The sequence below is a fragment of the Carassius auratus genome, unplaced genomic scaffold (genome assembly GCF_003368295.1).
Source record: "Carassius auratus strain Wakin unplaced genomic scaffold, ASM336829v1 scaf_tig00216164, whole genome shotgun sequence".
Taxonomy (NCBI): Eukaryota; Metazoa; Chordata; class Actinopteri; order Cypriniformes; family Cyprinidae; genus Carassius; species Carassius auratus.
Genome location: NW_020528437.1, coordinates 104,963 through 249,141, shown reverse-complemented (window position 1 = coordinate 249,141; position 144,179 = coordinate 104,963). Strand labels below are relative to the sequence as shown.

The window sequence follows — 144,179 nt, the reverse complement described above, 5'->3', positions numbered from 1 at the left end:
TCCTCTCTCACGCTGCAGTTTTCCACAAGTTCATCAAACAACCGCAGTAAGAATATTTCATCAAGCACGGTGAGTAATGGCTTCTCCTACAATTGTTATTTGCACCTCTTGCCACATGTACAGTTTATCTATCTCTGTCGCTGATGAGGGATTCACATGTGATAAATGCAGGGAAATATTTAGGCTGACAGAGAAGATTTCAGAATTAGAGACACGCATCCAAACTTTAATTGAGGACAGTAAGAATGTTAGGGCTCTAGATATGGCTTTGGATGCGTCTAGGTCAGGGATTCCTGTACATTGTCCGGTTCCAGCAGAGCCCCTGCAGCAGGGCAACTGGGTGACGGTGAGGCAGCGTAGTCGTGGGTCAAAACACCGCTCTTCTGTTCCGATCAAAACATTAAACAGGTTCTCCCCACTCAGTGATGCACCCACTGAGAAACCTGATGAAAGTGCTCTAGTTATTGGCGATTCTATTGTACGGAACGTGAATATAGAGACACCAGCCACCATAGTCAAATGTTTACCGGGAGCCAGAGCGCCTGACATCTTGGCAAATTTAAAAGTGCTGGCTAATGCTAAACGTAAATACAGTAAGATTGTTATTCATGCCGGCGCTAATGATGTTCGACTTCGCCAGTCGGAGATCACTAAAAATAACTTTAAAGAGGTGTGTGAACTTGCAAGCACGATGTCAGACACTGTAATATGCTCTGGTCCCCTCCCTGCTTACCGTGGTGACGAGATGCATAGCAGATTGTCATCACTCAATGGCTGGATGTCTAAGTGGTGCCCACAGAATAACATAGGTTATATAGACAATTGGACGAGCTTTTGGGGCAGACCTGACCTGTTTAAAAGAGATGGTCTTCATCCCTCCTGGGGTGGCGCCACTCTTCTGTCTAGAAATATGGCAAATAGTCTTAGTGTTTATCCTTGACTAACTGGGGCCCAGGTCAGGAAGCAGACAGACTGGCTAAACCGACCGTCTGCTAGCTGCCTCCCGTCACAGAGGTCAGTTAATTCTCAGCACATAGAGACTCTTTCACCTAGATATCACACTATAGAGACTGTGTCTGTTCCACGAACTAGAAAATACAAAAAACGTCCAAACCAAGTTAAGATTAACAATTTAATTGAGGTTCAACAAATAAAAAACAAATGCAATATGGATAAACAAATGATAAAGATTGGCTTATTGAATATCAGATCCATTTCTATGAAAACACTTTTTGTAAATAATATGATAACTGATCATAATATAGATGTGCTCTGCTTGACAGAAACCTGGCTAAAACCTGATGATTACATTATTTTAAATGAGTCCACCCCCCAAGATTATTGTTATAAACACGAGCCGCGTCTAAAAGGCAAAGGGGGAGGAGTTGCTTCAATTTATAATAACGTTTTCAGGATTTCTCAGAGGGCAGGCTTCAAGTATAACTCGTTTGAAGTAATGGTGCTTCATATAACATTATACAGAGAAACCAATGTTAATGATAAATCCCCTGTTATGTTTGTACTGGCTACTGTATACAGGCCACCAGGGCACCATACAGACTTTATTAAAGAGTTTGGTGATTTTACATCCGAGTTAGTTCTGGCTGCAGATAAAGTCTTAATAGTTGGTGATTTTAATATCCATGTCGATAATGAAAAAGATGCATTGGGATCAGCATTTATAGACATTCTGAACTCTATTGGTGTTAGACAACACGTTTCAGGACCTACTCATTGTCGAAATCATACTCTAGATTTAATACTGTCACATGGAATTGATGTTGATAGTGTTGAAATTATTCAGCCAAGTGATGATATCTCAGATCATTATTTAGTTCTGTGTAAACTTCATATAGCCAAAATTGTAAATTCTACTTCTTGTTACAAGTATCGAAGAACCATCACTTCTACCACAAAAGACTGCTTTTTAAGTTATCTTCCTGATGTATCCGAATTCCTTAGCATATCCAAAACCTCAGAACAACTTGATGATGTAACAGAAACTATGGACTCTCTCTTTTCTAGCACTTTAAATACAGTTGCTCCTTTACGCTTAAGAAAGGTTAAGGAAAACAGTTTGACACCATGGTATAATGAGCATACTCGCACCCTAAAGAGAGCAGCCCGAAAAATGGAGCGCAGCTGGAGGAAAACAAAACTAGAGGTATTTCGTATTGCTTGGCGGGAAAGTAGCATATCCTACAGAAAACTGCTAGATCTGATTACTTTTCTTCTCTTTTAGAAGAAAACAAACATAACCCCAGGTATTTATTCAATACAGTGGCTAAATTAACGAAAAATAAAGCCTCAACAAGTGTTGACATTTCCCAACACCACAGCAGTAATGACTTTATGAACTACTTTACTTCTAAAATCGATACTATTAGAGATAAAATTGCAACCATTCAGCCGTCAGCTACAGTTTCGCATCAGACAGTGCACTATAGACCCCCTGAGGAACAGTTCCACTCATTCTCTACTATAGGAGAGGAAGAATTGTATAAACTTGTTAAATCATCTAAACTTACAACATGTATGTTAGACCCTATACCATCTAAGCTCTTAAAAGAGGTGCTTCCAGAAGTCATAGGTCCTCTTCTGACTATTATTAATTCCTCATTGTCATTAGGATATGTCCCCAAAACCTTCAAACTGGCTGTTATTAAGCCTCTCATAAAAAAGCCACAACTTGACCCCAGAGAACTAGCTAATTATAGACCAATCTCGAATCTCCCTTTTCTGTCCAAGATACTAGAAAAGGTGGTATCCTCACAATTATATTCCTTCTTAGAGAAAAATGGTATATGTGAGGATTTCCAGTCAGGATTTAGACCGTATCATAGTACTGAGACTGCTCTCCTTAGAGTTACAAATGATCTGCTCTTATCATCTGATCGTGGGTGTATCTCTCTATTAGTTTTATTGGATCTTAGTGCTGCGTTTGACACAATTGACCACAACATTCTTTTGCATAGACTTGAACACTTTGTTGGCATCAGTGGAAGTGCATTAGCATGGTTTAAATCGTACTTATTTGACCGCCATCAGTTCGTAGCAGTGAATGAAGATGTATCATATCGATCACAAGTGCAGTATGGAGTACCTCAAGGCTCAGTTCTAGGGCCGCTACTCTTCACGCTTTATATGTTACCCTTGGGAGATATCATCAGGAAACATGGTGTTAGCTTTCACTGTTATGCTGATGATACGCAGCTCTATATTTCCTCGCAGCCCGGTGAAACACACCAATTTGAAAAACTAATGGAATGCATAGTCGATATAAAAAATTGGATGACGAGTAATTTCTTACTGCTAAATTCAGAAAAAACAGAGGTGTTAATCATAGGGCCTAAAAACTCTACTTGTAATAACCTAGAACACTGTCTAAGACTTGATGGTTGCTCTGTCAATTCTTCGTCATCAGCTAGGTGTGCTACTTGATCGCAATCTTTCCTTAGAAAGCCACGTTTCTAGCATTTGTAAAACTGCATTTTTCCATCTCAAAAATATATCTAAATTACGGCCTATGCTCTCAATGTCAAATGCAGAAATGTTAATCCATGCATTTATGACTTCAAGGTTAGACTATTGTAATGCTTTATTGGGTGGTTGTTCTGCACGCTTGGTAAACAAACTACAGCTAGTCCAAAATGCAGCAGCAAGAGTTCTTACTAGAACCAGGAAGTATGACCATATTAGCCCGGTCCTGTCCACACTGCACTGGCTCCCTATCAAACATCGTATAGATTTTAAAATATTGCTTATTACTTATAAAGCCCTGAATGGTTTAGCACCTCAGTATTTGAATGAGCTCCTTTTACATTATACTCCTCTACGTCCGCTACGTTCTCAAAACTCAGGCAATTTGATAATACCTAGAATATCAAAATCAACTGCGGGTGGCAGATCCTTTTCCTATTTGGCGCCTAAACTCTGGAATAACCTACCTAACATTGTTCGGGAGGCAGACACACTCTTGCAGTTTAAATCTAGATTAAAGACCCATCTCTTTTTTTTCAGCTGTTTGATCGTGCTGGTGCCTCGCGCACATATTCACTGGAAACAGCAGTCGTTCACCAGACATTCAGCGTGAGCACTTTGACATTGTTAATTATGATTTTTTTTCATCGATACTGAAACGCACACAGCCTATTTACCTCATGAATAATAGTTAAGCTTCAAATGGGCAACATCACAAATATGGAAACGTTTGATTTCTCCCGATTGAGAAAGCCCAAGCTTACCTTTAAATTATTATTATTATTATTATTTTTATTATTACTAAGCCTATATTATTATATACTGCAATTATATTTATCCACTAGAATTATATATTTTTAATTATTGTTTTGTTCTGATAAATTTGTTAAATTTAAAGGATTTGTTGTAAAATATTTTCTTATAGCCTATTTTTTTCCTCTCACAAACTCTATTATTTATTTTTTAGCGTTTAAAAAAAAAAAAACATGCAGCAAACGAAAATAGGTGATTGATCCGTTAAAATGAAACCTATACACGACTCATATATTTTTTTCCTCTGACAAACTTAATTTATTTTTTAGCGTGTTTAAAAAATAAAAAAGAAAGAAATCATTCAGCAAATGAAAATGGGCGATTAATCCATTAAAATTTGTTACTCTTAGTTAACAGTAATTATAATTATTTTACTTCAGAACCGTGCCTGGGACTAATCTAGGTTATCCATGTTTTTTTTTTTTTTGTTTTTTTTTTTTCATTGCATCTGAAAATGACTTTGTTCATTACATTCACTTCACGCGATCTGGCGCAGATCAGCCTCCCGCAAAGCTCAGCTGTGGACGATTTAAAAATGTTTGATATAAAGCAGTGGGTCTCAACCCGCGGCCCATCACGAATTCAAATGCGGCCCGCACCAGATGCTGAATAAAAAATAAAAAAAAACTTTATCAGTTTGTAAAATTTTGTTTACATCAATTTTTTAAAAAATATGCTAGTAATGAAATATAAGCTATATCCTAATGTTTTTATGTGATTTTTTTCTTCTTCATATATTATTTTCAGACATGAGCCAAAGTAGCTCTTCTGATTGGCTGAAGTTCTCTAATCTCTAAATAGTCCCGCCCACTACCTCTACAGATGCACAAATCACTTTTGAACCAAATATCTCGGTGCAAAAGGGAGAGCGCGAAACTTGTCACTTGAAAGCGAAAAACAGTTTTTGAGATTCATTGCAGCAGATTCAAGCAGCTGTAGTTATGTACTTTGTGTTTGTGTTAGAAAAATATACAAGACATTTCTGAGAAAATATTCTACAAGTGTGCAACTCTCATTTGATGAATTCACGTACTGATTTGCGGATGTTCAACATTTCTCCACGACTTCACATTTCTTGATGCGGGTGTGTAAATGCGTTTTGCACCACATTCACTGCAGCAGCCACGCCCCCAGCTATGACTAGATGCCGACTGTATCTATGGACCGTTAGGTAGGCGTGACGTAAAAAACGTCATTGGACAGTGTGTGCCGAGGCTCTGAGCAGACGACCGCGCGGACAGCAACATGGTCAGTAGGCTTCAAAAGCAAAATTGCACATGTGCAGCCAGGCAGAGTGAAGAAGCTCATTGCTACTCGAACCTGTGCAATCCGTCAATAAAAGAATATAAAGACAGTCAGATGTGCAATAATTCTGGGCAATCAGAGCTGGCCATCAGCCTGCGCATTCAGAAGTATAAATTGAAGAAGTCTGCGTCCGCGCTGGCCGTGTCTGCGTCCGGATTGCTCATGCGGAAAGTATAACACAGGCGTTACAATCACAACTTCTTTGTGTTACTCCTTTCAAGCTGAATCTCACAAAATTGGTCAGCTCCCGACAGCATCAGGTGTTTTATTTATGGGGAGTAGAATTGTTTATTTCAATGAATGTAATAGATTATATATCATAATAGTTAGGCTATAATATTATAAATCAGGTTGGTTTGTATTGCTGACGTAATATGTAAATTATATGCGTAGACTTGCACTTAGACCATAGTGCGGCCCGCTGGAAAAAAAGGTTGAGAACCACTGATATAAAGGTTGCTGTCCCATTTTATACAGGAATTGTTCATTTAAAAAAATCGAATTATATTGTTAGTTCTAATTATATTGTTAACACAAGTTCATTTAGAACTTTTTTTACTTATAAACTCCTTGAGGATTTAAAGTTAGTTTAATAGTATTTAAATTCAAGTTTAAAAAAAAGGTTTTAATTGCTTAAATTATTTTTATTAATTAATAATATGTTATCATGTTTATTCTTGTAAAAAATACGTGTTTATTCTTTAGGAAAACAAGGTAAAAAATAAGGGACGATCCGAATATTTGTTTTGCTTTACCTATTTATGTAAGCTACAATTATTCAAATAATAATAATAATAAAATAATGTCATTAAAAATACCATTGGCCTGAGTAATTTTGACCATTATAGAATTGTGACTTTAAAGATTAGTCATTTAGGTGGTAAAAATACTGTGAAATTAATAATGGCATGGATTTTAGACCACAACAACTGAAGGTTTATGAAACATTAGCCAATAAAGCATTTTTTAAAAAATAAAATAAAACTTAAAATTGTGAACTAAAATATTATTTCAACCATACAGCATGTGAATAAATAAAATACATAATGTTTCTGGTGTTTGGATTTGTACTTCAATATAATGAGCTCCAAGTTTAAGAATAGTCCTAGACTTCTCTCTCTCTCTCTCTCTCTCTCTCTCTCTCTCTCTCTCTCTCTCTCTTTCTCTCTCTCTCTCTCTTTAACAGCATAAGCTCAATGATATACGTCTTCCTTCCGTTAGACTTGTCCTGCCTTGCTAAATGTTGGGCTCATGATCAGGCGGCAAGGAACTCGACCGGAAGTTGAAGTCGGGTGGGGGCTGCCATGTTTTAGCAGAACTTCACTTGCGTTAGCATTCCCATTGACTCCCATTCATTTTGGCGTCACTTTGACAGCGAATAACTTTGCATCTGAGGTGTTTAAAGACTCCGTTTGTCCATTATTTATTTCTAAAGATACACGACAATGTATAAAGGGCTCCATTACCTTCTATGTTACATTATGGCCCCGTAGAAACAGTTTTTGTAAAAAATAGGCTAACGATTGCGTCATAACCACTCGACTCTCTGTCGCATTACCGTACAGACAGGAGGAGAAGCTCGCAGGCAATTAACTTAATATGGCATACAGGCGATACATTTTAAAATACTATACACAATAATTAATCAGAATACTTACTCCTGCTCACTCACGACAAAGAACTCCCCGCACAAGCTCGCCGTCTCTGCAAGATTAACGATGGCAGTTTGCACGCACAGCTACTAGAAGATTTACATCTGTCAGACAGGTTGCTGACGTCGTCAAGCTTCGTTTGAGTCTGCGCGTCAGAAACGGAAGTGCTAAAAAACGCTAAAAATGGGCTTCACTTGTCTCAATTGAGTTCCAATGGTGTCGCTGTGTCCATTTCTTTTACTGTCTATGCTCATGATCAGGGCCGGCGCGTGCCTATAGGCAAACTAGGCAGCCGCCTAGGGCGACAGCTCAGCCAGGGCGGCAAAAGAGAGGCGAGAGAGGCGAGAGAGAGAGAGAGAGAGGCGAGAGAGAGAGGCGAGAGAATTATTAATTAATTTGTTTGTTTCACATTAGGTTACAATTACCGCGCTTATATCACATAATCAGATTATATAACATAATTTTAGTATAAAAAAAAAACCTTCACATTTCGAATAAAAATTCCACCCAGCAGTGCCCTATTAGTAGGTATATATGCATGCAAAATACTATGTATATTCAGAATGTCAAAACGAATAAAATTATCCGGTCATGAGTACAATATTGCCCCTGTGGAAGAGCGTTTTTCGCTTGTTAGAGACCATGGGCGCGTATTTGGATTTTTATATGACATCGCATCTCTCAAAGAAAAGGAGTATACAATAGTTCTTCGTGATTGCTTAGGACTGGAAAAGGCCCTGACTCATGGAGACTCGCGGGATGTTGATGGGCATGAATTGTTTGAAGAGCTGACTGCTTTGGGCAGACGCCTGGTTGCTGGATCTTAACCACTGGATGCACTTAAATTCATCTGTGAAAAAGGGATGGAATCGATTTTTCCAAATGTTTTTGTAGCATTGAGAGTGTTTCTCACTCTCCCCGTCACTGTGAGATCTGGAGAACGCAGTTTCTCAAAGCTTAAACTGATTAAAAATTATCTCAGAAGTAGCCTAAGTTTAAACTCGAGGACGTAATCAAAGCGTTTGCCACTTGCGAAAGCCCGACGTGCACGCTTCTGAAATGTAGGTATGTGAATGTGTGTATATCAGTCAAGAAAAAATCAAAAACTCCAGTTTTATGAGCTAAAAGGTTGTGTGCATATGTTTAGTTTTATTCTGTACACTAGCCTATCTATTAGCCTATAAAACAGAAATGATATGCAGCTGTTGCATTGTGTACCTTTTTCACCTTTTTGCAGAATGAAAAAAAAACTCTGAAAACATGCTTGCACGTTTTTATTTTAGTGTATTTTAATAGATAAAAAAAAGTGTTTACATAAGGATCCCTAGTTGTGAATGTGAGGTGGGGGCGGCAGGAGAGTGCTCTGCCTAGAGCGGCATTTGAGCATGAGCCGGCCCTGCTCATCAATCAATCAATCACCTTTATTTATATAGTGCTTTAAACAAAATACATTGCGTCAAAGCACTGAACAACATTCATTTGGAAAACAGTGTCTCAATAATGCAAAATGATAGTTAAAGGCAGTTCATCATTGAATTCAGTTATGTCATCTCTGTTCACTTTAAATAGTGTCTGTTTTTATTTGCAATCAAGTCAATGATATCGCTGTAGATGAAGTGACCCCAACTAAGCAAGCCAGAGGCGATCATGATCAAGTTCGCCTCAATCTGATTCAGTAAAGTCAAACTGCAGTCTGCAGACAGTGAAGCCTCGGAGACCCGCGCGCTGTGAGGCGGGAACAGAGGACTCTGCTTGGTCTTAAAGCCTCCCGCAAACATCCACGATCACAAATAACAATGATTTTCGTAAAATAATGATGAATTATTAATTGATGATTTGTTATTATCATTATGGTCTTGTGAAAATAATAATATGGGCTGCGAGAAAATAATGAATACAAAGAGTAGTGCTGCTGAGCGCAGGCATGTTTCAGTAACACACCGTTCCTCAGAGCCAAAACACAGACCGAAGTTCTGTTCAGCTGGAGGGGGTTGGGTTTTGGATAGTTATTCATGGCTTGTGGGGTCGAGATAAAGGTGTGAATTGCCCTTTCATATGGACAGTGTCTTATGAGGCTTTCACTTGCTGAACCGGTTTATATAGGACTGTTGTTTAGGTTATATTCACAGTGCTGGCTCTCTCCGACGAGAGAAATGCAACATTCACACATTACACTATTCGTTTTCGTTTAAAAACATTTCAAGCTTTCTGTAGATATATTTTTAATGTAGCCTACCTATGTGAGACACCACGATATTATGTTAATTAAAATATTATACATTCATTATCATGAAAAATTAAAGTGATGAGATGGCGCCTCCCTGTCATTAATGCACATTAATAATTTTTGCACAAACACTTGAATATAAGCTTCACGAGTAAAATTCATGCCAACAGCCAACATATTTAGCTTGATCAGAAGGTTGACTGCAAGAGTCGAGCGAGATGTAAAGAGTTTGTCTGTTTCTTTTACTGATTATTTTCGGGTTAAAGCATGATTTAAACAGATTCACACTCAATCGCTTTCGCAATAATGCGTTCAAACAAATGTAATCTTACAGTGCTACATTATCAGCATGCTATCTGATTTTGAAATCTTGAAGTTAATTGATCTGTTTAGATAAAATAACTGACAAAGATGTTATTTACATCACAAACAAAATTTTCACAGCAGAAAGCAGCAATTAAAGATCAGTTTGGCATGTGATATAGGGAAAAAATTTACACATAGCTTAAGCCACTTTGAAACTCTTTTTTATTTATTATTATTATTATTTTATATGCTATGTTATGAACATAACATTTCAAACATACTGAAATATTTTTTTCACGGAGTGAAGGCGGAGCGTGTTTCTGGTATCAATAGCCGCATTTCGGGCCAGTGCGAGCCAGGGCTTAAAGCGGGCCGGGCGGGGCTCATAGCCTCGGGCCAGTAGCACGAGGCCAGAATAGCGCAGGGTTCCAACAGTGGAGCTTGAAGCACCGCTGCGCGACACTAAAACATGCCCTTTACACGCTTCTCAGAACAACGTCATGCAACCTCATCATTTCACCAACAAAGAGAAGTTATCAGAAAAAGTCACTGGAACATGCGCGATCATAAAACGAAGATGATAAAAGCGGCCGTTTGTTTGCATGCTTTGTTATATATTCAAATTCAAAAGCATTGATGTAGAATAAGTGATACATTGATCATAGGCTATTGATTTAATTTATCAGGACTCAAAATTAATCGCACATAAATACACTTATTTCTATTTTATTTATTTATTTTTAACGCTCATGAAAATAGCCTGCTTATTCAGTCGAGTCTGTTTCTGTTTATTAGCCACAGTAGCCGTCACATTTAGAATGAATGATAATATCTAATTTTATAAAAGCTCCCGAACAAAAACATTAGGCTATTATATTTTTTTATGACGCGAGCTAAACTCTCGACATGAGGCTTGTGACAGATAATATATATTACTAAATAAATACACGAGAATTAGAAGCTGACGTCTGATTTCCTCAAACGGTCATATTTACCATGTTTACTATGGTAATGTTAATGCCTAGCGTGCACAGACTTTTGCATCGCTTATAAATATATCTGCCTTGTATGGTGATTATAATACACATTGGATCAAGTTATTTCAAAGACTCGCTGCTGACTGAAAGAGAGTTTTGAGCTCGACTTATTTAAAAAAGTGTTTAATGGTGGTGTTATAGCTGTTATCTCTCCGAAATGATCAGCAGCGCAGACTCTCTATTTTTATAAAAGCTCCCAAACAAAAATCATTATTATATTTTGATGATATGCAACGTGGAGCTAAACTCACGAAACGAGACAACAGATAAAATGTTACTTGATAAATACACAATTGTGATAGAGAATAAGAAGCTGACGTCTGATTTATCCAAGCGGTCATATTTACCATGTTTACGTTAATGTTTAGTGTGCATAGTCTTTTCCATCGCTTATAAATATTTCTGCCTTGTTTAGAGATTATAATCCACATCGGATCAAGTTATTTAAAACACTTGCTGCTAACTAAGAGTGAGTTTTGAGCTCAACTTATTTTAAAAAGTCTTTAATACTGGTGTTAAAGTTGTTATCTTTTTGAAATGATCTGCAGCGCTGACTCTTACATTACTCTAAAATTACTTTAGTTGTCAATTACTAAAGCTTTTTTTTTTACATCGTTTGAATGTTGTTGATTATAATGAAAGAACTTGAGTTTAATCGTGAGGACATTTTATTAATTCTTTATAGAGTTTCAAAGATTTAATCATGCCGGTTTAATTTTATTTGTTTCTTGTTTTAGGCAAATTAGGCCTAAATAATGGGAACGAAATTATACAGTGCTTCACATTTAAACATGCAACAATTTCTTAACCAGATAAAATTGACAAATAGTAAGTCTTTGAGAAGGGGTTTATCAAGCTAGGTGGTGCATTAGAAAAGGGGCTCATCTCCTGTTTCCAAAAATGCATCACAAAGTGCTTGAAAAAGCTGTAAACTAATTCCACATTGCACAAGGTGCAAACAACCTTACGCCTGTTTCACACCAATGTTTAAGTTTTTTTCAAGTTTGTAGGTGTCAAGGTACAGAAACCAAATTAATTAAATGTAAAATAGCACTGGATAGTCTTCGATGTAAAACTGAAATATACAATCAAACCAACATTTATTCAGACACCTTAACATTTCTCACATTATTTGCTATATATCAAAAATTATATCTGGTGTCTGAATATTTTTTTGTTTGACTATTAAACTACAAAGTAATTCAGTCAAGAGCAGTGAGTGATTTTCATTTTCATTTTCTTGGATTAACATTACAGCAGCCAGTAGCTTAATAGGCGCGGTCACTTTAAGAGACGATGAATGCATCCAATATAATACACATCCCATTTTTTTCCTCAACGGTTTACTTTCACTTAAAGGGTAACTAAACCCCTGGTCAGAGCCTGACTACACCCACTGACAATATTTGAAAAATGCTGAAAAGTGGGCAGATCACAGAGGAGATAGAGGGGACGAACCTAGGGCGGGGCTGAGCGAGTGCGGCGTGAACCTGAGACCCGCAGTGACGGATTGATTGACAGCTGCTGTCAGAGACGCTAAAATGGAGAGTGACTGTAATGACGCAAGTAGCTTTGCAACAGAGCGATCATTTGAAGTAGAGGACTTTTCTCCCCCACTTTCATCTGAAGTGAAGGATGTCGAGGTGTCTGTTCATATCAATTCGAGCCGCTGGCTCAAACTGTTGTAATTTTTAACAATAATTCTTTATTTTTTTACATCTCTTTCCTTTTTTGTCCACCCATGTACAACTTTAATGTGAAAACTTCATCCCTTGCTCTCACTCCCACTGCACTGGGCTCAGAGGATTTTCTCCCCTTTCACACAGACATCCAAAATGCAAAAACCTATTATAGGTCTTGATTCAAACTTTATTGATACTATTTTCCTACACTCATTCACACTTTCTACACTCTTTATTGAGCCAGAGTGCTTATTTGTGCATACTTTTTCCCTTTATCTAAGGGATAATCAGTCATTAATTGTCCTTTTATTATCAAGGCTCATCATACATTCATCCCTCTCAAGTCGATACTAGTTGAGTCCAATTCTACCAGGTCACACCGATGTGACGGTCCAAGAACAGTGCTCAACTTTTACCCACCCAATACGGAATTTATTTGTTCATACATTCATCATCGGTCACACATTCATTCATCCGGACACAGTTACATCCACACAACAAAACACCGCTCTTCCCTAGAGCGTCCTTAAGGGCCCACCCGTTTTACCTTTTGAGACAGTGACCTTTCACTTTATTCTTTCTCAAAGCAGTAGCCGTGGGGCTTTTCCTCGTGATTCCTTAACTAATCTGTTTCTCCGTTTATTACTGTCCTTCCTAGGCCCAAATTAGGGTGCCAAATTTGTAGTGTTGTCTGCCGGTTCTCTGAAGAAGCACACTTAGTCTGGGGTTTTTCTCTCAGAAGAAAAAACTTTATTTCAAGGAAAATAAAGTTGAGAGTCCTTGCAAGGAGATCTCTCGAATTTTATTTGGTATCTCCTTATATACACTATGTGGGGCGGTTCCACACAGTCAAACTTTTCCTGATTACAATTTTAATACCTCCCTAGAGAGGAGAGGCCCCCTGCTTGATTTATTCTAAAGAAAGGCCCTGTATGTATGTCTGACCATATGTTTCTCATCAGTTTTGTAAATTCCAGCACGTAGGCAACTTTCTATTACCTATAAGATTATAATGGAATAATAACTAGCAACAAAAATGGCTAGATTCACATTGATTATATACTTGATTAATTAAAATCTTACTAATAAAAATCTTCCACACGCTCTGTTATCCTTATTTTTCCATGATAAAAGATAGGTTGTATCGGGTGACCCAAGATACCAAGTCACATAATATAACCCAATTATTAGTCCCAAAAAGCCGTTGGGAAATGCTTTTCCAGGCAGCTCACTGTAGTCCATGGCAGGCCACTTGGGGGAAGCAAAGACATGTGAGCGGCTCATGGACGTATTTTTTTGGCCGGGCATTCACGAGAACATCCACCGGTGGTGTGCAGGATGTCGGGAATGTCAGCTGGTAAATCCGCCGGCCACTTCTAAAGCGCCATTGCTTCCCTTACCATGGAGGTCCCCTTTAAGAGAATTGGTATGGACCTCATTGGGCCTCATTCGCACAATCTCCGCAAAGTGTGTGGCAAGTGATCTCCCGAGTGGGGATCCCCAAAGAGATCCTCACAGACCAGGGCACGGCATTTATGTCACGTACGGTAAGCAAGCTATACAAACTACTGGGCATTAAATCGATTCACACTTGGGAGGAGGGGCCTTCAAACAACCATAGTGAAATTCAGTATGTCATGGACCATCGAGCAAAACTTCACACACTGGGGCAGCTGTCTATGGAGTATTTGCTCCAGGCTCAAGACAAACAGAGTCGGCTGTACAACAGGGGTACGCGAGCATGTCAGTTTACACCGGGAGAGAAAGTGCTTGTGTTAATACCAACATCCAGTTCTAAATTACTCGCGAAGTGGCAAAGACACTTTGTTGTGTGGTCACACGGCGACTGGGGGATCTCGATTATGGGGCAGGTGCATCCCCAAATTGACAAGACAGCAGCGATTGCAGCTTGCCCAAGCCCCAAGACCAAAAAGGAGGTGAGACAGTTCCCGGGGCTGGCAAGATATTATAGAAGGTTTATTCCTAAATATATGGAGCTCACCAGCCCGCTGACTGATCTCACTAAAAAGGAAGCACCAGATAACAAATGGATAAAAAAATGCCTCTAAAAAGAAAAATAGACTTTATAGGGAGTTTATCAAATCAAGAACAGAGAATGCAGAGAAACACTATAAGAAATACAAAAATAAGTTGACTGATATATTGAGACAAGCAAAAAAGGACTATTATAATAGAATGTTGCATGGAAATAAAAATCATATAAATGCTACATGGAATATTCTGAACAATGTAATTGGGAATAAGACTGGACGAATGGAACTACCTAAATATTTTGAAAAGGACAATAGGGTGATTGAAAATAAAGATGAAATGGTCCATGAACTAAATCAATTCTTTGTAAACGTAGGACCTAGCTTAGCAAACGAAATACCAATATCTAAGTGAAGTGAAGTGAAGTGAAAGTGACATTCAGCCAAGTATGGTGACCCATACTCAGAATTTGTGCTCTGCATTTAACCCATCCCAAATGCACACACACAGAGCAGTGAACACACACCCACACACACTGTGAGCACACACCCGGAGCAGTGGGCAGCCATTTATGCTGCGGCGCCCGGGGAGCAGTTATCAGCTAGGGGAAGTCTGGAAAAGGGAAAATAGGATTATGCAGTCAATGTATCTAGGTGAAGTGACTGAAAATGAAATATGATCTGTGGTTTATAAGCTAAAAAACAAGACCTCAACGGATAGTGATGGTATTGACATGAAAATAATAAAGAACACAATTGTCACGGCTATAGACAGGCTCTAAAAACTGCTAGGGCAGAGCATATACACAAACTCATTGAAAATAACCAAAACAATCCAAGGTTTTTATTTAGCACAGTGGCTAGGTTAACAAATTACCAGATGCCACCTGATTCAAATATTCCACCAACGTTAAATAGTAATGACTTTATGAATTTCTTCACTGATAAAATAGATAACATTAGAAATACAATAGCGAATGTAGATTCTACAGTGTCTAACACTTCAGTTTCATCCATCGCACCCAAAGATAAACTGCAGTGCTTTACAACCATAGGACAGGAAGAGCTAAATAAACTTATCACTGTATCTAAACCAACAACATGTTTATTAGATCCTGTACCCTCTAAATTACTGAAAGAGCTGTTACCTTTAGCCGAAGAACCGCTTCTCAATATCATAAACTCGTCGTTAACTTTAGGACACGTCCCAAAACCATTCAAGCTGGCGGTTATCAAGCCTCTTATTAAGAAACCAAAACTAGATCCTAGTGTACTGGCAAATTATAGGCCTATTTCAAATCTTCCATTTATGTCTAAAATTTTAGAGAAAGTTGTGTCTGCTAAATTGAGCACCTTCCTGCATAAAAATGATCTGTATGAAGAATTTCAGTCAGGTTTCAGGCCCCACCATAGCACAGAAACTGCACTTGTTAAAATTACAAATGACCTGCTCCTTGCGTCAGACCAAGGCTGCATCTCATTTCTAGTCTTACTTGATCTTAGTGCTGCGTTCGACACCATAGATCATGACATACTCATAGATCGATTACAAAACTATACAGGTATTCAAGGGCAGGCTCTAAGATGGTTTAGATCCTACCTGTCCGATCGCTACCATTTTGTTTACTTAAATGGGGAGTCATCTCATTTATCATCAGTAAAATATGGAGTGCCACAAGGATCCGTCCTAGGTCCCCTTCTATTTTCAATATATATGTTGCCCCTTGGTAATATTATTAGAAAATACGGAATTAGCTTCCACTGTTATGCTGATGATACTCAGCTATATATCTCAACGAGACCAGATGAAACTTCCCAATTATCTAAGCTAACAGAGTGTGTTAAAAATGTAAAAGATTGGATGACACACAATTTTCTCCAATTAAATTCGGATAAGACAGAGATACTAATTATTGGACCAAAAAACACTACACAGAATCTTGTAGATTACAATCTGCAACTAGACGGATGTACTGTTACTTCCTCTACAGTCAGAAATCTGGGTGTTATATTAGACAGCAATTTGTCTTTTGAAAATCATATTTCCAATGTTACAAAAACTGCATTCTTCCATCTTAGAAACATTGCCAAGCTACGAAACATGTTATCTGTTTCTGATGCAGAAAAGCTAGTTCATGCATTCATGACCTCTAGACTGGACTATTGTAATGCACTTCTAGGTGGTTGTCCTGCTTCGTCAATAAACAAGCTACAGGTCGTCCAAAATGCAGCAGCTAGAGTCCTTACCAGGTCAAGAAAATATGATCATATTACCCCAATTTTACAGTCTCTGCACTGGCTACCTATTAAGTTCCGTATCAATTACAAATTATCATTACTTACCTATAAGGCCCTAAATGGTTTAGCTCCAGAGTACCTAACTAGCCTTCTACCACGTTACAACCCATCACGCACCCTAAGGTCACAAAACGCTGGACTTTTGGTCGTTCCTAGGATAGCAAAGTCCACTAAAGGAGGTAGAGCTTTCTCACATTTGGCTCCCAAACTCTGGAATAGCCTTCCTGATAATGTTCGGGGTTCAGACACACTCTCTCTGTTTAAATCTAGATTAAAAACACATCTCTTTCGCCAAGCATTCGAATAATGTATCTTTTTAATTGTGAGTGTAGTTGCATCTGTTCAAAGGTGCATTTTTATTCATTAACTTGGGTTAAACTAATTTTACTTTGTTGGATCAGCAGCTATGCTAATGATGTCTGTATTTTGTTTCTATGTTTCGCCACGGGATGTAACTAGGATTTAAACAAGCTCCAGTCTGGATCCAGAACACCTGAGAAGAGATGATGCTGACCCTCAGAGGACCCCAGATGATGCTACCTTGAATCAACAAACAGAACTAACAATTATTGCTAAATGTGTCACTGAATCATATAATAACTTAATTAATAATATTGATAGTTCATCGTCTAGCTGACTACGTCTTGTATTATTATTATTATTATTTTTTTTTTTTCTAAAATCCTGTCAAATGTGCACAAACTACTAGCTACTACTAAATATTGTAGAAACATAATTTTCTGTAAAGTTGCTTTGTAACGATTTATTTTGTAAAAAGCGCTATACAAATAAACTTGAATTGAATTGAATTGAATGCATTATTAAACCATTATTTTGTCTAATTAATTATTATTTTACAGAAGGAGTTTTTCCAGATAGTATGACAATAGCTAAGGTAATACCTTTTTTTTGAAACTGGAAATAAACATATTTTTTATAACTATAGACCAGTATCTCTCCTACCTCAATTTTCCAAGGTGTTTGAAAAACATGAATTAATTAATAAAAATCAGTACGGATTTAGGTCAAATAGGTCTACAAGTTTGGCTATCGTGAAAATTATTGAAGACATTACAACTGCAATAGATAGAAATAAATACACAATAGGAGTGTTCATTGATTTAAAGGAGGCATTTGACACTATAGAACATCAAATTCTTAATTTTAAACTATATACTTATGGAATTAGAGGAGTTGTACTGGACTGGTTAACTAGCTATTTACAACAACAACAACAATATGTTGAGTTTGATGGTTATAGGTCAGAATGTATGAATATTGAATGTGGACTTCCACAAGGTTCAATTTTAGGACCCAAACTTTTTATTTTATATATAAATGAGATTTGTGAGGTTTCAAAAAAATCACACTATGTATTATTTGCAGAAGATACAAATTTATATAGTTCAGGAAATGAATTGAAATGGTTAAACTAAAATTGTGGTTTGGTGTAAATAAATTATCATTAAATTTGAATAAGACAGAAAAATAGGCAAAAAGCCTATTTATTTTGAACAAGGTTAAATACAGTTTACCGTATAATAAAATGAAAATGTTATATTGTTCAATGATTTTGCCTTATTTAAACTATTGTGTAGAAATATGGGGAAATACATATCATAGTAACACTATGCCTTTATTTATTTTACAGAAAACAGCCATTCACATTATTTTCAAAGCAGGATATAGAGACCACACAAATCCACTCTTTATTAGGTCAGGATTATTAAAACTTAAAGACATTGTAGAATTACAAACTCTGTTGGTCATGTTCAAAGCTAGAAGCAAAGCTCTTCCACATGACTTGAAAATTTTTTGTTTTTACTTCTGAAGACCCTCCTGTGGGCTCACCACCTGCAGGAGGGACCGTAAGGTGCCGGTGCTTAGTAGATCGGGCGACAGTCGTAGGCGAGACCCCCGACGACCCGTTCTCTGGACACGGAATCTGGCTTTAGGGATGTGGAATGTCACCTCGTTGGCGGGGAAGGAGCCTGAGCTTGTGCGGGAGGTCGAGAGGTACAGACTAGAGATAGTCGGGCTCACCTCAACGCACAGCTTGGGCTCTGGAACCACACTTCTTGAGAGAGGCTGGACTCTCTACCACTCTGGAGTTGACCATGGTGAGAGGCGGAGGGCTGGACTGGGTTTGCTAATAGCCCCCAAGCTCAGCCGCCATGTGTTGGAGTTTACCCCGGTGAACAAGAGGGTCGCTTCCCTGTGCCTCCGAGTCGGGGATAGGTCTCTCACTGTCGTTTGTGCCTACGGGCCGAACGGCAGTGCGGACTACCCAGCCCTCTTGGAGTCTCTTGGAGGGGTGCTGTAAAGTGCTCTGACTGGAGACTCCGTCGTTCTACTGGGGGAATTCAAACCTTCACGTGGGCAGTGACAGTGACACCTGGAGGGGCGTGATTGGGAGGAACGGCCCCCCTGACCTGAACCCAAACGGTGTTCTGTTATTGGATTTCTGTGCTAACCACGGTTTGTCCATAACGAACACCATGTTCAAGCATAAGGGTGTCCATCAGTGCACCAGGACACCCTAGGCCGGAGGTCGATGATCGACTTTGTGGTCGTGTCAGCAGACCTTCGGCCATATGTCTTGGACACTCGGGTGAAGAGAGGGGCGGAGCTGTCAACTGATCACCACCTGGTGGTGAGTTGGATCCGATGGTGGGGGAGGAAGCTGGACAGACTTGGCAGACCCAAACGTACTGTGAGGGTCTGTTGGGAACGTTTGGCCGAGCCCCCTGTCAGAGAGATCTTCAACTCCCACCTCCGGCAGAGCTTCGACTGGATCCCTAGGGAGTCTGAAGATATTGAGTCCGAGTAGACCATGTTCTCCACCTCCATTGTCGCTACGGCTGCTCGGAGCTGTGGCCGTAAGGTCTCCGGTGCCTGTCGAGGCGGTAATCCCCGAACCCGGTGGTGGACACTGGAAGTAAGGGATGCTATCAAGCTGAAGAAGGAGTCCTATCGGGCCTGGATGGCTTGTGGGACTCCGGAGGCAGCTGACAGGTACCGGCAGGCCAAGTGGACTGCAGCCCGGGTAGTCGTGGAGGCAAAAACTCGGGCCTGGGAGGAGTTCGGTGAGGCCATGGAGAAAGACTATTGGTTGGCCTCGAAGAGATTCTGGCAAACTGTTCGACGCCTCAGGAGGGGAAACAGTGCCCTACCAACACTGTTTAAAGTAGAGATGGGCACTTGTTGACCTCAACTGGGGATATCGTCGGGCGGTGGAAGGAATAATTCGAGGATCTCCTCAATCCCAATGACTTGTGTTCCGTTGAGGAAGCAGTGGCTGGGGACTCTTTCGTCCCGGTCGTGGAACACTGGACCAGCTCTGTACCCTTTCCAGGGTGCTGGAGGGTTCATGGGAGTTTGCCCAACCAGTCCACATGTGCTTTGTACCGTGTTCCTTGCCACATCCTGTGGAGGGTGCTCCGGGAGTATGGGGTCGGCAGCTCCCTACTTGGGGCTGTTTGGTCCCTGTACGACTGGAGCAAGAGCTTGGTTCGCATTGCCGGCAGTAAGTCAGACCTGTTCCCGGTGCATGTTGGACTCCAGCAGGGCTGCCCTTTGTCACCGGTTCTGTTCATAATTTTTATGGACAGAATTTCTAGGCGCAGCCAAGGGCCGGAGAGTGTCCGGTTTGGGGACCATACGATTTCGTCGCTGCTTTTTGCGGATGATGTTGTCAAGTTGGCCTCCTCAGACCAGGACCTTCAGCGTGCACTGGGACAGTTTGCAGCCGAGTGTGAATCGGCTGGGATGAGAATCAGCACCTCCAAGTCCGAGGCCATGGTTCTCAGTCGGAAAAGGGTGGATTGCCCACTTCAGGTTGGTGGAGAGTTCCTGCCTCAAGTGGAGGAGTTCAGGTATCTTGGGGTCTTGTTCACAAGTGAGGGAAGGATGGAACGTGAGATTGACAGACGGATCGGTGCAGCTTCTGCAGTAATGCGGTCGCTGTACCGGTCTGTCGTGGTGAAGAAGGAGCTGAGCTGTAAGGCAAAGTTCTCGATTTACCGGTTAATCTACGTTCCTACTCTCACCTATGGTCATGAGCTGTGGGTCATGACCGAAAGGACAAGATCTCGGATACAGGCAGCCGAAAAGAGCTTTTTCTGGCTGGGCGCTCCCTTAGAGGTAGGGTGAGAAGCTCGGTCACTCGGGAGGAGCTCAGAGTAGAGCCGTTGCTCCTCCACATCGAGAGGAGCCAGCTGAGGTGGCTCGGGCATCTATTTCGGATGCCTCCTGGAAGCCTTCCCAGGGAGGTGTTCCAGGCACGTCTCACCGGGAAGAGGCCCCGGGGAAGACCTAGGACACGCTGGAGGGACTATGTCTCCCGGCTGGCATGGGAACGCCTCGGTGTCCCCCAGAAGAAGTGGCTAGGGAGAGGGAAGTCTGGGCGTTTCTGCTTAGACTGTTGCCCCCGCGACCCGGCCCCGGATAAGCGGAAGATGATGGATGGATGGATGGATGGATGGACTTCTGAAGATGGAAATCACAGAAGACCGTATGACTTTAAACATCTAATAGCACGAACAAACCTGAAACAAATGTGTTTGTCTGTTGCTGGAGTAAAAGCTTGGAATTCTCTAAGGAAAAATTTAAAAAGTTGTACAAATATTTTGGAATTTAAAAGGAGTTATAAAAAGAAACAATTTAAATCATATCAAACTGTATTTATATTTGGATTGAATGTTATCATTGTAAAACGTTTAAACAAATATCAGATATGTTGGAGTTTGGGTGATGGTCGAGGGAACGATGCTAATGACATCTACTATTTATGTTAATATATTTTGGGTGATGCTAATGTCATCTACTATTAATGTTAATACATTTTGGGTGATGGTGGAGGGAACACTGTTAATGCCATCTACTATTTATGTCTATAAAGGGGTCAGATAAATATAAGAATATCATTTTTCTATCTGCTCCTTTCTGATCATGGAATTGTAAAGGAAAATTCAAATGAATTGTATGTGTTTTGTACAAATAATGCATTTTCATGAAAATAATAAAAGAGAAAAGAAAGAAAAAGAAAAAAGTTCCGGTCCAGTGGATGGACCCATGCCAACAGGCCCTAACTAAGGTAAAGGCTGCCCTGTGCGGCGGGCCGCTCTTGCACTCTCCTAACTTTAATCACCCATTTTTGTTGCAGATGGACACGTCGGACAGGGGGCTGGGTGCAGTCCTGTCTCAGGTGGTCGCAGGAGAGGAGCGGCCGGTGCTGTATCTAAGTCGAAATCTCTTAAAGAGAGAGACTAGATACAGCACCATTGAAACAGAATGTTTGGCCATTCGGTGGGCCGTCCTCACTGCGTTGTGAGAAGGGAATTCTCCTGGGATGGGAATTCACTCTCTGTTCGGACCACGCGCCCCTCCAGTGGCTCCTCCACATGAAGGATGGTATTGGTATCTCGCTTTACAGCCTTTTAAATTCAAGGTGATCCACAGGCCGGGGGCCCAGATGGCTGTGGCCGACTTCCTCTCCAGGAATGGGGGGGTTCCTGCATGCCGGAGTGCTCCCCGGGCTGAGTCGGGCGGTGAGGGTATGTGGCGAGGTGGGCGTGGGAAGGCAGAAAGCTGCAGCGGGAGAAAGTATATGGGGACGAGTGGTAATAAGGAGGTCAAATGATTAATGATTAACACCTGTTTGTAATTTCAGTGATTGGGGAAGAGATGAGTTATAAGCGCCCAGCAGACCGGGGAAAGGTGTTTGTGTGTATGTATGAAGGGCCAAGCCGCAGAGAGCCGAGCCGCAGTTTACTTTTGTTTATCTTGTTTTATTTTGAGTTAATAAAGAGCCTTTTTCACCACCCCTGACTTCCTTGTCCATTATCTATCGAACTGTTCTACAATATTAAAATCACCAACTATTAAAGCTTTATCTGCAGCCAGAACTAACTTGAATGTAAAATCACCAAACTCTTTGATAAAATCTGTATGGTGGCCTGGTGGCCTGTATACAGTAGCAAGTACAAACATAACGGGATTTATCATTAACATTTGTTTCTCTGGATAGTGTTATATGAAGCACCATTACTTCAAACGAGTTATACTTGAAGCCTGCCCTCTGAGAAATCCTGAAAACGTTGTTATAAATTGAAGCAACACCTACCCCTTTGCCTTTTAGACGTGGTTCATGTTTATAACAGTAATCCTGGGGGGTGGACTCATTTAAAATAATGTATTCATCAGGTTTTAGCCAGGTTTCTGTCAAACAGAGCACATCTAGATTATGATCAGTGATCATATTATTTACAAAAAGTGTTTTCGTAGAAAGGGATCTGATATTCAATAAGCCAAGCATTTGTGTATCCGTATTGCATTTGTTTTTTATTTGTTGAACCTCAATTAAATTGTTACTCTTAACTTGGTTTGGACGTTTTTTGTATTTTCTAGTTCAGGGAACAGACACAGTCTCTATAGTGTGATATCCAGGTGAAAGAGTCTCTATGTGCAGAGAATTAGCTGACCTCTGTGATGGGAGGCAGCTAGCAGATGGTCGGTTTAGCCAGTCTGTCTGCTTCCTGACCTGGGCCCCAGTTAGTCAAGTACAAACTCTAAGACTATTTGCCATATTTCTAGAGAGAAGAGTGGCACCACCCCAGGAGGGATGAAGACCATCTCTTTTCAACAGGTCAGGTCTGCCCCAAAAGCTCGTCCAATTGTCTATATAACCTATGTTATTCTGTGGGCACCACTTAGACATCCAGCCATTGAGTGATGACAATCTGCTATGCATCTCGTCACCACGGTAAGCAGGGAGGGGACCAGAGCATATTACAGTGTCTGACATCGTGCTTGCAAGTTCACACACCTCTTTAAAGTTATTTTTAGTGATCTCCGACTGGCGAAGTCGAACATCATTAGTGCCGGCATGAATAACAATCTTATTGTATTTACGTTTAGCATTAGCCAGCACTTTTAAATTTGCCAAGATGTCAGGCACTCTGGCTCCCGGTAAACATTTGAATATGGTGGCTGGTCTCTCTATATTCACGTTCCGTACAATAGAATCACCAATAACTAGAGCACTTTCATCAGGTTTCTCAGTGCGTGCATCACTGAGTGGGGAGAACCTGTTTAATGTTTTGATCGGAAAAGAAGAGCAATGTTTTGACCCATGACTATGCTGCCTCACTGTCACCCAGTTGCCCTGCTGCAGGGGCTCTGTTTCCGGAACCGAACAATGTACAGGAATCCCTGAGCTAGACGTATCCAAAGCCGTATCTAGAGCCCTAACATTCTTACTGTCCTCAATTAAAGTTTGGATGTGTATCTCTAATTTTGAAATCTTCTCTGTCAGCCTAACTATTTCCCTGCATTTATCACATGTGAATCCCTCATCTGTGACAGAGATAGATAAACTGTACATGTGGCAAGAGGTGCAAATAACAATAGCAGGAGAAGCCATTACTCACCGTGCTTGATGAAATATTCTTAACACAGTTGTTTGATGAACTTGTGAAAAAAGATATAGAATGAAAGTGAACGATCAAAATGAATCTGATAAAATTGACTGATAATTTCAGAAATATGGGGCCCTATCTTGCACCCAGCGCAATTGACTTTGTACACCGACGCATGTGTCATTCCTATTTTGCACCCGCGCAAAGCGCGCTTTTTCCTCCACAGAAGCACGTCGCTAAACTAGTGATTGAACTTGCGCTCCATGGGCGGTTCAGCGCAAAAAAGGAGGCGTGTTCCGGCGCAAACAATCCCTGGTGCTATTTTGCTGTTCCATTAAACAATTGCGCCACTGACCAGAAAAAACCTAGTCTAAAGTCAGTGGCGCATTGCGCGTTGTTCATTATGCTATTTTAGGGGCGCATGCTTGACCATAATGTATAGCGTGCACAACGCGCATACACTTTGCTCATGTAATCTACACAGATGCAACAGTTATTTTTGCAAATCATAAATTGTTACACTAAAAAAAATATTAACACATGAGATGACAGAAATCATGACGCTATTTTGGGTGGGTTTCTCCCATCCCCATACAACACAACTTCTCTGTCTTTCACTGCTCTTACAAGAACATCAGTCTCCTCGGCTGTGAACCGCTCCTGGCGTGCGCCTGGTAAATACGCCATAATAATAGCAATCCATAATAATAGCAATCAACAAGTATTTCTGCAGTGGTTACACAAAATAAAAATCTGAATACACTTCATTACAACAGTGGTGGGACATAGGGAAGGTCAAAATAAAACAGCTGTGCCTACAGTATACTCTTAATGTCACAAGAGACATGACTAGATCCATGAAAGCTTTGGAGAGTGAAATAGTGAAGCTGCAAGATTTGGCAGACTAAACAAGTGAAGGAAACATTTTAAAGTTCTAAAAACAAAAAAGTCAGCTCTGTCCAACCTGTTGGGTTTCTCTGGTCAAGGTGCTCACGTCATCAAAATATTGCCAAAATGGATGCACATTCTCATTTTTTAATCAGTTGTTCTGTGCGGCTGGGATTGTTACACTGAGACTTGCGGTTGTCCTGTGCAGAACTAATTTGATCAACACTGCAGGTCCAGCCTCTCATGTTGGAGTTAGATCAGGATCATAAATCAAATCCTCAGCACTTGGAAGTGTGAACTCACAAAGACTGAATTATGCTTGCTAAAAGATTACTGTAATGGACAGTGTCAACTAGCTGTTGATGATTCTTTTCCAGCATTGACTCTATTTCCTGATTTTAAAGACTGTACTGGTCAACCTTTAGAGTCAAGTCAAGTCAAGTCACCTTCATTTATATAGCGCTTTAAACAAAATACATTGCGTCAAAGCAAATGAACAACATTCATTTGGAAAACAGTGAGTCAATAATGCAAAATGATAGTTAAAGGCAGTTCATCGTTGAATTCAGTGATGTCATCTCTGTTCAGTTAAATAGTGTCTGTGCATTTATTTGCAATCAAGTCAATGATATCGCTGTAGATGAAGTGACCCCAACTAAGCAAGCCAGAGGCGACAGCGGCAAGGAACCGAAACTCCATTGGTGACAGAATGGAGAAAAAAACCTTGGGAGAAACCAGGGCTCAGTTGGGGGGCCAGTTCTCCTCTGACCAGACGAAACAAGTAGTTTAATTCCAGACTGCAGCAAAGTCAGATTGTGCAGAAGAATCATCTGTTTCCTGTGGTCTTGTCCTGGTGGTCCTCTGAGACAAGGTCTTTACAGGGGATCTGTATCTGGGGCTCTAGTTGTCCTGGTCTCAGCTGTCTTTCAGGGATGTAGAGGTCCTTTCTAAGTGCTGATCCACCATCTGGTCTGGATACGTACTGGATCCGGGTGACTGCGGTGTGTTAAACCAGGTTAAAGAGATGGGTCTTTAATCTAGATTTAAACTGCAAGAGTGTGTCTGCCTCCCTAGGTAGGTTATTCCAGAGTTTAGGCGCCAAATAGGAAAAGGATCTGCTGCCCGCAGTTGATTTTGATATTCTAGGTATTATCCAATTGCCTGAGTTTTGAGAACGTAGTGGATGTAGAGGATTATAATGTAAAATGAGCTCAATCAAATACTGAGGTGCTAAACCATTCAGGGCTTTATAAGTAATAAGCAATATTTTAAAATCTATACATGGGAGGAAAACTATGTATAAAATGTTTGTAAAAATTGTAAATAAATTTTGTCATTTCCATCATTAATCCTAATGTAAATGAAGAGTGCCCTTTTTGTTTGCAGAGGGAAACAGTTTAACACTGCTTTTTGGATTGTAGCAGACTGTGCTCTTTTTTTTCCAGTTGTTGCAACAAATGTTCATGATGTTCGGAGGGAAATTTTCTAAGCATCTATTTATTCTTGGTTTTAGTTACAGTCAGAAAAGGAGAGTGAAATGTCAATTGTTTAACTTTGTATTTGGTCAAGCAAAAATCTACCTTAGTAGAAGAAATAAGATCGAAGAGTCCTTAGACTTTGACATAAACACTGTTTTTTTAGAATGGTGAAAGCTAGATTGAAAGTTGATTTTCATTTCTACAGTACAAAGAATAATGTAGAGGAGTTCATAAACATTTGGTGTCATAAAAATATTTTTATGTTCTGTTGTGGAGAATGTCTTGTGTTTTGGGACTGTTCTGAGTTAAAGCATGCAATTTTTTTTACATTTCGGAAATTGATTTTCTTTGTGTTGTAGAGAACTCTGTTTTGAAAAATAAAGAGGTTTGAATCTCTCTCTCTCTCTCGGTGCTCGTGCCAGCTCGTGTGAGAGACGCGCAACTCTTCCTACCAAGATATTTATAATATATTATTTTTAAATAACATTAACATGGCAGTAAAATGACTGTATCTTTGTAATTTTTTTTAAGCGAATGTATATTGTTTGCGCAGCGGTGCTAACGTTACGTTTCCTGTCAGCACAGAGTTTACCGAAGTCTATCAGTTATGAACAGCCATACATTCCGGTTGAGTGAACGATGTGCGTGTGTGTCTGCCACTATTCACCGGGTCTCCTCTATTCTAATCTATCCTGCTGGACTTCTTTGTGTCATTTTTTCTTTTTTTTTTCTTTTTTCCGTGTGTCTGCCGCTATTAAACCGGTGCTTTCCTGCCCTGCTGGACTTGTTTGTGTCAAACTACTCTTGTGGATTTAGTTTATCTTATCTTCTCCCAGTGCCTCCTGAATTTTCCCGGTAGCATTGTTGTTCGCTGCTCATGCCAACCCGTGGATTACTGCTACAAACTTTGCTACAATTTGCCGTGGATTACTGCTACAAACTTTGCCACAATCTCCATTGGGACATTGGAACATTTGCTGTTGTTGTGTCAATCCGTGGACTACTGCTACAAACTTTCCATCCGTGGAGTATTGCTACAAACTTTCAGTCCGTGGACTATTGCTACAAACTCTCAATCTATGGACTATTGCTACAAACTTTCAATCTGTGGACTATTGCTACAAACGTTGATACACACTGCTCCTTCTGTTCTGTTTGCTATGGCCCAGCACACCGGCTCCTTTCCTGCATGAGCTTTCTTCCTCGCTCCCTTCACTACGACTACTTGTGGTGAGTGTGTTTTTACCCACTTGCCTCATTGTTGTCCCTAGTCTGTTTTGTGGCCTGCGTACTGCACTACGCTGATTACATCTCGGACTGGTTTGTGTTGTGAGCCTGGTCGGCTAACATGTAGCATTAAAACAGCCTGGACAGTGCCATGCTTTCTTAGAATTCTTTGAAGACAAAATTACCTTTACAACACCTTTAACACCCATGTTAGCTTTCAATCTACTCCTCCTCCCATGGGCCCACAGCTCTCCCAGTTTACTGCTATTGACTCTACCACTATCACTGACATCATTATTAAGTCTAACTCTTCCTCATGTCAGCTCGATCCTGTCCCCACCTCTTTACTTAAGGCCTGTGTCATATCTTTAGCTGAACCCATTACACTGATTGTAAACGCCTGTCTCAACTCTGGTGATCTGCCTGCTGCACTCAAAACTGCTGTAATTACACCCATTCTCAATAAACCTAATTCTGACCCTGCATCACTGTCTAACTACCGTCCAATCTCCAACCTCCCCTTTCTGGCTAAGGTATTAGAAAAAGTGGTGGCCTCACAACTACACACTTTTCTACACCATCACAACCTGTACTAGCCTTTTCAATCTGGCTTCCGCCCGTGTCACAGTACAGAGACCCTCCTATTACGCATAGTCAACGACCTCCTTCTGTCTGTGGACTCTGGCTCACTCAACATTCTCATCCTTCTCGATCTTAGTGCTGCTTTTGATACAATAAATCACAATGTCTTAATCTCCCGTCTGTCTACCATTCGTGTTTCAGGCACAGCCCTAAGTTGGTTTCAATCTTACCTCACCAACAGAAAGCAGTTTGTCGCACTTGGCTCACATAAGTCTTCTATGTCCCCAGTCACTATTGGTGTCCCTCAGGGTTCGGTTCTCGGGCCACTCCTCTTTCTCATATACATCCTCCCTCTTGGTCAAATTATTCGCAGCCACGGTCTAAATTTCCACTGCTATGCTGATGACATTCAACTCTATCTAACCACTACTTCCTCCTCTGACCCCCCCCCCCCCCCCCACACACACACACACTCGCTCGCTCACTGATTGGAAAACAATTTTCTCAAGCTCAACACGGATAAAACTGAAATTCTGCTGATTGGCCCCAAAAGCATGCTCTCCAAACCATACACTTTTACTCTTAATATTGATGATTCACCCGTTCACCCCACCCCGGTTGTCAAAAACCTTGGCATTACATTCGACTCCACTCTCAGTTTTGATCATCATATCAAATCACTCACTAAAACTGTTTTCTTTCACCTCCGTAACATTGCCTGCCTCCGACCTTTCCTTTCTATTAGTGATGCAGAGACTTTGGTTAACTCCTTCATCATGTCCCGCTTAGATTATTGTAACTCACTTTTGCTTGGTCTACCCACCAAATCCCTTCAAAGATTGCAATACATTCAAAACTCGGCAGCCAGGCTCCTTACACATACAAAACGATCTGCTCACATCACCCCCATTCACCATCAACTCCACTGGCTACCACTACCGTCCCGGATTAAATACAAAGTACTACTACTCACCTTCAAAGCTCTCCATAACCTCGCTCCTCCATACATCTGTGACCTCCTGATTACATACACCCCCTCCCGTTCACTCAGATCCTCCGACCAAAACCTTCTTGTTATTCCCCGCACTAGACTTTCCACCGTGGGTGGTAGGTCTTTCAGTGCACTGGCCCCAAAACTCTGGAACTCCCTCCCACAACCTCTTCTTAACTGTTCATCTCTTCCTTTCTTCAAAACGCATCTCAAGACATTTCTGTTTAATGATCACTTCTCCTCATACAATTCATAATCCATCTACTGTATGTTTTGCTGTATTACTGTTTGTATCACTAATGCTTTTGTTTCCTATTTAATGTTAATCTGTTTATTCTGTTATTATGTCTGTTATTCTATTTCTATGTAAAGCGACCTTGGGTCTGAGAAAGGTGCTATATAAAATAAACGTATTATTATTACTATTATTATACATTGATTATAAAAAGACTTAATAAGCGTGTGTAGCCGAGGTATTGTATTAGGCTATATAAATCCTTGTTTATGTTTCTATTTATGCTTATGCTTGCATTCCAATTCCTCCCTAGAGAGCTGTGACTTGTTATGGTAAAGAAAAAGACCCATTTGTATGTTTTTCCAGATGTTTCCTATCTGTGGGTCAGGATATTTTTTTGCTGACAAGCACATTCTTTTCACAAACAGGCTATATTATTATAATGGAATAATATATAAATGGCTAGATTCATATTGATTATACTTGATTAATTAAAATCTTCTACAATATAAGCTAAAAATCATAACACAATATTTTACACGGTCCAGGCGATATCGATATTATATTCCAATATGAGAAAAAAAATACAAAAATACAATAACTAGAAAAAGTGAGGGATTGCACATACACCTGAAAAGTATTTTTTATTGTACCATTGTTTTTCTCAAAAAGTGCAAACGTGCAACATGAGCTAGGCCTTTATGAATTAAATTAAATTAAATATTGTGTGTTTGAGTTGGCCAGTGGCTCCCAAACCTTTTCTGCTGGGCCCTTCTTTGGTAGGGAAACATATTTTCAAGGCCCCATCCCCTTTTTTTGTTGTTGTTGTTGTTTGGAAAATCTATTATGCTCACCAAGGCTACATTTATTTATTAAAAATACAGTAAACACTGTAATATTGTGAAATACTGTCCGTTTAATTAATCTATTTGATTGTTTTTACACATAGGCTTCTGTATTTCTGTAATGCGCAGCTAAATTTTCAGCAGCATGACTCCAGTCTTCAGTGTCACATGATCTTCAGAAATCAGTTTAATATGCTGATTTGCTGCTCAGTAATAATTTCTGATTATCGGGTACTGTGAGTCATGTTGAGGTCATTTAAATATGTCAAATTAATATTTTGTATTCAAGTGTTTTCTTAACAGGCACGTGGGCGCATGATAAGCGGGACAGTAATGCAGTGTAGTCTTTATCAGCCTGCAGAGGTTTCTTTTGCAAAATAATCTGCTGACTGTGCACTGTCCCCCAGTTTGGGAACCACTGGAGCAGTGATTTGTGCTCTATTAGTTTGGTCTGTTATGATGCTCTGTGTTTGATTACTAATGCCTGTGTAGTACGGCGTTGCAAAAACCATTCAGCCTCGACTCTTTTTCGTCATTTGTGTTCAAATTTGCAAAGCGTACCAAATTGAACAAACCTATATAAATACAAAATTTGAATTCATGAATGTATAACATTATCCACAGTATAGCAAAATCCATATCATGGAACAACATAATACCGGTAGTCACTTTCAGACTGGTATAGTGCCCACCGCTACTTCAACGACTTTGTTAGATAAGAAGAATTTTTGTTGAAGAAGCCAAAACTCTTCCCATTCTATATCACTAAATATGTTGTTCCAAAAACTCACACAAGCAGGTAAAGAAATCTGATATGTCTTTGTTTGACATTGGTTAGGCCGGACCAAAAATCCATTTGCTAGTCCATTGTAACCTAGTTATTCTAGGTGGACTCCATGGATAAGACACAAAGTATGAATCACACTTTACTGAAAACAGAATTTGCAAAGGTCATACATATTACACATACATTTTGAAATCTGCCTTGCATACACAATATCCTGCAGGGCAAGAACATTTACACAGTTGACCTTTATGTTGTACCAACATGGCAGCCACCAAACAACTGTGATCCATTTTTGAGACTGCCTGTAAGTACAGTATAAGTGTTGTTCTATTCCCTGTTACGCTCACAGTTATATGCTCACAGTTATATGTTCACTTGAACTTTCTGTATCATATCAGGATGATGCTCACTTAAAGGGCCCATATTGTCAAAACTGAAATTTCTCTTTTCACTATAACTGAGGACTAGGGGCTATTTAACTACAATATAAGTTTCAAAACCGTCAGTCCACAGTGAAATGCACACAGCCTGCATAAAGTAGCTGTGATTTTTCATGAACCGCTGTGGCTTCTATAAAAAGTTGATGTCAGAACTATACAGTCACCTACTTCAGTCACCACCCGAGCACCACCCACCATCCCACTCTTCTTCAGTCTCCACCCGAGCACTGCCCACAGTCCCACTCTCCTTCAGTCACCACCCCGATCTCCACCCACTGTCCCACTCTCCTTCAGTCACCACCCGAGCATCGCCCTCCTTCCCACTCTCCTTCAGACACCACCCCGAGCACCGCCCACCGTCCCACTCTCCTTCAGTCACCAACCCGAGTACCGTCCACCATCCCACTCTCCTTCAGTCACCACCCGAGCACCGCTTACCATCCCACTCTCCTTCAGTCACCAACCCGAGCACCGCTTACCATCCCACTCTCCTTCAGTCACCAACCCGAGTACCGTCCACCATCCCACTCTCCTTCAGTCACCACCCGAGCACCGCTTACCATCCCACTCTCCTTCAGTCACCACCCGAGCACCGCTTACCATCCCACTCTCCTTCAGTCACCACCCGAGCATCGCCCTCCGTCCCACTCTCCTTCAGCCACCACCCCGAGCACCACCCACTGTCCCACTCTCCTTCAGTCACCACCCAAGCTCCACCCACCATCCCACTTTCCTTCAGTCACCACCCGAGCACCGCCCACCATCACACTCTCCTTCAGTCACCACCCGAGCACCGCTTACCATCCCACTCTCCTTCAGTCACCACCCGAGCTCTGCCCACCGTCCCACTCTCCTTCAGTCACCACCCTGAGCTCCGCCCACCATCCCACTCTCCTTCAGTCACCAACCCGAGCACCGCCCACCGTCCCACTCTCCTTCAGTCACCACCCCGAGCACCGCCCACCGTCCCACTCTCCTTCAGTCACCACCCCAGCATTGCCCACTGTCCCACTTTCCTTCAGTCACCACCCGAGCTCTGCCCACCATCCCACTCTCCTTCAGTCACCACCCCGAGCACCGCCCACCGTCCCACTCTCCTTCAGTCACCACCCCAGCATTGCCCACTGTCCCACTCTCCTTCAGTCACCACCCGAGCTCCGCCAACCTTCCCACTCTCCTTCAGTCACCACCCGAGCATCGCCCTCCGTCCCACTCTCCTTCAGTCACCACCCCGAGCACCACCCACCGCCCCACTCTCCTTCAATCACCACCCGAGCTCCACCCACTGTCCCACTCTCCTTCCGTCACCACCCCGAGCACCGCCCACCGTCCCACTCTCCTTCAGTCACCACCCGAGCACCGCCCACAGTCCCACTCTCCTTCAGTCTCCACCCGAGCACCGCTCACCGTCCCACTCTCCTTTTGCCAAACCCCCAGACAACATCACGTCCATAACAATACTGAGCAACAACAACACGGAAACATGTCGAAAAGGTTAACTTTAACTACGAATCTAGATAGGCCGAGCTGTAACGTTACACGCTCACTCTAAGTATGGACGATGTGACAGGATTGTTACTGTGAGGTGGATCACATCTAAAGTTTTTAGTAAAGACAAACTCACCATGTCTAGTCATGATGATGATGATAGATTTCAGCAGACAAAACTCAATTAATCACAACAATGTATATACAATTACAAATGATTTTATGTATATCGTCAGTTTGCTGTTTTACACACATGCAGACATTATTTCTTACTTGACATAGTCATGAGATGCAAGAAAAATGGCAAGAAATCTGTAGATGCGTCCATAACAACAAATACTTTATTGAACCTTTGTGTGAAATGTGCGCTGCAAACGCAAGCATTTTTGATGATCGTTTCTGTCCAGTCTGCTCATTTTATCACGTTTAACACACCTGTCAATTTCTAATTCGAGGCTGTTGATTCACAGCATCACAACAAGATGATATTTTAAGCTCTTTACGTAGCTGAATCTGCGCTGGTCCGCTGACCCTAGTTACCTGTGGTTGGCCTGGCCGTGCGTCACTCAGAAAATTAACAGGCCAATCAGAAGAGAGGCTCATGAATATTAATTAGACAGGCCAAAATCAACCTGTACTTGAGAAGCTCTTGAGAAAGAAGTCTCAAAAGTGTTACTGTTTTTAAATATTATATTCACTCATCTTTCTTTTGTTTTATTAAAGGGCTTTCCAGGTCAACCTTATGGCACGGACTGTGGTGTCTTTTTGTTAATGGTAAGATTGTTTTTGTTGTTTTGCCTCAATGATTTTTCCTGTATAGTCTAAATTTTACATGGTGATGGATTCCTCATTTGATTACACAATTGTGAGTACTTGTTTACAATAATGTTGAGTCTGTGTGATTTAAATATTCAAAGAGGTATTAACTTGCATGTTATGAGCAGCTGGACATGTCAGAACTGTGGAAATGGTGGTGTGTGATATTAATGGAGAACTATGGGCTGGATAGGTACAGTATTTCTTTTCATTTTTATGGATATAAACAAATAATGGAACATTGTGTAATATTATCACTTTTAACAGCCACGGAAAGGTTTTTGCACACTTCACTGAGGAGTCTAAAGCCGAACTAAGGGGTGACTGGCAGTCTGTTTTGAGACTAAGGTAAAGGAAGATAGAGGACACCTTTCAGGTAAAAGCATTTACTTGAGAAAATGACACTTAAAATGTCATCGTACCATGTGAATGTTTGCTTCTACTGTGGTGTTTTACTAACAGGAAGAGCCACAACATTGGTAACCCATTGCTTCATCACAAAGTCTCTATACAGCTGGGCTCATCAACCATTACTCCTTCCAGGGCAGCCAGAAACCTAGGAGTTGTGAAGGATCATCAGTTAAGCTTCACAGACCACATTGCTACAACGACCCGGTCCTGCAGGTTTGCCTTATACAACATTAGGAAGATTAGACCCTTCCTGTCAGAGCAAGCCACCCAACTTCTTGTCCAAGCTCTTGTTCTCTCCAGACTAGACTACTGTAATGCTCTCCTGGCTCTTCCTGCATGTACTGTCAAGCCTCATTGGGTGGTGTTGGCGCAGTGGATAAGACACATGCCTTTGGTGTGAGAGACCCGGCTTCGATTCCACTGTGAGACACCAATGTGTCCCTGAGCAAGACACTTAACCCCTAGTTGCTCCAGAGGTGTGCGACCTCTGGCATATATAGCAGTTGTAAGTCGCTTTGGATAAAAGCGTCAGCTAAATGTAAAATGAATTAAATGAAAAAGCCTCTGCGAATGATCCAGAATGCAGCAGCAAGGGTTGTCTTCAATGAGCCAAAAAAAAAGCTCACGTTACTCCTCTCCTCATCAGGTTACACTGGCTACCAGTAGCCACTCGCATCACATTCAAGGTACTGATGCTTGCCTACAAGACGACCACTGGCACGGCACCAACATACCTAAACTCACTGGTTAAATCTTATGTGCCCTCCAGAAACTTGCGCTCTGCAAGTGAACAACGCCTTGTGGTGCCATCCCAAAGAAATCCAAAATCACTCTCACGGACCTTTTCCTGGACTGTGCCCAGCTGGTGGAATGACATCCCAATCTCAAGAGTCTTTACTCATTTGCAAGAAACATCTAAAGACTCATCTTTTTTGCCTGCACTTAACCAACTAATACCAGCACTTTTCCTTTTCTTGTCTTTTCATTTATTAAAAAAAAAAAAAAAAAAACCTGGCTATGCGTTCTATACTAGACTAACTGAGACTTGTCATGGCACTTGTATTCTGTTGTTGTTCTCTTGTTGACCTGACTGCTTCTATTGTTCTCATTTGTAAGTCGCTTAGTATAAAAGCGTCTGCTAAATGATTAAATGTTAAATTGGGTTCAAGAATCATCATCAAAAGTATATATACTGTGTAGTGGTTCAGACAAAATGCAAATTCTCTTTAAATATGAAGTTTTTAAATTAACACACTCAAGTGTAATATTCATCTGTTTGTATTTTATAAATTTTTAAGCAGATGATGCAAGTATAAATGTACTGCATCCTGTGTTGGAGGATGTACTGCTTGAATCACTTGAAAGAGGCACACTGTTTTGTTACGGGACTAGCAACAAAGGCAAAGTAATTGTTTCTTTTAGTTTTTTGAACAATACTGAATTAATGCTTTTGGTTCATTACAATTGTATCTCCCTTGTTCTTTCTGTTATTTTACAGAGAGTTTTAAAGGAAGCCAGCAGCAAGCGGTGTTTGGAGCAGTCGAGTGTGCTGCTTGGTTCTGTTCAGCTGCCCAAAGTACTCTATATGGAGGATGAAGATGTTGATGAGGCCTTGGACAAATTACAGAAGGCTGAATTTTCAGAGGACAGAATGGTTGCTCTAGAACCTTTCAGTTTTTTCTTCACTGAGATGTGGGACGTGAACTTGTTCTTTGAACATGTAATTGATGAGTCATCAGAATCAGAATGAGCTTTATTGCCAGGTATGTTTACACATACGAGGAATTTGTTTTCGTGACAGAAGCTCCGCAGTACCACAGATTGACAGCGACGGAAGATAAAACACATAATGAAAGAATAAAAAAATACAAATACAGTATTGTTCAAAATAATAGCAGTACAATGTGACTAACCAGAATAATCAAGGTTTTTGGTATATTTTTTTATTGCTACGTGGCAAACAAGTTACCAGTAGGTTCAGTAGATTCTCAGAAAACAAATGAGACCCAGCATTCATGATATGCACGCTCTTAAGGCTGTGCAATTGGGCAATTAGTTGAATTAGTTGAAAGGGGTGTGTTCAAAAAAATAGCAGTGTGGCATTCAATCACTGAGGTCATCAATTTTGTGAAGAAACAGGTGTGAATCAGGTGGCCCCTATTTAAGTATGAAGCCAACACTTGTTGAACATGCATTTGAAAGCTGAGGAAAATGGGTCGTTCAAGACATTGTTCAGAAGAACAGCATACTTTGATTAAAAAGTTGATTAGAGAGGGGAAAACCTATAAAGAGGTGCAAAAAATGATAGGCTGTTCAGCTAAAATGATCTCCAATGCCTTAAAATGGAGAGCAAAACCAGAGAGACGTGGACGAAAACAGAAGACAACCATCAAAATGGATAGAAGAATAACCAGAATGGCAAAGGCTCAGCCAATGATCACCTCCAGGATGATCAAAGACAGTCTGGAGTTACCTGTAAGTACTGTGACAGTTAGAAGACGTCTGTGTGAAGCTAATCTATTTTCAAGAATCCCCCGCAAAGTCCCTCTGTTAAAAAAAAGGCATGTGCAGAAGAGGTTACAATTTGCCAAAGAACACATCAACTGGCCTAAAGAGAAATGGAGGAACATTTTGTGGACTGATGAGAGTAAAATTGTTCTTTTTGGGTCCAAGGGCCACAGGCAGTTTGTGAGACGACCCCCAAACTCTGAATTCAAGCCACAGTACACAGTGAAGACAGTGAAGCATGGAGGTGCAAGCATCATGATATGGGCATGTTTCTCCTACTATGGTGTTGGGCCTATTTATCGCATACCAGGGATCATGGATCAGTTTGCATATGTTAAAATACTTGAAGAGGTCATGTTGCCCTATGCTGAAGAGGACATGCCCTTGAAATGGTTGTTTCAACAAGACAATGACCCAAAACACACTAGTAAACGGGCAAAGTCTTGGTTCCAAACCAACAAAATTAATGTTATGGAGTGGCCAGCCCAATCTCCAGACCTTAATCCAATTGAGAACTTGTGGGGTGATATCAAAAATGCTGTTTCTGAAGCAAAACCAAGAAATGTGAATGAATTGTGGAATGTTGTTAAAGAATCATGGAGTGGAATAACAGCTGAGAGGTGCCACAAGTTGGTTGACTCCATGCCACACAGATGTCAAGCAGTTTTAAAAAACTGTGGTCATACAACTAAATATTAGTTTAGTGATTCACAGGATTGCTAAATCCCAGAAAAAAAAAATGTTTGTACAAAATAGTTTTGAGTTTGTACAGTCATAGGTAGACACTGCTATTTTTTTGAACACACCCCTTTCAACTAATTGCCCAATTGCACAGCCTTAAGAGCGTGCATATCATGAATGCTGGGTCTTGTTTGTTTTCTGACAATCTACTGAACCTACTGGTAACTTGTTTGCCACGTAGCAATAAAAAATATACTAAAAACCTTGATTATTCTGGTTAGTCACATTGTACTGCTATTATTTTGAACAATACTGTAAGTAGATAGTTAATGACAATATACAAATTGACAATTGTAGGCAGGTATATTACAAAATGCAGTTATGTGTGTACATGTGTATATTATGTGCAAAATTTAAGTGTATACTAAGTATGTGTGTTAGATAAATAAGTGTATGTGTATATAAATATAAAGTGTAGTGTGTTCGCAGTTATTATCAGTTATTATCATTTATCATTTATCATTTATCACCTGTTGGTTACCGTTGATAGACAGACAGAACTGTTAATGATGACAGCGAACAAGAGGGAGAATGTGTCGCTCTCAGCGCCATCAAAATACAAGTCCTGCTTCAAACGCATCGGCCACTTTCCTTCTAAAAGTGGAAGCAACTACTCCTTTCAGTCCTAAACATAATTGGAGTTGTAAAAGGTTTGCCTTTATTTGTGTACATTCACAATAAAAACAAATCATTGTGCTTTTGTAAAATAAAGCTAAAGAAAAATAGGATGCCGCTTTCTGTCGTCTGTTTCCTTTCACGCAGCACAAAAATGAGACGAAACTCTACGTACTAGGCTACTGGTTTTTCTTTCATTTTCTTAATTTATAAATTAAGTATAAATATGTTTCTCGTTGATAAAGCTAGGAGATATATATATATATATATATATATATATATACTTGGCTGAATGTCACTTCACTTCACTGCACTTCACTTTTTCTCCGCTCGCAGAAGCGCTGCAGGTGCGTGATGTGATATGAAGACCAGTGAATCCTCAGGTTCTGTTGTTTGCTGCTTTTTGCGCATGTAAAATTAGTTCTCGGGAAACAAATGTTAGTATTTCTAAGGGTCGCAGACACGTATCCTTTCTAATTTAATTCACTTCTAATTTAAAATAATCTTGTTGGTTAACGGTTAGCAATCGGTTAACGAGCGTCGGTTGTCGGTTAGGAAAATTAACAGAAATGACCATCCCTAGTTTACAGTATCGATCAACACGTTTAAAAGAGACTGCAGATGATCATGGACACAAACAAAGAGAGATCAGTTTACTTACGTTTGCAAAAATGTTCTTCATTTTGTAGGTGCTCATCAGATTTGTGAAGAGGCACTTGCCCGGAAAAACATCAGAGTCGGTAAGTTGACAAGACTTTATTCTTCATGAAATTCTCTATTTAAGTTCTGTATGTAGACATTATGAGGTGTAACTGAATTAGACAATCCAAGTCTAGAATAATAGTTGATGGCCATCATCTTTAATTTCCTTCACTCTTTAGTTAGGAGATGTGAGATTGGTTAGGAGTCAGCTAAGCTTTGGTCAATCTCTTTTCTTCAGGATGAGTTTCTCAGACCTATGTGTGAAGAGGCAGCTATGATGTTGATGCTGCAAAGGCCTCCGTTCTGCCAACATGTCATACAGTTATATGACCGGTTTATCACGGAGGAGCAGAATGTCTTGATAATGGAAAATCCCCAACCCTTTGTGACCTTGCGTAAGTTCATCAAAAAAAACCCAGGTCACCTGAGTGAAGAAAAGGCAAGACTCATCATGTGTCAAGTCGCCGTTGCTCTGCGTCACTGCTGGGATCGTGGTATTTTTCATGAAACCGATCTGAGTAATATTCTCATCAACACGGACACCCTGGTGTTGAAGATAATGGACTTTAGATACGCAGAGCACATCATCAAAAAACGTAAGTTGTCTTTCTGAACACACATCACTGACTCATTTATTACAGTTCCCTGATGATGCGTTACTAAATTCTGGAAATGTGCTGTTTACAGGAAGCGAAGAAGCTTCCTGTAAAAAAAGGAAAACCTATACTTCGTGCTGGATGCGCTCATCACAACCATAAGACATCCGTGCTGGAAAAAAGCACACCTGTCCAGAGGTGAGACCAGTGACAAGAACATTGCTTGAAAAAAATATAAAGCTCAGACACAAGGGATCATGCCTGGTTTAGAGACCGCTCTACAGTGAATGAAGGAGAAGGAAAGTGAAAAGAGATAATTCTGGCCTTTTACTTCAGAAATCAATTCCAAACCCAAGCTTATGTTCATGCTCTCATAGTTTGAGTGTTGGGCGGGCAGCTCTCAGCCACGCTTCACTCCTTTAACCCTGCAGCTGAGCCTCGGGTGAGATTAGTTAGTACTCCAGCACTTCTCCTCTCTCTTCATCCAGAGCTCTGTTCAAGAGTCAAGAGTCAAGAGGCATTTATTTGTCATTTGCATAGTTAACACTGGGGAAAACTGGGCATTGAAATGTTCTCACTACAACCAATCAGGTGTTGCTTTACAGTCAGCGGTCTCTAACTGAAACAGCTTTGCTTTTAGCTCCGATATGAATTATAAGATCCATAAGAAGTGCTACAGTAAAAGATACTTAACATTTAGTTTTCGTTAGCCACAGTATTCTGATTTAATCGCCTTCGACAGTATTAGAGCTTTACGTCTCTTTATGGAAACACTGGATAGAAAGCGCCACATAATTCAGGACAGAACAGACTAATAAATAACTCGATTGATTTGATAGATGAAATTACTGTCCCACAAAAGCATTCCCAGTTCTTCAGTCGAGCAGATTTAATGATGGATACGAGCAACTCTGTGCATCTGACACTCTGTAGTTAGCATTATAAGTAGGGTGTCACGCCACTAATTACAAATGTTTCAAACAGTAATTAAATGTAATACAGAATGATTCCCACTTTATAGAGACGATATACTTGGTTTATTAAGATGATATATAAAATATAAAGAAGTACAGACAAAAAATGATATCTCAGTGTTTTCTGGGATTTTATCGATAACGATAATTTGACGATATTTTGCTGAGTGTGTTATTGTGCTGATATCTCAAGGACTACCGTGGACAGCTGACTCCTAAAGTTTTGATATTCTTCATATTCTGTGGTGGTCAGTTCACAGCAGTTATAGAAATTAATCTTTCCAACAAGTTTAAATAGATTTTCACCTTTATGGGCATTTGTACCTTTATAAAGTCATTTTTTTCCTAACCGTGGGCATCATCTTTTTAATCAGTCAGTTAGAATAATAAGACATTTTGGCTGTTATGAACTAAATTAAATCAAAATTGATCTTTGCAGTGCAGACGAAACACAGACGCTGCATCTGAAGTGGCATGTAGATGTGTTTGCACACTCTTTAATGCAGGACCCAAATGATTTAACCTGCAGTTACAAATGCAGAAATTATGTTTTGATATATTAAACATAAAATGTTGACCACTGATATTGAAGATTAATTACAAATTAAAAGATACTCTGAAAGCGAAATTGAAATGGTCAAGTCACAGTCAAGTGAGTCACTGCAATTGAAACGATTTGTTTAAACGGGTGATTCATTCAGGAACGAAACAGTGTCATGTTGCTCAGAGACACAAAACAGTGCTTGTCCTTTGTTTGAAATTATTTTGGTTTTGTCTAAAATCGCACATCGTTAAAACAACAATTAGGATGTTATCACAGACGGTATGCATCTCACACTCCTATAAAGACACCACTTAAAAGAAGTTTTAACCACACAAACAGTACTTCAGCTCAATTTGAAGGAATAGAATGAATCTGACTGTAAATCAAAATGTGACGGCTGTAGCGAGAACATGCTACGATTGGCCAAGGCAATGTTTCTGTTATCTGATTGGCTTGAGATCACAGTGGGTGGAGTCCACCTCAAGGTTATTATAATTCTGCGTTTTTACCAGTGTTGGGGTAGTTACTCGAAAAATGTAATTAGTTACTAGTTACTTCTGTAAATTGTAATGCGATTACTTCACTAGTTACTGCATTTGAAAAGTAATTTCGCTACTTATTACTTTACTTTTACAATATTTTAGGGAATATTTTCCAAATTCCGTTTTCCGTTTTAATTTTTCTGGATTCCATTTTTTTCTGTTTTATTTTTTTCTCAACTCTTTTTAAACCCCTTAACTGTCACTCACATTTTTGAACATTGACTTTATAGTGCACAATCCAAACTTTGATTTTTTTAATTCATGAATGAAAATATTTTGTAACATGATATTGATGAACCATTTACATGGTAATGCAATGTCTGATTTTAAAATGGGTTTTAAAGGATGAATTTTGAGATTTTAATTTTTAATGATTTCTAAAATGTGATAGAGAAAAAGGCAACGAAGAAGAATTTTTTTTAAACAAAGGTCAAAACTCCTGTTATAATGTAGATTTTTGAGGGTGCACTCTTGTCATAAATTAATCGATTACTATTTCTACATAATTTTTAACAAAAAACATTGTTAAAATATATATTTGGGAGTCTCAGACCTTTCCAACGATATATAGTTTGTCAAGATTAGATTAGATTTATTTGTAATATAGTGAAGTAAATGTAGGGGACGGGGTGACAGTTAACAGGTTAATGGTTAAATTTAATTGTGTTAATAAAAAAGCATGTCTAATTAATTTAAATCATAACACTTATACATTTTCACAGCAATTTATTAAAAGTGTAAAAGAAATTACATGTTTAGGGCCCTATGAAATGTTTTATTTTTAGCATGTGTAATTATTTAAATGCATAAAAAAACTTAATTTATTACATTTTTCTTAAAATAGCCTCATGAAATGTTTTTTTTTTCCCCTCAGAAATTCTGTTGTGCATTTATATTTTTCTGGTTATCAAATGAAGCCATAAAACATTCATTTAGATTTTCTTTTAAATATTGAAAATTAAGCAAACTTTATTTTTTGGTAAACAAATGGGATTTACTATTAAAAATTAAACATGGAAGAAATGTTAAGCAGGAGATGCTTTAAAGCACGAGAAATAGAGGTTTCCCCGGTAACAGCTGTAAACAGAGCACAGCTACGCTCAAAAACGCTGCTTTATCAGGCATATAACATAGTTAGACAAGTCTATAACAAGTCTTCCTTCAGAAATACAGTGATATATAAACACCTATGTCTCGTTTTGGTATTTAAACATATAAATGTAAGGAATTATTATTATTATTAAACGTGCAGTGTGTGCTCATGTTTATTCAACAAAGCCTTTTTTTTAAATCACGGCAAGTCTCCAAAAATAAATAAATGTATGGGAAACACATCCCACATCACAACCACCTGAGCCCAACTTCAGTGTACTCATCACCTTAATTTTAACTGCGTTTGTAGAAGACATCGCAGCCAGACCGATATACACAACACAGACCGGAAGTTAACTTAGGGCCAGATGCGCGTGCCCGATGAAACCATCTATAAGATGACATTTCAGCACTTGACAAACGGAGAGCGACTCCTATGTACAGTAGGTGGACAGCCTAATTAGGCGGTGCCGCGGCGGTAACTGTAATTCAGTTGCGTATTAAAATCATTCGCGAAACTACCGCCAGGTGGCCCATAGGGACGGATTGTGAAATGAATATAATTGTAAAATGAGATAAAACAAGTAAAACAAAAATAACATTATGATATAACATTGTAACATTAAAAAAGTGTACAATTTGTTAATTTCAAAATGTAGGATAGTCTTAGACTACAGTCTACTAAACAAAAATTAAAAGAAGACCTTTACACAAAGGATCATATGCATGTTATTTTTATTAAACAGTAAATAAATATAAGGCCTATGTATATATATATATAATATTAATATATGTATATAATATTTTCATTTTATTTTAATTTCGGTTCATTCTTGGTTTTAAAAAAAATCTTCAGGTTCTATATGCAGAGCGAAATGGGAACGGTCCAGCATTTAGCAATAATTAGTATTAACTCTGTTATTATTCTTGATTTTTCAAACTACCAGCACTTAGCATTTTTGAATTTTCAGCTGTTTGATCACACTGGTGTCTCGTGCACATATTCACTGGAAACAGCAGTCGTTAACCAGACGTGAGCACCTTGACATAATATTAATTATGATTTTTTTCCAACTATACTGAAACACGCATGAACTACAAAGCCTATTTACCTCATGAATAATAGTTAAGCTTTAAATGGGAAACATCACGAATATGGAAACGTTTGGATTTCTCCTGAATGAGAAAGCCCAACATTACCTTATGCTTAGCTTTAAATTATTATTATTATAAATTTTTTTTTGTTACTAAGCCTATATTATTATATACTGCAATTATATTTGTCCATCAGAATTATATATTTTTAATTATTGTTTTGTTCTGATAAATTTGTTAAATTTAAAGGATTTGTTGTAAAGTGAAGGGAACTAAAAATATCCTGTTGGTACATTATAACATTATTAATATAATATAATGTAATATCAATCAATCACCTTTATTTATATAGTGCTTTAATCAAAATACATTGCGTCAAAGCAACTGAACAACATTAATTTGGAAAACAGTGTGTCAATAATTTAAAATGATAGTTAAAGGCAGTTCATCATTGAATTCAGTGATGTCATCTCTGTTCAGTTTAAATAGTGTCTGTTTTTATTTGCAATCAAGTCAATGATATCGCTGTAGATGAAGTGACCCCAACTAAGCAAGCCAGAGGAGACAGCGGCAAGGAACCGAAACTCCATCGGTGACAGAATGGAGAAAAAAACCTTGGGAGAAACCAGGCTCAGTTGGGGGGCCAGTTCTCCTCTGACCAGACGAAACCAGTAGTTCAATTCCAGACTGCAGCAAAGTCAGATTGTGCAGAAGAATCATCTGTTTCCTGTGGTCTTGTCCTGGTGGTCCTCTGAGACAAGGTATTTACAGGGGATCTGTATCTGGGCTCTAGTTGTCCTGGTCTCAGCTGTCTTTCAGGGCAGTAGAGGTCCTTTCTAGGTGCTGATCCACCATCTGGTCTGGATACGTACTGGATCCGGGTGACTGCAGTGACCCTCTGATCTGGATACAGACTGGATCTGGAGGCCACGGTGACCTCGGAATAAGAGAGAAACAGACAAATATTAGCGTAGATGCCATTCTTCTAATGATGTAGCAAGTACATAGGGTGTTATGTGTGAAGTGTTCCGGTTCCGGTTTACCTAATTAATGCAGTCTAAAAATCCTTTAACGGATTTGGATATTAAAAGCATATTAGTGTGTTATGTGTAAGCCAGGTTAAAGAGATGGGTCTTTAATCTAGATTTAAACTGCAAGAGTGTGTCTGCCTCCCGAACAATGTTAGGTAGGTTATTCCAGAGTTTAGGCGCCAAATAGGAAAAGGATCTGCCGCCCGCAGTTGATTTTGATATTCTAGGTATTATCAAATTGCCTGAGTTTTGAGAACGTAGCGGACGTAGAGGAGTATAATGTAAAAGGAGCTCATTCAAATACTGAGGTGCTAAACCATTCAGGGCTTTATAAGTAATAAGCAATATTTTAAAATCTATACGATGTTTGATAGGGAGCCAGTGCAGTGTGGACAGGACCGGGCTAATATGGTCATACTTCCTGGTTCTAGTAAGAACTCTTGCTGCTGCATTTTGGACTAGCTGTAGTTTGTTTACTAAGCGTGCAGAACAACCACCCAATAAAGCATTACAATAATCTAACCTTGAAGTCATAAATGCATGGTTTAACATTTCTGCATTTGACATTGAGAGCATAGGCCGTAATTTAGATATATTTTTGAGATGGAAAAATGCAGTTTTACAAATGCTAGAAACGTGGCTTTCTAAGGAAAGATTGCGATCAAATAGCACACCTAGGTTCCTAACTGATGACGAAGAATTGACAGAGCATCCATCAAGTCTTAGACAGTGTTCTAGGTTATTACAAGCAGAGTTTTTAGGCATCCAATTTTTTATATCGACTATGCATTCCATTCGTTTTTTCAAATTGGTGTGTTTCACCGTGCCGCGAAGAAATATATAGCTGAGTATCATCAGCATAACAGTGAAAGCTAACACCATGTTTCCTGATGATATCTCCCAAGGGTAACATATAAAGCGTGAATAGTAGCGGCCCTAGCACTGAGCCTTGAGGTACTCCATACTGCACTTGTGATCGATATGATACATCTTCATTCACTGCTACGAACTGATGGCGGTCATATAAGTACAATTTAAACCATGCTAATGCACTTCCACTGATGCCAACAAAGTGTTCAAGTCTATGCAAAAGAATGATGTGTGTCAAACGCAGCACTAAGATCCAATAAAACTAATAGAGAGATACACCCACGATCAGATGATAAGAGCAGATCATTTGTAACTCTAAGGAGAGCAGTTTCAGTACTATGATACGGTCTAAATCCTGACTGGAAATCCTCACATATACCATTTTTCTCTAAGAAGGAATATAATTGTGAGGATACCACCTTTTCTAGTATCTTGGACAGAAAAGGGAGATTCGAGATTGGTCTATAATTAACCAGTTCTTTGGGGTCAAGCTGTGTTTTTTTTTATGAGAGGCTTAATAACAGCCAGTTTGAAGGTTTTGAGGACATATCCTAATGACAATGAGGAATTAATAATAGTCAGAAGAGGATCTATAACTTCTGGAAGCACCTCTTTTAGTTGTTGTTCATGTTGTTGGTTTAGATGATTTAACAAGTTTATACAATTCTTCCTCTCCTATAGTAGAGAATGAGTGGAACTGTTCCTCAGGGGGTCTATAGTGCACTGTCTGATGTGATACTGTAGCTGACGGCTGAATGGTTGCAATTTTATCTCTAATAGTATCGATTTTAGAAGTAAAGTAGTTCATAAAGTCATTACTGCTGTGTTGTTGGGAAATGTCAACTTTTTTTCTCGTAAATTTAGCCACTGTATTGAATAAATACCTGGGGATATGTTTGTTTTCTTCTAAAAGAGAAGAAAAGTAATCAGATCTAGCAGTTTTTAATGCTTTTCTGTAGGATATGTTACTTTCCCGCCAAGCAATACGAAATACCTCTAGTTTTGTTTTCCTCCATCTGCGCTCCATTTTTCGGGCTGCTCTCTTTAGGGTGCGAGTATGCTCATTATACCATGGTGTCAAACTGTTTTCCTTAACCTTCCTTAAGCGTAAAGGAGCAACTGTATTTAAAGTGCTAGAAAAGAGAGAGTCCATAGTTTCTGTTACATCATCAAGTTGCTCTGAGGTTTTGGATATGCTAAGGAATTCGGATACATCAGGAAGATAACTTAAAAAACAGTCTTTTGTGGTAGAAGTGATGGTTCTTCGATACTTGTAACAAGAAGTAGAATTTACAATTTTGGCTATATGAAGTTTGCACAGAACTAAATAATGATCTGAGATATCATCACTTGGCTGAATAATTTCAACACTATCAACATCAATTCCATGCGACAGTATTAAATCTAGAGTATTATTTCGACAATGAGTAGGTCCTGAAACATGTTGTCTAACACCAATAGAGTTCAGAATGTCTATAAATGCTGATCCCAATGCATCTTTTTCATTATCGACATGGATATTAAAATCACCAACTATTAAGATTTTATCTGCAGCCAGAACTAACTCGGATGTAAAATCACCAAACTCTTTAATAAAGTCTGTATGGTGCCCTGGTGGCCTGTATACAGTAGCCAGTACAAACATAACAGGGGATTTATCATTAACATTGGTTTCTCTGGATAATGTTATATGAAGCACCATTACTTCAAACGAGTTATACTTGAAGCCTGCCCTCTGAGAAATCCTGAAAACGTTGTTATAAATTGAAGCAACTCCTCCCCCTTTGCCTTTCAAACGCGGCTCATGTTTATAACAGTAATCTTGGGGGGTGGACTCATTTAAAATAATGTAATCATCAGGTTTTAGCCAAGTTTCTGTCAAACAGAGCACATCTATATTATGATCAGTTATCATATTATTTACAAAAAGTGTTTTCATAGAAATGGATCTGATATTCAATAAGCCAAGCTTTATCATTTGTTTATCCATATTGCATTTGTTTTTTTATTTGTTGAACCTCAATTAAATTGTTAATCTTAACTTGGTTTGGACCTTTTTTGTATTTTCTAGTTTTGGGAACTGACACAGTCTCTATAGTGTGATATCTGGGTGAAAGAGTCTCTATGTGCTGAGAATTAACTGACCTCTGTGACGGGAGGCAGCTAGCAGACGGTCGGTTTAGCCAGTCTGTCTGCTTCCTGACCTGGGCCCCAGTTAGTCAAGTATAAACACTAAGACTATTTGCCATATTTCTAGACAGAAGAGTGGCGCCACCCCAGGAGGGATGAAGACCATCTCTTTTAAACAGGTCAGGTCTGCCCCAAAAGCTCGTCCAATTGTCTATGAAACCTATGTTATTCTGTGGGCACCACTTAGACATCCAGCCATTGAGTGATGACAATCTGCTATGCATCTCATCACCACGGTAAGCAGGGAGGGGACCAGAGCATATTACAGTGTCTGACATCATGCTTGCAAGTTCACACACCTCTTTAATGTTATTTTTAGTGATCTCCGACTGGCGAAGTCGAACATCATTAGCGCCGGCATGAATAACAATCTTACTGTATTTACGTTTAGCATTAGCCATCACTTTTAAATTTGCCAAGATGTCAGGCGCTCTGGCTCCCGGTAAACATTTGACTATGGTGGCTGGTGTCTCTATATTCACGTTCCGTACAATAGAATCGCCAATAACTAGAGCACTTTCATCAGGTTTCTACAGCCCTAACATTCTTACTGTCCTCAATTAAACATTGGATGCGTCTCTCTAATTCTGAAATCTTCTCGGTCAGCCTAACTATTCTCCTGCATTTATCACATGTGAATCCCTCATCAATTAATATAATTATTAATATAATATGATGTAGTATAATTATTAATAAAATATAATGTAATATAATGTAACTTATACCTGACTCATCTTTTTTCCTCTGACAAACTTAATTTATTTTTTAGTGTGTTTAAAAATAAATAAATAAAGAAAACATCCAGCAAATGAAAATAGGCGATTAATCCGTTTAAATTTCTTACTTTGGGTTAACAGTAATTATAATTATTTTATACTTCAGAACTGAGCCTGGGTTTTTTTTTTTTTTTTCATTGCATCTGGAAATGACTTCGTTCATCACATTCACTTCACTTCACATTCAGATCCCCCTCCCGCGTTGCTCAGCTGTGTATGTTTGATATAAAGGTTGCTGTCCCATTTTATACAGGAATTGTTCATTTAAAAAAATCGCATTATATTGTTAGTTCTAATTATATTATTAACACAAGTTAATTTAGACTATTTAACATGCCCTGTGACATTTTATCCTTTTGTAGCTACCCAGCCGGCACATGACCGACCTTCAACGTTGAAATATGGTTGAAATAAGGTCAGTTGTGGTTTCAACGTTGAAACAACGTTGATTCAACGTTTAAAGCTGAATGGTTGAAAAACATCCAGCACATGACCAACTTTCAATGTTGAAATATGGTTGAAATAAGGTCAGTTGTGGTTTCAACGTTGAAACAACGTTGATTCAACGTTTAAAGATGAACTGTTGAAAAACTTCCAGCACATGACCAACTTTCAACATTGAAATATGGCTGAAATAAGGTCAGTTGTTTTAATGAAACAACGTTAAAAATGTTTAATGCTAAATGGTAGTTAAAGGTTAACAAGCTTTTAAATTATTTATATTAAATTATTTAAATTAATTAATTATTTTAATAGCATTTTAAAATATTTTAGTCATGATACCTATTCTAAAATCTAAAGGTATATGTTAAATATTATCATCATTAACAACAATAAAACTATATACATTTCGCTGCTTTATCACACTGAAACAACTCCCATTGGTAGTTGTATTTTATTACTTCTATCATGATTGGTTAATCTGGCTGTCATTCAGGAAACTGGACAATGAATCGGTTTGCGCCTTTCTACATTTAAAAATATGACCGTTATTGTCGTCTTTCTGTGAGTGAGGCGGCTAACTGTGAGCTGCTGCTCGTTATAACTGACTGCTCTATCGGTCCCGAATTATTTCATATTTGCCTGTACATTTTTTATTTATTTTGAGCGAATTTGAGTCGTGACATGTCAATGGAGAACAAAAACTGTGAACACAAGAAGGGTCAGGTGTTCTGCGAGGTCCTGAAAACATCCTGGCAAAATGAGGTAAGAAAATCGCTAACGTTATCTTTATTATCTTTTGAAAATAGTAAAGTATTACCAGAGTTTACAAATGGGTAGTTTAAAGGACATGTAATCTGCAGATGAATAAATACCCGTGTGTCTATTTTTGCATTGCTTTATCACAGCTGATCAAGTTAGGTGCTCACCTAATGTGTTGCTGGTAAGAGAGATTTAGAGATGGTTTAGAGATTTTCCCATATTTTCCTGATATGTATCCCATGCATTAGGTGTGTTATATATGTTTGTATGCTTATAATAGTTTCAAAGTGTTTTCTGAAACATATAAGTGCAAATGTCTGTATTTAAATAATATAATTTTAATGAATTAATGAAAATGAATAAATAAATAAAAGGATTGTTTAAAGCCATGGTTCTCAAAGTGTCAGGCCCCCTCTAGTTGTTATGCAGGTGAATCACTAAATCAAACTAATTAATGTTCATATATTTTAACTTAATCTTTGAGTAAGTTTTTTTTTTTGCACATTTAAGTATGTTACAGTTAAAGTACAGTACAGTTTTGTAACTTTTGTTACATAATTACATTTAAAATTACATTTTAATTTAAACTTTTTTTTATTTACCTGTGTATGTAAGCACAGTTGTAGTGTTAATGTTCAAACATGGTAAAGTGTCTGACAACAATAAATATTCTTATTAGAATAAAACTGCCTCATTTTTTAACTGTAGACCTGTAGCTGAATAGTTTGGTCTACTACGCTGCTGAAATGTAATGTTGGTCATTATGGTGCAACTTAATATTTAATAACAAATATTTTCTGAAGTGGTACTTGGTATAAAAAGTTTGAGAACCAGTGGTTTAAAGAAATGGTATAATATGAAATCCTGCTTTTTAAGAACTTTTCAGTAAACCATTTCTTCTTTCCCCTTGTAGAGTCATCAAGGATCCAGCTTGTTCTTGAAACATTGGTAAGAAATTGTTCATCTGCTACATTGCACTGTCACTTCTGCTAGAGATGCTTTGACCTTTTTGTGATAGGTTTTGATTGTACTTAGTTTATTAAAAATTTACTGAATTAGATTTTATTTGTTTTACTACACTATATTACTAGTGTTTTGATTAAAACAGTGTAACTGGGGGTTCTGAAAACACTGCTTGTGAATAATTTGTTAATATTGTAAATTTTCATCTGAATACATTTAATAAGTGTTTAATGAATAGTGTTGTCCATTTTGTTTCCAACATCACTGTTACTGAACTGTAAAGTGAAAATATTGTGTGATTTATTTTGCATTCAGTTTTCATTTAAATATATTTCACAATATCAAAGTTATTGTCAAACATTGTGAACATACCTAAACAAACTTGTTAAATCTTATGTTCCCTCCAGAAGTTTGCCCTCTGCAAGTGAACGACTCCTTGTGGTGCCATCCCAAAGAGCTTCAAAATCACTCTCACGGACCTTTTCCTGGACTGTGCCCAGCTGGTGGAATCACCTCCCAATCTCAATCCGAACTGCTGAGTCTTTACTCATTTTCAAGAAACATTTTAAGACTCATCTTTTTCACCGGAACTTAACCAACTAATGCTAGCACTTTTCCTTCTTTTCTTGTCTTTCATATTAAAAAAAAAAAAAAAAAAAAAACCTGGCTATGCGTTCTGTACTAGACTAACTGAGACTTGTCATGGCACTTGTATTCTGTTGTTGTTCGCTTGTACACCTGACTGCTTCTGTTATTCTCATTTGTAAGTGGCTTTGGATAAAAGCGTCTGTTAAATGATTAAATGTAAATGTTTATACAGGACGGTACAGAAAGTGCACAAGTGGGAGAGAGTGGAGGGGACGGCGTCAGAATGGACCTAGCGCTGGGACACTTTCAAGGATCACCCGAAGCACAACCACACTGTATACACTAAGGCTGCTGGTTCTAACATTTTAGAGTGCCCTGCGGTAGAAATCTCATTCTGCATTCCCCACGGTAAAGAAGACACAGTCCGGGGGGGTTCCCATTAGAAATCAACTGGTTGAAGGTTCCCTGCTCGTACTGTGCAACACATTTTCACTGCACAAATGTGCACAACTTGAAATGAGACACATTACTAAAACATGTTTTTGACAGAAACTGTAGTTTTCCACCAAAATAAAAGATCCACTGGTTTCAGTCATAAAGGTACAAGGGTTTGTCTTGTAAGTGCTGAAGAAAATATGCATTTTTGTGCCAAATTATTTCACAAAAACCTTTAAATATTATTGTATTTGGATTGTTCTACTACATGTTTTTAGCATTACCTCCATGCATACTCTGCATAATAAAGTGTGGGATTATTTTCATCTGTTTTATGCAGTATGTTTCCAAAATTTAACTGCTGTTTGACAATTTTGAGCATGTGGTCGTTTATTGAAGTTGTTTGTAAAGCCATTGCTGCCAGTCATTAGATTTGTAGCCTTGCATGTACATTGTTGATCTAAATGCCAACTAGGATCTAGGTGTATTTACACACGGTGCAAGGTCCGACGGGGAAACAACGTCGTGTTATCAACGCTGATTAACTTTTCAAAATCAACACCTCATTCAGCTTTCATCCCAGGGCTGCAGCACGACCCTAATTCACCCATAATGCAGGTAAGATGGTGAAACAGCGTCGCGATTTCAACGGTGAATCCACGTCTAATTTCAACGTTGATCCAATTTGCAAAATCGAAAGGTTATTCAACGTTGATTCAACGTCGGGATTTCAACAGTGAATCAGCGTTGTGATTTCAACCGTACATCAACGTCACGATTTCAACGGTGAATCAATGTCGTGATTTCAACGTTGATCCAATTTGCAAAATCGAAAGGTTTTTCAACGTTGATTCAACCATGGTACCTGACGTTGTTTCAACGTTGAATCAACGTTGAAATGCCGGCTGGGTACTTATAAATTCCTTGATATTTTAAAGTTAGGTTAATAGTATTTAAATTCAAGTTTAAAAATAGGTTTTAACTAATAAATACCAACAACCATACATCATGTGAATAAATAAAATGCATACTTTTCATAACATTTCATTTTTCATAAAATGCATAACATTTCTGGTGTTTGGATTTGTATTTCAATATAATGAGCTCTAAGTTTAATAGCCCTAGACTGGTTCTCTCTCTCTCTCTCTCTCTCTCTTTATTTAACAGCATTAGCTCAATAAAATACGTCTTCCTTCAGGTAGAATGAATGTTTTCCTGCCTTGCTAAATGTTGGGCTCATGATCAATAAGTTCGGCTCAATCTGATTCAGTGAAGTCAAACCGCAGACAGTGAAGCCTCGGAGACCCGCGCGCTGTGAGGCGGGAACAGAGGACTCCGCTTGGTCTTAAAGCCTCCTGCAAACATCCACGATCACAAATAACAATGATTTCCGTAAAATAATGATGAATTATTAATTGATGATTTGTTATTATCATTACGGTCTTGTGAAAATAATAATATGGGCTGCGAGAAAATTATGAAGTGTAGTGCAGGTATGTTTCAGTAACACACCGTTCCTCAGAGCCAAAACACAGACCGAATTCTGTTCAGCTGGAGGGGGTTGGGTTTTGGATAGTTATTCATGGCTTGTGGGGTCGAGATAAAGGTGTGAATTGCTCTTTCATATGGACAGTGTCTTATGAGGCTTTCACTTGTTGAACCGGTTTATATAGGACTGTTGTTTTGGTTATAGATTAAAAAATGGTCTGTCCCCACGTAAGAAATTTTACATAATCAAATCTTAATATATTCTGCGCTCAAGCACATGCATTAAGTTTGCCACAAAGTACATGCAGAAGTAGCCTAATAATTGTGAAAAATTAGACATTTTTATTATTTATTAATGAGCAAATGTTTTCTTGTCTGCTGCAAGATGTAATACACAGTGCTGGCTCTCTCCGACAGAGAAATCCAACATTCACAGATTGTTGAATGTTGAATATTAATGCACCCTGTCATTAATGCAAATTAATAATTTTTGCACAAATACTTGCATATGAATATTACACATATATTCACATTTTGCATTAAAACGAAAATAATTTGTACATGCAATTATCCAAAATGAAACCAAACAAGATTTGTAATGAAGATAAAATAAATAAGAATACATGCTGCACATCTACCATCACACGTGCAGTGCAAATCTTGCACATATTTTACACACCTGCATTTAAATGCAGCTGCATTTTATTTTTATTTTTTTCATTAAAAGGATAGTTCACTCTCAAATTAAATTTTGATGTTTTAGCTTACCTCAAGGACATCCAAGATGTAGGTTTCTTTGTTTCCTCAGTATTTCCCATTTTGATATTTTTAGGTCCAACCGTTCTTGTCTGTGACTCACATAATGGATGTCTATGGTCACCACCTCAAAGAGCATGCACAGAGGAGTCCAAATTAAACAATTCCCCATCATAAGTAAACCACTATTTCTTTTGAATAATATAACGCATAATTAATATAATATAAACAATACTGCACACCTTTTAAATGTGTCAAATCTAAAATATGGTTTAATACCATGTAGATTAGAGAAAATATAATCACAGGTTCAGGCACAGGATTGACATTTATCCTGCTTGAATTCATTCTAAGAAATTCACATAAATTCATAAGTACCAAACTTTCATCTGTGAATATTAAATATTAAATATATTAAATATTTAAACTATAGTGTTTTTCTTTCATTTTCCTTGACTGAAGCAGTCAAATGTAACACATCAGCGAGGCAAAACTGACGTCTATTTGTGAAAATGTGCTTTGATGCGCTTGTTTGATAACTTGTGGTTAAAGCGCCACTCAGCGGTCAAAGGCTGCAAATGCACTTTATACCGCCGCCGCGGTACGTGCGGCAGTAAAAAGGGCCTTTTGAATGTCTACATAGTGTACTTGTTGCCACTAAGTATAGAGGGTTTTCACGACGCGTTATCAATCCAGAATTTGGCCATGTTGGAGGCACTGAACATAAACAATGCCACTGAACGGACTCGCGAATTTGCCTGATTATTGCTGCTGAAAAATGGTCGAGTTTTGGTCTTTACTAATTGGTCGCATAAGTTAAAAACATTTCGAGATCTGTCAAAAGTTAAAGAGAAGAGAGCAAAAAAGTGATTAAAGAAGGCGTTTGTGGTTGAGAGAGGTACAGTTACAGCACATGTGTAAATGAAGCGTCGACAATGGCTTAAATGTTGACGTAGTTAACTAATGGCTACAAATATGATTATCTTTGTATCCGACTGGAATCTGATCTAAAATAATGATGCCCACACTATATCTGTTCAGATCTGATTTGTGTGTACATACACTTTGGGAATGACGTTGCGTTGATGGAGGTGTTTACATTTGCGGTAGATATGTTGTTTTAAATGTTACAACGTGGAAATGTGAAGCTGATGCGCTGGACTACTGTGCTGCCAAAATCATACCCAGCTATATTAAATGCTTATTATTGAATATAATCACTTGTGATTTTTTGCAGATATTCTTCAGAATGAGATGTGTCTCCAGAGAAAGTTTTATCAGTCTCTGACTGCCATTGTGGTTAATGGTTTGCTATATCAGAACTTTTTTTTTTTTTTTTGCCAATCTGAACATATGGACAAAATGGAGTTTGTTGGATCTAACCTCAGTATTTGACTGGGAAGAGACATTTCCACTGGTCCATAAAGTTTCACTTTATAACCAATCCCATGTATTGTCTGTCCTGAGGGTCAGCATTAGTGAATATAAAACTCCTAAGTGTCAGACACAAGACGGGAACACAGAGGTAGGTGAACATGTAGCAGTATTTATTGTGACAGAGGTTTCAGACACAGGTGAAGTAACAGGAATAGTCTTGACACGAACAAGGTTGGAACTTAGCTCTGGTTGTGATGGAAGTAGATGACAGAATCGGAAGGCGGTACAGAGGAACTGACGAGGAAGGAACAATGGGTATCCAGGGGAACAACAATAGTAGCGAGGGTTCAGGTAAGTACATGTGGGTCAATGCTAGATCAGACGAGGAGTGAGGGGAAGTGATGGTCCTTATATGAGAGCCTGGTGATGATGGACAGGTGCTCAGAATTCTGGTGATTGTGAACGAGTAGGCATGGCATGTGGAGAGGGTGTAGGCTGTGACTCTGTGACACTAAGGACATCCAGTTGTGACATGTAACTGACTGGTAATGCATGAGCATTGACACTTCTGACTCCTTCTCCACTGCAGTAAGGCCCTTGGCCTAACCAGTCAAAGATATTGCCATCACCAGTGACATGACTACATGGAACATTTCTAACCAAACCTCTTTTTAGTGTATATTGTCAGTGTATGTTCTTGTTAACTGGCTGTGTAATTGTTATTTAGTTGTTTAAATTAGGCATCAGGTCTTCAACCTATTAAATATCACAGAACATTCTGCTGAACTTAAGTAACTTGTATTTTCATTCATTTTCAGTACTCCATCTTTACCATCCATAGCATTGCAATACTCTTTAGCAGTTTCATTGAAAAGAAGTATAGTATTTGTATTGTTAGTATTGAATTAGTATTTCATTAATAAAATCATTTTTATTACAACTGTCTTCCTTGTGTTGGTAATACAGTAAGTTACCCAGTACCAGGTGTTTTCCTCCCTCTAACTGAAATGATTTTTCTTATTTTATAATTCTTTTGAATATTTTATATTGCTAAGAAGATGTTCCTGAGCTGGTGTATAAGGCAGTAGAGATCATCTGACATCACAAACACCTGTGTGCTGCATATTACACTGTAGGAGCCCATGTGAAAATAACTATTTCCATTACATATTATACATTAAAGAAGAGTGTTGTATATGTACTGTACTCTATATTTTTATAGCTTAATCTGTTGTTATTAAATTGGTCATTTTTTCTATTTGATTCCCAAGATAATATGCATAATGAGCATCTACATCCTAATTTCATACAGTATGTGCTACAAATGTATTAATACTGTATATAGTACATTTACATTTTTTTGTTTAGCAGACGCTTTTATCCAAAGCGACTTACAAACGAGGACAATGGAAGCAATCAAAAACAACAAAAAAGAGCGATGATATATAAGTGCTATAACAAGTTTTATATATATTATATATATATTAGTATTAGTGCTGTCAAAATTAGCGCGTTAACGCATTCGATTAATTTGAAATATTTAGCGCGTTAAAAAAAAAAATAACGCAATTAACGCGGTTGCTGGTTTTTTTTATTTCCGGTTGTGGCCTATGTGTGTTCAACGTGCAAAGAAATATGGATAAGACCAAGGAAGGACTTTTAGACGGAAAGTTTCAGTATAAAACTCTGCCGGATTACTCTTCAGTCTGCCACAAGAAACATTACTCTTCATTCAGTCTGCCACAAGAAACAGCAACATTAAAATCATGAACTCAAATGTCATTGTTTAAAAAAACAAAAAAAAATAAACAATGACTGTTGTAACAGTGCGTAAATCAGACCTTTCTGTAACGCTTACGTTAATAAGCTTAAACGAAAATAACGAAATAATTGTGTAGCGGAGTATTTTTTGTACACAGTGCCGCAAACTGTCAATAACTCCTGTACGCGTGCATCACTGTCCTCCTCGCAGCTGCAGCAACTTGCGCTCTCTTCATCAAGCTTTAAAACAAAAAGGGGAAAGGGGAATTTTTCGGGACGTCTGGTCACCCTTCCTGAAAGAGCTGCATTACTTCATTAGGTTGAGTCTGACCTGCAGTGATAGGAATCAAATTTGGTGAGGTGTCAGTCAGCGAATCATCTGATTCTGGTCTTGTTCTTGCAGTATTCAGAGTCTGAAGCCAAGAAAACATATTAAGTGTTGTTAACTGTATTTGATTTTTAACCGAACCGAGTGTGGTGTACACTCATAACGAGTTTCACACACCTTCTCCGGCCACGTTGAGTTGTTGACACTTAACAGTGGGAAAAGCGACACATGCGCTATTCACTTGTAAAACTTAAGGGTGAATGGGTAATGTAGTTTCTGCTCTGGGTGGGATGAATTAGGAAGCTTGCATTGTGAAGGGCGCTCTGAAAATCGGCAGTGCAGGTAAAAGATTAAAACCTCTATTAAAACAGATGTCCAAATGAGCGTACCGGTACGCTAAAAGCACGTTCTGGGCGCACGGAGAGGTGGCGGTACGCTCAAGAGCTATATTTGGAAATGGCGGTACTGAGTACTGGTGCGTACCGGCCCACTTAAAGCACTGGCAATGACTATACTTTGGAATTTTTTTGCAGTCCACTTAGAGTTCAACATGGAAATCATTTTTGTTTTTTATTGGCATTGATTGTTTTGAAATTCAAATGGCACTTACATGCCTGTGTTTTTATTTCTGTAATAAATATGGCTTTCAAGCCAACAGTTAATTTGGATGATATTGATGGTTTATTGCAGGTATGTTGTTTACATGAGAAAATCTGTGTTACAAGTTAAACAAAAATTCCAATAAACAATCATATTTTGAATTTAAATAGTTTCTTTGTCTTGAGTTTACATTAATTATTTACATTTTACATTTACATATCCAAAAAGTTTCAGTCTTTTAATTGCGATTAATCGCGATTAATTTAAAAAAATTGTGCGATTAATTAGTTAATAATAATAATAATAATAAGTTTATTTTATATAGCGCCTTTCTCAGACCCAAGGTCGCTTTACATAGAAATAGAATAACAAACATAATAACAGAATAAACAGATTAACATTACATAGGAAACATAAGAATTAGTGATACAAACAGTAATACAACAAAACATACAGTAAATGGATTATAAATTGTATGAGGAGAAGTGATCATTAAACAGAAATGTCTTGAGATGCGTTTTGAAGAAAGGAAGAGATGAACAGTTACGAAGAGGTTGTGGGAGGGAGTTCCAGAGTTTTGGGGCCAGGGCACTGAAAGACCTACCACCCACGGTGGAAAGTCTAGTGCGGGGAATAACAAGAAGGTTTTGGTCGGAGGATCGGAGTGAACGGGAGGGGGTGTATGTAATCAGGAGGTCACAGATGTATGGAGGAGCGAGGTTATGGAGAGCTTTGAAGGTGAGTAGTAGTACTTTGTATTTAATCCGGGACGGGACTGGTAGCCAGTGGAGTTGATGGAGAATGGGGGTGATGTGAGCAGATCGTTTTGTATGTGTAAGGAGCCTGGCTGCCGAGTTTTGAATGTATTGCAATCTTTGAAGGGATTTGGTGGGTAGACCAAGGAAAAGTGAGTTACAATAATCTAAGCGGGACATGATGAAGGAGTTAACCAAAGTCTCTGCATCACTAATAGAAAGGAAAGGTCGGAGGCGGGCAATGTTACGGAGGTGAAAGAAGGCAGTTTTAGTGAGTGATTTGATATGATGATCAAAACTGAGAGTGGAGTCGAATGTAATGCCAAGGTTTTTGACAACCGGGGTGGGGTGAACGGGTGAATCATCAATATTAAGAGTAAAAGTGTACGGTTTGGAGAGCATGCTTTTGGGGCCAATCAGTAGAATTTCAGTTTTATCCGTGTTGAGTTTGAGAAAATTGTTTTCCATCCATGTTTTTAAGTCAGAAAGGCAGTCAGTGAGCGAGTGTGGGGGGGGGGTCAGAGAAGGAAGTAGTGGTAAGATAGAGTTGAATGTCATCAGCATAGCAGTGGAAATTTAGACCGTGGCTGCGAATAATCTGACCAAGAGGGAGAATGTATATGAGAAAGAGGAGTGGCCCGAGAACCGAACCCTGAGGGACACCAATAGTGACTGGGGACATAGAAGATTTTTAATCGATTGACAGCACTAATTAGTATGTTTTTGGTAGACTTTTTTTAATTTGAAAAGATGTAGTTTTAAACTTTTATTGCATTTATTGCACCATGATTTTATTAGAGTAAAAAAAAAATCAATAGGACTAATAAAAGCCTAAATTAATCAATAGACCAAAAAAATGGTTACTAAAAGTGGTTTAGTAACCATTTTTTTGGTCTATTGATTAATTTAGGCTTTTATTAGTCCTATTGATTTTTTTTTAACTCTAGTTTTTTTTTTTTACTCTACATTTACATTTATTCATTTAGCAGACGCTTTTATCTAAAGCAACTTACAAATGAAGACGATTTTGTAAGTGAATTTTTTTTAATGAATTTGAAGCAATCAAAAACAACAAAAAGAGCAATGATATATAAGTGCTATAACAAGTTTCACTTAGCCTAACACAGTACACGTAGCAAGGGCTTTTAAATAATATAATAAATAAAAAGAAAACAGATAGAATAAAAAAAGAATAGAGCGAGCTAGTGTTAGAGGTCTTTACACACACACACACACACATACACACACACACAATTGCATAATAAATGAAAATAAAATAGAATCACCAAAAAGAATCACCAAAAAGATTAGAAAGGTAGTTAGATTTTTTTATTTTTAAGAATAGAATTAGAATACTGAGTTTTAAGTGACTTTGTGCTTTTTTGGGATGGCACAATCAAGTGACGTTCACTTGCAGAACGCAAGCTTCTAGAGGGCACATAAGTCTGAAGTAACAAATTTAGGTAAATGGGTGCAGAGCCAGTGGTAGTTTTGTAGGCAAACATCAATGCCTTGAATTTTATGCGAGCAGCTATTGGAAGCCAGTGCAAAATGATAAACAGAGGTGTGACGTGTATTCTTTTTGGCTCATTAAATCTTGCTGCCACGTTCTGGATTAATTGTAAAGGTTTGATAGAACTGGCTGGAAGACCTGCTAAGAGGGCATTGGAATAGTCCAGCCTGGACAGAACAAGAGTTGTGCAGCATGTTCAGAAAGAAAGGGTCTGATCTTCTTGATGTTGAATAAAGCAGGATTGGACAGTATTAGCAATGTGGTCTGAGAAAGTCAGCTGATTATCAATCATAACTCCAAGGCTTCTATCTGTTTTGATAGAGTGATGAAACAATGGGCTTGTTGGAATCACAAGCAGTCCTGTCTTGGCAAGGTTGAGTTGAAGGTGATGGTCCATCATCCAGGAAGAAATGTCAGTTAGACAAGCTGAGATGAGAATAGCTACCATCGGATCATCAGGATGGAATGAGAGGTAGAGTTGAGTGTCATCAGCATAGCAGTGGTATGAAAAGCCATGTTTTTGAATACAGAACCTAATGATGCCATGTACACAGAGAAGAGAAGTGGTCCAAGAACTGAGCCCTGAGGCACCCCAGTAGTTAGATGTTGTGACTTGGACACCTCACCTCTCCAAGATACTTTGAAGGACCTATCAGATAGGTAAGACTCAAACCATTGAAGTTTGGTTCCTGAGATGCCTTTTGCCAGTAGGGTTCATAGGAGGATCTGGTGGTTAACCGTGTCAAAAACAGCGGACAGATCAAGCAGGATAAGTACTGAAGATTTGGATTCTGATCTTGCCAATCTTAGAGCTTAAACAACTGAGAGCAAAGCTCTCAGTTGAATGTCCACTTCTGAAGCCAGATTGGTTGCTGTCAAGGAGATTGTTGTGTGTGAGAAATGTAGAGACTTGGTTGAACACAGCTCGTTCAAGTGTTTTTGCAATGAAAGGAAGAACGGGAAACTGGTGTGTAGTTCTCTAAAAGAGATGGTTTGAGGGTGGGTTTCCTAAGTAGTGGAGTTATACGAGCCTGCCTAAATGATGAGGGAAAAACACCAGTGTGGAGGGATGTGTTGATGATGTGAGTGAGTACAGGTACATCTGGAATAGGATCAAGCAGGCAAGTAGTAGGGTGATTAGAAAGGATGAGTTTAGATCACATTGACAGAAACTGGAATCCTCGCCCCCTCCGTCTCGAGTCCAGAATACGATTAACCGAATATGTCGGTTCCCCATCTACAAGACGCGGCGGCGGGGGAACCGGAGTAGGCGGATTAATACGTACATAAAACACGGGTTTAATTTTGGACACATGAAAGGCGGGGTGTATCCTCCTGTACGCAGAAAGTAGTTTGAGGCGGACTGTCACCGGACTAATGATTTTGGTGATAGTGAAGGGGCCGATAAATTTGGGAGCTAATTTATTAGAAACGGATCACAGATGAATGTTACTGGTAGAAAGCCACACTTTTTGACCCACGACGTAGACGGGAGGCTTTGACAGGTGGCGATCGGCCTTGACCTTAGTGCGCTCCCTCACCCAGAGCGGGCTCTGGTCCAGGTGCGGTGACACCTCTGAACAAACGCGTGAGCAGAGGGGACCAGATTCCAGACTGGGAAACGCTGATGGCTGGTACCCTACACTACACTGAAATGGAGAGAGGCCCGTAGCTGACACTGGCGACGAATTGTTGGCGTACTCCACCATAGAGAGTTGTTGACTCCAGGAAGAAGGATTCTTGGAGACCAAACATCACAACGTCCTCTCCAAATCTTGGTTGGCTCGCTCAGATTGTCCGTTGCTTTGGGGATGATAAACAGAAGACAAGCTAACTGATGCTCCTAACAATTTGCAAAACTCTTTCCAAAATTTGGATATAAACTGAGATCCCCTGTCCGAAACCATGTCTACCGGGAGGCCATGAAGCCGAAAAACGTGATCTAAAACAGTGACCGCTGTCTCCTTGGCTGTCGGTAATTTGGGCAAGGGAATGAAATGTGCCGCCTTCGAGAACCGGTCCACTACGGTCAAAACGACTGTCATGCCATTAGCGGGCGGGAGGACGGTGACAAAATCTAGAGCGATATGGGACCAGGGTCTCGAAGGGACAGACAGCGGTCGAAGGAAGCCCATCAGGAGGTCGGTTAGATGACTTACCACTGGCACAAACTGAGCAAGCCAAAACAAAATCACGGACATTGCGAGCCATACGTGGCCACCAGAATCGTTGTCTAACTAAACCATTAGTTCTACTTATCCCTGGGTGACAAGCCACATTAGAACAATGACCCCACTGAACAACTTCGGACCTTAACTCCTCCGGCACAAATAAACGGTTCGATGGGCAATGGGACAACACTGCTCCTACCCCCACCTCTGACGCGTCGACCTCCACCACGAACTGCCTTGTGGGATCAGGGGCCACAAGGATGGGAGCCGAAACGAATCGGTTCTTGAGGTTAGTGAACGCAGCCTCAGCTGCGTCCGACCAGCTGAACGGAGTACTGGGAGAGGTCAAGGCTGTCAGAGGTGAGGCTAGTTGGCTGAAATTACATATGAAATGTCGATAGAAATTGACAAACCCCAGAAACAAGTAACATCTGGAGCACTCGTCTGACGTGTTGAACGTGTTTCTGGAGAGATGAAGAAAAAATCTGTATGTCATCCAGGTAAACATATATAAACTGATCTACAATATCTCTCAACACGTCATTCACGAGTGCTTGGAAAACCCCGGGCGAGTTGGAGAGCCCGAACGGCATCACCAAGGACTCAAAGTGCCCTCTAGGGGTATTAAAGGCGGTTTTCCATTCATCCCCCTTCCTGATGCGGACCAAATGATAAGCATTAGGTAAATCCAATTTTGTGAATATAGATGATCCCTGCAACCTTTCGAAAGCTGAAGACATGAGTGGTAAAGGAAAAGTATTCTTAATAGTAATGTTGTTCAGCTCTCGGTTATCAATGCAAGGTCGCAGAGAACCATCTTTCTTACCCACAAAAAAGAACCCCGCCCCAGCTGGAGAATAGGAAGGACGGATGAACCCAGAGGCCAGGGAATCAGAAATGTATTTCTCCATGGCCTCCCTCTCAGAAATAGAAAGACAGTATAACTTGCCCTTAGGCGGAGACTTACCTGACACTAAGTCTATGGCACAGTCGTAGGGACGATGCGGAGGGAGAGAAGCAGCACGGGACTCACTGAACACTTCCTTCAGGTCCAGATACTCAACGGGCACGTTTGGCAAAACCATGTTCTCCTTCTGAAAGACAGAAACAGGGACAACAGAACAAGCAGAAACCAGACAAGGCTCATGACATCTTTCACTCCACAATGTGACAGTGTTAGAACCCCATTCCACTCGTTGATTATGTTTGGACAACCAGGGGTGACCTAAAACAATGGGAGCAACAGGGGAGTCCATGAGAAAAAAGGATATGGTTTCTTGATGGTTTCCAGATGTGATCAGTGTGATGGGTTCTGTATGGTGCGTGACGTGAGGCAGTTCCTGGCCGTTGAGTGTGGTGACATGGATGGGGAGAGACACAGGAAGGACATGAATGTTCAAGTGATGTGCAAGTGAAGAATCAATGAAATTAACTTCAGCTCCGGAGTCCAGAAGGGCATGACACTCGTGATGTTGATTCTTCCACCGCAGTTTTACCGGGCATGAGTAGGTGTTATGAGCAGAGCCTCCACAGTACAAACACAGTCCTTGGGACCTCCGCCGTTCCCTCTCCCTCCGGGACAGCCGAGCTCTACCCACCTGCATGGGCTCGTGGTCGTCAACAGAACCGACTGTGTTCTCTCAACTCAAGCGCCCCCTAACAGGAGAGATGGTAGATCTTGAAGGACTGGGTTGGCGGCCCAGGCGATTAATCCTTGCGTCAACTCGTAAAGCCAGTTCAATGAGTCCGTTGAGAGTGGGGGGCAGCTCGAGGAGGTAGATCTCCTGCTGAACACGGTCGGATAACCCATGCAGGAATCTATCCCACTGTGCCGCCTCGTTCCACTGGCACGCGGCCGCCAGGGTGCTGAATTCGATGGAGTAATCGGTGACGGAGGAAGAACCTTGCCGGAGTTCCGAGAGACGATGAGCGGCTTCCCTGCCGGTCGCGGCCCGGTCGAAGACTCTCCTCATTTCCTCGGAGAGGGCGTGGAACGAGGCACAACACGGGTGTTGGTTTTCCCACACCACCGTCCCCCATAAGGCAGCCTTGCCAGACAGTAATGTGAGCGTAAATGCTACTTTAGACTCTTCAGTAGCAAAGGTGCGGGGCTGTAGGGTGAAATGCATTGAACATTTGGTTAGGAAAGTTCTGCAAAATGCTGGCTAAACCCGCATAGTTCTCCGGCGCCGGAAGTCGCGGCTCTGGCCGGAAGTGGTCCTGAGGAATCTCCCGGGGGACGGACGGTGCAGGCGGTGCGATGGGCGGAGTGGGAGACGTGAGCTGATGGATCTGCTGGGTGAGCTCCTGCTGCTGATCCATTCTCTTGATGCTGTGGTGCATGAAATCGGTGAGGGTATTGGTGCTCGCTGCTTCCATGGTGGTGAGATCGTTATGTGACGGTGGATAAAGGAAAGTCTGGAAGCAGATGCGAGTTAACAGATTTAATGAGAAGAGAGGAATATGAATACAAAAACAAACAATGATGCTGAGACGACGACACTCCGTGGTGGTGGTTAGGAGGTGAGGAATCCTGATGGTGGCGGAGAGAAGGTGAGTAATCCGGATGATGATGGCGTGTAGGCAGCAGGAGAGGATGGCACAGGAACTGTGGGGAATAGAGCCGAAGGTAAGTGTCCGTGGCTGAGTGAACGTGCAGGGAGTGGATGTGGTTCAAGGGAAAACACAGACATCCAAACGCATACAACACTAGAGCCAGACGAACAGGGAAGCCACATCAAACAAATGACAACGATCTCACAAACACAAGACGTGAGACAAGCCAATATATAGTGGATGAGTAATAAGTGGCAGCTGTTGCTGATTACAATTAACGGAGACGCCCACAAGCTAATCAGTGCAGACGCGAAACACACAGATTTCCCCACAAAGTGCAAACACCCCGAGATCACGGTTTACCAACCGTGACAAAAAGTGCACAAGTGGTTAGATTCAAGAATAAGCATTTAATATAGGGGGGTATGATTTTGGCAGCACTGCTGAATTCATACCCCCCCCCCCCCAATGAAATCAAGATTACTGGGTCAGGGGCCAAATAAACTCATTCTGGAGACACATCTCATCCTGTAGAATACCTGCAAAAAAGCACAAATGTTTAGATTAAATAATAAGCATTTAATATAGGGGGGTATGTTTTTGGCAGCATACATATTTTTAGATTCAATAATATACATTAAATATAGGGAAGTATGCAATACATATGGCATTCTATTGATATGCTCGATATATTAGATCAGGTATAAGAAGGTATTCACATCTTTTCAGTGTTATCAGCATAAGGGCAGAGTAATTTAGGCAGAGTTAACAAAACTCCTGAAATTGTTCTGCTTTCTAACAAACACATTCTGTTTTATGAAAAGGAATATTATAAGAGAGAAAATGAGCAGTTTTTTTTATTCTTTTACTACAGTAAAGCACACAAACAATAGGCCAAAAAGCACAGCTAGACAGTCCAAGTTGTAAATCCTACACTTTTATTTAAATACATGATCAGAGACACGATCAAACACCAATACACAAATTGCAATGTATTACTTACGACTGTCTGTTTTCGCAACTGGCGGCATCATATGACGTCATGCGCGTGCACGCGAGGGGGAGTCAGATTCTGGCAGGGAGTCGGAATTCGGCACAACACCTGTTGAGCAGACAATTATTATTTTTGAAACCAGCGCAGCGCGGAAAAAAAGCTGTAACGTTACATACCAGCCTCCTACAGTTTTGCAGCTCAAGATGCAGTAGTCCAGCGCATCAGCTTCACATTTCCACGTTGTAACATTTAAAACAACGTATCTTTCGCAAATGTAAACACCTCCATCAACGCAACGTCATTCCAAAAGTGCTGCATGGACACACAAATCAGATCTGAACAGATATAGTGTGGGCATCATTATTTTAGATCAGATTCCAATCTGATACAAAGATAATTGTATTGGACTAACAGTGTGAATGTAGCCATAGTTAACTACGTCAACATTTAAGCCATAGTCGACGCTTCATTTACACATGTGCTGTAACTGTACCTCTCTCAACCACAAATGCCTTCTTTAATCACTTTTTTGTTCTCTACTCTTTAAAGGGGGGGTGAAATGCTCGTTTTCACTCAATATCCTGTTAATCTTGAGTACCTATAGAGTAGTACTGCATCCTTCATAACTCCAAAAAGTCTTTAGTTTTATTATATTCATAAGAGAAAGATAGTCTGTACCCATTTTCCCGGAAAAACACGAGCGTCTGTAGGCGTGACGTGTGGGCGGAGCTAAAGAATCACGAGCGCCAGTAGGCTTTTGCTTTGATAGCGTTTGGAAGCTGACATTACGTGAGGACAAAACCAACCAAAACAAACCATGGCTAACAGTCAGAGTCAGCGTATATTTATGATCCAGAATCAGATCCAGAGGCTGAAATTTAACAATAGCAGCAGCAACAACAGCGTCTCTATGTGGTATGTACTGAAACTGTATATATATTTGCTTAGCGGTTTTGGATGACTAAGTTCCACTTTGTCAACCTTTTTTTTTTTTTTTTTTTTTAAGCTGTACATGTGGAAAGTGCAGTTTGATGACAACATCGCATGTTGTTTACTTGATGTGCTTACGCGCCGATAGCTAAGTTAACAACACAGAGATATTTGAAGCAGTCTTACTCGTGCAGTTTGATGACAACATCGCATGTTGTTTACTTGATGTGCTTACACGCCGACAGCTAAGTTAACAACACAGAGATATTTGAAGCTGTTTTACTCACCGCATGCGGTTCCAACACACGATCGTGACCCTTTTTCGTTGGGACTGCATTATCCTTAAGAAATAAACGATGTGCAAATCCGTTGTCAAACTGGGCCTTGTTTGTAAAACAAGCATCTTCGAAATGCAGGGAACAAGCATTTCACCCCCCCTTTAACTTTTGACAGAACTCAAAATGTTTTTAACCTATGCGACCGACTAGTAAAGACCAAAACTCGACCATTTTACAGCAGTAATACTCAGCCAAATTTGCGAGTCCGTTCAGTGGCATTGTTTATGTTCAGTGCCTCCAACATGGCCGACTTCCGGATTGATAACACGTCTATAATTAGCGGCAACAAGTACATTAATTTATTTTTTTGCCAAACCGGACATTTAGCCTTGTTCGGTCCTTGACCGGTGTTTATTTTTGACCCTGCATTAACCACAGGTTAAGTTACATTTACATTTATTCATTTAGCTGACAATATTATGCAAAGCGACTTACAATTGCTATATATGTCAGAGGTCGCACGCCTCTAGAGCAACTAGGGGTTAAGTGTCTTGCTCAGGGACACATTGGTGTCTCACAGTGGATTCGAACCCGGGTCTTCCACGACAAAGGCATGTGTCTTATCCACTGCGCCAACACAACCCCAAGTTAGAACCAAACCAAACTGGCCAGGTTGCACATGAATAAATATGTAAATGGCAGAGAAATAACAGACTTACTTGTGGCTTGGAAGTTCCCGGTAAATTTGATAATTTTGTCACACCACCATGCCAGAGGCTTCAGAGCTGACAATGGGTTCCAGTAAAGTGAAGTAGGCCTACTTCTTCAGTATGCCTATATGCAAATTATATGTAAACTACGCTCTTCTTACCCCTCCTCTCAGACCCCTCCCCTCTCCACGCCAAAACAGTGACAGAAAGTTGAAACTGAAAATCAGTGACATTGAAAAAAACTGAAGATTGTCATTGAAAAATACAAATAAATCCCAATACAATAAAAGAATAAGATTGTAAGATTTTAATTATTTTATGTTTTCAGTGCCAATACTTGTTTCAATGCCAATACAACTGTTTTCAATGCCAATGTTTACTTTTTCAGTTCTGACTTTGTTTTCAATGACAATTTTAATTTGTGATGCCAAATTTTAAAGGCACCATTCTGGCTCCAAATAAAAGGCAGTAATAAGAAATGTATGATGTTAACATTTGCTCAACAGTTTAACTGACACGTATACTTGCTTTTTGCTAATAGAATGGTGATTGTGCAAGGACGTGCATCTTGCAACGACGGTGCAAGATGGACCTTCTTTCTAAAAAATTGTATTGTAATGTGTTTTATCTGATCAAAACAGGGAGGAGCATGCTGTGCAGTTTAGGAATAGCTACTTAATTAGCCTTCACCTTATGACTTTGTAACAGCTTAGAGAAAGATTAATTTGCTTTAATTGAGAGAAAATAAAGCAGCAATTACTTAATGTATGTGTGCTGAAGAGGGGTTGTCAAAAAAGGAAATGTCATACTTCCTGTATCCATAGCAACCTGACTGTGAGTGTGTGCATGCGGGTGTGTTAATGTTTTTCACCAAAAAAAGGCATCCGGAAGAAAGGACGTATTGTTATATATAGATTATATAATGTTATGGTTTGGACACATCCCCTTCCGCATCTCAGGGTGAAGACTTACGCTTTTACTTTTTGTTATTATTTTGCTTATGAGTTATTGTTTAAAATAAAGCGAAACCATGTACAATGGTGATGCGTTTAAATCTTTTAAACAATTCTCTGAGTAATTTATTATGAGTAAAGTTATTATTTTAGTTTGTTCCTGATCCTGTATTACGAAGCTCTGCAGAGGCAAAGACTCAACTGAGCTGATCTGGTTCTGGTGGGAGGAAATTCAGAACTCTATTGCCACAGAGAAGACATCAAAGGTAAGAACAATTGGTTAACTTACCTTTGCAGATGTACTTAGAGATTGTATGTATATTACCTTAGTCAGATAAAAATTACACAACACTTTACATCCGCTTCGCAGCTTCTCTCATGACGTAAATCTACACTTAAACCAGTCTTTGTTCTCTGGTGTGTACAGTATTTATTTTATATTGTTTTATGTTATTTTTGCTTGTGTCGTAATTTATCTTGTTCAGCACATTCATTGATCAGCTGTGCTGTGTGTAAATGTGCTCTATAAATACAATGATCTTTCAGTCAGCTTTACTACACAAACTGAGCCAGTTTTTTTTTTTTTTTGACACACACCAAACCTACTAAACAATTGAAAAATACTCTGTTTACATGGATGAATCCTAACTCACACATAATAAAGATTAAATAATAAAGCTATCATTTTTATTTATTTTACAAATTCACCATTTAATGTGGAAGCCCATCACTGTCCCATCAAACATTACACAGCACTATAAATATCCTTTACGTTCAAAGCAGGTTCACAAACTTGTAAAACTATTTCTATGTTCAGAAGTATTTCCTGAGAAAAAACCCTTCATTTTAATTGACTGAATAACAAGTCAGATGAGGGTTTAGATGACTGACTGTTATTCCTCTCATTCTGTTAGAAGTGAAAGAGATTTCAGAGCTGCTGTTCAACACAACACTAGAGGAAGCTGAAAGATCTACATGTATAATCTGAGTTGAGGGTTTCATCTTTCTTTCGTTGTTTAAGTGTTTTCTTAAGATGTGTCATTGATCAGTTCCTTCTTTTTTAATGCTTCACTGAAGCTATTTTGATGGTTTTATTTAAAGCTCTTCATGTGGTGATCAAACAGATGATCAAGTGTGTCTTTGTCAGTGAATCACAGAAAGCTGCAGATTCTGATATTGTTGTTCACATGCCGTGAAATCTGTTTCTCATTTTACTGTTCATTAGTGAGTCTGAGATTCTCAAAATGTATTTACATTTACATTATATTTACATTTAGTCATTTTGCAGACACTTTTATCCAAAGCGACTTACAATTGGGGGATACATAAAGTGATTCTTCTTAAGAGGCAAACAGACACAGGAAGTGCTCATAATACCATTTGAGCAATACTGTTTACAATTTAAGGCATTGTTCCAAACAAGTATAAACTAGAAAGAAGTAGTGTCGAAAGAGGTGAGTTTTCAGCTGTCTCTTGAAGATTGTCCGGGATTCAGCATTCAGGATAGGGGTGGGAAGATCATTCCACCAGCCAGGAATGGTGAAGGAGAATGTTCTGGAAAGTGATTTTGTGCCTCTCTGCGATGTGCAGCATGCTCCATTAGAGAGGGCCTGATCTTTCTGATGTTGTGCAGTGCAAATGTGCAAGATCAAGCAGTCTTAGCAATATACTTTGAGGGTCAACTGATCATCAAAGTTTACACCAAGATTTCTGACCAAAGTTGATGGGGTAATAGTAGAAGAACCTAGCTGGATGGTGAAATCATGCTGAGGAACCCCAGTGACCAGTTGATGTGCTTTGCATATGTCTCCTCCCTAGGACACCCTGAAAGACCTACAGTAAGATCTGATTCAAACCAGCGAAGTGAAATCCCTGTGATGCTCAGTGATGAGAGGGCAGACAGGAGGATCTGATGATTGACAGTGTCAAAAGCAGCAGATAGATCCAGCAGAATAATCATTTATTTTATCATGCTCTCTTCACTCTTTGAGAGAGAAACTTTCACTCAACAGTTTTGATGTAATACTGTTTCTGTATAATGAACTCAGACTCTTTTGAAATGAAACTGGCTAAATTTCTACATCATTCACTTATCCACTTCAGTTATCTGTGAGTGTAACACATCAGAGTTACAGAAATATATATACAGAAAACGTCTCGGTTACGTACGTAACCCTCGTTCCCTGATGGAGGGAACGGAGACGTTATGTCGACCGACAAATGGGGTCTCACTTGGGAGGCCAATCATCTCTGATTTTAAGAGAAAACGCCAATGAAATTGGCAAGTGGATTAACACACCTGAGCCACTCCCCGTGCCAACGGGTATAAATAGGGCGACAGGTGCATCCACTCATTAGGTTTTACGCTGAGGAGCCGAGAACGTGTCCCGGCAACAGCGAATGGTTCAAGGTTGTGGCATGGGGACATAACGTCTCCGTTCCCTCCATCAGGGAACGAGGGTTACGTACGTAACCGAGACGATCCCTATCTGTCGGTCACTACGAGTTATGTCGACCGACAAATGGGGTCCTATGGAAAACGCCATAACCTGAACCTCGTCACAACCTGAGGCGCTGCAATTGTTGACAAGCCTTGGCGTGCCACAAAAGCTACGCTTAAGGTCGTAACCTTCCCAAAGCCCCAGCGCAAATTCACTGACCTTGGTACCGAAGGGGCCAAAGGGTGAGTACATCGCTGCTGGAGAAGGCCATGCTGCTGTTCCGCCCACATAAAGTAAATGGAAGGGATTCCAACCTTCAGTGAAAGATTGCTTCAAATCTTCCCTATTTGTTCTTTCAGCTGGCAAGACAATGGGGAAGCGAGCCTTTAGGAAAGGTCGCTACGGAGACCACATCCTACCCGTAGGGAGGTGACATGTGGAAATACCGATATGGACTGGCCCAGGGGGCAGTACTACATATGGAAAGGGTCTCTGAGGCAGGTCCTACCTTGGAGTAGGGATGGAACGGCTGCCAGAAGAGACTGACAGAGCGATCTGTCAAGGGAAGACACGGGTTTGCCAAGAGGGAAACCTTACCGTGGAAGAATACACATATGGGATTACCCGTAGGGAACCCAGCCATATGGACACCTAGCCCAGTACAGGGGCTGACCGGCTCCGGGCATGCTAACGCCAGTACTGGGCCTGGCGACAGACTGCTCCGCCAAGTCTGAAGCCGAGGGTGCTGGAGGATGCTCGACCAGGGTACGCCAACCGGGGAACTCTACTGGGAGAAGAAGGCGCTCACATCCCCGTGTTAGGGGGAATGGCGCAGCAAGCGAGACACCCAGCCAGCCCTTCCCGCCAATTACCTGTTACCCAACACACGGGAGGAAACTGGCTCTACACGGAGATTGTAAAACCTCGCAAAGGTGTTAGGTGTCGCCCAGCCCGCAGCTCGACAAATGTCTGCCAGAGAGGCGCCGTGCGCCAACGCATAGGAGGAGGCCACACTCCGTGTGGAGTAGGCCCTCACCCCCAGGGGGCACGGCTCGCCTTGGGAATGGTAAGCCAAGGCGATGGCGTCCACTATCCAGTGGGCCAACCTCCGCTTAGAGACAGCCTTCCCCTTCTGCTGACCTCCAAAGCAGACCAGGAGCTGCTCAGAGCTTCTGAAGCTCTGGGTGCGGTCCACGTATATGCGAAGCGCTCTTACGGGACACAGCAACGACAAGGCTGGATCTGCCTCCTCCAGGGGCAGCGCTTGCAGGTTCACCACCTGGTCTCGGAAGGGAGTGGTGGGAACCTTGGGCACGTATCCAGGCCGGGGTCTCAGGACAACGTGAGAGTAGGCCGGCCCGAACACAAGGCACTCTTCACTTACCGAAAATGCTTGGAGGTCCCCGACCCTCTTGATGGAAGTGAGCGCGATCAGGAGCGCTGTCTTGAGAGACAGGAACTTCAGCTCAACCGAATCCAGCGGCTCAAAGGGACACAGCAACGACAAGGCTGGATCTGCCTCCTCCAGGGGCAGCGCTTGCAGGTTCACCACCTGGTCTCGGAAGGGAGTGGTGGGAACCTTGGGCACGTATCCAGGCCGGGGTCTCAGGACAACGTGAGAGTAGGCCGGCCCGAACACAAGGCACTCTTCACTTACCGAAAATGCTTGGAGGTCCCCGACCCTCTTGATGGAAGTGAGCGCGATCAGGAGCGCTGTCTTGAGAGACAGGAACTTCAGCTCAACCGAATCCAGCGGCTCAAAGGGACCCCTCTGAAGTCCCGCCAGGACAATAGAGAGGTCCCAGGAAGGAATCAAGGGTGTCCTAGGAGGATGTAACCTTCTGGCACCCCTCAGGAACCTAACGATCAGGTCATGCCTCCCCAGGGACCGGCCGTCCACTGCATCGTGATGTGCTGCAATGGCAGCCACATACACCTTCAGGGTGGAGGGTGACAGCCCACGCTCCAGCCTACCTTGCAGGAAAGAAAGCACGACTCTGACCGGGCATCTCCGGGGGTCTTCTCGGTGAGAAGAACACCAATTCGTGAACAGACTCCACTTCAGAGCATAGGCCTGCCTCGTAGAAGGGGCTCTAGCCTGAGTGATAGTGTCTACCACCGCTGGGGGCAGATCACTTAGGTCTGCCGCGTCCCGTCTAGAAGCCACACATGGAGGTTCCAGAGATCTGGACGCGGGTGCCAAATGGTGCCAAGCCCCTGAGAGAAAAGGTCTCTCCTCAGGGGGATGCGCCAGGGAGGGGCTGTCACGAGGAGCATGAGTTCCGAAAACCAGGTCCGGGTGGGCCAGTAAGGCGCAACCAACAGGACCTGTTCCTCGTCCTCCCTGACCTTGCACAGTGTCTGTGCGAGCAGGCTCACTGGGGGAAACGCATACTTGCGTAAAGCCCGAGGCCAGCTGTGTGCCAGTGCATCTGTGCCCAGGGGGGCCTGGGACAGGGAATAGTACAGCTGGCAGTGGGAGGACTCGTGGGAAGCAAACAGGTCTACCTGGGCTTCCCCGAATCGACTCCAGATAAGCTGGACCGTCTGGGGATGGAGTCGCCATTCCCCGGGGAAAGTGAGCTGTCGTGAGAGCGCGTCGGCTGCACGATTGAGCTCCCCTGGGATGTGGACAGCGCGCAGCGACTTGAGCCACGTCTGACTCCAGAGGAGGAGATGACGGGCGAGTTGAGACATGCGACGTGATCGTAAACCGCCTTGTCGGTTGATGTACGAAACAGCCGCAGTGTTGTCCGTGCGGACCAACACGTGCTTGTCCAGCACTAGCGGACGAAACCGTCGCAAAGCTAGATGCACTGCCAGCAACTCCAGGCAGTTGATGTGCCAAAGCAGTCGAGGTCCTGTCCAGGACCCTGAAGCTGCCTGCCCGTTGCATGTCGCGCCCCAGCCCGAGTTGGAGGCATCTGTTGTGACAACAACGTGCCGGGACACTTGTTCTAAGGGCACGCCGGCCCGTAGAAAAGCAAGGTCCGACCAAGGACTGAATAGGCGGCGACACATCAGTGTGATGGTGACACGATGTGTACCGCGGCGCCATGCCCATCTCGGGACTCGGGAGTGTAACCAGTGCTGAAGTGGTCTCATATGAAGCAACCCGAGCGGCGTGACTGCGGCTGCGGATGCCATATGCCCCAGGAGCCTCTGAAAGTGTTTCAGCGGTACCACTGTCCTGCCTCTGAAGGAACTCAGGCAGTTCAGCACTGAGTGGGCACGCTCGCTGGTGAGACGTGCCGTCATACTCACCGAGTCTAACTCCATACCGAGATAAGAGATTCTCTGCACAGGGGAGAGCTTGCTCTTCTCCCGGTTGACCTGAAGCCCCAACTGACTGAGGTGCCGAAGCACGAAGTCCCTGTGATCGCACAACTCTTCTCGGGACCGGGCCATAATGAGCCAGTCGTCGAGATAGTTGAGGATCCTGATGCCCACTTCCCAGAGTGGGGCAAGGGCGCCCTCCGCGACCTTCGTGAAGACACGGGGGGACAGGGAGAGCCCGAAGGGGAGGACCTTGTACTGCCATGCCTGACCCTCGAAAGCAAAGCGCAGGAACGGTCTGTGACGAGGGAGGATAGAGACATGAATGTACGCGTCTTTCAGGTCGATCGCTGCAAACCAGTCCTGGGGCTGGACGCATTTGATAATGCGTTTCTGCGTCAACATCCTGAACGAGAGCTTGTGTAGGGCCCGATTCAAGACTCGCAGATCCAGGATAGGTCGAAGGCCACTGCTTTTCTTGGGCACGAAGTAAGGGCTGTAAAACCCTGTCCTCATCTCGGCTGGAGGGACCGGCTCGATTGCATCCTTCGCCAGGAGGACAGCAATCTCCTCGCGCAAGACAGGGGCGTCCTGGACTGCCACCGAAGTCTCGAGCACGCCATTGAACTTGGGGGGTCGCCGGGCGAACTGAATCGCATAGCCGAGTCGAACCGTCCGGATGAGCCAGCGTGACGGGTTTGGCAGCACAAGCCACGCTCCCAGATACCGTACAAGTGGCACCAAAGGGACAGTCGACATACCCGCAGTGGTGCAGCGATGGGGAGTCGTGCCGGAAGGCCCAGAAGGCATTGCGTCCTGGGTCATCGCAACCACACTCCCCGTGTTCCCGGAGGAACTGGCCAGAGACGCGTGGAGAGGCGTTGCGTCTCCGAACCGTGACCTCTTGGCCGCTGGCGAAAGGGGGCGTCGTGGGTGAGAGTGAGGAAGCTGTGCGTCGCTCATTGTCAACCCACGAGCCTTGCAACTCAGATGGAAGGAGAATTTGCTCTTTTATTGAAAATGTGGGTACCACTGGCCGTTCAGCCAGTGGCGGAACAGAACAAAACAGAAACTGAAGATTCTCCACCCGGCCCTCCTCCGGGGGAAGGAGTGGCGCTGTCTTCGCCATCTCCTGAAGAGCAGTTCTCCGCATCTCCGAGTTGCCCGTGTCAGGGCCGCTTGGTCGACTTCTTCGAGGACTTCGCAGCCGGGAGTGACACGGGGGGCGCCGCTCTCCTGCGCGGGGCTCGACGCGCCGGCCTCGAAGAACTCTCAGCACAGGGCGGAGCTGGCGTAGAGGACGCAGGGGGGCGCCCACGGCGACGAGCAGGCTGAGGCGCTACCCGCGACGGAACGGTGGCAGCCAGAGAGACACGTCGGGGCAGGATGTGCTGAATGGCCTCAGTCTGCTTCTGTACCGCCGAGAACTGCTCGGCAAAGTCCTCCACAGTGTCACCGAACAGGCCTGCCTGGGAGATGGGGGCGTCGAGAAAGCGCGCTTTGTCCATGTCCCTCATCTCAGCCAGGTTCAGCCAGAGATGCCGCTCCTGGACCACCAGCGTGGACATCGCCTTCCCGAGGGACCGCGCCGTGACCTTCGTTGCCCGTAAGGCGAAGTCAGTCGCCGTGCGCAGCTCCTGCATCAACCCCGGGTCGGTACCACCCTCGTGCATGGCTTTGAGTGCCTTGGCTTGGTGTACCTGCAGGATAGCCATGGCATGCAGGGCAGAGGCAGCTTGGCCCGCAGCACTGTAAGCCTTGGCAGCGAGTGCGGTCGTCAGCTTACAGGCCTTGGACGGGAGACGCGGACGATTCCTCCAAGTGGCGGCGTTTTGTGGGCACAAGTGCACCGCAACCGCCCTCTCCACCTGGGGAACCTCTACGTACCCCCTGGCTGCCCCGCCATCGAGGGTGGTGAGGATGGAAGAGGGAGAAGAGCGGCTTCTGGCCGTGAAAGGGGCCGTCCACGACTTCGTCACCTCTTCATGCACCTCTGGGAAGAAAGGCACCGGAGCAGAACGAGGTTGTGAGCCGCGTCCCGCGCCGAGAAACCAATCATCCAGCCGTGAGGGCTCGGGACTGGGCGGTGTAGTCACCTCCAGTCCGATACTCACGGCTGCCCGGGCAAGCATGGCCGACAACTCCAAGTCCGATTCGGCAGCAGCGACAACACCCGAGGGGGGCAGCCCCGCCGAACCTTCATCCTCAGAGGTCGATAACCCATCCCCCGATGCAGCAATCGACATCTGGTCTTCGGGCGGCACACCGAAAGACACGCTGGGACCGCTATGAGACGGCCCAGCAGAATCAATCGGCAGCTGCACGGGACAGTCGCTGCGTGAGGAGTGAGAGGTCCGTGGGGCATGGCCCGGCGGAGAAGCTCTCACTGCGATCCTCAGATCTCCCAGAGCGCCAGCCGGCGGCCCTCTGCTCGAGCCAGAGAGACCGGGACGGGTGGCGACAGAGGGGTCTGCTGCACTCCCCTTGAGGAGTGAGAGACGCGATCGCAGCGCTGCCATGTTCATACGCCCACAGTAGACGCATGAATCATCCACGAGCGCAGCCTCAGCGTGTTGGACGCCCAGACACTGCAGACAACGCTCGTGACCGTCAACCGAAGACAGGAAACGACCGCATCTAGAAGGACATGGACGAAACGGCATCTTGAAAAAGACGCGAATCGTCCGTGATTTGCTCTTTTAGAACTGTCTCTTTTAGCCGAAGCGCCCAGGGGAATCGCCGTCTCGCAGGGACACTGCTGTAACGCGCCGTCACACCAACCAGGAACAGTTTAAGCAAAAACAAAGATGATGGCTTTGTAGTGATTTTCTTCATCGACTACTCGGCTCCGAAGCAAAAATCTAATGAGTGGATGCACCTGTCGCCCTATTTATACCCGTTGGCACGGGGAGTGGCTCAGGTGTGTTAATCCACTTGCCAATTTCATTGGCGTTTTCTCTTAAAATGAGAGATGATTGGCCTCCCAAGTGAGACCCCATTTGTCGGTCGACATAACTCGTAGTGACCGACAGATAGGGAATAAATAGTTCTCCTAGTTAATAAATGGCTGCTGAAATAGTATTCTTAAGTGAAATGAGTAGAGGCTTTGTCCGTCATGACTTTACAAGAGGATTCTCCCAAAAGTGGACAAACTGACTTCATCAGAGCCAGAAAGCCATTCCAGAGCCGGCAGCGACGGCAGACATTTCTTTTCCAGTGTCACAAGACTAGTACTGTCCACTAAAAAAGCAAGTAGGGTTATTTTTGATTTCAGGATGTTCAATCATTTTCAATACCATTGGCAAAATTACGACATACTGTATATTGCCATATAGATATTTTAATATTTAAATACATTTTTTGTCCATCCATTTTTTCAAGGCACTCATTATTTCAAGCTTTGACACATTCACTTTATATGATGGACAGATTTTATTATTTTAGCTTTTATTCACTTATAAATATTGATCAATTATCATAACAAAAATCTCAGTCTTAAAAATATGCTCATTCTGTGTATTTGTGTCTTGAACGCATCTAGTGTGTGCACACTACAGAGTGTTCGAGTAACACTGAATCAGTGAAGTTAATGAGATAATTCTGTGATTAACTGATGATTGAGCATTAGTGATGAACACCTGCTATTAGAATCACTGAAGGAAAGAGAAACACAAGAACTACAACTGACTTCAGCCACAGCCTTAGATGAAATCAACTGAAATAAAAGAAGACATCAAATCTCTCAAGATCTGATTAAACAACTCCTAAATTAGCTTCACCAGATTCACCTTACTAACCAGAATGACTTTATTTCTGTAAGATGTCTACAGAAGATGATCTTATTGAGAGTTAAATAGGTTTAGGTGTTTTTTCACTACCGTGATGGAGATCAGTGTTAACTTTAGTTGGGCTCTTGAACCGTGATGTTTCAACACTAAGTTGTTTTTGTTTTTTGCCTGTTGTAACAATGTGTCTTTGGAACTTGTTATAGCAAAAAAAAAAAATCTGGTATTGTTGTTTATAGAATGATAAGAACAAACATTATCTTATTTCTGATCCAATCCTGTGTCCATTCTTTTAAAGGAACACCGCTGAGACATTAGTTAGGAAAGACTTAAAGGTCCCGTTCTTCGTGATCCCATGTTTTAAACTTTAGTTAGTGTGTAATGTTGTTGTTAGAGTATAAATAATATCTGTAAAATTCTAAAGCTCAAAGTTCAATGCCAAGCGAGATATTTTATTTAACAGGATACGCCTATATTGAACGACCCGTTTTTTTTTTTTTTTTTTCTTTTTTTTTTTATTAATGCTCAAACACTTAGTAACATGCCTTCAAACACAATAACCTCAAAACAATAGGTGACAAATACCAACGAAAAACAAAAACCACAAAAAAAAAAACAATACAAGATAATAAATAAAATAAATTAATAAATAAATCAAAGAACATATAAATAACATAAACCAGAGGGGGGAAATTATACAAGGTTAAATAAAGCATTTTTTGACTTTAGAATTACTTTTTGTTTTTTTTATGCCCATCAAAGATAAAATGTAAGAATTATAGTCAACCAGAAAAATTGACAGTATTGGGTTCTTACCCAAAAATTTACACTTACAATAAAACACTTACACTTACACTTACAATAAAAAATCCAAGTACAATAAAAAGATTAACGATATATTGAAAACAAAAGTTAGAGTTATAATAAAATAATATCAAAAGTATTGATAGAAATTCTAGCATTTGTTTTATCTGAGAGATAGGTACATAACGCATTCCAAAATGATTTAACACAAACACATTCACAAAAAAGATGTACAATGGTCTCTTCTAAATCTCAGAAAGTACATTTATTTTTCAATATTTTGCATATACTTATTGAGTACACTATTACAAGGGTAGCATCTATATGATATTTTAAATGTGACTGCTTTTATTTTGTTTGTTAATAAATATTTTTGTGGAAGAGACCAAGCGGCACTCCAATTAACATTGTATAATACCATCCATTTAAAAGAAGATGCTGGAATAGATTTTCTGTTGATATGATTTTCTATTTATATGGGGTATAAATAGAAACAGGATTAAAGTTTTGCTCTCCTTTCAATAGAGTTTTTATACCACTAGGAATGGCATTAAATACAGTGTTATATTCTGTTAATGAAGCCCCAAAATCTAATTTCCTGTAAAATTGTGAAAAGGAATATAGCTGACCATTATCATCAATAAACTGAGTAACAGTGTATACGTTATTTAAATACCATCTCTCAGAAAATAATGATTTATTTCCTTAAACAATATTCTGATTATTCCAAATAAAACAACGGTGAGGTGAAAAATTGTGTTTGTAAACCAGTAACCACGACATTAAAGCCTGTTGGTGAAATTTAGCTAATTTAATGGGTAATTTACCAAGTGAGAAGGGGCACTGTAACAAAAATTCAATGCCTCCAATTTTCTTAAATAAAATTAGGAAATGTGTTCCATATAGATTCACTTTTTTTAATGAATCTTTTCAACCAATTTACTTTTAATACATGGTTAAAGAGGGTGAAGTCAACAACTTCAAGACCTCTATCACTAATTTTATTTCTTAGAACCTCCTTTTTAACTTTGTGAGATTTGTTTTTCCATATGAAATTATATAATAATTTGTCCAAAAAGAAAAATGATGACTTAGGACAATCCATTACAGATAAGAGAAAGGAAACTCTTGATAGACCCTCTGCCTTTGACAATAAGACTCGACCAGTGAGAGACAAATCTCTTGCTAGCCAAGAATTAAACTTCTTTCAAATCATGTCTTTAATAGGATTGAGATTTAGTTCTGATGTTTGAATTTAAAGATATTGTTACACCCAAATAATAAATTACATCTTTAAGCTGAATTCCACAAATTGCTGTTTTATCAATATTTTGTAATGACAATATCTCACATTTTGAAATATTAAGACATAGGCCAGACACTTGAGAAAAATCTTTTATGATCTCCATTGCTTTACGAACCTCTGATTGATCTTTTAAGAAAAGCGTGGTATCATCTGCATATTGGGAGATTTTTATTTCTTTATCATTGATTCTAATACCTTTAACCTGTTAACTGTCACTCACGTCTTTTGAAGATAGACTTGAATGTGCATGATACAAACTTAAATTTTCATAATTCATGACTGAAAACATTTTGTAACATGATTTTGATGTGCCATTTACATGATAATGCAATGTCTGATTTTAAAATGGGTTTTGAAGGATGAATTTTGAGATTTTATGTTTTCAAGTGATATATAACTTCTGATGATTTCTAAAATGTGATAGAGAAAAAGGCAACGAGGAAGTCTTTTTTTTAAAACAAAGGTCAAAGCTCCTTTTGTAATGTAGATTTCTGAGGGTTCACTCTTGTCATAAATTCATCTATTACTTTTCCTACATAATTTTTTACAAAAAATATTGGTAAAAATATATATTTGGGAGTCTTAGACCTTTCCAACGATATATAGTTTGTCAAGATTAGATTAGATTTAATTGTAATATAGTATAGTCAACGTAGGCGTCCCGTATACGGGACGGGGTGACATTTAACAGGTTAAACACATTATTTTGGTTTACCATTAAATATAAATTTTGAGTAACTAACAGAAAGAGAAAGGGGGAGACTGGACACCCCTGTCTTATTCCTCTGTAGATCGAAAATTTTGGTGTTGTTCCAGATATAAGTTTAACACAACTTTTTCCTCTTACATACAAAGTTTTTACTGCATTAATAAAATAATTATTAAAATCAAAGTAATGTAACACACTAAAAATGAAGTTGTGGCTAACAGTATTGAAGGCTTTTTGGAAATCTAAAAACATAATTAGAGATGGATCTGAAACTAAATCACGATAATCAATCAAATCAAGAACTAATCTTATATTATTTGATACAGTATGTGACGGCCCTTTATAAATCCAGATTGGCACTCATCAATTAAGTCATCCAGGCCATATTTAAGACGTATTGCCAAAATAGAAGCCAAAATTGTATAGTCATTATTTAATAATGTGATTGGTCGCCAATTATCATTCAAAAGAGTATCTTTATGAGATTTTAGTATTAAACTAATAACACCGTCTCTCATTGACGGTGGAAGGCATATATTGACAAATGATTCTTCATAAACTGCGAGTAAAAATGTAGATAAATGGTCACGAAAAGTTTTATATAATTCTGAAGACAACCCATCACTCCCCGGTGATTTATTGTTTTTTAAGTTATTAATGGCTTCTTTAACTTCTTCCAATGATATTTTTTTAGAACATATGGAATTGAAGTCATTACTAACAGATCTCTCTAAAGTAACAGAATTTAGAATAGAAAAAGGTCAACGACACTGGAGTCACTTTTGTATAAATTACTAAAAAAATCTGTAATATGAGATGAAATTATATTATTATCCTCACAAACAACACCATCAATTTTCATTTTCCTAACCGTATTGTCCTCAACTTTTCTTTTTTCAAGATTAAAGAAGTATTTACTATTTTTTTCTCCCATTTCTAACCACAGTTTTCTTGACCTGATAAAAGCTTCCTTGGCTTTTTCTTCATATATTTTGTCAAGTTTATTTTGGAGTTTATTTAAAGAGACCTGATCTTCTAAAGTGAAAGTGCCTTTCTCTATTAAATTATTAAGTGCAGCTGAAATATCAAGTAAATCTGCCTTCCTTTTGATAGCTAATCTTTTACCATAAGACCTAACAGCACATCCTATTTCAAATTGTAAAAGTTCCCATTGTTTACCAAACATACCACTATTAATTGCAGAGTTCCAATGCTTATGAATAAGTCTTTCTATGATTGATTTCAAGTCATCATAATTTAGTAACGAACTATTGAGTTTCCAGTATCCTCCACTAATTCTATTATCCTTACGTCCTGATAATGAAATTTTAAGTCTAATAACTTTATGGTATGTTAGAGCAGCAGGCAATATAGATGTATCTATTATAAACTGCTCTAAGTCTGAAGAAACCAACCAAAGGTCAGTGCGGGATTGTAGTGAGAAATTTTTGTTGCTCCAAGTAAATTGCTTTGTTAAAGGGTTTTTTACCCTCCAAATATAAATTAAATCAAGACTATAACTTAAACGTAAGAGGTCACTAGACTGTTTGCTCTAGGAGGAAATCGATCTATGGAACTATTCATGACCAAATTAAAGTCACCACCTATAATAAATTTTGCATTAGTGTTGCTTCTCATGGTAGAATTTACATAATTTTGAATTTCACCTAATAACAAAGTGTTTGCATCTTTTGAACAATACCCATAAACATTAACAATAATGAATTTACAGTTATTCATATCAATCAGTAATATTAACCAATGACCTTCAGAGTCTGCTTTGCTCCAAACACATTTTCTATGGAAAGTACGTGCCAAAATTGCCACTCCACCCGAGTGACTGGAACCGTGAGCCAACCACATCTCACCTCCCCATTGGTTTTTCCAAAAATGTAAATCCTCAGGGCACGAATGAGTTTCTTGAATGAAAATTAAATCACTTTCGAGTTCTTTTTAGCTTTTCTTTTAACCAAGTTCCTCAGACCTCTGGCATTAATAGAACCTAACTTGAACACCAAAAAAAACGGTGAATTCAATCAAATAATAAAAAAGTACTTTTAGAGAGAGAGAGAGAAACAAAAGCTCTGCTTTTCTCCTTCTAAATCCGAAATTAGAGGCAAACAGCCATATTAATTGTATACTAAATCGCAAATAAAAGTGCTTATCTTCACAACAGTCATCCTTAAGTTTGCTTTAAGTGAACAGGACTCAGGTAGTATCCATTTTTTTCTGGAACGACTTCTCTGCCGTCAACGTATGCTTTGGCTCCGACAAAATAAGCCTTTTTTCCCTCATTGCGTGCTTTTTGTACGTAAGGCCAAAGCAATGCACGGGACGCTTTTTCTTCTTTTGTCAGGTCTTCTCCAAAATGTAGTTTGCGTTCTTTAAGATAGTCGCTGTTTTTTGCACTCTTCCAGATGGAGTCTCTCACCCAGCGCAGCGCAAAAAGGATGATAACAGCCCTCGCTCGACCCGACACCGGCCTGCCCAATCTATGAGCTACATCCACCGCTTCACTCATCTTTGTCACGAGTTCAGGTGCCACTCCCTTGCATATCTCTGTCACCTTGACCTTTACGTTTTCATTTTCTGCCTCTGAAACTCCGTATAATCGTAAAAACCACCTCCGTTTGTAGCGCTCTGCATCAATAATTCTGTTTTCCAACTGAGATACAGCTCTTGCTTGCTCAGTAATTTTGGCTGTTAGTTCGATTTTAGATTTTTGCAAATCCACAATTTCAGCTTTGACAAAAAGGAGGGATGATTTGAACTCTTCAATGGTGTTAGAATTAGTTTTAATAATTTATTCAAGGGAGTCAGCTCTCTTGATGTTCTCTTGTAGCTTAAGTAACGAGAGATCACCTTTAGATTTCTTTGATGCTGGGCTATTTGACGGCGTTTCGGGGAGAGGTTTTCACGATCCACCAAAGTCAAGTTCTTTTGAAGAACCTCTCATCTTGTTAGATACCGCAGGGTATGAGTGGTCCAAAAGTTTCTGAGGATCTCTCTTTTGCTTTGTATTTACGTCACTCATTTAGCTTTGTATCATTAGCAATGTCGGTTCTACAGATACAAATTAGTTTTTTCTTTTAAAGTTTTTAAGTTGTATTTCACTTAAAGAATTTAAGCATTACTACTGATAAGCACTTAAACAAACTAATAATCCGTCTATTTACACATTTTGAAGGAGTAATGGCCAATGCCTTTACAGAGAAAATTATTATGCGTGTGTTGTCGGCACCATCTTGTCGGAAGCCTCCCTGAACGACCCGTTTGGACTACATCCCTCTAGTTCCTGCAGTAATGACGTCACTAAAACAGTTTTTTGACTAACCTCCGCCCACATGAATTCACAAACAGGTGGCGTGAAGAAGAGGAAGAGCTGTGTTTGTGTTTGTCGCCATGTCGTTGAAACGCTGTTATTTTCATCTCGGAGTCCAATCATCTTTGTTTTGGCTTCCCAGGGACGCTGTTTTGGAGATGAGTGGTTACAATTTATGTTTAACCCGGTTCCCGAAAATTATAATCTACATGTAAAACTATGTGCAGCACATTTTGCTGAAGACAGCTTCCTCAAACTCAATCAGTTTAATGCCAGATTCACACAAAGATTATTCTTGAAAGATGGAGCAGTTCCCTCTTTGTCTGGAGAAGGCGTTGTTTATGGACCATAACCGATATGTGTTTTTAATTAAGTTGGTGCGTTTCTTTAACTTATTACTAGTGCTGTCAAAATTAGCGCGTTAACGCATTCGATTAATTTTAAATATTTAACGCGTTAAAAAAAAATAACGCAATTAACGCGGTTGCAGTTTTTTTTATTTCCAGTTGTGGCCTATGTGTGTTCAACGTGCAAAGAAATATGGATAAGACCAAGGAAGGACTTTTAGACGGAAAGTTTCAGTATAAAACTCTGCCGGATTACTCTTCAGTCTGCCACAAGAAACATTACTCTTCATTCAGTCTGCCACAAGAAACAGCAACATTAAAATCATGAACTCAAATGTCATTGTTTTAAAAAAAAACAAAAAAAAACAATGACTGTAACAGTGCGTAAATCAGACCTTTCTGTAACGCTAACGTTAATAAGCTTAGACGAAAATAACGAAATAATTGTGTAGCGGAGTATTTTTTGTACACAGTGCCGCGAACTGTCAATCACTCCTGTACGCGTGCATCACTGTCCTCCTCAGCTGCAGCAACTTGCGCTCTCTCTCTTCATCAAGCTTTAAAACAAAAAGGGTACAAAAAGATCATATTGTCTTTGTGCATAGGCTATAGATTAATTAGATAAATGAATATCTAAATTTGTGCCTTGCCTTCTACGGTATTTTTTTAGAACTTAGAAAAAAGATGCTGCAGCCAATGAACAGCCAGCGGGGGCTGCAGGACGACTCAACCTCCGCAGACAGTTTTTAATGTTTATCAGACAATAAATACTCAAGATTTTGCTTTAGTATAACTCACAACGAGTTTCACATACCTTCTCCGGCCATGTTGAGTTGTTGACACTTAACAGTGGGAAAAGCGACACATGCGCTATTCACTTGTATAACTTAAGGGTGAATGGGTAATGTAGTTTCTGCTCTGGGTGGGATGAATTAGGAAGCTTGCATTGTGAAGGGCGCTCTGAAAAGCGGCAGTGCAGGTAAAAGATTAAAACCTCTATTAAAACAGATGTCCAAATGAGCGTACCGGTACGCTACAAGCACGTTCTGGGCGCACGGAGAGGTGGCGGTACGCTCAAGAGCTATATTTGGAAGTGGCGGTACTGAGTACTGGTGCGTACTGGCCCACTTAAAGCACTGGCAATGACTATACTTTGGAATTTTTTTGCAGTCCACTTAGAATTCAACATGGAAATCATTTTTGTTTTTTATTGGCATTGATTGTTTTGAAATTCAAATGGTACTTACATGCCTGTGTTTTTATTTCTGTAATAAATATGGCTTTCAAGCCAACAGTTAATTTGGAGGATATTGATGGTTTATTGCAGGTATGTTGTTTACATGAGAAAATCTGTGTTACAAGTTAAACAAAAATTCCAATAAACAATCATATTTTGAATTTAAATAGTTTCTTTGTCTTGAGTTTACATTAATTATTTACATTTTACATTTACATATCCAAAAAGTTTCAGTCTTTTATTTGCGATTAATCGCGATTAATTTTAAAAAATTGTGCGATTAATTAGTTAATTTTTTTTAATCGATTGACAGCACTACTTATTACACAAAGGGCAACGCTGTTTAGCTTTTTTAACTAGATGTTAGGGCTGTGCAAAAAAAACTAATGCGATTTTCATGCGCATCTCGTTAGTAAAAACACTCCTGTGATTATAAGTACATCTCCACACTTGCTTCTCAAAACTAGTCCAATCGCGCGTTTCCAGGAGGGCAGTGTGCGCTCAGCTGCTGTTGAATCACAACACAGGAACCGCTGGCCCAATCAGAACTCATTACGTATTTCTGAAGGAGGGACTTTATAGAACAATGAAGTCATCAGCCCGTTTTTATGACAGTGAAAACAGCGGTAAACAGATAGGTGAATTATGTGAAAAATACTGTGTTTTTTTTACACGCGAAACATGAACACGTCGCTCATTTAAAATTTTTTAAAAAACTGTTGTAATTTAGACAGACACATCAAGAATTCTGCTCGTTAACAGCAGCTGTTGATTAGTGTCTGAATTCACTCATTAGTTTTCATTCTCTCTGTTAGGTGGACTATATTAGTAAACTCATGTAGGGAATAGTGAATGAGGGTGTAGGCTGTGATTTGAAACAGTGTATTTTTTTGTATTATGAGTACATTACTAATTAATTATGAATATATTTAAAACACACAAGCAATATACTATAAATGTATTATTTTTGAGTAAAAATATGCCAATTTCCCCAAATACTGAATGTAAGTATTGCAATTGTATAAAGAACTGGATGCTTACACATCAAGTCACCTTTATTTATAAAGCTCTTTAAACAAAATACATTGCGTCAAAGCAACTGAACAACATTAATTAGGAAAAACAGTGTGTCAATAATGCAAAATGATAGTTAAAGGCAGTTCATCATTGAATTCAGTGATGTCATCTCTGTTTAGTTAAATAGTATCTGTGCATTTATTTACAATCAGTAATGTAACGGTTATGTTGTCATTGCTTTGCTCTCTAACTGAATGCAATGTTATAATAGGCCCAGAAAGACCTATTTAATAATAACATTAAATAGTGAATAACAACTCTGGGGTAAATATGGGATTTAAATCCTGCCATGATTCAAAACTGAAAATACAGTTCTGAAAGGTTGAAACTAAGTGTTCGAAAACTCAAAATCTTACAAAAAAAAGTTTCGCACGTTCGAAAAATAAGATTTGCAAGCTTGCAAAATGTAAAAAAAATAAAAATATCTCTGCAAACATTATGTTGTTTTTGAGATTTCCTTCTTTAGAACTGCAACATTTTTTTACGATGTTGCGCAAAGAATTTTTCAGAGTTTCAAATTTGTCAGTGTTCTCCCACTGTATTAGATTGTTTTCCAGGTTTGAAACCTCGTAAATGGTGATCTGAAAACTGGTGTGCAAATGTGTGAAAACAAGTTTTGAAACTCTGAAAACAGAGCTTTGCAGGCTTGCAAAGTGGTAAAAAAATTAAATCTCTTCAAACATAATTTTGTTTTTGAGTTTTCCTTCTTCAGAAGTGCAACACTCTTTTTAATGGTGTTGTGCAATCATTTTTTCAGGGTTTCGAATTTGTCACTGTTCTCCCAGTGTATAGTTTGTTTTCAAGATTTGAAACTTTGTAAATAGTGATCTGAAAACTGGTGTGCAAATAGGTGAAAAAAAGTTTTGAAACTCTGAAAATAGAGGTTCGAAAGGGCGAAACTTATTACATTACATTACATTTGCACTCCTATGCAGACTATTTTTTTCAGAGCCGAGTTTACAACACCCACTTTGCGGAGATACGTTCACACAGTTGTGGGTTTGCGACTCACGTGATTTGTGGCAGTGTTGTCACGCAGCTCTGCTCTGAAACTCTGAAACTCAGACTGAGCGAAAATGAAGCTTCGCAACCTCGTAACTAAAAAAAAAAAAAGCCTGGAGGGAGGGCCTTCTGCTCTTGGCCAATGCTTTGCTGTCTGCTGACGTACAGTCCAATCACAAGTCGTATTTACCTGAAAGGTGGGATTGAGCCTGCTCCGCCAATGACAAAAGCGCACAGGATACGCAAAATAAACGGACCTAAAATTTAAAATAAGGTTACCAACTTGTCGCTGGAATTCACCATACAATTGCCAGCAGCCACTAAGTTAACACTGATAGTGCGGCGGTGCATCAGTATACACACTTTCCTCACCTGGCGACTCACTTTCCTCAACTCAGTTTCTTTTTCGGGGTGCGGGCTGGTAGTACTGGCACCTGGTTACTGGCTACTCAAGAATTAATGTTCAATGAATATAAAAATGTAAAACATTTTTTTTTTCATGGCTTAAATTATAAGGACATTCTAAATGTATTTATTAATTCTGCAAGCTTCATTGCGAAGTGAATGCTTTTGGACTCTTAGGACGTGTTTTTGTTGGGTTTTTGTCGGTGACTCAAAATGTAAGCATCCTCTCTCAATCCGTCACAAACAGCGTATGAGGACAATGGAAGCAATAAAAAACAACAAATATACACGTTCTATAACAAGTTTCAGTTAGCTTACACGTAAAGCTTTTAAATAATATAATAAAGAAATACAGATAACAGATAGAATAGAAACATTACAGAGCAAGCTAGTGTTAGATGTCTTTTTTTTGCCTTTGTTAATACTAAAAGAAAACCAATAGAATACAAAAGATTAGAAAGCTTAATATTATTCTTTTTTTTTTTAAGAATAGTGAGTGTTAGAGTTAGAGGCTCAAATACATTTGGAAAAGATCGGTTTTAAGCTGTATATATATATATATATATATATATATATATATATATATATATATAGTCGCGGGCTGAAGAATCACACGGCAGGCTGTGGTGAAAGTTTAAAGCCCCGGAGGGTGTATTTATTGGTGGTTGTGTTTGTAAAGGTGCCAGGGGTGTCCGGTGCTCGTCCTCGGTGCTGCGTGATCCTGTTCTCCGGCCGGCTGAATGCAAGGAGAATCGGTGTTAGGTGCTCAAGTGGCGGGCTGGTCTGTCACTCGCTTTCTGGAGCGGTAAGAGACACACCATTAGCTGGCTTTCTGCTGGAGAACTTTCTCACCCGTGTCTTCTCGGGTGCAGCTTTTGTAGTCGTCCTCTGAGCGGTTTCAGCTGGGACCGATCAGCGCGCGGTGATTGTGTGCAGGTGGATCTCCTCTGCCAGGGTGACGCTGATCGGAGCCCGGGACACGGCTCATATATATATATATATATATATATATATATATATATATATATATATATATATAGCCTACTACTTATATAATATATGAAAATACAGATTATAATTCAGGTTTATTTTTTATTATTTTTTACAAAATATAGATTTTAAAATGTCTCAATACATATAGCCTATAGTGATTACAGAAAAAAGTTAACCATGCATTCATAAATTTGTAATAGGCAATTATTTATAATTTTACTGAAATATTTTAATAAAAGTAAAACATACACTGTACACCTTTCTGAATATTTAAATATAATATCTAAATATTATTTTGGATGCATGAGGAATGCGTGAGGAAAGTGAGTCGCCAGGTGAGGAAAGTGTGTATACTGATGCACCGCCGGACTATCAGTGGTAAACTCAGTGGCTACTGGCAATTGTATGGTGAATTCCAGCGACAAGTTGGTAACCTTATTTTAGAACTAGACCGCAAGCCATCCGGGACCGTCTTGTGGCCAGAAATCTGCGCATCCTCTGTTTGCGTATCCTGTTCGCTTTTGTCATTGGCGGAGCAGTCGGTCAATCCCACCTTTCAGGTAAATACGACTTGTGATTGGACTGTACGTCAGCAGACAGCAAAGCATTGGCCAAGAGCAGAAGGCCCTCCCTCCAGGCTTTTTTTTTTTTTAGTTACGAGGTTGCGAAGCTTCATTTTCGCTCAGTCTGAGTTTCAGAGTTTCAGAGCAGAGCTGCGTGACAACACTGCCACAAATCACGTGAGTCGCAAACCCACAACTGTGTGAACGTATCTCCGCAAAGTGGGTGTTGTAAACTCGGCTCTGAAAAAAATAGTCTGCATAGGAGTGCAAATGTAATGTAATGTAATAAGTTTCGCCCTTTCGAACCTCTATTTTCAGAGTTTCAAAACTTTTTTTCACCTATTTGCACACCAGTTTTCAGATCACTATTTACAAAGTTTCAAATCTTGAAAACAAACTATACACTGGGAGAACAGTGACAAATTCGAAACCCTGAAAAAATGATTGCACAACACCATTAAAAAGAGTGTTGCACTTCTGAAGAAGGAAAACTCAAAAACAAAATTATGTTTGAAGAGATTTAATTTTTTTTACCACTTTGCAAGCCTGCAAAGCTCTGTTTTCAGAGTTTCAAAACTTGTTTTCACACATTTGCACACCAGTTTTCAGATCACCATTTACGAGGTTTCAAACCTGGAAAACAATCTAATACAGTGGGAGAACACTGACAAATTTGAAACTCTGAAAAATTCTTTGCGCAACATCGTAAAAAAATGTTGCAGTTCTAAAGAAGGAAATCTCAAAAACAACATAATGTTTGCAGAGATATTTTTATTTTTTTTACATTTTGCAAGCTTGCAAATCTTATTTTTCGAACGTGCAAAACTTTTTTTTGTAAGATTTTGAGTTTTCGAACACTTAGTTTCAACCTTTCAGAACTGTATTTTCAGTTTTGAATCATGGCAGGATTTAAATCCCATAGGTAAAAAGCTTAGTAGTCTATATCCCGTTTTCCCCTTCTCCCAAAAGAGCTTATACTATTTTGTCTGATATGTGAATTATTTATTGGCTTATTTATTTATTAATGCAGCAAATGCTTTAAAAACAGCTTTGAAAATACTTTTGTTGCATTCCAGAAGAACTTTTCTCTATACATTTTACGGTAGCTTGAATGCAAAACAAAATAAATTTGTTGTATTCCCATTAGTAAAATGGCTATAAATTAATTTTTTTTAGTTCAAACCGATCTGAAGTGCACAGTACAGACTCAATGATGGTGGAGTAGAACTGTTTCAGCAGCTCCTGTGGCAGGTTAAACTTCCTCAGCTGGCGAAGGAAGTACAACCTCTGCTGGGCCTTTTTCACAATGGAGTCAATGTGAATTTCCCACTTCAGGTCCTGAGAGATAGTGGTGCCCAGGAACCTGAATGACTCCACTGCAGTCACAGTGCTGTTCATGATGGTGAGTGGGGGGAGTGCAGGGGGGTCTCTCCTGAAGTTCACGATCATCTGCACTGTTTTGAGCGTGTTCAGCTCCAGGATGTTGAGAGTGCACCAGACAGCCAGCTGCTCAACCTCTTGTCTGTAAGCAGACTTGTCACCGTCCTGGATGAGGCCGATGACTGTAGTGTCGTCTGCAAACTTCAGGAGCTTGACAGAGGGGTCTTTAGAGGTGCAGTCGTTGGTGTACAAGAAAGTGTTTACATGAAGGCTTTTTAGTCCAAGTAAGCTATCAATCTGTATACAAACAGATTATTTGGTTGCATGTAAATGTAGCCAGTGTGCAAGGACCTTTAAATTAAATGAGATGATCAAGCATTAGTGATGAACTCCCGTTAATAATTAATTAAATTACAAATTGGTAATACAAAAAACCCAATATTACTTGTTTCTTTAAATATAGTGAATAAGACCTCCACAGAGAGCTGTTTAATAACTATTAATATTTTATAATTGGTGCTATATTTTATTTACTTGTTTTTTTTTTCAAATTGTTCATTATCTATTTTTGGAAAGTGTCAGGGCAGCTTTAAAACCCTTTTTCTTCCTTTCCAACAGCAGTGAGTCTGTGAAGGACGATGGCATCTGGTGAGGAACAGCTGAAACACAACCAAGGTAATGAAGAACAGACCACCAGTAATGTTAAAATTCACAGGTGAAAAATACTTTAAGTATACTTACATTATGGAAGTGTACTATTTTCAACACTAATTTTGAACTTCATATACTTAAAATAATTTTTTAGTACTTCTTAAGATAATCTTGAAAACATCTAAGTGTACTCAACTGTGTTATTTTGGGACACCATGAATATAAACTTTTGACCACTGAATATGTGCTTTAAACATATTTCCTCTGTTAAAAGACAAACAAACAAACAAAACCCCCAATGATCTGACAACACAGAGTAAGAAACCACGCCCATCCCCAACACAACCCCGCCCACATCCGAATGTGACGTCAGAAGCCAAACTGTAATTTATTTCTGTGATGTTCCGCTGTATTTTCAGCATCATTCCTCCAGTCTTCAGTGTCACATGATCTTCAGAAATCAGAATAATATGATGATTTACTGCTCAAGAAACATTTCTGATTATTATCAATGCTAAACACAGTTGAATTTATTATTCTTTGATGAATATAAAGAGCCAAAGATCGGCATTTATCTGAAATAAAATGTTTTTGTAACATTATACACAATACCATTCAAAAGCTTGGAAAACAGTTATTTTAAATGGTAGAAATATTTCAGAATTTGACTGTTTTTGCTGTACTTTGGAACAAATAAATGCAGGCTTGGTGAGCAGAAGAGATTTCTTTAAAAAGCATTTTGACTGGTAGTGTTTAACAAAAGAACTGTTCCAAATATGATTAATTTGTGCGCAGCTAAATGATCAGATAAACAGTTCTTGATATGCAGTACCTGTGACGGTGGATTAAGGAAAGTCTGGAAGCAGATGCGAGTTAACAATTTTAATGTGATGAGATGACTACAAATACACAAACAAACAAAGATGCTGAGCAGACGACACTCCGTGGTGGTGGTGAGGAGGTGAGGAGGTGAGGAATCCTGATAATGGCGGAGAGAAGGTGAGTAATCCGGATGATGACGGTGTGTAGGCAGCAGGAGAGGATGGCACAGGAACTGCGGGGAATAGAGCCAATGGTAAGCGTCCGTTGCTGAGTGAACGTGCAGAGAGTGGATGAGGTTTAAGGGAAAACACAGACATCCAAACGCGTACAACACTAAAGCCAGACGAACAGGGTAACCACATCAAACAAGTAACAACGATCTCACAAACACAAGACGTGAGACAAGCCAATATATAGTGGATGAGTATTGAGTGGCAGCTCTTGCTGATGACAATTAACGGAGACGCCCACAAGCTAATCGGTGCAGACGCGAAACACACAGATTTCAAAACAATGTGCAAACACCCCGAGATCACGGTTTACCAACAGTGACAGTACCCCCCCCCCTCTAAGAACTCCTCCTGGAGTTCCCAGAAGGGCCTACCTGCTGATTGTAGTCATCAATAAGGGAGTGATCCAATATGTCCCTAGCAGGTACCCAACTCCTCTCCTCCGGACCGTAACCTTCCCAGTCCACCAGATACTGGAATCCTCGTCCCCTCCGTCTCGAGTCCAGAATACGATTAATCGAATATGTCGGTTCCCCATCTACAAGACGCGGCGGCGGGGGAACCGGAGTAGGCAGATTAATACGTGCATAAAACACGGGTTTAATTTTGGACACATGAAAGGCGGGGTGTATCCTCTTGTACGCGGGAGGTAGTTTGAGGCGGACTGTCACCGGACTAATGATTTTGGTGATAGTGAACGGGCCCATAAATTTGGGAGCTATCTTATTAGATACGGATCGCAGAGGAATGTTACTGGTAGAAAGCCACACTTTTTGACCCACGACGTAGACGGCAGGCTTTGACCCCTTCTAAGGCCGTCTTGACCTTTGACTCGACCTCCCATACGAGTGCTGAGACCACTAATTTCTCAGGCAAAATACACTCGGGAGTCACCGGACGGGCGTAGGGATCAAAAAGACGTGATAAAGATTCGGGTTTGACATTTTTGGAACCCGGGCGGTACGATAGGGTAAATTCAAAATGGCCCACCGAGCCTGCCTGGAATTGAGTCTTTTGGCAGTTCTAATGTATTCTAAGTTCTTATGATCGGACCGAACAATAGAGGGAACCCCTGAACCCACCAACCAGTGACGCCATTCCTCTAATGCTAATTTGACCGCCAACAACTCTCTATTGCCAATGTCATAATTATGTTTGGCAGGAGATAGTCGATGTGAGAAAAACGCTCAAGGATGTACCTTATCGTCCGAAGCAGCACGTTGGGACAACACTGCTCCTACCCCCACCTCTGATGCGTCGACCTCCACCACGAACTGCTGTGTGGGATCAGGGGCCACAAGGATGGGAGCCGAAAAGAAGCGGTTCTTGATGTTAGTGAACGCAGCCTCAGCTGCGTCCGACCACCTGAACGGAGTACTGGGAGAGGTCAAGGCTGTCAGAGGTGAGGCTAGTTGGCTGAAATTACGTATGAAACGTCGATAGAAATTGGTGAACCCCAGAAACCACTGTAGGGCTTTACGGGAATCTGGAGATGGCCAATCTATCACAGCCTTAACCTTGTCAGGGTCCATACGTATTCCCTCGGACGAGACGATATACCCTAGGAAGGGAACAGACTGTTCATGGAATACGCATTTCTCCGCCTTGACAAAAAGCCCATTCTCAAGTAACCTCTGGAGCACTCGTCTGACATGTTGAACGTGTTCCTGGAGAGATGAAGAAAAAATCAGTATGTCATTCAGGTAAACATATATAAACTGATCTACAATATCTCTCAACACGTCATTCACGAGTGCTTGGCTTGGAAAACCCCGGGCGAGTTGGAGAGCCCGAACGGCATCACCAAGTGCTCAAAGTGCCCTCTAGGGGTATTAAAGGCGGTTTTCCATTCATCCCCCTTCCTGATGCGGACCAAATGATAAGCATTGCTTAAATCCAATTTTGTGAATATGGATGCTCCTTGCAACCTCTCGAAAGCTGAAGACATGAGTGATAAAGGATAGGTATTCTTAATAGTCATGTTGTTCAGCTCTCGGTAATCAATTTTGTAAGGGTTGTGATATTAACGTCTTTTGTTGAAGAAATTATAGAGGCTGTGTCATCTATAGCAACAAGGTGGCCAAAAAATGAAAGATGAAGTGAATATTTGAAATAAATGTTTGGTCTGTAACCTAAACAAGGATTTGATCATCCTGTAAGAGTAACAGCAACAATTACATGCCATTTGGCTCCCTTTGCAGGCATTTGTAATAATGTACATAAATTGTTTATTTTGTATTTGCCTACATTATGTATTTTAACAATGCTATTATTAACCAATCTTTATTGCCTCATTGTTTTTTTATAATGCAAGTAATTTTAAAGGCTATTGATGGCTTAGGTCTGTTTTTATAGCAACAACAGCAACAAAATATTACAGTATATTAATACTTTGTAAATTATTATTTGAAGTAACAAAACCATGGTTAATTTGCAGTTACCATGGCTACAAGAACAATGATTTGTGGTGTTATTGATATTTAAAACTAGGGCTGTCACGATATTCGATTTTTCATATCACGGTTATTGTGGCCATAAGAATTCACGATGTCGATATATTGTGATATCTATAGAAACCTTGGGGTGGAGAAGATATCAGTCAAATTATTTTTTACTTTGTTTATTGAGTTTTTCTTTTTCACCCAACAAGCATAATATTGATACTGATAAACGCAGGGCACAAGACTCTGGCTTTCTCTGTCTTCTTTGAAACTCTTATGAAATAACAAGAGAGAAAATACTGTCAAGTTCAACAGTATGATGAATAAATATTAATGGTAACACTTTACAAATAAGATGCCATTTGTTAACATTCATGTATTAACAAACATGAATGAACAATAAACAATACATTTATTACACAATTTATTAATCTTTGTTAATGTTAATAAAAATCTAGTTATTTAATGTTCATGTTCATAGTACATTAATGTTTTCAAACACAACTTGTGATTTCAACAATGCATTAGTAAATGCTGAAATTAACATGAACTAAAATTAATAAATGCTGTGGAAATATTGTTCATTATTATTTATGTTATATATGTTAACTAATGTAATTAACTAATGTTAACTAATTAACCTTATTGAAGAATGACCACAGATGAGGTATTTAGTGCATGGCACTGTGACCAACTTAACATTTTACAGAGTTTACAGATCCATTTTAATCGTGTAACTGTTCATAGATTTGTACAAATAAAGAAATTAAGTGTTACTACGCACAGGCTGTATTGATTGCAAATACAAAAATAAGACGAGTAAAGAAAACGCGGTACTTAAAAAAAAATCACCCTTTACTTAAGTATATGAACACAGAAAACCGCTGTTAATAGGTTATATAATATTTCCCAGTCTATGACTAGTAAAATAATAACAACTTACTCTGATGAACACAGCTCTCCTCAGAGTAGCTGCGAGTGCTGCGTTGTCTTCTTGTGTGACAGGTGTCAGAGTTAAGGCACGATACTGCCACCTGGCCACTCAACCAGGTACTGTTACCAAGTATTTACATGTGGTGTCATCATAAGAGAACTGTTCATTTTAAATATTGCGGTTATCACTAATACCGGTATATCCTCATACACTAAATTAACACAATATCGATAATTGTGTATTTGAATATCAAGGTCGCGACAGCCCTAGTTAAAACCATGGATAATTTTCCTAAGGGAACCTGAAAAAAAAACGAATAGAAAAAGTGATACACGGGCCTCATTTTTACCTAAATGATTTATAATTTATTTTAATATATATTAAAAATGTATAAGGTGTGCATTGTAGCTGACACCTGAATGAACACATTACAATTGTTTTAAGACTGCAAGTCTTTCTCCTCAAATGCTATTGAGCTTCAAATTTGCCTTTGAGCCCATGTGGAAAAAGTAGCATAATTTACATAAGATTCAATTGTGCATTATAGCTGTCAATCAATCAATCAATCAATCAATCACCTTTATTTATATAGTGCTTTAAACAAAATACATTGCGCCAAAGCACTGAACAACATTCATTTGGAAAACAGTGTCTCAATAATGCAAAATGATAGTTAAAGGCAGTTCATCATTGAATTCATTGATGTCATCTCTGTTCAGTTGAAATAGTGTCTGTTTTAATTTGCAATCAAGTCAACGATATCGCTGTAGATGAAGTGACCCCAACTAAGCAAGCCAGAGGCGACAGCGGCAAGGAACCGAAACTCCATCGGTGACAGAATGGAGAAAAAAACCTTGGGAGAAACCAGGCTCAGTTGGGGGGCCAGTTCTCCTCTGACCAGACGAAACCAGTAGTTCAATTCCAGACTGCAGCAAAGTCAGATTGTGCAGAAGAATCATCTGTTTCCTGTGGTCTTGTCCTGGTGCTCCTCTGAGACAAGGTCTTTACAGGGGATCTGTATCTGGGGCTATAGTTGTCCTGGTCTCCGCTGTCTTTCAGGGATGTAGAGGTCCTTTCTAGGTGCTGATCCACCATCTGGTCTGGATACGTACTGGATCCGGGTGACTGCAGTGACCCTCTGATCTGGACACAGACTGGATCTGGTGGCCACGGTGACCTCGGAACAAGAGAGAAACAGACAAATATTAGCGTAGATGCCATTCTTCTAATGATGTAGAAAGTACGGTGTTATGTGAAGTGTTCCGGTTCCAGTTTACCTAATTAATGCAGCCTAAAAATCCTTTAACGGATTTGGATATTAAAAGCATATTAGTATGTTATGTGTATGCCAGGTTAAAGAGATGGGTCTTTAATCTAGATTTAAACTGCAAGAGTGTGTCTGCCTCCCGAACAATGTTAGGTAGGTTATTCCAGAGTTTAGGCGCCAAATAGGAAAAGGATCTGCCGCCCGCAGTTGATTTTGATATTCTAGGTATTATCAAATTGCCTGAGTTTTGAGAACGTAGCGGACGTAGAGGAGTATAATGTAAAAGGAGCTCATTCAAATACTGAGGTGCTAAACCATTCAGGGCTTTATAAGTAATAAGCAATATTTTAAAATCTATACGATGTTTGATAGGGAGCCAGTGCAGTGTGGACAGGACCGGGCTAATATGGTCATACTTCCTGGTTCTAGTAAGAACTCTTGCTGCTGCATTTTGGACTAGCTGTAGTTTGTTTACCAAGCGTGCAGAACAACCACCCAATAAAGCATTAAAGTAGTCTAACCTTGAAGTCATAAATGCATGGATTAACATTTCTGCATTTGACATTGAGAGCATAGGCCGTAATTTAGATATATTTTTGAGATGGAAAAATGCAGTTTTACAAATGCTAGAAACGTGGCTTTCTAAGGAAAGATTGCGATCAAATAGCACACCTAGGTTCCTAACTGATGACGAAGAATTGACAGAGCAACCATCAAGTCTTAGACAGTGTTCTAGGTTATTACAAGTAGAGTTTTTAGGCCCTATGATTAACACCTCTGTTTTTTCTGAATTTAGCAGTAAGAAATTACTCGTCATCCAATTTTTTATATCGACTATGCATTCCATTAGTTTTTCAAATTGGTGTGTTTCACCGGGCTGCGAGGAAATATAGAGCTGCGTATCATCAGCATAACAGTGAAAGCTAACACCATGTTTCCTGATGATATCTCCCAAGGGTAACATATAAAGCGTGAAGAGTAGCGGCCCTAGAACTGAGCCTTGAGGTACTCCATACTGCACTTGTGATCGATATGATACATCTTCATTCACTGCTACGAACTGATGGTGGTCATATAAGTACGATTTAAACCATGCTAATGCACTTCCACTGATGCCAACAAAGTGTTCAAGTCTATGCAAAAGAATGTTGTGGTCAATTGTGTCAAACGCAGCACTAAGATCCAATAAAACTAATAGAGAGATACACCCACGATCAGATGATAAGAGAAGATCATTTGTAACTCTAAGGAGAGCAGTCTCAGTACTATGATACGGTCTAAATCCTGACTGGAAATCCTCACATATACCATTTTTCTCTAAGAAGGAATATAATTGTGAGGATACCACCTTTTCTAGTATCTTGGACAGAAAAGGGAGATTCGAGATTGGTCTATAATTAACTAGTTCTCTGGGGTCAAGTTGTGGCTTTTTTATGAGAGGCTTAATAACAGCCAGTTTGAAGGTTTTGGGGACATGTCCTAATAACAATGAGGAATTAATAATAGTCAGAAGAGGACCTATGACTTCTGGAAGCACCTCTTTTAAGAGCTTAGATGGTATAGGGTCTAACATACATGTTGTAAGTTTAGATGATTTAACAAGTTTATACAATTCTTCCTCTCCTATAGTAGAGAATGAGTGGAACTGTTCATCAGGGGGTCTATAGTGCACTGTCTGATGCGAAACTGTAGCTGACGGCTGAATGGTTGCAATTTTATCTCTAATAGTATCGATTTTAGAAGTAAAGTAGTTCATAAAGTCATTACTGCTGTGGTGTTGGGAAATGTCAACACTTGTTGAGGCTTTATTTTTCGTTAATTTAGCCACTGTATTGAATAAATACCTGGGGTTATGTTTGTTTTCTTCTAAAAGAGAAGAAAAGTAATCAGATCTAGCAGTTACTAATGCTTTTCTGTAGGATATGCTACTTTCCCGCCAAGCAATACGAAATACCTCTAGTTTTGTTTTCCTCCAGCTGCGCTCCATTTTTCGGGCTGCTCTCTTTAGGGTGCGAGTATGCTCATTATACCATGGTGTCAAACTGTTTTCCTTAACCTTCCTTAAGCGTAAAGGAGCAACTGTATTTAAAGTGCTAGAAAAGAGAGAGTCCATAGTTTCTGTTACATCATCAAGTTGTTCTGAGGTTTTGGATATGCTAAGGAATTCGGATACATCAGGAAGATAACTTAAAAAGCTGTCTTTTGTGGTAGAAGTGATGGTTCTTCGATACTTGTAACAAGAAGTAGAATTTACAATTTTGGCTATATGAAGTTTACACAGAACTAAATAATGATCTGAGATATCATCACTTGGCTGAATAATTTCAACACTATCAACATCAATTCCATGTGACAGTATTAAATCTAGAGTATGATTTCGACAATGAGTAGGTCCTGAAACGTGTTGTCTAACACCAATAGAGTTCAGAATGTCTATAAATGCTGATCCCAATACATCTTTTTCATTATCGACATGGATATTAAAATCACCAACTATTAAGACTTTATCTGCAGCCAGAACTAACTCGGATGTAAAATCACCAAACTCTTTAATAAAGTCTGTATGGTGCCCTGGTGGCCTGTATACAGTAGCCAGTACAAACATAACAGGGGATTTATCATTAACATTGGTTTCTCTGGATAATGTTATATGAAGCACCATTACTTCAAACGAGTTATACTTGAAGCCTGCCCTCTGAGAAATCCTGAAAACGTTATTATAAATTGAAGCAACACCTCCCCCTTTGCCTTTTAGACGCGGCTCGTGTTTATAACAATAATCTTGGGGGGTAGACTCATTTAAAATAATGTAATCATCAGGTTTTAGCCAGGTTTCTGTCAAGCAGAGCACATCTATATTATGATCAGTTATCATATTATTTACAAAAAGTGTTTTCGTAGAAATGGATCTGATATTCAATAAGCCAATCTTTATCATTTGTTTATCCATATTGCATTTGTTTTTTATTTGTTGAACCTCAATTAAATTGTTAACCTTAACTTGGTTTGGATGTTTTTTGTATTTTCTAGTTCGTGGAACAGACACAGTCTCTATAGTGTGATATCTAGGTGAAAGAGTCTCTATGTGCTGAGAATTAACTGACCTCTGTGACGGGAGGCAGCTAGCTGACGGTCGGTTTAGCCAGTCTGTCTGCTTCCTGACCTGGGCCCCAGTTAGTCAAGTATAAACACTAAGACTATTTGCCATATTTCTAGACAGAAGAGTGGCGCCACCCCAGGAGGGATGAAGACCATCTCTTTTAAACAGGTCAGGTCTGCCCCAAAAGCTCGTCCAATTGTCTATATAACCTATGTTATTCTGTGGGCACCACTTAGACATCCAGCCATTGAGTGATGACAATCTGCTATGCATCTCGTCACCACGGTAAGCAGGGAGGGGACCAGAGCATATTACAGTGTCTGACATCGTGCTTGCAAGTTCACACACCTCTTTAAAGTTATTTTTAGTGATCTCCGACTGGCGAAGTCGAACATCATTAGCGCCGGCATGAATAACAATCTTACTGTATTTACGTTTAGCATTAGCCAGCACTTTTAAATTTGCCAAGATGTCAGGCGCTCTGGCTCCCGGTAAACATTTGACTATGGTGGCTGGTGTCTCCATATTCACGTTCCGTACAATAGAATCGCCAATAACTAGAGCACTTTCATCAGGTTTCTCAGTGGGTGCATCACTGAGTGGGGAGAACCTGTTTAATGTTTTGATCGGAACAGAAGAGTGGTGTTTTGACCTACGACTACGCTGCCTCACCGTCACCCAGTTGCCCTGCTGCAGGGCCTCTGCTGGAACCGGACAATGTACAGGAATCCCTGAGCTAGACGCATCCAAAGCCATATCTAGAGCCCTAACATTCTTACTGTCCTCAATTAAAGTTTGGATGCGTGTCTCTAATTCTGAAATCTTCTCTGTCAGCCTAACTGTTTCCCTGCATTTATCACATGTGAATCCCTCATCAGCGACAGAGATAGATAAACTGTACATGTGGCAAGAGGTGCAAATAACAATTGTAGGAGAAGCCATTACTCACCGTGCTTGATGAAATATTCTTACTGCGGTTGTTTGATGAACTTGTGGAAAACTGCAGCGTGAGAGAGGAGAGGAGAGGAGAAAAGAAAACGCTAATGACAAGCTAACGAGTGCTAACGCTTTGCAGGTGTGCTGCAGTCACGGAAGAGTGAACGATCAAAGTTAATCTGATAAGATTGATCGGTAATATCAGAAATATGGTGTGAATTAAGTTATATTTCTGTCACGTAGATGAACAATTACAGTTGTTTTTATGACTGTAAGTCATTCCCCTCAAATGCTACTGACGTTAGAAAAGTGTATACCAATATCGCATTTAACTTTAGAGATGGTCCCTAAATTTGAGACTCTCGAACGTCCAATTTCAAGCAAACTTTATGCCAGTGTGATACAGGACATATCAGAAGGTCTAGCCGAGGAGAGGCTTCTGTCAGCGGATACACAAGCACTGAGCTCCTGCTGATCGTGTGGAGCTGACCGTCTCTGAGATCAGAGAAACACATTTTTAAATAGGCTCTGTCTTTATAAACAAACCACAGATTTGAGTTTTAAACAACTACATTCTCGCCTGAAATACTTTTAAAATTAAATTTCATGGCACAATAACAGTAATATTTTGAAAATGATCCGAGTAAATGGTGGTTGAAATAACAATGCTGCGTGAACTCAACCAATCAGGATATTTAGCGGCAAGACCCGCCCCGAAAGTTCCGAAACTTTGAAAAAGACTTTCTGAGGGGCATTTTTTACCCTGAACTTTATTTAGTTGCTGGTTCCTGCGGTGGAAACACACCGAGTACCAGGCCAAAGTCCCTAGTTCCAAGGTAAATTTCCTGCGGTGGAAACGCAGCAATAGTGAATTGTAACAAGTAATTTTCATTACAGGGACCCCTTAACCTGAAAGAACTGTCCTTAGACTTTAGACTTAAAGTTTATACTTTATTTGTCCCCATAGGCCAATTGATTTTGCAGCAAGATAAACACAGATCAGTCACAGATGCACAAATACAAGACAAAAACACATACGAAATACTTAATGTAACAGGCCCTTGTTAAAGTAAAATCTGACAATTTCATAATCAATCAATCAATCACCTTTATTTATATAGTGCTTTAAACAAAATACATTGCGTCAAAGCACTGAACAACATTCATTTGGAAAACAGTGTCTCAATAATGCAAAATGATAGTTAAAGGCAGTTTAGACAGGAGCCACTTTGGCAAGTTTACTTGAGTTTATTGAACACAATTTATCTTTGGCGGTATGGTTCCTTACGGGGGTTCTTGCTCCCAGAATAATTGAACATACAAGAGCTTTAACATTAACCCCCCGGAACCATGAATTTAGAAATACATAATAATTAAGACTGAACTGACGCTGCGCTCTATTTCAGACAGGAACCACTTTGGCAAGTTTACTTGAGTTTATTGAACACAATTTATCTTTGGCGGTATGGTTCCTTATGGGGGTTCTTGCTCCCAGAATAATTGAACATACAAGAGCTTTAACATTAACCCCCAAAACATAATGAGAGTATTACTGCCTGAAGAAGAACCCCCAAAACCAACCTTGTTCCAGTCCTGCAAAGAGAAAGACAGTGTTATTGAGATATCCTTAATGTAATCTACTGGCTAGCGAAGGGGTATCTCCCTTCTGATGAGGCAGAAAATAGCGGGCTCTCTATAATTAAGGTAGCTGGTAATAGCAGCGAGGGTATTTTCTCCAGCGGGAGAACCGCAAACGAGCAGCATGTCCCTGAGCTTGGTATGAGTGGTAGGAGAGTAGCGTTTCCTTGTTTCCTTCCTGCAAAAGAGAAAGATAATGTTATAGAGATGTCCTTAAGCAGCCTATGGTAGGAGAGGTGTGTTCTCATGTCTAAAGCGAGGGAGAGAATAGCAAGTCCCCTCTTATTTCAAGTAGCAGGGGTGTTCATCCTCTGCTGTAGGATGAACAGCAGTCCCCTGCAGCCATAGCAGTAAAGGGTGTTCTCTCCAGCTGGAGAGAACAGCAGGTCCCTTTCTTCTGAGGGGGAGTTCGTCCCTCGCTTGAGGGATAACAGCGGCCCCCTCAGGTATCGCGACAGGTAATCTCCCGCGAGAGAAAACAGCAGCCCCTTTGAATTTATAAGAATTATTATTATTTTTATTTTTTTTCTCCTCCACATTCAACTTCTCCATCTCCATTTAAGTAGCAGGGGTGTTCATTCTCTGCTGTAGGATGAACAGCAGTCCCCTGCAGCCAACGCTCTTATATTTAGCTGTAGATCAGCTAAAAACATAACTCTGCTTCAGAAGCCTGTCCAAAAATGGTTCATAAGGAGAAACAGACATGTCTATAATCACATACTTATCACTATGAATTATAAAATGCAGATTGTCAGAATATTTTGTGAGCACAAATACTCAACACTACTTAATACGGTGCCATACATCATATATTCCAAGAATAAGGTCACTTGATATTATTTTTTTTATTTTTATTTTTATTTTTTTGGGGGGGGGGTGACGTGACTCAATACAACAGCTGACTACATGAACGCTCTTACCTTCAAAACGCAGAATTGTGGCCATTTTTTTTGGACTGAAATGTTGAGTAACCCCGAAACATACGTGAACGTAGTCATGTGGGGAGTCTGGCCAATCGTGAACAGCTGTATTGTCATCGGCGCTCCAGCTGTCACTCTGGAGAAGTGCAGGCTGAATCAGCCGGCTGCTCTCGAACACTCTCGTGATACTTGATGGCACAGGTCATGTGCGTCGGCGCAGTCTTAGTCGGACAATTCAACCGGTATGCACTGCTTCGTCAGATTTGCGATTGGTTTGCATGGTGCTGGTGAGTCGAACACACCTGATGCTCATCGAGTCAGCTGCTCAAGATCGGATGCAGCCAGTAATTCTCCCTAATGATTCCCGATGGTTTCTGTAACGGTGAATGACTCGACTTGGGATCCATTTGCAAGCTTTTATTAGAACACTCGTAGTAGTACAGGCGAAGGGTCAGGATCAGCAAACACAGTGTAACAGGAATATCAGAATCGTAGTCAATACCAAGCAGTGGGTCGGGGTAACAAGCAAGTATCACAGTCCGTATAACAATCAGGGTTCAAAGGTAGGCAGCAAAGGTTCATAGATCGATAAACAACAAAGGTTGGCAACTGGGAAAACAAGACAGGGTAAAACGCTCAGAAAAGTTAGCCGTGGCAGTAACAAGACCTCGCAATGAGGTGATGCAAAGGTCTGGCTTATATGGCAGTCTCTGATAGGGAACACCTGGCCGGTGATCAGTCTAAGGTACGGGGCTATTGGGTAATGTAGTCAGTATCAGTGTACGTGAGTGTTTGGATGCCTGTAAGTGTCAGTATTCGGGTGATGGTGCCCTCTGTTGGCCACTGGAGGGACTCACTGGGTTCGTATCCGTGACAGAGCCCCCTCCCTGTGAACGCCTCCTGGCGTGAGGTGGAGGACGACGTCGGGGTCTACCTCGAGGTCGAGGGGCCGGTTTCTCTGGATGTTCTCTATGAAAATCTGTGGTTAAGTTGGGGTCAAGAATGTCCTCGGCATTGACCCAGGAACGTTCCTCTGGACCGTACCCCTCCCAGTCAACCAAGTATTGGAGGACTCGTCCCCGACGTCTCGAATCAAGCAGCTCTCACACCTGATAGGTCTCCTCGCTCTCCACCTGAACCGGTTGGGGAGTCTGCTCACGGGACCTCCCCTCGCCCTCCTCCTCAGGGGCAGCAGCGGGCTTGAGCAATGACATGTGGAAAGTGGGAGAAATACGATATGTGTTAGGCAAAGCAAGGCGGAATGAAACAGGTGTGATTTGTTGTGTGATTTTGAATGGACCCACGTACCTTGGACTTAACTTTCGGCATGGCAATTTCATCCGAAGGTCTCTGGTGGACAGCCAGACCCATTGACCAGGTTGGAAAGTGTGTCCAGGGCGTCGACGACGGTCGGCCTGTTCCTTCAGGCGCCGTACAGCTTGTTGTAGGTGTACGTGGGCTTGATTCCATATGTCCTCGCTTTGTTGAAGCCAATCAGTTACAGCGGGAACATTGGTGGGTTCACCTGACCAGGGAAACATGGGTGGTTGGTACCCTAGAATGCATTTGAAGGGGGTGATCCCAGTGGAAGGCTTGATCAGGGAGTTCTGTGCATATTCGGCCCATAGGAGAAAACGAGACCAGTCCTCTTGATGGGAGCTGCAGTAAGAGCGGAGGAACCGAGTGAGCTCCTGGTTGAGGCGTTCCACTTGACCGTTGGCCTAGGGGTGATAACCAGACTTGAGACTTACGTTGACCCCTAGAGCTTGAAAGAAATCCTTCCATAAACGAGAGGTGAATTGAGGGCCTCTATCCGAAACGATGTCGTCAGGTATGCCGTAAAACCTAAACACCCAATTACACAGGAGTTCGGCGGTCTGAAGAGCAGTGGGGAGTTTGGGTAGAGGAATGAGGCGACATGCTTTGGAGAATCGATCGATGATTGTGAGTATGACCGTGTTACCCTGGGATAGGGGTAAGTCTGTGATGAAGTCTATGGCAAGGTGTGACCAGGGTCGTTGAGGGATAGGAAGAGGTTGAAGGAGTCCAGCTGGTAGTTGACGAGGGGTTTTGTGCATGTTACACGTCTGACAGTTCTGAATGAATTTAATAGTGTCGGGGTTGATTGTTTCCCACCAGAAGCGGTTCTTGAGGAGATGGAGTGTGGCTGTGATGCCGGGGTGACCAGAGGCAGGAAGACAGTGGATATGATCCAGGACTTGATCACGGTAGGGGGCAGGTACGTAGGTTTTATCCGGTGGACAGGCGGCTGGTGGTGCTTCTTGTGAATTGTGTTGTTCTATTAGAGTCATTATATCCCACTGGATGGGAGCAACCACCACATGGAAGGGCAAGATGCGTTCGGGGGTTGAGATGGAGGGGTCATCATCATGGATACGTGACAAAGCATCGGCTTTAGTATTCTTGGAACCTGGGCGATATGTGACATTGAACTGAAACCGGGAGAAGAACAAGGACCATCTGGCTTGGCGTGGGTTGAGTCTTTTGGCAGAGCGTAGGTATTCCAGATTTTTATGATCCGTAAAGACGGTGAAAGGATGAATAGCCCCTTCGAGCCAATGTCTCCACTCTTCAAACGCTGCTTTCATGGCTAACAGTTCTCTGTCTCCCACATCATAATTCCTCTCCGCCGGGTTGAGCTTGCGGGAGTAGAAAGCACAGGGATGAAGTTTCTCCTGAGGGCCTGGTCGATGTGAGAGAACGGCCCCAATGCCAGTATTGGATGCGTAAACTTCGACTAAGAAGGGGAGAGAAGGGTCAGGGTGATGCAGGATAGGAGCGGTGACAAAGCATTCCTTTAATTCCTTAAAGGCTTGACGGGGGGCCTCGGACCAGGTGAGACGATGTGTACCTTTTTTGATCATAGAAGTGAGAGGACTGACGACTGTACTGAAATTGGCAAACCCCAGGAACCGTTGTAGCTCCTTGAGAGTCTGAGGCTCTGGCCACTTGAGTACAGCAGAGACCTTACTGTCATCCATGGCAACTCCCCCCGGACTGATGACATAACCCAGGAAGGTAGTGGATGTAGTGTGAAACTCACACTTCTCGGCTTTGGCGTACAGTTGATGTTCGATGAGGCGCTGTAGCACAGTTCTGACGTGTTGAATATGATCCTGTAGGGTATTGGAGTAGATAAGGATATCGTCAATGTAGACCACAACAAACTTGTTCAGCATGTCCCTGAAGACATCATTAATGAAAGCCTGGAAGATGGACGGACTATTGACCAGTCCAAACGGCATAAACCGGTATTCATAGTGCCCGTTGGTTGTAGAAAAGGCCGTCTTCCATTCGTCACCCTCTCTGATGCGAATCAGGTTGTAAGCACAGCGTAAGTCAAGTTTGGTGTAGTATTGGGCAGTGCAAAGTTGTTCTAATGCAGCTGGAACCAGGGAAGGGGATAACGGTACTTCACCGTGATCTCGTTGAGACCACGGTAATCAATGCAGGGTCTCAGACTGCCGTCTTTCTTCTTGACGAAGAAGAAACCAGCGGATGCAGGGGAAGTGGAAGGACGTATGAAGCCTTTTTCCAACTCTTCCTTGATGTATTTAGTCATGGCTTCGGATTCTGGGAGTGACAGTGGAAACACACGACCTTTGGGTGGATTGTGACCTGGTAGGAGATCAACAGCACAGTCATGGGGTCGATGAGGTGGTAATGTGTTTGCTTGGGTTTTGCTGAATGCTGCCTTGAGATCGTGATATTCCGCTGGTAGATTGGGAACTTCGGATGACTCCTCATTAATCACCAACGAGTGCACTGGGAGAGGAGAAATGGTAGATAGACATTTTGTTTGACATTTAGTGCTCCACTTTAATATCTGACCTTCCCTCCATGATACTAGTGGATCGTGCAGTCTCAGCCATGGTGTCCCAGAATTATGGGTGTATTAGACGTGGGCAGAACGTAGAACTGAATGACCTCCTGGTGCAGTAAACCGGTTGTCATGGATAGACTTTGAGTAAGATGAGTGATGATACCAGTTCCCAGGGGACGACCATCTATGGTAGCTACAGACAGAGAGTTAGCACAGGGTATTATTGATACTTTGTTTGTTCTTGCAAACTCAGCTGACATGAAGTTCCCAGCCGCTCCAGAATCCAGTAAAGCAAATGTGGTCACTTGAACATTGTTAATGGTTAGTTTCAGGGGTACAATCACACAGTTTACAGGATGGAGAGAGTGTAAGGATTCACTCACCAATTTGGACGAGACAGATGAGGGACGTGAAGGACAGCTGGCTCGTTGATGACCTGGAGAGCCACAATACAGACATAGACGATTTGCCAAGCGACGATTCTTTTCTTCAGATGAGAGATGATAGGAATTAACTTGCATAGGTTCAGGGTCTTCAACAGACTGAGCTGCTTTAATGGCAGTGCTGACACGAGAACGGGGTTTACGTGAACGTTGCAGATTGTCAATTGCTATTGTCAGTTCGATGAAATCGTTCAAACTTTTCCCTTCAACTCGACATGCCAGTTCAGCTTGTAATTCATGACTTAAACCTTTCCGAAACAGAACTTTTAAGGTATCACTCACCCAGGTCGTTTGTGCTGCGGAAGTTCATAGCATACTCAGCAGCTGAAGATTTCCCTTGAGAGAGCTCTAGCAAGCGTTCACCAGCGCTCTTTCCCTCCTTGGGATGATCGAAAACCTCACGGAAGCGTGTGAGGAAATCGTTGAAGGAGGAGAAAGATGACCCATCCGTGCGCCATACAGCGGTAATCCAGTCAAGAGCCCTTCCGGTTAACAAAGAGCAAACAAAGGCAATCTTACCGTTGTCAGTGGAATAGAGCATGGGTTGTTGTTCCACAAACAGCGAACATTGAAGTAAGAAGCCTTTACATTTATTAGGGTCACCGTCTAATTTCTCAGGAAACGCCAGTCGTGGGTTAATCTGAGAGGGCGTGGGAACCGCATGTGTAATGGCGGCCGCTGGTGGCGCGGGTGTTGTGACAACAGGACTGTGGAGATTCTGAATAGCTTTCACCAATTCCTCCGTGACGGCGGTAAGACGATTTAACTGTTGCTGATTAGCAGCGATCTGACTTGCCTGAGCTGCCACGTTGGTGCAGAGATGTTCATATGCTGCTGGATCTTGTCCTGGCGAGGTCTTCTGTAACGGTGAATGACTCGACTTGGGATCCATTTGCAAGCTTTTATTAGAACACTCGTAGTAGTACAGGCGAAGGGTCAGGATCAGCAAACACAGTGTAACAGGAATATCAGAATCGTAGTCAATACCAAGCAGTGGGTCAGGGTAACAAGCAAGTATCACAGTCCGTATAACAATCAGGGTTCAAAGGTAGGCAGCAAAGGTTCATAGATCGATAAACAACAAAGGTTGGCAACTGGGAAAACAAGACAGGGTAAAACGCTCAGAAAAGTTAGCCGTGGCAGTAACAAGACCTCGCAATGAGGTGATGCAAAGGTCTGGCTTATATGGCAGTCTCTGATAAGGAACACCTGGCCGGTGATCAGTCCAAGGTACGGGGCTATTGGGTAATGTAGTCAGTATCAGTGTACGTGAGTGTTTGGATGCCTGTAAGTGTCAGTATTCGGGTGATGGTGCCCTCTGCTGGCCACTGGAGGGACTCACAGGGTTTGTATCCGTGACAGTTTCGGAGGATGGTCATTGTCGCGGTTTGTATAGATGTCCTTCCAATAATGATGCCCTTAGATCTTGTCCCAATAACGATTAATGTTTGTGGGAGAATGACACATCATGTTCATACGTCCTTCGATATGTGATTTGTAGCATGACAGATGGTTAATCCATTCGGGATTTAATTTACAGACTTGCACATTTCCCTAATTGATGTCTGACGATTCCACTGCATTTCGCGGACTAGCCACAAATTAATTCTTGTTTACATTATTCCGCTGTTGTGATGACGATGTTCGAGAGAGTCCAGTCCAGTGACATGATCTGACATGACTGTAGCATTCAACACCGTGTGTGATTATTAAATGGCAATAATACCTCCCTGATGCTGGGGAACCCTGCATATGATTGTATGCATTGCAGTCTTAGAATGTAGTTTAACTGAGCAGGGAATATTTTTTTATTTTTATTTTTGCGTAATAGAGCACTCCACAGCCACAGGTGCAGACTCGAGCGGAGCTGCTTATAAAATGAACCATGGTTACCCATAAGAGCAAATATTAACTAAAATATGCGCATTTCCAGGCAATTATTGAATCCAAGCACTTATACAATTAACCCTGAAAACACTGCATTAATTTTCAGCATTTTCGAGGATTCGACACCCGTACTATGACCCTGTACGACGGCGAATGTGACGCGTATGAGCCAAAGAGTTAGCCAAGCGTTTGATCAGGTGCGCGCTCAGTCAGCGGAGGCTCGCAGTTGAGCCGGCAAAAGCATTAATCCCTCCGATGCACGACGGGACTAGCACATGATTTTGGACAATATAAACACCTCACGAGCAAGCAGTCCCATATCTTGATAGCTTTAAACAAATATCTTCTTAGTGTGTGGAGTGGGGCGGGATCGCCCGCAGTCGGAAAATAGGACTAGCGAAGGGTGCTCTTTAAACAGCTGAAAATCAGCGTGCACCTGTAAAGCAGGAAGCCCTTTTTTTATTTTATTTTTTTTTATATCAGACTTTAATTTAGGCAACAGCATAAACCCTGTCGGATACGTTTTAGCATTTATATGAGCAGAATTACTATCTGTACATGTAGTATAGAGCACTTCGTTGTGTTGAGCAACAGCAAATCGCGGATTAAACCCAGTGTGTTGTAGTTGTCAGAGAAGTTTGATGAAGCATCCCTGAAGCAGCAGCCGTTAATATCGACAGCATTGACCACAGATTAACGAGGCTCGTGGGTATATTTAACTGTGTTACCGGTGTGGTGATAGCATGCCTCACAACGAAACTGAACAACAGCTTTTCAATAACAATGTCTGAAGCATGTTCGCCAAATAGCACTAGTTTGTAAATAAGAAAACTTTGCTTAGCTTCGTGAAGACGTCCAAAGATGAATTAAAGTTGAAATGGTCAGTTGTTCGTGGATGCTTTGGTTTGTTGAATATGATTCCTTCCAGCGAGGAGTAGATCTCGTGTACGTTGTGATTCGGTCGTATTAGTACACACTGATGATGAATCGCGTGCGAAAAGTCTATATCAAGCTTACTTGTATCAATTCAGTCTGTTGCTTGACAAACAACACGGAGAATTCGCTTACGTTTGCGACTGAAATCTGGTGAGATACTCTGTGGGAATCCTGCCAAACCTGATTTGACGCTTCATGTGGAGATAGATTCGCCGTCTGATAGTTCCTGAGCGAGCAAAGGCTCTCGTGAGCAGTTTGAGCCTTGCGAGTTGTTGAGCAAACTTACCGAGCAGTAGTGGCACGTATATATATGTCCCGTGTCTAATAGGAGAGATGTGGTGATTGGAGCGATTTGACAGCTGACCGCATCAGCTGTTCACAGCCTTGCCTCTGTGGCCTGACTGAACTGACGCTGCGCTCGATTTCATCATTGAATTCAGCTATGTCATCTCTGTTCAGTTTAAATAGTGTCTGTGTATTTATTTGCAATCAAGTCAACGATATCACTGTAGATGAAGTGACCCCAACTAAGCAAGCCAGAGGCGACAGCGGCAAGGAACCGAAACTCCATCGGTGACAGAATGGAGAAAAAAACCTTGGGAGAAACCAGGCTCAGTTGGGGGGTCAGTTCTCCTCTGACCAGACGAAACCAGTAGTTCAATTCCAGACTGCAGCAAAGTCAGATTGTGCAGAAGAATCATCTGTTTCCTGTGGTCTTGTCCTGGTGCTCCTCTGAGACAAGGTCTTTACAGGGGATCTGTATATGGGGCTCTAGTTGTCCTGGTCTCCGCTGTCTTTCAGGGCAGTAGAGGTCCTTTCTAGGTGCTGATCCACCATCTGGTCTGGATACGTACTGGATCCGGGTGACTGCAGTGACCCTCTGATCTGGACACAGACTGGATCTGGTGGCTACGGTGACCTCGGAATAAGACAGAAACAGACAAATATTAGCGTAGATGCCATTCTTCTAATGATGTAGAAAGTACGGTGTTATGTGAAGTGTTTCCGGTTCCAGTTTACCTAATTAATGCAGCCTAAAAATCCTTTAACAGATTTGGATATTAAAAGCATATTAGTATGTTATGTGTATGCCAGGTTAACCCCTTTATGTGCAAACATCGCCGACGGCCCCAGTTTATTATTGTTTCACTTTCACAGCACATTAAACATCACTGTCTTACTTCATCTGGACAAACTGTGCATCAATTGAAAGTTTAAAGACTCTAGCTTCGATATTTGACCAATATTTTGATAAAACATTGTTGCAGTGACAGATATTTAGTGATTTATGTCAGGAGTGCAAAATAATAAATCCGTATTATGCCACATTTTGAATAGAAATTCACCACTCACTCATATTCAGTCACGTCAGCAGCGGTTTATTTGTGTTCACATAGACTCACTGAACAGCGTCAATAAGGATTTATAGACAAAAGATGCATATCTGCGGAGATATATGGATATATTTACTGATGTTTACTTCATATTTCTTCAGACAGAATCGTCATTTCTATTCATTTTCCACGGATTTACGCGATCAGATGATAAACAGCCTCTCCCAGCGATCTTTGTGTGCGTGCAGTGGTCACAGCTCGTGCTGTGTGTCACTCAGACTCCGATTGGGCCTTCCCAGTGTCAATCTTAGAGTGTCATATCTGGACACCGCCCCATCGTGTCACATGCTTCCTGCACACTTCCTGGTAGTTATCTGGCCAAAACAACACTGAAACACCTCTGTACACACAAAATATCCGAATAATAAACCCGCGATTACGATAGTAAAGCTTGGTATGAGAATTTCTTGAGATCTGGGGCGTTTTTATAAAAAAAAAAACGAAAATGTACATCAGAAATGCTAACTTTTGCAGCGATGAAAAAGGCTACAAATAACATATTTTTACAACAGTAAACGACCAAATTCCACCCCTGATCGCTAAAGGAAGTTATTATAAACAATCGATCGGGGTTTAAAGTGAGTTTTGAGTAAAAGTGTACTAATAATTTCATAAATTGTCAGATGTAGCTTGATGCTAACGTTAACACCAATGCTACTAATAGCAGGGGCTTTTCTTCTTCATAATGCATTTTTGTCTCAATAATTCACGAAAGGTCGTAAGAAAATGTTTTGTTGTATTTTTATAGTAAGACTTTTGATAAATAAGGGCTAAATGCAAAGAGAGACTGAAGTGAGATCGCTGCTTTGTTGCTTTGTAAAGCCTGAAAAACCACAATCAAGGCTAATAAAGGTGGAATAAAAACAAAAGAATAATGATAAAAGAATAATGCGGATAATGTGTCATACCTGGCGGAGGTGTGAAAGACTCGTTTGGTGAGAACAATACAATCATGAATGGGGAGTCTTTCAAAGCCAACACACACACAAAATACACAGAAGAGTTTACATGTGAGATCTTACAGAGATGACAAGGGCCATAAATCAATCTGATTAGCCTTCTCTAAAAACACACATGACATGGCCTTAGAAAATATTTCATAAAATTCACAGTTTTACAGATTTGATTATGAAATTTTTTATGAAGTTTTGGAAGACTTGTGGCCTTAGCTACACTGTGTTTTCAAACTCATTTCCTACACCAAATTTTTTTTAAATACATTTAAAACATATGTTTTTTATATTTTTGTTTTTATGTTTGAGCTTATATATCTCTATTATCATAACAGTCTGAGTGATTCTGATTCCTGAACAGTAAACTTTAAAGTGTCAGCTTTGTGAACAAAGGTTGATGTATCTAGTCAGAAAGAATCATGAGCAAAAACCTTTTTATTTTGGGTATGTAATTTCAGTCTCCATGCCAAAAAAGGGGGGTTACTAGTAAGGGGTTAAAGAGATGGGTCTTTAATCTAGATTTAAACTGCAAGAGTGTGTCTGCCTCCCGAACAATGTTAGGTAGGTTATTCCAGAGTTTAGGAGCCAAATAGGAAAAGAATCTGCCGCCCGCAGTTGATTTTGATATTCTAGGTATTATCAAATTGCCTGAGTTTTGAGAACGTAGCTGACGTAGAGGAGTATAATGTAAAAGGAGCTCATTCAAATAATATAGCAACAATTCCATAACCAACCCCATTTCAGCAACAACATCATCAAAACAAGCAATACTATACATATTATAATAATAATAATAACCCCATCTCTATTTAATAGTTATAATAGTTATAGTCTTTAGTTATAGTTTTTCAAAACACTTCATGACTAAGGAGGTCAGAGCTACTGGCCTAAAGTCATTTAATAATTTTGGATGATTTAGTTTGGCCACTAGAATAACTGTTGACTGTTTCCATATGTTCGGCACTCCCTGCTGCTCTAGGGACATCTGGAAAATATAATGAAAAATTGGACCTAACTGCTCTGCACAAGAGATGAGCAGGTGACTACTTATATTGTCAGGCCCAGGGCTTTTTCCTGATCTGGAGTGCTTAAACATATTGACCACAGCTTGTTCGTTAAAAAAGGGGACAACACCATTTCCAGATAAATGTGATTTCTGTTCTAAAATAACATTACTAAAATTAGTGGTATCAAACCTCAAATAAAATTTGTTTAGCTCTGTTGCAAGCAAACTGTCACAACTAAACCCTTCTAAAACAACCTTGACATTCTTTTCTCTCCTGGTGCCGATAACAGTTCTCATACCATCCCAGGCTGAACGTAAATTCCTACCACCAAAGTCTTTCTCTATTTTTTCTTTGTGCTTTGCCCTCCTTATTTCACTTCTTATTTCCTTTTTCAATTAATTTAATTCTAAAAAAGTTTCCTTCCCTAAATGCCTGCCTCTTTTTGTTTAGTAACAGCTTTAGTGATTTCCTTACCCATGGCTTATTGTTTGGATATACCTCTACAGTTTTATCAGGGATTACATTATCAACACAATAGGAAGCATAACAACTAACAACATCTGTAAGATCATTTATGTTGGTACAGGAGTCCTTAAACATGCCCCAGTCGGTGCAATCAAAACAACCCTGTAAACTCAGGATTGTTTCCTCAGTCCAGTTCTTAACGAATTTAATGAGAGTTTTTCCCCTCCTTAGGGCCGTGCGATATGACGGGATGAGCTGGACACAGTTATGGTCGGCCCCGCCCAGTGGGGGGAGCGGGAGAGCTTTATATGCGTCTTCGATAGAACCGTAACACAAGTCCAGTGACTTCTTTTGTCTGGTCGGGCACGTAACATATTGGTGAAAGTCTCTCAGATATTTCTTCAGCGAACAATGGTTAAAATCACCAAGTACGAAGACTGGTGCTTCGGGCGATATTCCTTGCAGTTTTTGTGTTACTTGCAGTATCGACTCCGCGGCTTTATCCGCATTTGCTCTTGGATGAATATACACAACTGTCACAAATATTTGGGGAGACCCCCGGGGCAAGTATGGGGGGCGCAGGGACACTGCATCAAGATTGGACCGAAAATGTATAAAATGCTGAAAAACATGACCAACAAAGATTGACAAACATTATGCAATCTTTCTATTGATATTGAACGATACAAAGATAATCTTTCACACTTATTGGCATACACAGAGTTATCCAGCGAGACATAGTGAAATGATACAGTTGCTCAAGAGTTAGTATAGCCTACATGGGTACTGTTATCAGTGTATATCATTAGATATCATATGCAGTGTTGGGCAAGTTACTCTGAAAATGTAATCAAATTACTGATTAATGATTACTCCTTTTAAAAGTAATCAAGCTACTGTTCTGATTACTTTATTTCAAAAGTAATTAGTTACATTATTAGTTACATTACTTTTTCCCTATGAAATCCCAGCATACATGCTCCCAATAAAAAATTGTTATTAAAGCATCAACATTCACAGAACACTTATTTTTAACTAAAGCAAGTGGCTGCTGGTGCATGGTTTGGCAGGATGTGAGCAAAGAGTGCTACATTTATAATCTCTAGAAGACATCTCAGTCATAGGCGAAGCGTGTGTAAGGCTTAGCCTTCCCCTGATCACGTATGGGGACTTGGGCCAAAAATGCCTCTGCACAAACAAATATAATCTAATCTGTTGCTAACAAAATTAATGTGAATAGACTGTTGAATGCGGCATTAAATTAGGATCTGTTCATGTTGCGACAAATTTTATTTTAGGCGTTTTTACAGTGTTGCGCATTTTAACCAATCACACACAATTCTGTTGAGTTTAGGAATGCAATGGCAAAACAGAAGCATTCAGATGAGTCCTTGCTGAAAGGTTTTGTTGAGCGTGTGCGTGTTCGCTGACTGAATTCCCTCATCATAAACAACAAAGAGCAGATGTATGTACAAAGTGATTGATTGTGAGATTGAAGTGAGATTGATTTCACAGTTTATACAGCTTTAGTAATTATAACAATAATTGTAATTTGTTTTTTGAGAAAATCAGCCGAAACAATAACTATAAGAATAACTTGAATCTTGAGAGTGCTTAAACTCACGATAGATCGATGTTATTGATAATGTCACTCTCTATATATAATTTATTAGCTGTTTGAATAATCATCGAAAGGAAACATACATAACATAATTTACCCTACATGACACCCATGTCTGGTTCTTGCCTAAAAAGAGGTGTTTATGATGTTTAATACACAGTGGCGGAGCCATGATGTCCAGGGAGGGGCCAGCAACCAGTCTGGGGTGGTACAGAAATTTTCATTATTAATATATATAAAAAATGTCTAATATTTTAATGTACTGGACTGTTTTAGTGTCTAAAACACAACTGAGTACAATTCATTTCTACTTAACTGTAATTAAGATATTTGTAAATTAGATCAAGTTATACTGGGTGAATATGACAATTTTTGTATTATTCCTCACCTCCAGGTATTTTAATAAAGGGACGCACCATAGCTTTACTGTTTATTCAGCTTCTAGAAACTCTCAAATGCTTGCTCTCCAGCATTGCATACTCCTGGATGAGGCATGCATACAAATCTGAAAAAGGCCGAAGTCAACAGTCATAAATGCCAGAATATAAAATGAGTTAATTTATGCATTTAAATGTTTTAATTTTTAGTAGTATAAGTGCACTGTGCTCACATTTATTTGTGCATTAAATTACAAAAATAAAAAATACATACCGTATCATCTTGTGCCTTATATGTGACCAATCACGGAAAGTAGGGACACAAGTCGGTTCTGGGACATTTTGAGATATTCACAGATTCTGAAAGGGTAGTGTCCAAGCTTTCCAACGATGTGTAACACATGGAAATCTGATAATATTTGGAGAAGTTGTGGCCATTTGAACGTAGGCACTCAAAAAAGCTAAAAAAAAAAGCAGAAAATAGCCTTTAAACATTGTGCAGATCTCACCTGTTCTCACTGCTGCGAGTGACAATGGGGCTCATTTACATCTCATTTAGATAAGCCATACCCCCTGCATAGCAACGACAGACACAACGGGAAAAATCGGACAGCATACTATTAATAATAAAGGATAATGTGCATTGTAAATGTCAGTAATTTATATTTTTTGACTTTTATAAAAAGGATTTAGAGGCTGAAATATGTGAGTTTTATCTCTTTATAAAAAAAATATTTAATCTTTAAAATGTGGCCATCATTTTTAATGTTATTATTTTAATGTTTATGTAAACAAAAAGTAGATATTGTATTATTGCAGATCTCGATGCCTCCAATGAAATAAGTCATTCGGGCACACTTTCTCTTTGTCGAGGTCTTCTTTGTGGATGTAACCATCTGCGAAGTTTGCACTGTGTGTATGTTTGCCTCTAAATGTTACAGATTTTCCCCATTTCTCTGTCTTTATCCCCATCAAATGTTGCTATCGATAAAGCCTCTGATATCTTATGGTCCAACTCATCTGACGCCAGTCCAATACATTCTTCCTCGTCTTCATCTTCGCTCAGTTGTAGATTAGGGATATTATACAGTCTTATTATGCCGCTTTCAGTGAGCGCTTGTTCATAAGCATTCGGATTGTCGAAGAAGTACTTCAAAGCATTTTCGGTGTAACGGCCATGGTTCAGCTCGTCTGCGATCATCTTTGCGGCGTCCATCTTCACTGAATTTTGATATCAGCTAGAGCCGGCCAGAGTGCTGCATACTAAGTAGCCACGCTTCCCTCGGAGGGCGGGGGCAATAACAAATGAAACAAAAGCCGGCTTATCCAGTATGGAAATACAGACAGACAATGACACACCCCTACTGCGTGCTAGAATCTCTGACAAACAACCTGAATTCAACCTCAAAATGTACACTTTAAAATATACCAATACTGCTATCTCAAACACGGAGAGGCTTCTTTGTGATCTCAACTAACAGATTCTGCAAAAAAACGAAAGTCACCAATTTTGAAAAAAAAAAACGCTTCTTTCTCATTTTGCTCGAAAGTTGTGCTGCCGACTGGTGTCACAGGTTTCCGTGACGGGTCACATATGGTAATCTCAAATTGCAGAATATATTTTACTACACGCATTAAAGTGAAGTGACATGTGGCCAAGTATGGTGACCCATACTCAGAATTCGTGCTCTGCATTTAACCCATCCAAAGTGTATGCACACACACACACACACACCCACTCCCACACACACAAACCCACAACCTCACAACCCTACAACCCTAGAATTAGGAGTCATACTCTCTAACCACTGGGCCACGTGGTTCATAACGACAGAACGAGGTATGTAGCCTATGCTCAAAGTTTCTTGTGCAGGTTATTTATGTTGAAGTGATACAGAACATGCACCACATCTGCGTACTGTTGAAGAGTGTGAGCACAGTAAAACGGCTGATGGGACAGGGAAGGGTGTTTTACTGACAAATAGTCTAACAACATCTCATCAGACCCGCAGTTCACAGTTGTTCTACTGAAGCTCATTTTGGCTGCTGTAGCTTTTCCGCGTTCGTCTGATTCGTGCCTGGCGCTGAGGTGAAGCTCAAGAGTGCGTCTGAAATTCTCCCGTTTGATGTGGTCATAGCCTAAAGAGATACGCCGCATCCACATCTAAATAAATGCATTTCTTGTCAAGAAAAAAATTGACAAAACTGCCGTTTTGAGTGGGGTGGCCAAAGGAGTGGCCACACATTTGTTAATGGTGACCACCCTGTTAATACATTTGGCTGCTTTTAGTCTTACCCTGAAGTCTTACACTCATCTCTCACACACTCTCTATCTCTCTCTCACACACAAACACACACATACAGTCAACATTTGAAGTGGATCAAAACCATTCATCAAAGTTGTCCGCAAACCAAAACAATACCTGTTCTTGTCTTAGGACAAATTTGATCCACTTCAAATGCTGACTACTGTATCTCTGTTGCTAGCTGAGTAATAACATGTGAAGTTCTAAACACATATTAAGTGCACATACATGCACATAAACGACACACATATGTAGGGCCCTATGAAATCTGTTTTATTTTTTCCCAAATTTCATTTTTTCCATTTAAATTTTTCTGGATTCCATTTTTTTGTGTTTTAATCTCAACTTCTTTTTAATTGTTAAATTTAATTGTATTAATCAAAAAGCATGTCTAATTAATTAAAATCATAACACATACATTTTCACAACAATTTATTCCAAGTTTAACAAAAATTACATGTTTAGGGACCTATGAAATGTTTTATTTTTTCTTAGGAATTGTTACCTAATTCTGTGTTTTAGAATGTCTAATTATTTATTGCATAACACAACTTAATTTATTAATTTTTTAATAAGCCTTATGAAATGTTTTTTTTTCTCTCTCAGAAATTCTATTGTGTATTTACATTTTTCTGGTTATCAAATGAAGGTATAAATTATTCATTTAATTTATCTTTTAATTATTAAAAAAATAAGCAAACTGTATTTTTTGATATACAGGGGATTTACTATAAAAAACAAAACATGACAGAAATGTTGTGTGATTATTCCTTAAAAAATTATGTTTGTTTCTTTTTAGCAGTAGTAGGGTATGTACATTCTGCTGAACAATAGTTACACATTTCTGGCAAATACTTGTCTTTAAATTAAATTAAACCAGACTTTTATTTTGACGAGTTGCTGTGGATACCTTCACAGTTCTGTGTATGTGATATGAGGCTAGTTTTACTCAAATCAAACAGTCAAATGCTCATGAAGTGACTCTCAGAGCAGTTCTGGAGATGTTATTCATATGTGCATTTACATCTGCAAGATGTCATTTTTATGCTGTTTGCTCATCTGCAATACGTCTATTGGACTTCTCCTTTTGGATGTCAAATAGATGTCTATTAGATGTCTTTAAGATGTTTATGATTTAGAATGTATATAAAACTGACATCTGAAAGACGTCTGTAGATAGCAGATGTTTGCGTGATAGCATCTGTTTGTAGATAGCAGATGCTTTCCAGATCAATTGATCTTTAACAGACATCTTGCAGACGTATGTGTGCTCTCTCTCTTAATGGCGAACAAGCATAAAATACGCATTTCTTTCGAATAACGCTGCGTTCACTTCTTTCGACTTCACAATAGAATAATATGCTGGTTAACACTTTCCCACAAAATAAAGTAACGCATTTTCTGTTATCATGTCGACAACATCACCTACGCATAACTCGTCTCTCACCCCTTTGACTGACATCCTCACTGGCCAATCACAGTTGCCCTACTTGAAGTCACTTTTTCAACCAATAACAATAAATCAAAAACAAATTTTTGAAACAGACATGTCTAAACCGGTACATTTCACTTAAAATAAAATAAAATAAAATAAAACTTCTGTCACAAGAAAAAAAAGTAAATAAATAAATGAAAATTAATAATAAATTAATAATAAATTAACCCAGAGTTAACTACAAATGTACTTGCTGGTATTTAAGTTTTTTTTTTTTTTTTTTTTGTGCATTCAAGTATACTTTTTTTTTTTCACCTGGGACTTTTGATTTAGGAAATGTAATGAATCTCTGTTTGTATTCCAGTCCAGAAGAGCAGTGTTCACACTGGAGTCAGTGCTCAGACAGGAGGAACTGTAAATGCTCCTGTACTCACTGGAAACATCTTTACAGGCTCAGTGACCGTCATCGGCAGCACTGCAGGACACGGTACTGTCAATATATTTGTGCTCACTGATACACACTGCTTACTAGCAGAAAAGTAGGATCATACTTGGAATAACCCCGAACACTATTCCTATTAAAGATCCTTTTGTGAACACTATTCCTATTAAAGATCATAAATAATTAGATTTCTCTTACTTGTTATTGTCTTGAAACTAAAGACAACTCACAAAGATGAGGACAAATAGTCCTTCAATATAACTTTGGACAAAGAAAAATGATAACGCAGCAGGTAGGAAAAAAAGGACGAGAAACATGCGTCACTTGAAAAATAACTCCTTATAAAAATACACAGGAGGCTATGTGCAAATCTTTACACGCATTCTGTATGGTGACTGAACATAATGGAAGTGAATGGTGACTCATGATATACTCAGGAGAATAACAGAGCTGTGGTTTTCTGGGATTTTATCGATAACAATATTTAGCTGAGCACAATTCAATGTGTTATTATGCTCATATCTTATTTCTAATTGTGCTGAGAGCTGACTTCTAATTTTTTTTTGCTTTTTTTTTTACCTTTCGGCTATTTTTTCTTAAAGTATGCACCATCTTTTAGGTCAAATACTTGCATTTGGGCTGTTACCAAGCAAATGCAATCAGTATCAACAAAATTGATGTTTGCAATGCAGAGAAAACAGAAGCTGCATCTGAAGAGCCATTTAGATGTTTTTACACACTGTTTAATTCAGCTCTGAGAGACATGGAGTACTTTAACCTGCAGTTACAAATTAATAAATAATGTTTTGATATTTTAAAGATAAAACATTGAAAAGTGGTGTTTGAATTAATTTAAAAAATGAAAAGGTACCTAAAATGTGAAATTAAAACCATCAATAGGTGGCAGCGAGTCACTGTTAATAAGTGAGTCATTGCAATTGAACCGAATCATTTAAACAGTTGATTAATTCAGGAACAAAACACCATCATGTTGCTCAGAGACACAAAAGAGTGCTTTGTTTGGAATGATTTTTGTTTTAGAAATGGACCAAAAACAGGGAATATGTTGTCTAAAACATAAGTCTCTTGATATTAACTTCTTGTTTATTGAACTGTTGTATAAAATCAATATCACATTTGTAATCATGCTGACTTTTGGAGAAAAACGTCATTTTTTATGATCGTAACTATATGATTTTCTGTCCCATATCTTGAAAAATGTGATAATTCTAAATGTGAAAGAACACACTATAAATGCGTATGCAAACTAGTCTAGAGCATCACGTGATGTATGCCTGTTTTGTTTGGACGGGCGAGAGCGAGGGGGAACTGTAGCTTTTCTGGTGGTGCCAATCTGCAATCCTTTTTTTTTTTTTTTACTTCTTAAACTATTGTGAATTTACATTCTGCATTTAAATTACTAGTACCCACTGCAAATCATCCAAGGGGCGACCAGAGTTTATACAGTTAATTTATGTAATATTGTTCATAGTAGGGCTGTCACGATATTCGATTTTTCATATCACGGTTATTGTGGCCATAAGAATTCACGATGTCGATATATTGTGATATCTATAGAAACCTTGGGGTGGACAAGATATCAGTCAAATTATTTTTTACTTTGTTTATTGAGTTTTTCTTTTTCCCCCACGAGCATAATATTGATACTGATAAACGCAGGGCACAAGACTCTGGCTTTCTCCATCTTCTTTGAAGCTCTTATGAAATAACAAGAGAGAAAATACTGTCAAGTTCAACAGTATGATGAATAAATATTAATGGTAACACTTTACAATAAGATGCCATTTGTTAACATTAATGTATTAACGAACATGAATGAACAATGAACAATACATTTATTACACAATTTATTAATCTTTGTTAATGTTAATAAAAATAGAGTTATTCAATGTTCACGTTCAACTTGTGATTTTAACAATGCATTAGTAATTGCTGAAATTAACATGAACTAAGATTCTTAAATGCTGTGAAAATATTGTTCATTATTATTTATATATGTTTACTAATGTAATCAACTAATGTTAACTAATGAACCTTATTTAAGAATGACCACAGATGAGGCATTTTAGTGCATGGCACTGTGACCAACTTAACATTTTACAGAGTTTAATGTAGCAATGTGGTCGCTCAGTTTTTCAAGATCTGTTTTAATCGTGAAACTGTTCATAGATTTGAACAAAGAAAGAAATTAAGTGTTACTACACACAGGCTGTATTGATTGCAAATACAAAAATAAGATGAGTAAAGAAAACGCGGTACTTATAAAAAATAATCACCCTTTACTTAAGTATATGAACACAGAAAACCGCTGTTAATAGGTTATATAATATTTCCCAGTCTATGACTAGTAAAATAATAACAACTTACTCTGATGAACACAGCTCTCCTCAGAGTAGCTGCGAGTGCTGCGTTGTCTTCTTGTGTGACAGGTGTCAGAGTTAAGGCACGATACTGCCACCTGGCCACTCAACCAGGTACTGTTACCAAGTATTTACATGTGGTGTCATCATAAGAGAACTGTTCATTTTAAATATTGCGGTTATCACTAATACCGGTATATCCTCATACACTAAATTAACACAATATCGATAATTGTGTATTTGAATATCAAGGTTATCATCAATACCGGTATATTGCGACAGCCCTAGTTCATAGGCAGATATGCTTTACAGTATTTCCTTTCATGTATCTTCATATTTTGTCACACATTTATTTAGTTCTTTTTAACTTTTCTACTCACTGTTCTTTTTCTCTCTTCTCACAGAGCCACAAAAAGTCCCAGAGACGGCAGAAAAAGACACCGAAAAACAAGGTCTTATCAGTCATATTCCAAAAAAAAATTTTCTTCACGATTTTCAATGAATAAATCATAGTTAGTGTAAGAATATCAGTGGCAATGACCTAATCACTGCCATGGAATGGTGATGCCCATGATGCTGGACAGATCAGAGTTGGGAGCATTGTTAATAGTAGAACAGAGGTGAAATGTGAGAGCTGATGTACAGTGTCACCAGATCTCACCAGATTGACCTCCTCAACAGCCAAAAACATCAGCCAACCACCATCTGACCAGTAATGACCACACCAGTAAACCTTATATACACAGAAACTGAAGCCCTCTACTCTGGACTGAGTTTACAAATTAGGCATAGAAAAAAGAACACATGCCTGGATAACTTGATTTGATAGCTTAAATCTATGAGAATAATATATTTATGTAACATTTTGTGAATTAAATTGACCACCTCAGGACTGTATTAAGGATTCTCTTTAAGTTAAGTCATTTCACTGTGCGGTCTTCTTTGAAATGCTTCTCGTTCAGCTATTCCAGTCATGCGAGTGCAACGCTTATCTTTCTGAAAGAGGAATATCTAATTCTAAAAAGCTATTCACCATGCTTATGATTCAATTTGAAATCAAAAATGACATCTGACAACTGTCTAATAAGATTTGTTTCTTATGCTCAAATAGTGTTAAAGAAGCTTATTTCTCAGGTTAGATCAGTCACTGCACATACACAGTCTTAAGAGTGTCTCAGGATGCTGACTGTTTCTATACTAACCTGAGCTTCTTACTGCAGTGACACAATGACTTTCCTCTGCTCTTTTATCCACATCTTTTTATTTTTCCACCATATTGTGTATTGCACTTTCTCCCATTCAATGTGCTGTACGTCATCTTTGTATATTTAAACTATAATTAAAGGATGTTGAATGACTTCTGAAAAGATCATGCAGATGAAAAAGCTTTGTCATGTTTCTTAAAAAAGAAATCAGTTTTTACATTTTCCCATGCTTTATTAACTGAGGCATTTTTTATAACAGCAGATTTGATTCTGAAAAACTTCTTGCAAACTCACAAATCCAACCTAAAGAAGAAAGCAGAACGTATTTTTGAGGGCAAAGAAGAAGCAGATCTCCAGGTTGTTTACACAGAGCTCTTCATCACAGAGGGAGATATGAAAGAGGTTCATCAGGAACATGAGATTCTGAAGATTGATGATGCTTTCAACAAGAACAAACAAACACAGGACAAACCAATTCAATGCAATGATATATTTACATTATTAAGAGACAAGGAGAAGATTGTGCTGACCAAGGGAGTCGCTGGCATTGGAAAAACTGTCTCTGTGCACAAGTTCATCCTGGATTGGGCAGAAGGAGCAGCCAATCAGGATATACACTGTGTGTTCCTGCTTCCATTCAGAGAGATTAACTTAATGACCAATAAAGATTTCAGTCTCCACGAGCTTCTGCTGGAATTCTATCCTGAACTGGAGGGCCTGGAGAAAACCAACTTATATGAGAAATGCAAACTAGTGTTTATATTTGATGGACTGGATGAGAGTCGTCTGGCTTTGAATTTTAAAAGTAGAACATCACCAAGAGCCATTGTTAAGAAAAGATCATCAGTAGATATGCTGTTTACAGGTCTGGTCAAAGGGAATCTGCTTCCATCAGCTCTGGTCTGGGTGACATCACGACCAGCAGCAGCCAATCAGATTCCTCCTCAGTATGTGGGTTTGTTCACAGAGGTGCGAGGATTCACTGACAGACAGAAGGAAGAGTACTTCAGAAAGACAATCACAAATAAGAGTCTGGCTGAAAGAATCATCTCACACATTAAGACATCTCGTAGTCTCTACATCATGTGCCACATCCCTGTGTTCTGCTGGATCACAGCCACAGTACTTCAGGATATTCTCATCAAGAACAGTACAGAGAACATCAGCACAACACTCACTGAAATGTACATCCACTTCCTGCTGATACAGATGAACACCAAGAGCCAGAAATATGATGAACAAGAAGAAAGAGAATCTACAAAGAACTTAGGTTCAAATAGAGAAGTGATTAGAAAATTAGCCAAACTAGCGTTTGAACAGCTGAAGGAGGAAAACATTGTGTTTTATGAGAAAGATCTGACAGCATGTGGTATTATTGTGAGTAAAGACACTGAGTTCACAGGAATGATCGCTGAGATCTTTAGGAAGGAAAATGGACTTCATGAGAAGAAAGTCTTCTCCTTTGTGCATCTGAGTGTTCAAGAGTTCCTCGCTGCAGTGCATGTGTTCATCTGTTACCTGGAGAAGAACATGCAGGAGCTCCAGTTTTTCTTTGATAAGCCCAAGAAAAATATCACACTGCAGAAGCTTCGGTTTTTCTTTCATAAGCCCAAGGAAAATACCACACTGCAGAAGCTAATGCAGAAGGCTGTTAATAAAGCCATGGAGAGTCAGAGAGGACATCTGGACCTGTTCCTGCGGTTTCTGATGGGTATTACACTGGAATCCAGTCAAGACCTGCTCCAAGGTCTGATCACACACACTGAAGACACCACAGAGAGCATCACACAAACAACTCAATACATTAAACAAGTGCAAGATGAGGGTATCTCAGATGAAGCTTCAGTCAACCTGTTCTACTGCTTACTTGAGCTCAAAGATCATTCATTGTATGATGAAATCCAGAAATACCTCAGTTCAGATGCACATCCAGGAAGAGACCTCTCATCTTCAATGTGTTCAGTGCTGATCTACATACTGCTGATGTCAGAGAAGGAGCTGGAGGAGTTCAAACCAAAGAGGTTCACATCACAAGAAAACTACAAGAGACTCATTCCAGCTATGAGATGCTGCAGAAAAGCCTTGTGAGTAATTTCACTGACTACTGTTTGATCAAATATTTTATTATATATCACTAAACAATCAAATGTCATAATATTATGTAAAATATCATGTTGTCCTGGTTATGAAAGGTACAGTGAGCTATAGCAGAAAGACTGAACATCAGAAAATAATCAGCATAACCTTCTGTTTTGGCAGATTTAACAGCTGTGGTCTTGATGAAACATGCTGTGAAAGTATATCTTTAGCTCTCCAATCTTCAGACTCACATCTGAGAGAGCTGGACCTGAGTATCAATGTCTTGCAGGATTCAGGAGTGAAGCTGCTGTATGATGGACTGAAGAGTTCACACTGTCAGCTGAACATACTGAGGTTCGATTTCAAACACTTTCACTGATATTTTCCCCCATTAAATTAATAATTAAAAATCACATTGCTAAGATTTATTCTGTATGCAATCACTTTCAGACTTTCCTTATGTAATCTCACTGCTGAGTCCTGTGAGAGTTTGTCATCAGTTTTACAATCCTCATCCTCCTGTCTGAGAGAGCTGGACCTGAGTAACAATGACCTGCAGGATTCAGGAGTGAAGCTGCTTTCTGATGGACTGAAGACAAACTGTCAGCTGCAGATACTGAGGTTCGATTTCAAACAGTTTCACAGATATTTTCCCCCATTAAATTAATAATTAAAAATCACATTGCTAAGATTTATTCTGTATGCAATCACTTTCAGACTTTCCTTATGTAATCTCACTGCTGAGTCCTGTGAGAGTTTGTCATCAGTTTTACAATCCTCATCCTCCTGTCTGAGAGAGCTGGACCTGAGTAACAATGACCTGCAGGATACAGGTGTGAAGCTGCTTTCTGATGGACTGAAGACAAACTGTCAGCTGCAGATACTGAGGTTCGATTTCAAACAGTTTCACAGATATTTTCCCCCATTAAATTAATAATTAAAAATCACATTGCTAAGATTTATTCTGTATGCAATCACTTTCAGACTTTCCTTATGTAATCTCACTGCTGAGTCCTGTGAGAGTTTGTCATCAGTTTTACAATCCTCATCCTCCTGTCTGAGAGAGCTGGACCTGAGTAACAATGACCTGCAGGATACAGGTGTGAAGCTGCTTTCTGATGGACTGAAGACAAACTGTCAGCTGCAGATACTGAGGTTCGATTTCAAACAGTTTCACAGATATTTTCCCCCATTAAATTAATAATTAAAAATAACATTGCTAAGATTTATTCTGTATGCAATCACTTTCAGACTTTCCTTATGTAATCTCACTGCTGAGTCCTGTGAGAGTTTGTCATCAGTTTTACAATCCTCATCCTCCCGTATGAGAGAGCTGGACCTGAGTAACAATGACCTGCAGGATTCAGGAGTGAAGCTGCTTTCTGATGGACTGAAGACAAACTGTCAGCTGCAGATACTGAGGTAAATAGTTTTTACATAAAATTATTAACAACATGCTGCCACATTTAGTCTGAGTGACGCATGACACTGTATTCATTAACACACAAGAAATTCACATCTCAGAGTAACTCAGTTTGCAGTAAATCCAAACTGACTGGAATTGTATGTTATTTTGTAAATGGATTTCAAATAATGAAATAAAACAATAACATTATAATATGACACTATAACATCCTTAAAAATAATTAGAAAATCTATTTAAAATACATTTTTAGAAAGTTAATTTCAAAACGTGAGATAGTCGTAGGCTGCAGCCTAACGCATCAAAAAAGTAGTAATTTACACAAAGGCTCTTACTGCATATTATGGTTATTAAACAGTCATTATGAAAACCATTAAAACTAAATAATTTCCTTGTGTTCTATTAAGGGGCTTTCATTTCGATCTACAGGCTAATGAAAGTTAATGAAAGGCTGCAGTTCGAAGCGAATGTATAAGTTCCATTCTAAGTGGACTGAAGTGTGCGAGACGTGAATTTAAGTTGTATTTATTTACAGAGTTATATGATGACACACTTGTCCATGTGGTAAGATTTTTTGCAGGCTTCTGCTGGCTTCACTAACACCTGGATATGGATATGCTGGTCCACTAGCTAGACCAGCACTAAACCAGCATAAACCAGCCTGGACCAGCTCGGAATCCAAGCTGGATTATTCAGAATTTTTCAGATGGGGCATGACACAAGTGTATGTTCCATCGATGTTCTGGGCTATGGATTATATAATCTTTATCACATATGAACCTGCAAATTACCGTATTTTTCGGACTATAAGTCGCACCTGAGTATAAGTCGCATCAGTCCAAAAATACATCATGATGAGGAACAAAACATATAAAAGTCGCACTGGACTATAAGTCACATTTATTTAGAACCAAGAGAAAACATTACCATCTACAGCCGCGAGAGGGCGCTCCTTGTTTTGAGTGTAGACTACAGGAGCACTGAGCAGCACAGAGCGCCCTCTTGTGGCTGTAGATGGTAATGTTTTCTCTTGGTTCAGGTCTCTTAGTTCATGTCAAATTAATTTTGATAAATAAGTCGCACCTGACTATAAGTCGCAGGACCAGCCAAACTATGAAAAAAAAGTGTGACTTATAGTCCGGAAAATACGGTAGTTAGCTATAGCAGAACCAGGGGCCTTATGTACACAACAAAATCACTGGTGTAAAAAGAACACCCACAGTTTCAAATTTAACACCAGCAAAGTGTCTCTATGTGTCCACACTATATGGTGTAAATGTTACACTTTTGATAGTGTTAACGTTTTGTCACCCTTTGTGTGTAAATTCTACACTCATTATTATTAATCCTATTCAACACCTATTCATTGTTGTTTCTGCACTACACCAGTGTTAGTATTCAATTATAGCGCAGAACAAAGTGCAGCCATTAAGTTGACCCAACAGGGTACTGTGTATCATGCAAAAATAATTCGAATGATGGAAATATTACATCTATATAATAAAAAGGGTATAACTGAAAGAAAATTACGCATTTAACTGTTTGGTTACCAAAATTCTGCAAAATATCTTCTTTTATGCTCAACAGAAGAAAGAAACTCTATGAAACTATGAATAGCACATCCTTGATATTCATGAAATTAATTATATTATTTTTTAAATATATAATTATTTAAATAAGTATCATTTGTAGGCTACACCCATGATTGTTTGTTTATTTACTTATTATTGAACATGCAGGTATTTACATTCTCAGATGTGTTAAATGTAAATAAATACATACAAATAAATAGAATTAAGAAAATATTACATCTATATAATAAAAAAGGTATACTAGAAAGAAGATTACACATTTTTTAGGCCCATAGTATCCAGTGGCTTACTGTAATAGGTGATTTCATATAATAATGTAAATTCATTACTTGTTTGAATTTCAGCATACAGTGGAATCATAAGCTACTAGTCATAAAATTAATTAGGGTCCTTGACAAATTATAATGAAATGCATCCAAACTGGATAAAGGGGCCTCAATACTTTGTCCCCTACGAGACATAATGTCATAAAAGGGTGAAAAACATGATCTACATCAATTAATCCCATGTGTTAGCTCTATCTTTCCATCCTCCCTTTTGTGTGACTGACTGGAGTTAAGTCGAGTTCAGACTGCACGATTTTCAAAGTAGTCAGTTCACTATTATTTTCACACTGCATGACTATCTTGGCCAGCATTCAGTCACTGCTGTGTTCACACTGCACGATGGATCGGCGACAGAAGGTTTCACACTGCATGACTTTACAATAGGAAGAATCGCCGACAGCTCTGTCTGGCACGCAAATGTTTCACAACCAACAGGCACGTGCAGGGGGGGGGGGGCGTTGGGTGCTTGAGCACCTGCCCCTTTGCCCTTTGGTGCCCAAAGTGCCCTTTTGCCAAAGCAAAATTTCCTCTTTTTTTTTTTTTTGTCATAACGTTTCCTTTTGTGAATGCCTGCTCATGCCGAATCTAAATATTAGTAAAATTTTGAATAACAATTTAGCCGTCAATAAGATGACCAACATGATAACCTTTGACCTGACGACGACGACCTCCTCATCCAACCATGACGATTAGTCACGCCGCACGCGCATTTTTTAATTGTCAGAGGATATTTTCAACACTGCGAAAGCTGGTAAGTGGTGTTTCATTCTCAGCGAAGTGATTTTGATATTTATTTACTTATTATTATTTTACAAGAACGACATGATGTGAGAACATGCAGATATGTTGTTTATATTGCGGTGTGTAGCCTGTAGTGTAGAGTAACGTTAGTGTGCTGTTTGAGGGAGAAACGTTTCACAGGCTTCGAGGACAGAGGCGTCATGCCCCTTCAAAGATTTCTGAGCCAAGTGGATTTTAAATGCAGCTTCCAAACGACCAAAAAAAAAAACAGCAGAATAATATTTTTTATATATTTGATATAATCACACTGTTGTGATTAGATCGTTCAGCATCAGCTGCTAAATTCAAATCTGTGTTCGCTGGCTGGCGCTGAGCCAGAGACGTTCGTACAACGCTTCATGATGATAACCAATCAACGGTTCTGTTGCGCGAATGCAATGGCCAATCAGAGACCTGCAGAAGAGTCATCATGAAACGCGCTGTTTTTGTTCACTTGCTCGCTGACTGAATTATTTAGGGAATTCTTTCTTCAGAGAGAGAGAGAGAGAAACACTAAAAAATATCCTGATGTGCATAATGTAATGTAAAGTGCTTCAGTGATTGTAATGGGAGTTTTTGAGAGTGCCTGAACTCTGGCTAGACTGAATGAAAATGTTATTTGATAATGTAAATGTTCTTTACTCTCTGTAAAATTAAAGTGTTAAAATAAGTAACTTACAATGTTGTTATTAAAATTTACATTAAATACAAAATTCAGTCGTATTAAAAATATTTTATGGCATGATATGGCACAGTAAAAAGTCGGGGTTTTATGTGTAGTTGATAGATTACACTTCCTTTCCATTTATTGATCAAATAACAATCTATAAAGGTGCAAAACGTGTTTACTTACACGTTTGAGAATCGAGATATTTCCTGATATATTAAGCATGTTTGGAATTGTTTTGAATAAAAAGGAAAAATAAATAAAACATAAGCCTGTATAAGTTATACAGTGCTTTCATAGCATGACTCAGTTGTTTATTGTTTTGTATCAATATTTAAAGTGGACTTATTGATTAGGTGCAAGAATAGTAGTGATGGTTAAAATAATAGATTGATGCTGAAATAGTAGATTGTGCCTTGTTCCTAGATGGACAGAGACGGGAAAGTAATAGATCAGATGAGGAGATGGAGAGAGAGGAAGAAAAGAGGCAAATGTAGACGCACAAGTGACAGAAAGAGCAGGTAAGCAAGCCAGGAGACAGAGGTTGGTGAGAAAGAGGAAAATGTAGAGTGTTTTCTGTAGTTTTTACTATAACAGCTGTTCTTAATTATTCTGTAGAACAGAGAAGAAAAAGCCATCAGGTTGGGACAATTTAAGACATTTCAGTTTCTAATCCCAGAGCTATTATTAGGTGGAAATAATTTTTCTTTTTTTACTTTTAAACTTAAAATTGTCTCTTCTAATCTTTTTATTTTTCAAAACTGCATCACAGCATTTGATGCTGTATCAATACATAATCATCCATATCGATACGCAAATCGGCATGGAATGCATCACAATATATTGCTGTATTGCTATTTTGAACCGCGCTATTTAAACCTTGTTCCATGTGCCCCTTTTATACTTTGAGCACCTGCCCCTCCAAAGGTCTCTGCACGGCCCTGACAACCAAACACACGCGAGATGTGACAAGGAAACAACGCGATATCACACGTGCAAGACCGGAGTTTTCACGTGAGACCGGGATAGCTCAGATGAAACGTCAAACAGACAAGGGTGCTCCTGCTAAATTTATACTAATTTATCTTCCATTTCATGGGTCCAAATAGACCGAGAAGAAAGCCTTTTTCTGTAATAAAGCCATGCTTGCTGATATTGTGGTTTATAACTCCTCCCCGAACTCCCCGCTGCTCTGTATCTTGCTCTCTCATTGGCTGTCGGTCATTGCCGATGTAGTTTTCAGTCAGAACACTTTTCAGACAGCATGTTTTTGAATCGCCGACAGGTCCAGATATTTAGCATGCCAAATATCTCACGGGCGTCGGTGACTCATCGGCGATTCTCTCAGATCGCGTCATTGCTCATTCATACTGCGTGATTGTCACTCGCGTGAACGAGCTCAGATTTGCCTGTGATTTCTGGCATTTGTTGGCGATTTCTCAAAACCTGTCGGTGAGCCAAAAACTGGGCTAAAATCATGCAGTCTGAACGCGGCTTTAGTAAACTGCTGCTGTAAATCTCCTCTCATGGCAAAAGCAGACACAGAAGAGGGGCAGTACAGCTGTGGAAAGATTGCTCTCTCATCTCCTCCTTTTGACAGATTCATTCCCGATTAAATTAAGGTCTACTGTACAGTAGAGATGTCAGTTCAAGGGTTAAGTTATGTTTTAGGTGGGATATTGAATGGAAAAAGAACTAAACAAGACCAATAACCTTGATTCATTAACCTGTTAACACAGTCTACCCTATTTCCCCATGATATGTACTTAAAAGTTATTTGCCCACCGGCAACTATAGTTGCCGCTTGGACAATTGATTAAGTTTACAAAAAACTATAGATCTCTTGGAAGATTTGTTTTGTTTGGATGATTCTAGAGACCTTCATGATTATATTGATATATATGTCAACAATAAAAACGTATTAGTATTATGAAAATTACATTTCTTTGGGAGGGTTTGCCTTCGCCATGCTTCCTGGAAGTAGGGATAAGAAGTTGACAGCCTCATGTGACAGGAAGGAAGTGGATACCTTATTTTTTTTTTCTTGAAATCCTTTATTAGGTGTTTACTTGCATAAACTATAGTTGCCGTTGGGCTTAAATGGCAGGACATATTTGCAGAAAATATTGCAAAACTTTGAGGTACACCAAATTTAACATTCACATTCAAACACCACATTTCAATGCGTTTAAAAAAGCTACACAATTTGCAGTTAATTCCAATCTGAAACAAAAACACAACAGGGAACACTGCAAGTTCTCTCATCACTGGCATATGAAAACTGAATAGGGTCTATAGTATATCAAATCATCCATGCAAATGAGAGTGAAAATATTACCCACCTCCTTAGTACAGAATGCATGAACCTGCTCAAAACACAACTTGTTATTCAGTTCCATATTTTTTTACCCAGGTTGTAGTGTAGACACTTGGTACATTCCATGGGTCATGATGGGTCATGACAGTCATGCACATATGCACCAGGATGCAGGTTTTTCACCCAGTCCTTCTTTGCTTGTAGAAAGCACAGTAAAGTCTTGGTCAATCTATCACACAAATAAACATGTAAATAACAAACATTAAAATTACATTTACAATTAAGATCAACATTTTAATATTTCTTACCAAGCCTGGTGTATCCAAAAAAATGGGTAAGTAATCAAGGATGAGTGAAGATTTATCTGAATCATGTATCAAATTCTGTCTGTACTCGAGAGTTGTCCTCATTTTATACTTAATAACTGGTGCGTCTGTTGAATGCTTCATCATGGATATAGCTTCTGTGCATGTTGTTGAAGATGTCTCACGCAAAAGCCTTTGGACCATCTTGGTAAACCACCTTTGATGACCCCTTAGGGTTATTAACCCTGGCCACTCTGTGGATCATAGTACTGTTCCTATCAAACAAATGTTTAGCATCAATAACGTCTGTTTCACACATGCTCCATCTGCAGTGCGTATGCGTTGTGTATTATTATTTTTTACGCTCCCATTTCAAGCTGCACGTGGTTGTGGTCTGTCAGTGCATTCCAGGAGTGGTGCAGCGATCGTTTATGCACAGAGTCTGTTTTTGCAGTGCTGCACGTGCTGAATTAAAGTGACAGTGCATTGTTACAAGTGAAGTGATACAAGTGAACATGGGTTGACACGGAAATGCAGAAATTTCACATTAAATTGATAAAATATGTATTTTCCACAGCCTTGCACATTATATTTGTGGCAGCGCTCCCCCAACATTATATAACCAAATTCATTTTCTGCCAGCAAGAGGCGCTTTTAGAGCAGGAGACAGGTTTCTCCGTTAACGGCTGTAAAACAGTGCTGAGCTCACAAACACTGCTTTATCAAGCATTACACGCAAGATGAAATTAATTTGACAACTGACATTTTCTGAAGATAGACGGTTTCCTTCTGAACTACAGAGATAGAAACACCTGTGCTGTTTTTTTATTTTTAAATGTGCAGATCTTGTGTTTATTCAACGAAGTCAAAGCCTTTTTGAAAATCTATTTGTGGTGGTCAGTTTTGATATTGTGGCGGCCCTCCATAAATAAATCAATGTGTGGGAAACCCGTTTCAGTCAACACATGGCTTTTTGGCTAGGTTTAAAACAAAAAGTGAACTTTTAGATTAACAAGGCAACAATATTCACTTTTATGGAGGCAGAAAAACAAAGTTCCTTAAGACCCGTGGGATTACTTGTAATAATGATTTAAATGCAAAAGGCAAGAGTCAACTATTTCTGTCAGATGTTTGTGATAGCCTAACAAGAAAATGTCTCATTACACAAACCTAGAAGTCAAATGCATGAATACTTTGTTTTTATATATATATATAGTTTAAACTAAGGTCTACGAAATATTTTTAGTGTATTGTTATCACAATGCTGAAAAAGGTTTTTAATTTTTTTTATATGATTTTAAATAAAAAATAATGGACAAATGTTGTATTTGTGGTCTGAACAGCCATGGATCAGTAGCAGACTGCAAACACATCCTGTGTGAAAGCACAATGAGTCCATGCTGCTTCTGCACCACATAAGTAACACACACAGACCGCATACGCACTGCAGACGGAAAATTAGTGAAACAGGCATAAGTTGGCATCAATGTATCAGGCCCAGGCAGTATAGCATGCACACAATTGTGCAGAATATTATATTGTTTACAGAAGTTCTATGCATGACCCACTACACACGATGCTCTACCCAACTATAAAATATTTATACTTATCTTATGATACTTACAGTTACCAATAACCGTATTCTAAGCTTTACACACTTTACAAGGTTAAGATTCCTTCCACAGAATTCTGATTTCTGGAAGAAAAATGTGCAGACAATGCCAAAAAAGTCTGCAGATTCCATCGGAGATAAATCGCAGTATAATAAACAATTTGATTCTCATGCATTTAATATGTGCAGAGAGAGAGAGAGAGAGAGAGAGAGAGAGAGAGAGAGAGAGAACAGTTTCAATGTATTATATACTTACATAAACATTCAGTGAGCGCTTATCCTTCAGATTGTGGGTGCAGTTAGCGGGAACAGGGCAGACCGGCTGCAACCACAGGAGATCGTCTGAACCCACCTAAATTCACACCAAATCAAAACACCACACTTACACCTTGTAAAGCGATCATACAAAACATACACAGAACCCTGTGAAGCACACACCAAAGAAAAGTGGCTAGCCTCCCCTGCACCACACAAGGTTCTCATTGGCTCCTGGAGAAAAGAATAAGAAACATTAATCAAAAATTACAAAATAATTACAATTAATAAAAAAACAGATTACCGTATTTTCCAGACTATAAGTCACACTTTTTTTCATAGTTTGGCTGGTCCTGCGACTTATAGTCAGGTGCGACTTATTTAGCAAAAATGATTTGACAATGGCCAAGAGAAATGAACTAATAGAAAACATTACCATCTACAGCCGCGAGAGGGCGCTCTATGCTGCCAGAGGTGCTGCTCAGTGCTCCTGTAGTCTACACTGAGCAGCATAGAGCGCCCTCTCGTGTCTGTAGACGGTAATGTTTTTCTTTTGGTTCTTGGTTCTGAATAAATGCGACTTATAGTCTAGTGCGACTTATATATGTTTTTTTCCTCATCATGGCGTATTTTTGGACTGATGCGACTTATACTCAGGTGCGACTTATAGTCCAAAAAAAAGGTACATTTACAAACACTGGATGTAGTGACTCTAGTATTTAGGCCTCCTAATGGCACAAGATACAGCTGGCACAAGCAACAGTGCCTGAAGGGCACCAGAAAAATCAAGACAGTAAATGAAGGATTATAAACTTTACATTGACCCAGTACAATGCATTGCACAAACCAGACAGTATATGTGAACAATAAAGCTGCAAAATAAATAGATAAAAAGCAACAAATTAACAAGGTAAATTAACAACGTTTGTAAAAGAAACCCAAACTACAAAAGAAACAAAAGTGCCCAAAAGCAAAACATCAGCAGCATCACTTGTAGCATCTTCAGCAAGGGATCGTCTTAGAGATTGTGATTTTTCCATTCCCCCTTTACGTAAAGTAAAACCAAAGCATTAAACTAAATCTACTTAACCCTATATGTGAGAAAGGGAGAAGCATACTTACACTTAGGGTTGAACGGATTAAGACAGATGTGAAGGCGCCTGCAGTTAGACTAAAGGCAGCCCTAGTTGCACCTGACAATGGCTGAAAGAAGGGTGGGAGAAAGGATGTTGGGATGAAAGGATGTCTTTGAGTGGGGGAGAGGGGTCAAGGATGAGAGGAGATGGGGGGAGGTAGGGGAAGGTAGGGAGAGAGTGCAAATGAGAGGTCAAGAGAGGGTAGTATAGACTGAAGGAAGGGTGGAAGAAGGAATGTTAGGATAAAAGGATCTTTGTGAGTGGGATGTGTTGCAAGATGCAGGAAGGGAGGGAGGGAGAGAATGGAAAGAGGTTTTGAAAATAGAATTGTAGGTTGAAGGAGACCGGTTGGTCTGTGTGAGCAAACACTACAGAATATGCAATGCTCAATAGATCGCTCAATGCAGTAAGCCCCGCCTTCCGCATGAAAGAGCCGAACATTAAGTAAATGCGTGGAGGTGCTGTTGCAGCTGTATGATCGTTTACCTGAGGCGCTGCCGTGGTGGTGCTGTTGTTAGCTGTGGGATCGTCCACCTGAGGCGCTGCTGTGGTGGTGCTATTGTTAGCTGTATGATCATCCACCTGAGGCACTGCCGTGGTGGTGTTGTTGTTAGCTGTATGATCGTCCACCTGAGGCGCTGCCGTGGTGGTGCTGTTGTAGCTGTATGATCGTCCACCTGAGGTGCTGCCGTGGTGGTGCTCTTGTTAGCTGTATGATCATCCACCTGAGGCACTGCCGTGGTGGTGCTGTTATTTTCTGTATGATTGTCCACCTGAGGCGCTGCCGTGGTGGTGCTGTTGTTAGCTGTTTGATCATCTACCTGAGGCGCTGCTGTGGTGGTGCTCTTGTTAGCTGTATGATCATCCACCTGAGGCACTACCGTGGTGGTGCTGTTATTTTCTGTATGATTGTCCACCTGAGGCGCTGCCGTGGTGGTGCTGTTGTTAGCTGTTTGATCATCCACCTGAGGCGCTGCTGTGGTGGTGCTCTTGTTAGCTGTGGGATCGTCCACCTGAGGCGCTGCCGTGGTGGTGCTGTTGTTAGCTGTATGATTGTCCACCTGAGGCGCTGCCGTGGTGGTGCTGTTGTTAGCTGTATGATTGTCCACCTGAGGCGCTGCCGTGGTGGTGATGTTGTTAGCTGTTGGATCGTCCACCTGAGGCGCTGCGGTGGTGGTGCTGTTGTAGCTGTATGATCGTCCACCTGAGGCGCTGCGGTGGTGGTGCTGTTATTAGCTGTATGATTGTCCACCTGAGGCGCTGCCGTGGTGGTGCTGTTGTTAGCTGTTTGATCATCCACCTGAGGCACTGGTGTGGTGGTGCTGTTGTTAGCTGTGGGATCATCCACCTGAGGCGCTGCGGTGGTGGTGCTGTTATTAGCTGTATGATTGTCCACCTGAGGCGCTGCCGTGGTGGTGCTGTTGTTAGCTGTGGGATCGTCCACCTGAGGCGCTGCCGTGGTGGTGCTGTTATTAGCTGTGGGATCGTCCACCTGAGGCGCTGGCGTGGTGGTGCTGTTGTTAGCTGTATGATCGTTTACCTGAGGCGCTGGCGTGGTGGTGTTGTTGTTAGCTGTATGATCGTCCACCTGAGGCGCTGCCGTGGTGGTGCTGTTGTAGCTGTATGATCATCCACCTGAGGCGCTGCCGTGGTGGTGCTGTTGTTAGCTGTGGGTTCGTCCACCTGAGGCGCTGCCATGGTGGGGCTGTTGTTAGCTGTATGATCGTTTACCTGAGGCGCTGGCGTGGTGGTGTTGTTGTTAGCTGTATGATCGTCCACCTGAGGCGCTGGCGTGGTGGTGTTGTTGTTAGCTGTATGATCGTCCACCTGAGGCGCTGCCATGGTGGTGCTGTTGTAGCTGTATGATCATCCACCTGAGGCGCTGCCGTGGTGGTGCTGTTGTTAGCTGTGGGTTCGTCCACCTGAGGCGCTGCCATGGTGGGGCTGTTGTTAGCTGTATGATCGTTTACCTGAGGCGCTGGCGTGGTGGTGTTGTTGTTAGCTGTATGATCGTCCACCTGAGGCGCTGGCGTGGTGGTGTTGTTGTTAGCTGTATGATCGTCCACCTGAGGTGCTGGCGTGGTGGTGCTGTTGTTAGCTGTGGGATCGTCCACCTTAGGCGCTGCCGTGGTGGTGCTGTTATTTTCTGTATGATTGTCCACCTGAGGCGCTGCCGTGGTGGTGCTGTTGTTAGCTGTATGGATCGTCCACCTGAGGCGCTGCCGTGGTGGTGATGTTGTTAGCTGTGGGATCGTCCACCTGAGGCGCTGCCGTGGTGGTGCTGTTGTTAGCTGGTTGATGATCCACCTGAGGCGCTGGCGTGGTGGTGCTGTTGTTAGCTGTGGGATCGTCCACCTTAGGCGTTGCTGTGGTGTTGCTGTTGTTACCTGTATGATCATCCACCTGAGGCAATGCCGTGGTGGTGCTGTTGTTAGCTGTATGATTGTCCACCTGAGGCATTGCCGTGGTGGTGCTGTTGTTAGCTGTATGATCGTCCACCTGAGGCGCTGCCGTGGTGGTGCTGTTGTTAGCTGTATGATCGTCCACCTGAGGCACTGCCGTGGTGGTGCTGTTGTTAGCTGTGGGATCGTCCACCTGAGGCGTTGCTGTGATGTTGCTGTTGTTAGCTGTATGATCGTTTACCTGAGGCGCTGCCGTGGTGGTGCTGTTGTTAGCTGTGGGTTCGTCCACCTGAGGCGCTGCCGTGGTGGTGCTGTTATTAGCTGTATGATCGTCCAACCTGAGGTGCTGCCGTGGTGGTGCTGTTGTTAGCTGTGGGATTGTCCACCTGAGGCGCTGCCGTGGTGGTGTTGTTGTTAGCTGTATGATCGTCCACCTGAGGTGCTGCCGTGGTGGTGCTGTTGTTAGCTGTATGATCATCCACCTGAGGCGCTGCCATGGTGGGGCTGTTGTTAGCTGTATGATCGTTTACCTGAGGCGCTGGCGTGGTGGTGTTGTTGTTAGCTGTATGATCGTCCACCTGAGGCTCTGCCGTGGTGGTGCTGTTGTTAGCTGTATGATCGTCCACCTGAGGCGCTGCCGTGGTGGTGCTGTTGTTAGCTGTATGATCGTCCACCTGAGGCGCTGCCGTGGTGGTGCTGTTGTTAGCTGTGGGATTTCCACCTGAGGCGCTGGCGTGGTGGTGTTGTTGTTAGCTGTATGATCGTCCACCTGAGGCGCTGGCGTGGTGGTGCTGTTGTTAGCTGTATGATCGTCCACCTGAGGCGCTGCCGTGGTGGTGCTGTTGTAGCTGTATGATCGTCCACCTGAGGCGTTGCTGTGGTGTTGCTGTTATTAGCTGTATGATCGTCCACCTGAGGCGCTTCCGTGGTGGTGATGTTGTTAGCTGTGGGATCGTCCACCTGAGGCGCTGCGGTGGTGGTGCTGTTGTAGCTGTATGATCGTCCACCTGAGGTGCTGCCGTGGTGGTGCTGTTATTTTCTGTATGATCGTCCACCTGAGGCGCTGCCGTGGTGGTGCTGTTGTTAGCTGTATGATTGTCCACCTGAGGCGTTGCTGTGGTGTTGCTGTTGTTAGCTGTATGATCGTTTACCTGAGGCACTGGTGTGGTGGTGCTGTTGTTAGCTGTGGGATCGTCCACCTGAGGCGCTGCTGTGGTGACCTGAGTTGCTGCCGTGGTGATGCTGTTGTAGCTGTATGATCGTCCACCTGAGGCACAGCCGTGGTGGTGCTGTTGTTAGCTGTGGGATCGTCCACTTGAGGCGCTGCCGTGGTGGTGCTGTTATTAGCTGTATGATCATCCAACCTGAGGTGCTGCCGTGGTGGTGCTGTTGTTAGCTGTATGATCATCCACCTGAGGTGCTGCCGTGGTGGTGCTGTTGTTAGCTGTGGGTTCGTCCACCTGAGGCGCTGCCATGGTGGGGCTGTTGTTAGCTGTATGATCGTTTACCTGAGTCGCTGGCGTGGTGGTGTTGTTGTTAGCTGTATGATCGTCCACCTGAGGTGCTGCCGTGGTGGTGCTGTTGTTAGCTGTGGGATCGTCCACCTGAGGCGCTGCCGTGGTGGTGCTGTTGTTAGCTGTATGATCGTCCACCTGAGGCGCTGCCGTGGTGGTGCTGTTGTAGCTGTATGATCATCCACCTGAGGCGCTGCCGTGGTGGTGCTGTTGTTAGCTGTGGGTTCGTCCACCTGAGGCGCTGCCATGGTGGGGCTGTTGTTAGCTGTATGCTCGTTTACCTGAGGCGCTGGCGTGGTAGTGTTGTTGTTAGCTGTATGATCGTCCACCTGAGGCGCTGGCGTGGTGGTGTTGTTGTTAGCTGTATGATCGTCCACCTGAGGTGCTGGCGTGGTGGTGCTGTTGTTAGCTGTGCGATCGTCCACCTTAGGCGCTGCCGTGGTGGTGCTGTTATTTTCTGTATGATTGTCCACCTGAGGCGCTGCCGTGGTGGTGCTGTTGTTAGCTGTATGATCGTCCACCTGAGGCGCTGCCGTGGTGGTGATGTTGTTAGCTGTATGATCGTTTACCTGAGGCGCTGGCGTGATGGTGTTGTTGTTAGCTGTATGATCGTCCACCTGAGGCGCTGCCGTGGTGGTGCTGTTGTAGCTGTATGATCGTCCACCTGAGGCGTTGCTGTGGTGTTGCTGTTATTAGCTGTATGATCGTCTACATGAGGCGCTTCCGTGGTGGTGATGTTGTTAGCTGTGGGATCGTCCACCTGAGGCGCTGCCGTGGTGGTGCTGTTGTTAGCTGTGGGATCGTCCACCTGAGGCGCTGCCGTGGTGGTGCTGTTGTTAGCTGTATGATCGTCCACCTGAGGTGCTGCCGTGGTGGTGCTGTTGTTAGCTGTATGATCATCCACCTGAGGCGCTGCCATGGTGGGGCTGTTGTTAGCTGTATGATCGTCCACCTGAGGCGCTGCCGTGGTGGTGCTGTTGTTAGCTGTATGATCGTCCACCTGAGGTGCTGCCGTGGTGGTGCTGTTGTTAGCTGTATGATCGTCCACCTGAGGCTCTGCCGTGGTGGTGCTGTTGTTAGCTGTATGATCGTCCACCTGAGGCGCTGCCGTGGTGGTGCTGTTGTTAGCTGTATGATCGTCCACCTTAGGCGCTGCCGTGGTGGTGCTGTTATTTTCTGTATGATTGTCCACCTGAGGCGCTGCCGTGGTGGTGCTGTTGTTAGCTGTATGATCGTCCACCTGAGGCGCTGCCGTGGTGGTGATGTTGTTAGCTGTATGATCGTTTACCTGAGGCGCTGGCGTGGTGGTGTTGTTGTTAGCTGTATGATCGTCCACCTGAGGCGCTGCCGTGGTGGTGCTGTTGTAGCTGTATGATCGTCCACCTGAGGCGTTGCTGTGGTGTTGCTGTTATTAGCTGTATGATCGTCCACCTGAGGCGCTTCCGTGGTGGTGATGTTGTTAGCTGTGGGATCGTCCACCTGAGGCGCTGCCGTGGTGGTGCTGTTGTTAGCTGTGGGATCGTCCACCTGAGGCGCTGCCGTGGTGGTGCTGTTGTTAGCTGTATGATCGTCCACCTGAGGTGCTGCCGTGGTGGTGCTGTTGTTAGCTGTATGATCATCCACCTGAGGCGCTGCCATGGTGGGGCTGTTGTTAGCTGTATGATCGTCCACCTGAGGCGCTGCCGTGGTGGTGCTGTTGTTAGCTGTATGATCGTCCACCTGAGGCTCTGCCGTGGTGGTGCTGTTGTTAGCTGTATGATCGTCCACCTGAGGCGCTGCCGTGGTGGTGCTGTTGTTAGCTGTATGATCGTCCACCTGAGGCGCTGCCGTGGTGGTGCTGTTGTTAGCTGTGGGATTTCCACCTGAGGCGCTGGCGTGGTGGTGTTGTTGTTAGCTGTATGATCGTCCACCTGAGGCGCTGGCGTGGTGGTGCTGTTGTTAGCTGTGGGATCGTCCACCTTAGGCGCTGCCGTGGTGGTGCTGTTATTTTCTGTATGATTGTCCACCTGAGGCGCTGCCGTGGTGGTGCTGTTGTTAGCTGTATGATCGTCCACCTGAGGCGCTGCCGGGGTGGTGATGTTGTTAGCTGTGGGATCGTCCACCTGAGGCGCTGCCGTGGTGGTGCTGTTGTTAGCTGTTTGATGATCCACCTGAGGAACTGGTGTGGTGGTGCTGTTGTTAGCTGTATGATCGTCCAACCTGAGGTGCTGCCGTGGTGGTGCTGTTGTTAGCTGTGGGATCGTCCACCTGAGGCGCTGCCGTGGTGGTGCTGTTGTTAGCTGTATGATCGTCCACCTGAGGCGCTGCTGTGGTGACCTGAGTTGCTGCCGTGGTGGTGCTGTTGTAGCTGTATGATCGTCCACCTGAGGCGCTGCCGTGGTGGTGCTGTTGTTAGCTGTGGGATCGTCCACCTGAGGCGCTGCCGTGGTGGTGCTGTTGTTAGCTGTGGGATCGTCC

General features: G+C 40.6%; 1 protein-coding gene across 4 annotated transcripts; it reads left to right on the top strand.

Annotated features, from left to right (window-relative positions):
* Window positions 1–68,642: 68,642 nt before the first annotated feature.
* Window positions 68,643–129,673, top strand: LOC113097264 (NACHT, LRR and PYD domains-containing protein 3-like). 4 transcript variants are annotated; one of them, XM_026262487.1, is made up of 11 exons: window positions 68,643–69,298; window positions 83,771–83,891; window positions 92,298–92,354; window positions 121,651–121,773; window positions 124,514–124,561; window positions 125,574–127,398; window positions 127,574–127,747; window positions 127,844–128,014; window positions 128,111–128,281; window positions 128,378–128,548; window positions 128,645–129,673. In XM_026262487.1, exons 3-11 carry the CDS (start codon window positions 92,318–92,320, stop codon window positions 128,817–128,819), a joined length of 2,895 nt encoding a protein of 964 aa, XP_026118272.1. In that variant the 5' UTR covers window positions 68,643–69,298; window positions 83,771–83,891; window positions 92,298–92,317; the 3' UTR covers window positions 128,820–129,673. The 4 variants fall into 4 exon arrangements, with proteins under 4 accessions (XP_026118272.1, XP_026118269.1, XP_026118273.1 ...); XM_026262484.1 differs by lacking the exon at window positions 83,771–83,891; XM_026262488.1 differs by lacking the exon at window positions 83,771–83,891 and having other exon boundaries at window positions 68,644–69,298; window positions 125,577–127,398.
* Window positions 129,674–144,179: the final 14,506 nt, after the last annotated feature.

What these genes read in the sequence shown, in the direction of transcription:
- LOC113097264 (XM_026262484.1), top strand. Translation starts at nt 92,318, where the DNA reads ATGGCATCTGGTGAGGAACAGCTGAAACACAACCAAG. An exon ending in TGTCAGCTGCAGATACTGAG is followed by an intron (nt 128,015 to 128,110) that starts GTTCGATTTCAA and finishes AATCACTTTCAG; the next exon opens with ACTTTCCTTATGTAATCTCA. An exon ending in TGTCAGCTGCAGATACTGAG is followed by an intron (nt 128,549 to 128,644) that starts GTTCGATTTCAA and finishes AATCACTTTCAG; the next exon opens with ACTTTCCTTATGTAATCTCA.